General features: G+C 41.0%; 1 protein-coding gene across 3 annotated transcripts; it reads right to left on the reverse strand.

Annotated features, from left to right (window-relative positions):
• Nucleotides 1-2133: 2133 nt before the first annotated feature.
• Nucleotides 2134-113313, reverse strand: taf2 (TAF2 RNA polymerase II, TATA box binding protein (TBP)-associated factor). 3 transcript variants are annotated; one of them, XM_078216509.1, is made up of 26 exons: nt 113121-113313; nt 104061-104114; nt 103813-103973; nt 99694-99812; nt 96037-96178; nt 89218-89449; nt 80890-81074; nt 78106-78219; nt 69228-69327; nt 63901-63986; nt 56001-56136; nt 52517-52671; nt 52080-52194; nt 51583-51692; nt 50434-50499; nt 50031-50283; nt 46211-46351; nt 44933-45043; nt 42831-43024; nt 36222-36361; nt 31945-32014; nt 27869-27978; nt 10168-10397; nt 8080-8232; nt 6321-6426; nt 2134-5378 (listed from the first exon to the last, which is right to left on the reverse strand). In XM_078216509.1, exons 1-26 carry the CDS (start codon nt 113172-113174, stop codon nt 5113-5115), a joined length of 3603 nt encoding a protein of 1200 aa, XP_078072635.1. In that variant the 5' UTR covers nt 113175-113313; the 3' UTR covers nt 2134-5112. The 3 variants fall into 3 exon arrangements, with proteins under 3 accessions (XP_078072635.1, XP_078072637.1, XP_078072636.1); XM_078216510.1 differs by having other exon boundaries at nt 2141-5378; nt 8098-8232; XM_078216511.1 differs by lacking the exons at nt 104061-104114; nt 113121-113313 and having other exon boundaries at nt 96029-96178; nt 99694-99774; nt 103813-103894.
• Nucleotides 113314-140532: the final 27219 nt, after the last annotated feature.

Genomic DNA, 140532 nt, shown 5'->3' on the forward strand with positions numbered 1-140532 from the left:
AAGGTTGTAACAAATGAGCTGTTTGTGTATGTGGAATTCTATTCAATTTCATTGTTTCTCACCCTGTTACATTCAGCTTGGAGTTCTAGCTGAGCAAAGCAAATTAGGCAAAAATAGGAGACACTAAATCCTTTACCAAACTGATGAACTTATTGTTTAATTTTCAAGATCATAATGTTCTTCCTAAAGTAGGATGCCCAAAACTGAATGCTGTACTAAACGTGGTCAAACCATCAGTGATTAAGATAGCACTTCCTTGGTTTTATCACAGACAACATTACCTTGATGGCCAAAAAACTGCATGTGCTCCAAGGCTTGCACCACTTGATAGTAGCTGCACCAATGTTCATCCACACAGTAGCTGTGAGAGACCACGACAATGATGACTGCATGGCAACAAGGCAATCTCACCATTAGGTAACAGACCATAGAGGACGTCAGCCACTTCTCCCTTCATCCAGGAAAGGCAATGTAGAGATTGACGTCCACACAACAATCAACAAAGCAGCATTGGTTTTCCAATAGCTCCACACAATCTAGGCATCCAATACCATCAACAGGGCCATGAAGCTATGACTCTACATGACCATAGTAACACGAACTGCAATCTATGCCAGTGAGACATGGAAGAGAGTACACAAGTTGGATATCTGTCATCAGCACGGCCCATTTAAGATCCTGAGCATCATATGGAGAGATGACATCACCAACAAAGAAGTGCTATAGAGGACTGATCCGAAGTGTCTGTGGGACATCCTGGCGGAGATTGCCGAGGTTGGCAGGACAAGTATTTCATCTACTGGGTATACAGAGAGGCAGCTGAATTGACACCACCAGGAAGACAATAGAACCAGCCAAAGAATATTTAAGGAGAATCTCCAAGAGCAGGACACCCTCTGGACTGAAGAAATTGCAATGTACTGGAGCCAGTAGCAGACTCTTGCTGCCCATAGTTCCATGTGTGACAAAATCCAAGTCCTGATTTTACATAAAAATCTATGAAGAATTATGCTCTTGCTACTGGCTTTAATCCCATCCCTGGCCACTGTCTCAACAATGTCTACCCTTTCAGTAACCTTCTCTAGTCCTACAACCTCAAACTCGTTCTTTGGGCATTTTTCCTTCCTTTCAGCACATGATTGTTCAGCAACAAAGGTCTTACTCTCTAGAATTCACCCAAGGTCCTTCCAGTTCCTTTTTGTTGAAGCTCCTCATTGAAACCCATCAAAGACTTAGTTCTTAAATCATCATCTTTAGTACAATGCCCATCTTTTCCTGTGTGTGTGTGTGTGTATGGGATGCTTTGTAACATTAATGAAACTGCGCAAGTGTAAATTGCTGACATCCATTTAGCCTTTCCTATTGCTTTATGTAACTGCAAGGAAGGCTTTAATAATTTATGCACATTGCCCCATGAATTCCTTTATTCATCTACCCCATACCATTTCCCCATTCAATTTTTCTCCCATTCTTGTATCCCAAGTATACTATTTCATATTTCCTTATGTTAAACTGCCTGTGTCAGCATCATGTTTGCTTTCCTTACTTACGTCCGTTTAAACTTCTCTGGTGTTCTTAATCCAGTGGTAACTTGGTTTTTGCCATTTGAATAAAATGCTCTTTTACCCATTTTTTTAGGTCCAGATTCTGTAGATAAGTCCTCCTCTGCACATTAGAGTTCTAACTTCATGGCAGTGTTAATGTAAGCCTATTTGTGACACTGATAAATAAACTTAACGTTTGTTCAGTTATGTATGTAAATTTGCTGCATCATTAGGGATTGCAACAATCATCCACTTTGTTTTGGCTTACTAGTTTTATCATAAACTCTCACATGATGTTCCTCAACTTTGGAAGACAGCACGACACAATGCTGCATTTCCCGGATAATAAATTAGGTTGTAGTGTAAAAGAATAAGTAAATGACAAAATATATTTTGCAAGTTATTAAACCTTTAACCTTTTTTTCAAGAAAATAAACAGCTATTAGACACAATCGCTGAGCTAAACTACGCAGATGGGTTTTTTTGGTCCATGGAAGCCATTTCACTTGACTACTCAAACAAATGTGACACTATTCAATTCAAATTAGTACAGTCGAGGGGAAAAAAAACCCAGATCATCAAATTGAAACAAATTTAAATAACTACATTTTTATTTTAAAAAAATAAAACTGCCAAACACATGTTTGAAGAAATCCACAAAATGTTTGTATTTGAATTAACCCATCCTTTGGGCACTTGGCTGAGATAAAATTAAAATCAATTGCATCAAAATAAACCAAAGCAGGCATGTGATTTTTAAACATCTTATGTATCATGATGGAAGAAGCCATGCTAAATCTTAGACTTTCATTTTCGTCACAGTATTTCTTTTTCAATAAATGTGCAAGTTTTGGTGCCTAAGATCTGGTACCAGCCCAGACTAATGTATCCTTATGTTCTAAATAAATATGGGACAAATTTTGAAACCTGAAGATTTAGCAGTTCAACTTCAAAGGCAAATTGGAGGAGGACAGAGCTTTCTAAAGCTTACAAGATCTTTGAAACTATACTTTCTAAATCAGATACTTTTCAGGTGAGAGTATACAAATACAGCAAAATAGTAACATGGTTTTAATCCTTGGTGACACAAAAGATATTACAGGATAATCTGTCTGTAAACTTGCATTACCAGATTAGATATTTGTTACATTGATGTCCGCTATTTTTAAATTAGTTTTGTATTCATTATCAATCAGAACCCAACACTACACAAGTAACATTCAAAAATGTTGCACCAAATATCAAATATTTTAAAAACTAGTTTAGAAATAATACTTGGTGATTTTTGTAGGAGCATTACATCAGAATTGTAAACGAGAAAGTACACACATTTTCAAAATAAAATTCACAACCTGAATGCCCTACTTCTATAGGCAGAAATATGAAAACTATTGTTAATTTTTTAAAAACTGAGATTTTGATTAATTACATTTACTGCATGAGTGTTAATACCCATCACAAAAACAGCTGTATAGTAATATACTAAATAAATGCACTAGTTTCTTAAAATTATATACTGAAACTGCTAGTTTATTAACATTTCCAAAATCTCTCTGTACAAGGAAATGATTACAAAGTTAGGTATTTTTCTGAGCAGAAACCTGTAAAAGGTTGCAGCTTTTTGTCTTTCCTAGGCTTACCTGGAAAATGCCTTTACTGCTGCAACAACAAATAGAAACCCAATGATTTGTAGTATTTTAAACGCACCGCTGAGTAAATCTAGACCTAAACTGGCAGGGTTGTGTAAAAACATTATAATGCAGAAATTAAGCAATATTATTAGCTATATTAAAATATAGCAAGTCAATAAGTACTGGATATACAAAAATGAAAAATCCTGAATCTATTAGATCTCCTATGATTTCTCATGTGCAGTCTAAACTAGAGCCCATTGCCAAATAACCCACATTCTGACAATTAAGGAGCTATGCAGAAACCTAAGTCACTGCCATTGTAAGTTACTAATTCCACAGCCTATTCACTTTTAGCACACATCTGTTAAAGTGGCACAGTGCAAGCTAGAACTTGTAGTCCCAGATATCTGGGAATTACGGGCTAGCCTGGTAGCCAAGTTGAAGGCTAGAGGGAGTTCAGTGCCCTGATAGGGAACCTTGTAATGTGGCTTGTTTATTTCTATTGTGCAAAGTCAGGTTAACTTGGATTTGTGGCTTTTATAGTTTCAAGAGGACAGAAAAGCACTCTGGTATGGTAAGTGAGGAACTATTGCTGTGGCTGTAGCAGAGAAGATTCTTTTGCTGTAATGTGATCAGGCAATATTTTCACTGTACTATGATGAGGATCATTTCTGAGGAATAAAACTGAAGAGAAAATTGTGCAAAATGATTTGTAATAGCAAATGCTGAAAATAAACTATTCCAAATAAGAAAAACACAAATCTAATGAAGAAAAGGCACTTGAGCAATGAGGAAGAAGACATTTTACCAATCAGGAAAGAGAAAACTGACTTACTTTCATAACAGATACTATAATAACTAAAGACAAACATTTTGTTACAAATACCCAACAGTGCAGTATATAAAACGAGTAAATGCAATACAAACAATCTTTTTCTATTAAAATGCCTTGTACCAGAAGCCCTTTGGTGCAACTAAAAGAACCAGTGCCATCATTAGTTAACAGGATATCACAAATGAAATTTGTAATTATATATAACTAGCAACTAATGACAAAATAACCGGCTGCAACCAGTGAACATTTTAAAAATAACTTTCAACTAAATCATGGAGGGGATGGGCCATTAGGCCCATATAAGTGTCCCTTATAACACTAGTGGCAATGACAACTTACAGCCCAGAAATTCAACAGGCTCCATTGTAAGACTGGGATGCACAGCTCTCCAGGGAATCAAAAAATGAAATACAACTTGGGCCCACCTGGATTCCACTCCCTGTATTACCATTTTTTCAAGTTCTGCCCTGCTTCCCTCCCCACCCACTCTCTACATCAAGTTTGCAAAATGGGGAGGTCCTGGACTATCACAGGAATTCCACCCATTATATCCTCCATAAGGCTCAGCTGTAATCTCAACCAAGATGCCGACTTGCATTGGCAGGGCAGACCTTCAGGATTTTCAGGCTCTTACATTTTCTGTGTGCATGGTGAATTTTGGTTACATCCGTTATATACAAGGTTTTACTGTGAACTATTGTTCTCCCCCAGTTCCCAACTTCAAATTTTGAACAAGCGCAAAAGGTGTTACAGAATGGGGATGTAACGCAGGATCCTACTAGACCAGCAGATGTGTTAGAAAGATGTGCTTACGTAGAGTAATTGGAGCAATGGCAGGAAGCTGATTTTAAGCAGTTTCACAAAAGCAAGAAATGTCAGTTTGAAGAATCAGGTAGTTGTGAATTTAAGTTGGCTAAACTTATGGAACAAGTAGAATGAGGCTCATATTCCATTTGTACAAATAGAATAAACATTAGTGATCGGGGTTTTGGTTACTTGCTCTGGAAACTGCAATTTGGCAAAAAGAAGCAGTAGTAGGCTTTTTTGCTTCACATTCAGTCTTTTACTTTTGAGCTGCTTAGCTGGTTCACCATATAATTTAGTCTGAAATTGATGGAGAGTTTAGAGACCGCCCACTGGCAGGACTGCTGGTAAAAGTAAACATGTCTTTTTCTTTGTCTTTTCCATCATGTTTGTGTTTATGCTTGTGCTTGTGTTTATGTTTCTTCTTCTTTTTCTTGTGTTCATGATGATGGTGATGGTGGTGTTCCCCATGTCTCGATGAGCTGGACTCTTTGCCAAGTGAAGGAAGTGGAGCAGCTGGCATAGAAATCAAGGCATTTTCTATGGCTGGTGTCTCTTTTCCTATGAAAATGGCATACAATTTTTAAACCAATATTACTTTCTATTTATGTGCAATATACATACATAAATAGGTATGTGTGAGTTTGTGCATATGTATCATACTCACATTCAATGTAATATACAACATACATATACAGACCTGCAGATATATCATGTTTAGTTGAGATATACTTTATGCAGTAGATGAAAACCACCACATTTAAATGGATACTGCATAGAACCAAACTTCAAACAGATAATGTTCAAATCCCCCGCTTTCTCATATTTTGGAAATTAAGTATGAACAATCAGAGAAGATGTCAACTTATGTTTCCATATAACTTCCTGTGACTGGTTTAACAGCAATTTTAGGAGCCCACTGAAAATTTCAGCTGGTCTACAATGCTTTGTGCTGGGCGGAGATGATTGGGAGAGAGTAAATTCATTTAAAATGACGACGGGTATTTCAGTTGAGGTATTAATTATTGGAAAGGCACTTCATTGTTCATATCATAAATATATTCCAAATATAAGTTGCTCAAGATCTAGGTTGAAAGACAGCTGATTTTAAAATAAAACACAAATATGTGTTATGTTTTGCCAATTATATGCTGACTTCAAAATACAATTTTAATGAGCAGACCGCTTCATTCAGCAAAAGATTGTGCAATCCATTCAATCTATATTTAATTAGATGTAACTTTTTAAAATTGTTGCCTTTTCCCTATCTTTGTCCTCTCCTGACAGTTTTGACTCTTTGCTGGGGTTCAGTTCCACAAGCACTAGTCCTGTATTTTACTGAAGTGACCATTAGATACTCACTTCACAGTGATTGAACTACTCATTCAGTAGAGACAATAAAAACGCAGTCACACAAGCCTACATCAACTTACTGCAACCCTGAACACCACTTGGTTCTCTTTCCCCACATATAATGCATCAGTTTCTTCAGCTCTCTCTTACCTGGAGTGGATGGTCGTTCAAGTATATTCAGCTGGTGATAAATAAAAGCTTGACTATCGTGAACAGAGTCCATGTCAATCTCTTCATCTTCTTGAGAATTCGAAAACTAAAATAAAAATTCAGCACAAAGATTTTTTGCATAAGGCACAAATGTCACTCTGTATTTTTACTATGTTAGAACAAATGGCTAATACTTAATCATTATATATTTGTTGTAGTAATCTGTTCATTTTACACAAACAAAGCAATTAGGGTGATAAATTAACTTCTGCCCCAGTCTTGACTTCTCAGACTTATTCTTTCCTATAGGCCAATTGGCCTAACATCAGTAATAGGGAAAACATTATAATCTATTAGTGGGGACAAGACATTAGAAAAATAATGCAACTAACATCAACATGGCTTTTATGCAAGGGAAATTATCCTTTACTAAACTATTGCAGCTTTTTGAGGGTGTAACTAGCAGAGATAAACAAGGGGAAACCAGTAGCTGTAGTATATTAGGGCTTTCAAAATGCATTTGGTCAGTGTCACATAAGAGATTATTGCAAAAGATTATGCATTTAGATTTGGAGGTAATATACTAGAACTTGGGCTGAGGATTTGTTAACGGACAAAAAAGAGCATTGGAATAAATGCAATGTTTTCAGGTTGGGAGGTTGGAACAAGTAGGATCAGCGCCTGGTCCTCAGCTATTTACATTTCATATCAATTACTTAAATGAGGGGACCAAGTGTAGTGTATCCAAGTTCACCGATGGTACAAAGCCAAGCGTGAAAAAAGCTGCAAAGAGGACATAAAGTGACATTTTTAACTGACTATTCATTCCATAACACGCTGCGGAACTCTTACAATACCCGCACAATCTTCATTTCTCCTGACACCAACCTAAACAGCAAATATCTGCTCCCCTCCCACACTCTGCACTTACTTCAACTTAGTGTACTCTATTCACTGCTCATAATGTGTTCTTCTCCACATTGGGGAAGGCCAAATGCTGATTAAGGTATTCAGTAAAGCAATCACCCATTCAGTCCGCAAGCATGATCCATTGCTTCCGCCCAGTCACTTGCCATTTTAATTCTTCATTCCAGTCTGACACCTATCCTTCAACTCCTATACTATTCCAATAAAGCACAAGGCAAGTTCTAGGTCTCATATTTTTATTAGGCCTTTACAGTCTCCGTGCAACTTAGAATTAACCACTATTTCTATTTTCTCTTGGATAGGAAATGGTGGTAATACAGAATGGCTGCATTACAGCCACTGGGAGTTTAAGAAATGTGAGCTGGCACTGGCGGGGGGGGGGGGGGAGAGAATCCTCTATCAGTAAAGAGCTGGTACGGTGCTTTCCACATCCTCTGTCTACTTGTCTTTCATCCACCACCCCTCCCTGATCCATAGGCAGTTCCTTAGTTATATTTTTCCTGCTTCCTGACCCATTGCTATTCTGTTCTAACGATATACACCTCTTTGTGCCTTGAACCTTTTGAAATTTTATTAATTGTTTTTGCCGTCCACCTAGCACAGACCTCTTTATTGTTCTTGTCCTTTTCTATACTTGTTTTAAAGGCGTTCATCTCTAACTTCTTCCAGTTTTAATGGAAACTCAAGTGATTTGAAAGGTTGGCTGTCATTCTCCGCACAGCCTTACCTGCCAGGTTGTTTCCAGCAATTTCTGTTTTTATTGCAATTAAATGAAGTGTTGCTCTATTTTCCAGAAACTGCATTTGCAATCAATTTAAAAGAACCTCCTTACTTTGATTTTAAGTTTAACCTTGTTATCTTCATCCTTCTCCAGAACCTGCCCGGGTTCCAGTGGGGAACCAAGTGGGGTCTCCGCTTTTCTCTTTATGCCCTGCTGAACTCCAGGCCCAGAGGACACTGAGTCCTTGGCAAGATGCTCCTCTTCCTGGGAAAGAAAAAATAAACTTGTATTTACACAGTACCTTTCATGGCCTCAAAATATTCTCAACTGCCAATAAAGTACTTCCAAGTTATTCATTTCTACAATGAAGGCAAACTCTGCACATTACAAGGTCCCACAAAGTAAAATGTAATAAATGACCAGCTAATTTGCTTTTAAATTATGAGGTTGATGGGTAAACATGGTCATGGGATCTTTTACATTCACTTGAGTGAGCAGGAGGGGCAGATAGCTTATCTGAAAGATGGCACATCAGACAATACCCCACTGGAGTTATCAACCTAGATATGTGCTCAAGTCTCTGGAGGAAGAAGGATGGTTTGGAGGTGGAGAGCTGCTACGAAACCAAAGACTGATATCAAAAAGAAAACAAAACAGAAGAATTTCCTTACCATTTTATAATGCAGTTGCTATATGGTAAGAAAGGAAGAACACAAGTAGCATCTTTCACACCTCTATATCCCAAAGCACATTGTGACCAATCAAGTTAAAGATTTTTTGCTTTGCCCCTCACATTGAAATTTAATTGAACGGCAATTTCGGAAAGTGAGAACTAATCACGTTGGGTACAAGATATTTGGGCCCAGATACTTCCTTGACCAATGAGATATTAAGGAAAAAGATGGCATTTAAAATAATTTTGTTCCAAGTTTAGAGCTTCTGTGTACTTTTCTCACAAGAAAGCCAGCTTAATCACATTATTACCATTATTCTTACCCACTTAAAAAATTCAAGATAGAACAATTGAACTGTTATTAACAGACCTCTATTATCTGGAAAATGATCACCCCTCAAAACTTGTATGTTTTAATGTTTTTTTAACTTTTATGTTTTTAAAAATATTTTACTTAGCCCAGTATTGAATCAAAACTACTTGAATTTAAGGATCAGGGTGACTGAATCATGGTTTGTCAGCATCTTTAGGGGTTTCCATAATTCTCAAAATTCTAAATGAAACATATGAAAATAAGTTTTCTTTTCCAGGAGTGGAGGAGGAGAATGAGAATGAAATAATTGAAAATGCTGCTCTTCGCTGTGTCTGCTGCTACCTGATAATGGAATAGAGATATTAATGCAGGAAGCTCACAGTAATGAAATGCCTAATATTTGATCATTTTAAAAAATATATACATCAATAACTTGCATAAATATAGGACTTATGTAGCAAAATGTACGAAGATGCTTTCCAGAAGTGTTTTCAAACAAAATTTGACATCAAGCCAGGTAAGGTAGCAGGATAAAAACTTGGTCAAAGAGGGAAGATTTCACATCTCTATTAAAAGGAGTGAGATTAAGGGAAATTCAGAATTTAAGAGCCTAGACAACTGGAGGTAGGGCTGCAGATCATGGGACTAAACAAATTGGGCATGACCAAAAGGTCAGAAATTGGATGAATGCAATGATTTGAGGGTTGTAGGATTGGAGGAGATTACAGAGAGAGAGGGAGGGGTTTGAACGCAAGGCTCAGAATTACAAATGTAAGATAATGTTGGAACATGGGACAATGTAGTTTGGGGAGTAGAGGTGCAAAGTGAATACAATTTATACAAATTGAATTATGGGAGACGGTGGCCTAGTGTCAACGGATTAGTAATCCAGAGACCTCGGTGAATGCTCAAGTGGCACTCGTTCAAATCCCGCCATGGAAGTTGGTGGGATTTAAATTCAAACACTAAATCTAGAATATAAAGCCATGACAACTATAATCAATTGCTGTTCGCTAATGTCCTTCAGGAAAAAATCTGCTGTCTTTACCTGGTCTGCCCTACAGATGACTCCAGACGCATAATATGATTGACTCATTCAGTTCAAGGGCAATCAGGAATGGGCAACAAATGCTGGCCTTGTCAGGGACTACCATGGGCCCATGAAATTAAAAATACACGTCACAATTGCTAGAAAATATCATTATTTGCTTACATTAATCTGGAAGCCAGACATTAATCCATGCACACTTGCATTGCCTGCAGTCTCTTGTCCACATACTCCCGTCTCAGGGATAATAATAGGATTTAGCACTGTCTTCTTTTCCTTTAAGTTGAGGACAAGACCTAGCTCTGGTAGAGGAAGGCAAGAAGGTCTGCTGAGGCCAAACAAGGTATAGTATACATCCACAGCATCACAGCGAAGTCGCCAGTCATGGGAAGTTCCTTAAATTGAATTTCAAAATGTTAATGCTTTCCATTAGTTACAACACCGATTTTCAAAACAGATACAATTTATTTCAATTGAAACACACAAGACATAAATCGCAAGTAATGAGAGCATGATGGGTGTTAGCTATAAAGTTGGAGCTTATTGTGTGAAGAAAATAGATCCCACCTGTTGCTGTTCTCAGCTAGGCTGTTGTTACAAAACAGATATTGTAAAATAGAGCTGTGGGTGTCTTAAATCAGAGGTGGTCTTGTTGCTCGTTTCCTATATTTTGAGCCTAGATATATAGATCTTACCATGTTGCCCAAATGAAATTGAACATATTTTTAACATTTATATTTTAATCCTCTATTTATTTTTTTCCCTTGACAACTGCCTAATGTATTTTCTCAATAAATTCTATCACTGCTCAATTATTAATCACCTTATTTAAATGTCAAGAACGCACAGCACACTTGCAGTTAATACTCACAATAGATAATGATAACCCAAAGTAGGATACAAACATTTGTAAAGTTAAAATTATATATATTTCATAATGAGCACAGTGCAATACAAGTAGTGAAATAATTGAAAATTACAAGAGTTTTAGATATTTACAAATTGCTCAAGATTTACTTTCACAGTCTACATCTCCTCAAGCCCACTCACGCGTTATATTTTTAAGCCTTTTGTATTAATACTTTGCAGAAATAAAAGATGGCGGAAAGACCATAGGCAGCAAGATGGGGTGTCAGCTGAGGAACTTGACAAGACAGGGTGAAGCAAGGCCATGCAGGTATTTGGAGGGGGAAACCAATGCAGTTTTATAAAAGCAGGATAACAGACAGTGAGAGGCAACACAGATATGGGTAGATGAGTTTTGGACAATTTTCTGGAAATGGAAAGGCAGTAAGTACAACATTGGAGAGGTAGAGTAAAGACAAATGATATTCCAGTCAGTCAAGGGAGGTGGTGATGGTGCAGTAGCATTGTCACTGGACTAGTCACTTAGAGACCCGGGGTAATGCTCTGGGGACCCGGGTTTGAATCCCATCATGGCAGATTAAGAAACTTGAATACAATTTTTAAAATCTACAATTAAAAGTCTAATGATAATCATGAAACAATTTTTTTTGTTATAAAAACCCATCTGGTTCACCTAATATCGTTTAGGGAAGAAAATCAGCCATCCAGGTCTGACTTGCATGACTCCAAAACCACAACAATGTGGCTGACTCTTAAATGCCCTCTAAAATGGCCTAGCAAGCCTCTCAGTCCAAGGGCAATCAGGGATGATCAATAAATGCTGGTGACACCCACATCTCATGAATGAAATGGGAGGGTGGGAGGGCGGGAGGGGGGTGCAACTCAGGGAAGTTTTGCAAAACCTGAGCAAGTGGAAGCACAATAAGTGGGAAAGGAGCAAAGTTTGCAACTGAGTCCAACAACAAGGGCTTGGTATTCCCAATGGACATTGATTTATGTATGACTTCATATTGTGCCCAGTCAGACAGGCAGTCATAGAATTGTGAAATGCAGTTGAGAAACAGGGCAAATTATCATAAGCATTTTTCTGGCAGTCTACCCCCCATGCTCACAAATGTCACAAAAGGTTGGAATATACAGAAAGAGACTAACGCATCCTCAGAGGACTCCAGAGGTGATGATCTTCTCATTTTTAAAGAAAATATTAAGGGTTATGTTTCCCATGATTCTATCAATGTTCGTAATGTAAAAAAAGAGACATAGGAAAATTGCCAGTACAATCCACATAGCTTCGGTTTACGATACAATCCATTAAAAACAGGATGGAAACTAAATTGGATAGTCCCAAAAAATGGGTATGCGGCATCACAATGTCCATTTGTTGTCTTGATGCAGGAGGTGGAAACAAGTCGAGCTCTCCTGTGTCTGTAATGTAAGGAGAAAAGGCAGTGGAAACAGATAGCTGGGGAGGTCAGTGCCAGGAGTCCACCTCCATACTGCCGCAAAATGCTTAACAACCTTACATGAATGATCAAGGCCAGTGAATGCATCTTCAAATGCCATATCTCAACAACTATACCCACCGCCCCCCCCCCCCAGCTTCAGTTATTGCTCAAATCACCACAAACCCATTACTCACCTCAATCAGCACCATACTGAATATGCACCACATTCGCACCTGCATCTCACAGCTTGCACACACTGCCAGCTATCCTATCGTGTGAATTATATCACTAAAACAGATTGCACTACCCTCACTGATACACTTTACTCTTTTTTATTTTTTCCCTACTCTGCAGGAGTAGGTGGCACACAACCAAAGACTAACTTCAGAGGAACAGGCCACTTGCATGACCTAAGCCCATGGAGGAAATGGTGCAGGCCATTATTCTAAGTGTCACTGCTGAGGCCATGGGCGGCAGCAAAGCTGAGATCACTGAAGGCATGCTCATACATAATTCTCCTCAAATCCAAATTCCATTTTATCCCACAATCTCTTCTAATTTACAAGCTGCAGAAGGTGTAGCTATCTCTTACTTTCCCCTTTCTTCAAAACCTTTTCTTTGTGCATTGTCCTTTCAGATATCCAAGAAATGCAACCTGATTAGGCAATGGAGGAAAACCAAGAGAGTGATGAATACATTGTTAATTGACTCAGTCACCAGCTCAGATATCAATACTACAATTATCTTGAGAGGACAGTTTAAAGGTGAGATCTGCATATGGTGAAACATGGGGTACAAGTGCACAGAGGCAAGGATAATACAGATAAACAAGGTTGGAGACAGGTTCTGCTGCAGAGGCCTTTGATGGAGCAGGATACAGAAGGCAGCTGATGGGTATACACAACTAAATTGTGTTGGAAAGTCTGACATAAAACCTGTGTTTAAAGTCAAGGACCATGGCACAGGGCTCTGTGCACAGCTTGGAGCTCATCCTTTCCAACATGGAAGAAATGATAGCCAGTTCCATTAGTGCACTTGCAGACCCAACCATGACACAGTGTTCAAGGGCCGCATAAGTAGTCTCCACCATAAGTCAAATTGCTATCATACAAGCTCGGTTTTCTGTTGGCTGCTATCATGATTACAGATACCAGTATGAAAATGGTGCAGTCCAGCAATCTATCCGCCAACTGATTGCTAAGTTGCTGAAGCACCACAAGGGAGTGGCAGTGGTTCCATGAAGCACAAGCTGCTATCCTCACACAAGGTGACAGTAACCATCATCCCAGTGCTGTCCCTCCCAGCCCGGACTGCTGCTACTATTGAGCTGGTGCAGGCTGCTTGAAGTTGCCCTCCATGGCCATCTGCAGTCTCATCCATTATAGGTCAGCCATGCTGCAGCCACTGGGTTAGCACTGCCTTTCTAAGTGCTCCTATGCAAACTCACACAAAAGACAGAAGTGAGGGGAATGTGCAAGGGTGATTTAGTTCATGTTTGTATGCAAAGTGGCAAAGTTTACAAATTCACTTTTGTATTGTGACCAAGAGGATGATGATGTCAGTGAACCTTCAAAGTCCCAGCCACTACTTTGAAGTGAAACAGTGATTTACTTCCATTTCTTTCAATTTAATATAAGGCAACTGCTGCTCACGATGTGGTTTCTTCTATATGGGGAAGATTAAACACCGGCTGAGTGACTGCTTTCATGAATACGTCTGTTCAGTCCATGAGCGTGACCCATCCCCCTCAAGGTTCTAGTTGCCTGCCATTTTAATTCTCTACTCTGTTCTTACTCTGCCCTTTCTGCCTTTGACCTGCTACTGCGTTCTGATGAAGCAGTACTCGAGCTGAAGGAACAGTACCCCATTTTTCAACTGGGCACTTCACAACCTTCTGGACGCAACACTGAGCTCTATAAGTTTTTACCATAACCTCTGCCCCACGTTATTTTGTGTTTCTTTGCTGGTTAAGGCTTTTCCCCTTCACTTCTCTCTTCTTTCCTTTGTGTTTGGATGCCAACCATGCCATCCATGCCTCCTCTAGACACATCTTTTGTCTCTTTATTGGTCCCATTATGGCCCTCTTTGGCCTTGTATCATGAAATTGTCATTTAATTTTTCTTGCCCTCCACACACCTTCCTTTATGTTCTTCCACCTTTCATCAGAACCAGGAAAAGTTAGAAATGTAATAATTTTTGAGCAAGTGAAAGATCACAGATGCTAACTTTTGTTTCTTTCTCCACAGATGCTGCCAGATCTGTTGAGTATTTCCACCATTTTCTTCAGTTGCAAACAGGAGTCACTGATGGCCCTTGTCACTCAGTATGCACCAGTTAATTTGTCATGGTGGTTGAAATATAATTGGCACAGCAGGTGGTCACAGAATATCACATGACTGCTGTCAGGGTGCTGGGCACCAACCTGAATGAACAAAACAATGTGCATACAGTCAACAGCTCCCTGAACATGGAGAAATCTGCAATTTGAGAAAACCCTCATGCTTGTTCCATCTGCTTCTGACAAGGGAGAATGAAATTAAGTTAGCTCTCCGATTAGAAAGCCTCAGCTTAATGTAACTGTGACAAAATGTTGCGACATGTTACTAATATCACCATTAACAGCCTAGGAGGAGCCAAATACATAAAATTCATTGGCTCGGTCACTTTCACAGTCATTACAGTCTTGACCCTGCCTTGGTTTCTCACTGAAATTTAAGTTGGGAGAATTCTTCCCTGAAGACCCTCAGCAGATATGATCTCTGCTGAAAGCCTTCTCTCCCTTCTGCATTGCCTAGCAACTTTAACCTCTATTCATTCACCTAGTCATGGGGTATTCCAAGAGGAAGACTGACTAGTGCACCCAGGTCTGGCAACAACTGGTTTGCACAGAAGCCTAGAGTCAGCAAAAGGTGCTTTAGCACCTGCCATAACACACACACACAGTGGATTTTTGAACGGCTATGGAAAGTGCCTAAAACATATAGAATATAGAAATCAACCAGCAGCTAACCTTTAAGTAGTTGATCATCTCTCTACATAGTGCTGGCGGGGATTCCTTCCTGTTGCTTAAGCATGTTCAGCTGTGCAAGCTCAAGAGAAAATGCCAGTTGGATTGCTGAGCTGCAGAATGGCAGCAGGGCCATCAATTCAGCTTTGTGTGCTGATTAACACAACTTTCCTGCTCTGCATAATTCTGATGAACATTTAGTAAATACACACAAATGCCACCCATATGAAGCCCAGCACGCTTCATGTCACAAGTGCACGTGCTGCAGACCCCACTCTGGCACTCTAAAGGCACACTACTGAGCCCAATTTCCCCCCATATTTGACAATGTTATGACAATGGAGAAAAACCCGGAAATTATACAAGGAAACTTTGGACTTTACAAAGATCGGAGTTGTATTTCTTTTTAATGGACATCGACACCAAAGATGGTGGAGACTGTACAACTAGTCACTGGCAGGAATGGTTGCAGGGGTTTCTTTAAGGGACAATGCTACCTCTCCCTGTACTTCCAGACAAGGTACTTGTAAAACCACAAAGACCAATTATCATCACCAATAAGGGCAAAGCAATATTATGGCCCTCTCACCTCCAAGACCCTAGGTATAATGGCCTATGCAGGCTAGTACATTCTGGCCCGATTGGAATACACAAAGCTGGGGGTTAAGAGCCTACCAACTACCAGCCTGTCTTGTACTGTCTGGTGGTCTGTGTGCTGAGAGAAATTTTGTCACACTGAAGAAAATACAATAGCCAGCTTTTGCAGGAACATCTAAAACTCTGTCTCTTTCTGTAAAAATCGATAAGCCAGCAGGAGGATTGTAGCTGGAAAAGAACTAAAATCTCTACCAAACTAGTGCTGGACATCTGAATTGAAGAATCAAATGCTTGTCAGCAGAAGCCAACTATATCCAAAACAATTGTAATAGCCACAACGTACCATCATCTACTCCTCATAATTCAAAGATTGTTCCCTATAATTTTTTTTATATTTACTTCCTATTGGACTCAATTCTTATCTCTATCTGTATGACTGCAGATGCATGTGTTTTACCATTTCTCTTTACCTTTTAGTTGTTAATAAAATTACTCCATCTTGACTCAAGAATTCCTGGTTGAATTGGCTGCTTTTTAAACATTACAATTGGGTCTGGAAAAGGTATTCAAGGGAAAGGAAATCTTGTTAAATTAATCATTTGTTGCTAGCAGTGGGCTGAATAAAGACAAGAAGCCAGTGATCCCTCCTCCCCCAGGTTTGTGATACTTGGGGGGTATTCCAGCCAGAGAGTGACAAATCGAGGGGCCTCACCCAGATCAGTAGCTCTTAGGGAACCCCACCTGCGCTGGTTGTAACAACAACAGCTTGAAAAACTAATTTTGGAATGAAACTTCAAAGATTAACTCATTACCATAAAATTATATTTTTACATCTCCAATGCTTACAATCGTGCTACAATTTGTCCAAATATAGCTTTCATTGAATATTTTTGATCTGAGTTGTAATCTTTGCATTAAATTACATAAATAATAAATTATAGAGCCAACTGCTTCAATATGCACTTACATTTTCTAAACAGTTTTAATTACTGATGAACAGCACATTCACCAAGTTTGTTTTGATAAAAACAGCATATACAAAAACACTTGAGCAGAAAGTATGTTCAGTGGTGAGCATGTTTTATTAGTAAGTTCAAAGAGCAAGTTACCACTCTCCCAATAATTTTTAGACTCATCAAATCTTGTAACAAAAAAACAGCTTTACTGCAAGATACTATAAAAATAATGACGTTTATATGCAGTGCTCTGTTCATTAGCCAAGAATTGTGAAACAGTGCATTAGTATTGTTGGAAGACTTTGTGCAGCTATAATCACAGCACAGATCAAGAGGCCCTGATAAATCCCAGCTGTGCCACTTATTTTCTGTGCAGGACGAAACTCCATAGCCCTGTGTATAGGATAACACAAAGTCTGGATTGTGTTACAAGACAGAAACATTTCAAGGTTGAGATGATCACAAAACTTAAACTGGAGCTTGGTCATTACCTTTACTCCCAAGATATGTTACTTGAAACAAGCTCCATAACATAACTCTTCGCAACTTATACACAGATGGAGTTTTGGAAGCTTTCCTTCTCCATTTTTGTAAAGTGCTAGTTTTTATTACTAGTGCACAAAACCCCTTCAGCCATCTCTCATAAACAAAGGATATTTGCCCTACCTGTTAGGTCACAACATCTAACAGTCAACAGAGAGATTTTATTTTATCTGTTCTTGGAATGTGAGCATCACTGACAAAGTCAGCATTTGTTGCCCATCTCTCATTGCCTTCGAGCGGATGATGGTGAGCTAGCTTTTGGAACTGCTGCAATCCATGGGTACAGGTACAATCAAATGATGTTTGATGGAGTTCCAGGACTTTGACCCAACAACAGTAAAGGAAGGGCAAGTTACAAGTCAGGATGGTTTGTGGCCTAGATGGGAATTTGAAGGTTGTAGTATTTCTATGTTTCTATTTCCCTTGTCCTTCTAGGTCTGCGATAGGCAGCCTGCAGCTTGTGGGCCGCAAGACATTTTCTTGACCATTGCCCATATGTAGGATTGTCAGGTTCTGCTGGCTTCCGTCCATATTGTTTTCTTCTTACTGGTATTACTGAAGTGATATGTATGTAAAGCAATGGCATGTGATATGTGTGCTGATTGAACACAACATTGATTGAGAGAGCCATGCACTCCTTCTGTTTCCAAAGCACACCGAGTATGATGTTGAGGTAAACGTAAATATTTTTGCTTTTACCATCTGAAGTTGATGGAAGTTTGATTAATATATGAATGATTAGGCATTTTCCATAGCTCATTATGAAATACTGGCCGCATAGTAAATGTATTTAATCTTATTAAGTCATAGTTAGTGAACATGCCCGATTTCCATCTTGCAGCTCACTGAGATGAAGGGAGGGCTACTCATGCAGCCCACTCACTAGCCTAGGTTGCCTATCGCTGTTCTAGGTGGTAGATGTCACTGTTTTGGAAGGTACTTTTAAAACAGCCTTGACGAATGCCTGCAGTGCAACTTGCAGATGGTATACACTGCTGCACCAATGGTTGAGGGAATAAGTGTTGAAGTGGTGGATGATGTGCCAATCAAGGTGGTTGCTTTGCCCTGGTTGGTGTTGTTTTTCTTGGGTGCTGTTGAAATCATAGAAACCCTACAGTGCAGAAGGAGGCCATTCGGCCCATCTAGTCTGCACCGACCACAATCCCACCCAGGCCCTACCCCCACATATTTACCCACTAACCTACGCATCACAGGACTCTAAGGGGCAATTTTTAACCCGGCCAATCAACCTAACCCGCACATCTTTGGACTGTGGGAGGAAACCGGAGCACCCGGAGGAAACCCACGCAGACACGAGGAGAATGTGCAAACTCCACACAGACAGTGACCCGAGCCGGGAATCGAACCCGGGACCCTGGAGCTGTGAAGCAGCAGTGCTAACCACTAAGCTGCACTTAACCATACAAGAAGTTATCCTATCACAGTTCTGACTTGCGACTTGCAGATAATGGACAGGCTTTAGGGAATAAGTGGTGAACCTCATAACTGTTCCTGTATCCACCATATTTACCCGTGTAGTCCAGTTAAATTTCTGATCAGTTGGTTCCCCAGGTTGTTGTTGGTGGAAGATTCAGATTCAATGCCATTGAATGTTGAGGGACAATGGTTGGATTCTCCCTTGTTGGAGATGGTCTTTGCCTTGCACTGTGTGAATATTATTTACCACTGATCAGCCCGGCCTGAATGTTGTCCAGGTCTTGCTGCATGTGAACATGGACTGCTTCAGTATCTGAAGAGTTGCAAATGATACTGAATATTGTGCATTATACAATTATCAGCAAACATTTCCACTTTTGGCCTTATATTCAAGGGAAGGTCATTGATGAATCAGCTGAAGATACTCCTGAGGCAATTTCCTGGGATTGAGATAATTGGCTTCCAAACAACCAAAACCTTTGTTCTCCGTATGACTCCAGCCTGTGGAGAGATTTCCCCAATTCCCATCGACTTCAATTTTGCTGGGGTTCCTTAATGAGGTCCAGAGCCAAGTAGTTCTGGCAAAACCCAAACTGAGCATCAGTGGTCAGGTTGTTGTTAAATGGCACTTGATGATAACTTTGCTGATGACTGAAAAGTATAGACTGTTGGGTAATAATTGACCAAATTGAATTTATCTTGCTCTTGTGGAGAAGACCATATCTGAGCAATTTTCACATAGATGCCAGCATTGTAGCTGTACTGGAAAAGTTTGGATAAGAACATGAGTAGTTCTTGACCACAAGTCTTCTATGTTACTGCTGGGATGTTGTCAGGGCCCAAAGTATTTGCTATATCCAGTGTCTTCAACCATTTCTCGATATCAAAGGGAATTAATGGAATTGACTGAAGACTGGCATTTACGATGGTGGGGACCTCATGAGGAGGCCAAGATGGATCATTACTCGCTTCTTCTGGCTGAAGATGGTTGCAATTGCTTCAGCCCTGCCTTTCACACTGACTGCTGGGTTTTCCCCATCATTGAAGCTGGGATATTTTTGTAGCCTCCTCCTCTAGTTGGTTGTTTAATTGTCGACCACCATTCACAAACTTGATAAGGCAGAACTCCAGAGCTTTGATCCGACCCATTGTTTATGGGATCACTTAGCTTTGTCTAGCACTTGCTGCTTCCACTGTTTAGTATATATGCAGTCTATGTTGTAGCTTCACCAGGTTAGCACCACATTTCAGATATGTCTGGTGCTGCTCCTGCAATGCCTTGCTCCAATCCTCACTGAACCAGGGTTGGTCCCTTGGCTTGATGGTAGTGATACGCTGGGCCACGAGATACAGATCACGGTTGAATACAGTTCTGCTGTTGCTTATGGACCACAGTGATTCATGGTGTTCTGAGTCTATTTCATTTAGCTCAGTGGTAGTGTCACACAACGCAATGGAGGGTGCCCTCAGTGAGAAACAGAACTTCATCTCCACAAGGGTTTTGTGCTGGTCACTCCTACAAACAGTGACATGGACAACAGTATCTGTGACAGATAGACTTGTGATGATGTGCTCGAGTATTTTTTTTTCCGGTTTACTTGCCAGCTCTGCAAGCCCAGTCTGACAGATGTGTGCCTTTCAGGACTCAGATAGCTTGGCTATTCGTGGTCGCAATCGAGCCACTCATGGTAATGGACATTAAAGTCCCCTACCCAGAGTACATTCTGTGCCCTTGTTATCTATCCTCAGTACTTCTTCCAAGGGGGATGTTCAACATGAAGGATTCATCAGCTAAGTGAGGGCGATAGGTGGTAATCAGCATAGGTTTCCTTGCCCATCTTTTTGACCTGATGCCATGAGACTACATGGTTCCAGATACATGTCAGTCACAGCGGTATACAGCACAGAAAAAAGCCCTCTGACCCATCCTGCCTGCGCCAGTCAAAGACAAACCAACTAACTATTCAAATCCCATTTTCCAGCACTTGGCCCATAACCTTGCATGCCTTGGCATTGCAAGTGCACATCTAAATATTTCTTAAGTTATGAGGATCTCTACCTCCTCCACCCTTTCAGGCAGTTGGTTCTAATCTTACACCACCCTTTGGGTGAAAAAATATTTTTTCATATCCACTCTAGACCTCCTCCCTCTTACCTTAAATCTATGCCCCCTACTCATTGATCCCTCCACAAAGGGGAAAAGTTTCTTCCTGTCTACTCCATCTATGTCCCTCAATAATGTCCTCCCTCAATCTCCCCTGCTCCAAGGAAAACAACCCCGGTCTATCCAATCTTTCTTCATAACTAAAACTCTCCAGCCCAAACAACATTTTGGTAAATCTCCTCTGCACCCTATCTAATGCTTTCACATCCCACCGATAATGTGGATTCCAGAACTACGCACAATACTCTAGGTGTGGCCCAACCAACGTTTTATATAATTTAAGAACTTCCAGAACCAATTCATCCCAAATGCATACCATTGTGCCACCATGTCCTAGTGGTTTCAAAAGTTAGTGAAGAGGACTTTGCTGGAATGGCTGGGTAGGGTCTGCTGTAGTTTCTGGTTCCCTAGTCAGTGTTGAGTGGTGCAGAGCAAGTCTCTGCTCTTTGGTGACATTTCCTTGAAGAAAACATCTAGAATAAGAATCAAAAGAAAAACTGAGCTGCAGAAGCTGGGAAGTGACTACCCAAGCAATCCTGAAATATATTATGGGGCTAATCTTCATTTTTGCAAGTCCTCTAACTTGCAATTCCGGAGAGATCTTAATATGCCAAAATAATTTTGGTCACAGTCAGGTAAAGTCGCCATTGTTCCAGATGACCATAGGCATTGACTGGTGGTGATTTAACCTGAGGATCACCACACCTCAGACAAAGGGCAAAGTTTACAAGGCAGGACCTTCATGAATAACCTCAGCTGATATGGGAATTGAACCCCTGCTGTTGGCATTGCTAACTAGCTGTCCAGCCAACTGAGCTAAACCAATCCATATAAAAATGGCCAATTGACCGGCTGCTAGCATTGCTCTTACATTTGGAGGCACACACAAATATTCAAACTAATTAACAATGTATTATTAGGCAGTGTCAAATCAACTGGACACAGAGACAGGTAGTATATGATTTTTATTGAGGTCCAGCACCACTTCACCAGGACCACATATTGATCCCACTGGATTTAGGAACTGTTGCTGCTTTTTTTAAAAATTCATTCATGCGACATGGGTGTCTCTGGCTGGCCAGCATTTATTGCTCATCCCTATTGCCATGGGAGGGCAGTTGAGAGTCAACGACATTGCTGTGGCTCTGGACTCATGTAGGTCAGACCAGGTAAGGACGGTAATTTCCTTCCCTAAAAGGACATTAGTGAACCAGATGGGTTTTTCTAACAATCGACAGTGGTTTCAAGGTCATCAGTAGATTCTTAATTCCAGATATATTTTACTGAATTCAAATTCCACCATCTGCTGTGGTAGGATTCGAACCGGGGTCCCCAGAACATTAGCTGAGTTTCTGGATTAATAGTCCAACAATAATACTACTAAGCCATCGCCTCCCTATAAATATGTTTGCAGTCTATTTCTTTAGAAATAAAAGCATGTTTAATACAAAGTATAAATCAACATGGTACGAATTATAATTAACTGAAGAACGAAGGAAACATTAATTAAAAATGCTTAATTCAGATTTGTACAGTACTTACAGCATAAACAAATGAAAAATAAATATTTTATTTTATAATTTTATTATATTTGAGGCAAGGTAATTGTAGTCAGTACTGCAGGCCAACAGTATGAATAAAATCTGAAATTTTCATACTCTTCCACATATAAAATTTCTCCACAGTATCCAATACCCCATCAGTTATCACGTACTTGTTTATACTTTCTTCCAGATATTTCTAACATTAATCATCCAACTTATTGGCAAGTTCTTTTTTCCCCCCCAAAATGCTCAAAACTTGTGCTTTCATCTGGTCCATCCACAACTCTCCCCGTCCCTTCCTTGATTCCAGTTCTTGGGATAAACTTTCAACTAACATTCATGACAAGCGCACAGATTCATACTAGTATCTTGACTACACTTCCTCACACCTCACTTCCTGTAAGGACTTTATTTTGTTTTCCCAGCATTTCTGACTCTGTTGCATCTGTTCCAACACTGTAATCTTCCACATTTGCATTTCCAATATGTCTTTTTTCTCAGCCGAGAACTCCTCCTGCTCCCCACCCTTGGCATGATGGACAGCGTCCAGAGTGGCTGACCTATTTCATACACTCGTGCTCTTAACCCCTTTCTCCCTCCTCCTCAGAATCATGATGATAGACTTCCAACCCCCCCCCCCCCCCCCCACCAGCCTCCACATTCAATGGATCATCTTCACCATTTCTGCCACCTCCAGGGTGAAGCCACCACCCAACACATTTTCCTTTTCCCTCCATGCCACTCTGGTTCACTCCTCAGTCATTTCCCAGACACCACCCTTTCCTATGGCATCTTCCCATGCAAGCGGCAGGAGTTTCAACACATGCCCTTTTAACTTCCTCCTTCTCACCACTCAAGACCCCAACACTCCTCAGTGTAATAACAATTTACGTGCATTTATTTCAATTTAGTATACTGTATTCACTGTTCACAAAGTGCTCTCCTCAACATTGGGGAGAAAGTACTCAGACTGGGTGATCTCTTTGCAGGACACCTCTGTTCAGACTACAAGCATGACCCTGAGCTTTATATCAGTGTTGCTTCAATTCTCTACCTTGCCCTCACTCTGATATTCCTGTTCTTGGCCTGCTACTGTTTTAATGAACCTCAATGCACACTCAAGGGGCAGGAACCAAATTTTGACTTGGCACTTACGTCATGTGGATATCCTTGGCTTCTTTAGTTTATCCATTACCACTAAATTTTTTGCCACCTCTGAGATTACCCTGAAGGACAGGGTATCTCAAAAATTTCAGCAACAGGTGAAGCTAGCCACTTCTCACTTCTACAATGCAGTAGCAACATGAGTGGTATTTACCACCAAATGGATGCTGCCGTCAAGCCAAAAAGACATTCTGCTTATCACACGAATTAGTAATATGGTAAATGAATTTCAGTGCCAGTTTGATGCTAAGTATGCAGTCTCTATATCCCAATGAGTGGCAGGTTGTATCAAACAGAACATTCCTTCTGTTGTTTGCAAAAGGGCAAGGTACAGATCGTACCCAACCAGCATGTGCTTACAAAACTCAAAACACAGTGCCCAACATTATATGTGATTCTGCAATTGGACAGCTAAATAACCCTCAGTGTGATAAGAATCATATTGTTAACTAATTTAAGGTGGTCAGTCAGGTTCTCAGTATGGTGCATTTACATGTGCTGGAAGCTACAGGTATTAACACACAGGGCCCTGTTCTTGGCAGACAGAAAGAACATGTATACACACTGCGCCTGTCTCAGCCAAACAAAATAAGTGACAGCCATTTGCTAGTCCATTCTTCAGGGAAATGCCTTGACTAATCAGAGTCAAACTGCCCGGCTCGAATTTCAAACAATGCTTGGCAGCTAACTGTCAGTCACCCTCAACTGGTGCATTCTTCACGGCAATGCCTCCACTAGAGTCCATTTGCCAACCAATCAACACACTTTTCTCAAAAAGTATACATTCTTGTGAATTGTCCTAATGTGTGCAAGAAGAAATGATTTGATGAAAAATCTCTTTTTTTCAAGTAATACTAGTTCTATACAACCAAATGACTATTAGAATTAGTGTTATTGTGCAGCTTCCTTCTCATGAATCTTGACACTGCAAAATTCTGACACTGATTATTTCAAATATAGGACAACAGTATCTTCTTGTGCTCCAGTGAGCTATTGACCTAATTTTCATACAGGTGGAAGCTGACGCATATCTTTGAACTCCTGAATCCTAAATTGCTAATTTCAGTAATGCATCATAGAAGGTCAATAACTAGAAAATAGGAACTATTCAAGAGGAAGTAGGAAGAGAATCACTGGAAGAACATACTCAAGTATTCTTGCCCATCTAATAACTGATGAAACAGCGCTGATAGAGAAGAACTGACAGTAGGCCATCAGTCCTTACAGGGAACAGTGCTTGGAACAAGCAAAGAAAAATACCAAAAGCAGGTCTAAATGTTTTTTAAAACTATCAGATGTTTCAGTTTCATTGCTCATAGAATAGAATCATAGAATCCCTACAGTACAGAAAAAGGCCATTCGGCCCATCGAGTCTGCACTGACCCAGGCCCTACCCCCATATTCACCCACTAATCCTTCTAACCTACGCATCTCAGGACACTAAGGGCAATTTTTTAGCATGGCCAATCAACCTAACCCGCACATCTTTGCACTGTGGGAGGAAACCGGAGCACCCGGAGGAAACTCACGCAGATATGAGGAGAATGTGCAAACTCCACACAGACAGCGACCCAAGCCAGGAATCGAACCCAGGTCCCTGGAGCTGTGAAGCAGCAGTGCTAACCACTGTGCTACCGTGCCGCCCAAGGTCTAATGGAAAACTCTTCCCAAATAATGTTTTTTTTTAAACATAAAATACTCCAGGGTTCCATTAGTGGATTACTCCCAAACCTAAATATCCATATGTTTTTAAATGTTCAGTAATTTCAGAATTTTACTTACTCTTACATTATCATGCACAACCGCAGCAGGTTCTTAAAAGCAGATGTATATACACCATCATTTTAGGTCCAATTATCTTTCGATGGGTATCCTTCTAGAATATAATATTGATGACAATTTCTGACCTATCAATAATAGTTAGCATCTTCTTTCACAAGGTTTATAACTTTCAACTTTTGGAAATGGATCATTTTCCCCACATTTGAATAAAACTGTGTGCAATGATTTGAAATGCCATATTAAATTAGCACACAAACATTATTCACATCTGCAACTGCTATTAAACACAGTAGCAACAACCACATAAACCAGACAAATAATCCCAAGTGGATTAGTGACTGATAATTATTGCAAACATTTAGTGTAAATAAAGATTCCATTGTCATAATTAATTTATGAAAAGGATATTAGAATCATATGCAAACTTGAATGAAACCAAAGACTGTTTCACAATCTAGCTTTTGCAAGCTTTCAAATTGGACCAAAGTGGCTTGAAGTCTTTCATCTAAGATGTAGATTAATTCATGGTTCTGAGCAGATCTTGAACATGTGGTTTCAATGCTGACTACCACCGGATCCAACAAAATGTCTACTCCTGCAAGCCCCCCCCCCCCCCCCCCCCCCCCGTAGACCCATCTTGGCTGCTGTGCAGGGCCTGGCAGAAGAAACGTCAAATAATTTAAAAATGACGAAGACCTCTATCCATTTTTATTTTATAATTTATCATTTGCTTCCAATTGCCTTCCTGCTATGAACAAGGAAGACACGATTAAAACTAGTGTTGGAATGCAATTTAACAGGTGGGAGCAGTCAAACCCTACTCAAAAACCAACAAATCATGCTAGCTAATAATCAGAATGACTTCAGAACCATCAGCAACACTGGTGATTGCATCTGATAAATCAGATGGCCATTTCAACCACAAACAGAATCAGTGACCACCTTAGATCCAGAGGTTTTCTGCATTATAACAAAATCTCACTGGTACTATAATGCAATTATTGAAATTACATACTAAGCCATTTTTAATCAAAGGTGTTTATATACTAAACCTAGTGAAAGCTTTTGATCAATTTTCCACCTGAGAATATGGCTGTAAAAGGTAGCTTGTATAGTTGAATACCAAATTTATCTGACAATTACATAGGAACCATAATATAGAATGATTCTTAATACCAATCAACATTTTTCGAAAGTTGAAGTGTTTCTATATCAATGTTCTAAATTCAAGTTTCTACAAAGCCTTTTCATCCAGTATAGCCCACTATTCTCAAAAAAGTGATACTAAATTTGTTTAGCTTTTAAATCAAGCTAGCTTTGAGGTTACAAAAACAAAGCAAAACACATTCTTTGTTAAATCCTGGATTATAATTTTGTATGGGTTTAAAACCATCAAATTAACTAAACCAAATATTCTATTCTAAAGTTGAACAGACTTCAAAGCAACTGTGTCCTTCAATTTGAAAGCTTCTACACTGAAAGAAAAAACATCTGGAGCAGACTTTCATAACATAATACACTAAAAACTAAGCTTAGCCAGAACTTCTGGTGCCCCAGTGACTGACATTTTTATTGAGCACATCAGAAATCACAGTTAACAAGTATAACCATTTCATCACCAGAGTAACTGAAACGATCACATGTACAACAGCTTTAGAAATAATTTGTCTGAAAATAAGTCTGTACAAAAAATTGTATTGGTAATAGTACACTTTTCTAAACTTGTAAAATACGCAAAAAGATTAAAGAATAGAAATAGGCAAGTTATGAAACTTTGAAGGAATAATTTGAGAACAACCTGTCACTGCCTATAAATTTCTATTTACATATAGCCACAGTGCTGAGCTTAAAATGGATGCAATACATCACATAGTACAAGAAACTTGGGTGATGCTGTATTATTTGAAGTTAAGAGACAGCAATTATCAATAAATTGCATATATAAGCCTGTGTGCAAATGATATATAATGTGAATATAACATAGAATATATATCAACCAGCAATTTCTATTCTCAAACTACTTACCTGTATGAAGAGGAAATGCAGTTTTTAAGGTGAAAACAGAAGCAAGAGTCAAGATTTTCAACCAGTTTTAAAATGCATGATTTGTTAAATATATAGAAAATTTACTGTATGGAGGCACTTGTCTTCACTTTGGACAAGCATAAGAAATCACTAATTGACATAATATATTCTCAATGTGATTAAAACAAGGAAAATACTTATAAATATACAAATCTGTTTTGTAGTCTTTTAACTCTTTATGGTAAATATTATTCGTTGAATATGTCACAATGAAGGAAATAATCAGATTATAGAAACCATAAATAAAAGCCCATCTTTAGGGACTCTAAACATACCTGAGTTCATTAGTTTCCAGAGCTGGTCCACCAGGGCCTCATTGCACAGTGGAGAGTCTGTATTCTTGGTGAAAGGTGGGTTTTTATTGAGCATACTCAAAACCTTATGCCTGTAACATATGAAACAACGGATTTCGCTTTCAGCTGTATACATCCATGTTAACCAAATAGTAAGAATGGGAACAATTGCTAATGAGTCTGTTGTGCAAACATATTAATGAAAAATGGTGCATATAACAGAAAAAATCAGATTAGTAATACATTTTGTGAACCTGGGCATTTTGTTCAGCTCCACTATTTTTGATTATAGCAGTCAGATCATGAATCTCTGGGTGTGTTATTTGTTGTTAACCAACACCAATGCCCTACATGTCCATGCTAAAATTATTAGTTCTTTTTCCATTTTCTTCAACAATACTTTTTATTTGTTCTACTTTTTTTTTTAAAAAGGTCCTTTTTGCACAAGATATTAAGTTTCACTATCTCAAAACACTGCTTGTAGGTAAAGTTTTTGATCACTATGTTCCAGAGCCCATTCAATGACAGACACAATTCCAGCATGCCCAGAGCATAAACTAGGAATCATTTAAACGTATCTTGACTGTTTTGTCACAGGCCTCAAGTTTAGTAGTACTTGACTTTGGAAGGTGACAGAATACTACACTAGACCTTTATTAGACCATAATGTATGAATAATAGCAACGGAGCAATACAGATTTTGCTAGTTATTAAACCTATCAATTTCTGCTTACAGAAGCTAAATGGCCTAGCCATCACACTCGGAAGGCTTCAGAATAATTGCCAAATTTAAATTGGCCAGGTTAAGAAACAGTTGTGAAAATGACTGGAGACAAACCAAATTAAACAACAGCCTATTCATTTTTTTAAGCTATCAAACATATACTTGAACAACTTCCAGAAGCTGCTTACATTTGAAGCAAAAGGCTTGGCTGTTTTCTTGGAATTGACTGGGGCAAAATGATCAAAACCTATTATACTTGTATCAAAATAACATGTTTTCCAAAGAATGAAGCTGCTTTTTAATCTCTCTCTTGGGCATCAGAGACAAATGGCAAAATGTTGTAACATTTCATACAAGTAAAACAGCATATTTTTCTGAATAAAGCTTATTCTGAACACCTCCAGGGGAGGCACGGCGTAGTGCTAATGTCACTTGAGTAGCTAATGCTCTGTGGACAAATCTCATCATGGCAGCTGCTGGAATTGAAATTTAATGAAATTTTAAAACCTGGAATTAAAAGCTAGTCAAATGATAACCACAAAACCATTATTGATTGTGGAAAAAACTCATCAGGTTCACAAATGTCCTTTAGGGGGAAGAAATCCGCTGTCCTCACCTGCTCTGCCCAACATGTGACTCCAGATTGTTAACTGCCCTCTGAAATGGCCTAACATGCCACTCAATTGTATCAACGCTACGAGGTCTGAAAGGAATGAAACTGAACAGACTACTCGGCATCGACCTCGACACCAGAAACAACAATGACAAACCTAGTCCTGCTGATCTTGCAAAATACTCCATACTAACATCTGGGAATTTGTGTCGAAGTGGGGGAGCTGTGTCACTCAATCCTAAGCAATATATTGTGAAAAAATTATAGAAAGGTAACTGCATTATAAACAAAAACAAACCAGGTATTTGGGAGAAAATGTAACCAATTGGTGCTTCAGTGGTAGAATTCTCGCCCGCCATGCATGAGGCCTGGGTTCGATTCTCGGTCGATGCAACAATTTTGTGACTTTTAAAGGGCGTCTGGATGAATGCATGAATAGGATAGGAATAGATATGGTCCCTGGAAGGATAGGGGTTTTAGTTCAGACGGACAGCATGGTCAGTGCAGGCTTGGAGGGCAGAAGGGATAAAATTGGTCCTCTTGAAGATCAGAGTGGTCGGCTATGTATGGAACCAAAAGAAATAGGGGAGATATTAAATGGGTATTTTGCATCCGTATTTACTAAGGGAACTGGCATGGAGTCTATGGAAATAAGGCAAACAAGTAGGTAGGTCATGGAACCTATACAGATTAAAGGGGAGGAGGTGCTTGCTGTCTTGAGGCAAATCAGAGTATATAAATCCCCAGGACCGGACAGGGTATTCCCTCAGACCTTGAAGGAGACTAGTGTTGAAATTGCAGTGGCCCTGGCAGATATATTAAAAATGTCGGTATCCACGGGTGAGGTGCCGGATGATTGGAGGATAGCTTATGTTGTTCCGTTGTTTAAAAACGGCTCAAAAAGTAATGCGGGAAATTATAGGCCGGTAAGTTTGACGTCAGTAGTAGGTAAATTATTGGAAGGAGTACTAAGAGATAGGATCTACAAATATTTGGATAGACAGGGACTTGTTAGGGAGAGTCAACATGGCTTTGTACGTGGTAGGTCATGTTTAACCAATCTATTAGAGTTTTTCGAGGAGGTTACCAGGAAAGTGGATGAAGGAAAGGCAGTGGATGTTGACTACATGGACTACAGTAAGGCCTTTGACAAGGTCCCGCATGAGAGGTTAGTTAGGAAGGTTCAGTCGCTAGGTATACATGGGGAGGTAGTAAATTGGATTAGACATTGGCTCAATGGAAGAAACCAGAGAGTGGTAGTGGAGGATTGCTTCTCTGAGTGGAAGCCTGTGACTAGTGGTGTGCCACAGGGATCAGTGCTGGGTCCATTGTTGTTTGTCATCTATATCAATGATCTGGATGATAATGTGGTAAATTGGATCAGCAAATTTGCTGATGATACAAAGATCGGAGGTGTAGTGGACAGTGAGGAAGGTTTTCAAAGCTTGCAGAGGGATTTGGACCAGCTAGAAAAATGGGCTGAAAAATGGCAGATGGAGTTTAATGCAGACAAGTGTGAGGTATTGCACTTTGGAAGGACAAATTAAGGTAGAACATACAAAGTAAATGGTAGGACACTGAAGAGTGCAGTAGAACAGAGGGATCTGGGAATACAGATACATAATTCCCTAAAAGTGGCGTCACAGGTAGATAGAGTCGTAAAGCATGCTTTTGGTACATTGGCCTTTATAAATCAAAGTATTGAGGTTGTATAAGACATTGGTGAGGCCGAATTTAGAGTATTGTGTGCAGTTTTGGTCACCTAATTGCAGGAAGGATATTAATAAGGTTGAAAGAGTGCAGAGAAGGTTTACAAGGATGTTGCCGGGACTTGAGAAACTGAGTTACAGAGAAAGGTTGAATAGGTTAGGACTTTATTCCCTGGAGCGTAGAAGAATGAAGGGAGATTTGATAGAGGTGTATAATCGAGGTGTATTGAGGACAGGTCCAAAGATGTGCGGGTTAGGTTGATTGGCCATGCTAAAATTGCCCCTTAATGTCCTGAGATGCGTAGTTTAGAGGGATTAGCGGGTAAAATATGTAGGGATAAGGGAGTAGGGCCTGGGTGGGATTGTGGTCGGTGCAGACTCGATGGGCCAAATGGCCTCTTTCTGCACTGTAGGGATTCTATGATAAAATTATGATGGGTATAGATAGAGTGAATGCAAGCAGGCTTTTTCCACTGAGGCTAGGGGAGAAAAAAACTAGAGGACATGGGTTAAGGGTGAAGGGGGAAAAGTTTAAAGGGAATATTAGGGGGGGGGGGCTTCTTCACACACAGAGTGGTGGGAGTGTGGAATGAGCTGCCAGATGAAGTGGTGAATGTGGGCTCACTTTTAACATTTAAGAAAAACTTGGACAGGTACATGGATGAGAGGAGTGTGGAGGAATATGGTCCAGGTGCAGGTCAGTGGGACTAGGCAGAAAAATGGTTCGGCACAGCCAAGAAGGGCCAAAAGGCCTGTTTCTGTGCTGTAATGTTCTATGGTTCTAAGGGCCTGTACCTGTGCTGTAATTTTCTTTGTTCATTGTTCTAAGTAACTAAGTACATTTTGAGGATAGCTTTTTTAAACTATTATTAATATTTCAATATTTTGTTGAATACTTCCAGCCATGAAACAAAAGGATATTTTCTGGGACACTGAATTTTTAAAGAAAACATATTTGTCCATGAAGACAGTAAAGGTGCTGACTAATAAGGATTGGTTTGATAAGACTCACCTTATGTATGGCACGGCATCATTCTGAACAAGATCCAACAGCCACTGCAATTCATCAGCGCTCCTGTCCACTGTAGGTTCAGAAATTAAATGAGGGACAAACCAAATCAAAACATTCACAATTAACGAAAATCAGACAAGAGCAAGCATTTAACATCCATTGTTTTAAAGGTCTGTGAAAGATTTCTACAAGCTGCCATGAATTTACGAAGACAAGATGTAAGTGTAAAAAAAATGCAGGCAAGAGAAATCCCCATTTTTCTAAAACTTTCAACTCCTCACCACATTTTGTAATGTACAATAACTCATTCACACCAAGTATAAAAGACTCAGATTTCACCTAATGAGAAGCAGCCTGATTATGAAAATTGCCTATTTGCTGTTTGCACACGTGTTAGGAGAAAGTCTGAACACCTTTCATCCTAATTTTGACCTACCTCCTTTTGGATCTGAATTAGAACCATGCTCAATTTAGGATAGTATACACATTGGGAGATTGCATTATTTTGATTGCATTATCAGCAACAAATGAAATGCACATTCAGGCACTCATTAGCTTTCATATTGCTACATATTTATCAGGATGTAGTTTAAGCTATCATTAAATCACAACTGTGAAAGCAGCTTTTTTTTGGAAAAGATTATTTTATTTGATTTGCCGAATATAGATTCTTGTGGTACTTGAGCTTATTGGCAACTTGCAAGATTTTAAATAGTGCAATGGTCACAGAGACTCATGAACGTTGCCTTTGTTACTTTATAGAAATGCTTGATACTGCTATTTTCTTAAGGCTTTCCTTCTAGTGCAAGGGACAAAAAACTTTCCTACATACAAACCCTTCAAAATGAAGCAGTTCCGACAGCTCTCATAGGATTCATTCAATCATTATTTCAGTCATGTGCTTAAATCAGCTGTACCCAGTTATTCTAACATTGTTAATAGAACCATCTGACTGGTTCCCACATCGTGACACTGCCCCAACAGGTGCGAATAGCAGAAAACAGAAAGGTAAACAATAAATAACTTGCGTTTATAGAGTATATTCAATGTAGTAACAGATTACAAGGTGCTTCATGGAGTGTTACCAAAGAAAATTTGACATCAGCCACATGGACAATATTAGGGCAAATGTCGAAAAGCATAGTCAAAGAGCTAGGTTTAAAGGAGCATTTTAAAAGGAGAAGCACAGAATAGTTCTGGAACTCTGCCTGAACTTATGCCCTAACTATTACCAATGGTGGAGTAACTAAAATTCAGGGTGCACAAGAGCCAAAAATGGAGCAAGCACTGATATCTCAGAAGATCAGAGGGCTGGAGAAGGTTACAAAGATGCGGGAAGACCACAGAAAAAAATTGAAAGCAGATGGGAATTTTAAATCAAAGCTGTGTTTAGATGGGTGTCAATTTAAGTCAATGGCCATGGCGCGATGAGTGAATGGGATATGGCGCAAGTTAGGATACAGGCAGAGTTTTAAATAAGCTTCAATTAATGGAGGATGGAGGATGGGAATCCATTAAGTTTAGAGTTAACAAAGGGATGAGGGTTGGAATCTGACGATGTTACAGAGGTGGAAGCAAGCAGTGTTAATGACGCATGGTCAGAAACTTATCACTGGATCAGGCGGCCAAGTCACCCAAACCAGGGATAAGAAAAGCATCATGAGCAATGGAAGTGGAAATGTTAATCCTGTATGAATGAGTTATTGTACTCAAATATAAAAGACTCAGATTTCAGTTGCTGAGAGACTGCCTGATTATGAAAATTGCCTATTTGCTGTTTGCACATGTGTTAGGAGAAAGTCTGAACATCTTTCATCCTAGTTTTGACCTACCTCCTTATGGATCTGAATTAGAACCATGCTCAATTTAGGACAGTATACACATTGGGAGATTGCATTATTTTGATTGTATTATCAGCAACAAATGAAATGTTCATTGCAAATAATTAATGCACAATAGATTAAATGGTTGTGTGAAATTACAATGTATAAAAAACTTTGAAATGTTATATTGCAAGATAAATAATTGTCGATGTTTATGCATTAAAACAATGGAGTTAAAATTAATATCAGCTGTATGAAATGATACATTAAATCATGGAAGATAGAAGGCCATTCTGCCCATTGATTCTGCACCACCATTCAATGTGATCATGGCTGATCCTCTAGCTCAACACCATAATCCCATGCTGTCCCCAAACTCTTCAACATCTTTAGTGTCTAGAAATCTCTTTATTTTGTAAATACATTCAGTGATTTGGCCTCCACAACCTTCTATGGTAGAGAATTCCACAGGTTCAGTCATCCCCACATCCAGTCTGCCCAGCCCAGTCAGAATTTGTTACGTTTCAATGAGAACCCTTCTCATTATTCTAAACTCCAGTGAATACAGGCCAGGCTGACCCAATCTCTCCTCATACAACAATCCTGCCATCCCAGGAATCAGTCAGGTGAACCTTCGCTGTGCTCCCTTTGTAACACAACATTTCTTAGGTAAGGAGACCAAAACTGCACACAATACTCTAGGTGTGGTCTCACCAAGGCCCTGTACAGCTGCAATAAGACATCCTTGCTGATGTACTCAAATCCTGTTGCAATGAAGGCCAACAAAACATTTGCCTTCTTAACTGTTTGCACACCTGCATGCTTGCTTTCAATGACTGTGGCACAGTGGTTAGCACTGCTGCCTCACAGCACCAGGGACCCGGGTTCAATTCTGGTCTCAGGTGACCATGTGTGGAATTTGCACTTTCTCCTCGTGTCTGTGTGGGTTTCCTCTGGGTGCTCCGGTTTCCTCACATAGTCCAAAGATGTGCAGGTTAGATTGATTGGCCATGCTAAATTGACCCGAGTGTCAGGGAGATTAGCAGGGTAAGTGTGTGGGGTTACAGGAAAAGGGCCTGGGTGGGATTGTGATTGGTACAGACTCAATGGGTCGAATGGCCTCTTTTTGTACTGTAGGGATTCTATGACTGGTGCACGAAGGCACCCAGGTCCCTTTGTACATCAACATTTCCCAATCTATCATCATTTAAATAATACTCTGCCATTCTATTTTCATACTGAAAAGATAACTTTACACTTATCCATGTTATACTGTATCTGACATGTATTTGCCCACTCAGCTTGTTAAAATCACCTTGAAGCCTCTTTACGTCCTCTTCATTACTCACCATTCCACCTAGTTTCGTGTCATTAGCAAACTTGGAAATATTACATATGATTTCCTCATCCAAATCATTGATACATATTGTGAATAATGAGGTCCAAGCACTGATTGATGTTCTGGTCACCACAATCATCACCTTATATTCTGAAAAAGGCCCATTTATTCCTACCCTGTTTCCTGTCTGCTAACCAATTCTCAATCTATGCCAGTACATTACCCTCAATCCCACACGCTTTAATTTTGCACAACAACCTCTTTTGTGGGACTTCATCTGAAGTTTCCTGAAAATCCAAATTCTCATCCACTGGTTCTCTCTTACCTATTCTACTAGTTTCATCCTCAGAAAACTCCAGTAGGTTTGTCAAAGATTATTTCCCTTCCATAAGTCCATGTTGTCTGTCTACAGCTGTTGATATTTTCTAAGTTTCCTGTTATCGCATCCTTTACAATAGACATGCAATTTTTGAGTCAAGTATGTAGATCACACTTGGCATTGATCACATTGAGTTGGATGATAAACTAGATTGCAACAATAAAGAGTACTCTAACAAGGAAAATATTAAGAAACGTTGCAATCTTGGTACACAAAATTAATGCTTTACACACTTTCTTTACAATGGTTTAGGTAGAATTATATGTTTGTGCCTTGTGTATAAAGTGTTAACGTAATTTATAATGGTACAATCATAAACGATACTGAAAATTTTATTTAAATTGTGTTAGGCTCTCTGTTTATTGAAATGCAAGTTGAAGCTGAATGTGATATTGGAAATGTGGATACTGGATAATTTGATAAGAGTTGAGCAGAGGGATAAAACAAGTGGAAAGGAAAGAAGAGGCAACAACGAGGTTGCAGAAGCATTGGCAGCAGGGAGAGAGAAGGGTGTTAGTCATAAGTGAGTGGTAAAAGCCAAGTGACAGGAAGTACTGAAAGGTTTGAGAAGAAAAATTAGAAAATTTGGTTAGCTGATAAATCATGTGGGATAATTGAAAACAAGGAAAAAGTTTTCATTTTGTTAAATGTTTATAATATTTTGTGGTGGGAAAGAGAATAGGTAGAACATGGCACCATTGTTGAATTTTTATGTATTCACACATCAAGATCAAACCTTGTGTATAATCCACAACTGCTTCCAAAGCTGCAATGCGAACATCTACAAAGTGTCCATATTCTGCATACGATTTGAAAAGTGATGGATCACTAGGAATATGACCATTCTTCTGTAGCACCCGAACAGCTCTCAGGCAGCTGCAAATTAAACAAGAAAATTGCACTTTAAAAAAAAACTTGAAACCTCTGTTCAAGATTGAATTAAAAACTCGTTTTGCGTATCTGAGGTCAGGCAAGTTGGTTTTGCTCCCAATTATGGCAAAACGAAACTTCCTATCTCAGGGCAGGGAGGGACTACAATGGTCTGCCTCACACAGCTTAAAAATGTCTTCCGTCAACCGATGACATTGGCGATCATTAAACCACCCGCACAGACGGTGAGAAATGGTTACCAAAGGCATGAGTTTTTTGCTAGCAAGTCCTTTAAAAATATAATGACATGCAATACGAGAACTGAGCAAGGCAGAATTAAAAGTGAACAAAAGGTATCACAATGTAGGTCAATAGAAACCATCATCCCCTCCCATACATTATAGCAGGCCAATCTTTATCACCTCACCTTTATTCACATTTTTTTTAATGCCTTCAGTTCCACATCATATTTTATCTGGGATTTGCTTCTATTTATTCAGGTAAATTTTGTCATGAGACAAGGATAGTTTCACCACAGCACTTCTTTCTAGATAACTTCAGTTTGTGCATCAGCTTTGAAGCAGCAACAATAAGTGCATTTACATGACACTTTTATGAAGATGATCTGCCCAAGATATAGGAACTGGAATAGAAAATATGGCCCCTCAGGTCTGCTCGGCCATTCGATTTGATCAAGGCAGATCTTCCGCCTTAATGACACTTTCCCACCTGTGATTCAGATAGATCAAAAATCTGTCTACCTCAGCCTTGAATATACTCAACAATGGAACACCCACAACCTTCTGCAGCACAGAATTCCAAAGATTCACAGCATTTTTAGTGAAGAACTTTCATCTGAATCCTAAATAATCAATCCCTTATTCGGAAACTGTGCCCCCTGTTCTAGAATAACAGCATATTATTTAAATTGTGACAAATTGGGAAATGTTGATGTACAAAGGGACCACGGTGCTTTGTATAGTAGTCATTGAAGACAAGCATGTAGGTGCAGCAAGCGGTTAAGGCAAATGGTATGACAAATGGTACCTTCATTGCAAGAGGATTTGAGTACAGGAGCAAGGATGTCTTGCTGCAGTTGTACAGAGCCTGAGGGAGACCACACCTGGAGTATTTTGTGCAGTTTTGGTTTTCTTACCCAAGAAACGTATATACTTCCCACAGAGGGAGTGTAGCAAAGGTTCACCAGAATGATTCCTGGTATAGCAGGATTGATGTATGAGGAAAGATTGGGTTGGCTAAACCTATAATCACTGGGGTTTAGAAGAAAGAGAGGGTTTTCACTGAAACATATAAAATTCTGACAGGACTGGACAGATTGGATGCATAGATGATGTTTCCCCTGGCTGTGGATGTCTAGAAGAAGGTCACAGTCTCAGGGTATAGAATAGGCCAATTAGGACTGAGATGAGGAGAAACCTCTTCGCTCAGAGTGATGAATTTGTAGAATTCTCAACCACAGAAGACTTTAGAAGCCAAGTCACTGATGTATTTGAGAAGGAAACAGATTTCTAGACTCTAGAGTTATCAAGGGGTATGGGAAGAGCACAGGAATATGTTGTTGAGTTAGATGATATAAGTATGTCAGTATATAAGATATAAGTACATAAGTATATAGAGACCTATAAAATAATGAAGGGGCTGGATAGGGTAGAGGTGGAGAGATTCTTCCCACTTAGAAAGGAAACTAGAACTAGAGGGCACAGCCTCAAAATAAAGGGGGGTCAGTTTAGGACAGAGTTGAAGAGGAACTTCTTCTCTCAGAGGGTGGTGAATCTCTGGAATTCTCTGCCCACTGAAGTGGTGGAGGCTACCTTGTTGAGTATGTTTAAATCACGGATAGATGGATTCCTGATCGGTAAGGGAATTAGGGGTTATAGGGATCAGGCGGGTAAGTGGAACTGATCCACTTCAGATCAGCCATGATCTTATTGAATGGCGGGGCAGGCTCGAGGGGCTAGATGGCCTACTCCTGCTCCTATTTCTTATGTTCTTACGTTCTTATGATCAACCATGATCATACTGAATGGCGGAACAGCCTCGAAGGGCCGAATGACCTAGACTTGCTCCTATTTGCTATGTTTCTAAGTATATCATTCCCAAACTTAGTGCAGAATTCAATTGTATTGTGATCACTGTTTTTCCAGTAGATCTTTTACTGCAAGATTACTAATCAACCCTGTTGTAATACACAATACTAGGCCTAAAATAGCCTCGCCTTAGTTGGTTACACAACATAAAAGCAAATTACTTTGGATGCTGGAATCTCAAACCAAAAGAGAAAAAATGCTGGAAAATCTCAGCAGGTCTAGCAGCATCTGTAAGGAGATAAAAGAGCTGACGTTTCGAGTCCAGATGACCGCTTTGACAAAAGGTCATCTGGATTCGAAACGTCAGCTAGGAAATTGGATCAGGAATTGGCTAGCGGATAGGAAACAGAGGGTGGTGGTTGATAGTAAATATTCATCATGGAGTGCGGTTACAAGTGGTGTACCTCAGGGATCTGTTTTGGGGCCACTGCTGTTTGTAATATTTATTAATGATCTGGATGAGGGTATAGTTGGGTGGATTAGCAAATTTGCTGATGACACCAAAGTCGGTGGTGTGGTAGACAGTGAGGAAGGGTGTCGTAGTTTGCAGGAAGACTTAGACAGGTTGCAAAGTTGGGCCGAGAGGTGGCGGATGGAGTTTAATGCGGAGAAGTGTGAGGTAATTCACTTTGGTAGGAATAACAGATGTGTTGAGTATAGGGCTAACGGGAGGACTTTGAATAGTGTGGAGGAGCAGAGGGATCTAGGTGTATGTGTGCATAGATCCCTGAAAGTTGGGAATCAAGTAGATAAGGTTGTTAAGAAGGCATATGGTGTCTTGGCGTTTATTGGTAGGGGGATTGAATTTAGGAGTCGTAGCGTTATGTTGCAACTGTACACAACTCTGGTGCGGCCGCACTTGGAGTACTGTGTGCAGTTCTGGTCCCCACATTACAGGAAGGATGTGGAGGCTTTGGAGAGGGTGCAGAGGAGGTTTACCAGGATGTTGCCTGGTATGGAGGGGAGATCCTATGAGGAGAGGCTGAGGGATTTGGGATTGTTTTCGCTGGAAAGGCGGCGGCTAAGAGGGGATCTTATTGAAACATATAAGATGATTAGAGGTTTAGATAGGGTGGATAGTGATAGCCTTTTTCCTCTGATGGAGAAATCCAGCACGAGGGGGCATGGCTTTAAATTGAGGGGGGGTAGTTATAGAACCGATGTCAGGGGTAGGTTCTTTACCCAGAGGGTGGTGAGGGATTGGAATGCCCTGCCAGCATCAGTAGTAAATGCGCCTAGTTTGGGGGCGTTTAAGAGATCCGTAGATAGGTTCATGGACGAAAAGAAATTGGTTTAGGTTGGAGGGTCACAGTTTTTTTTTAACTGGTCGGTGCAACATCGTGGGCCGAAGGGCCTGTTCTGCGCTGTAATGTTCTATGTTCTATGTTCTATATCTTTTTGATTATTTGGATGTAAACAATCAGGTCTTGGGGATTTGTAGGGTTTTACACCCTTAAATTTCTCTGATACTTCTTCTCAGCTGACATTAAATTGCTGACTCTACTTAATTGCACTCAATGAGAAGGTCAAAACAGAGAAAAGATCGGATAAGTAGTGAACAAATATTGAAGCGTGGTTTTGCTGAACTAGGTGATGCTTGCTTAGTCAGAAAGATGCATTATCAGACGTTTTATGGTGTTAAAGAGAAACAACTGCATGAATAGAGATGGATAGAAAATAGGACATTGAGGAAAACAATGATTACTTCAAATTGTAAGGATTTTTGTGTGCCCCGTGGATTGTGGAGGCTCATTTGATTTCTACTTCTATCAATGATTTGAAGAGCAGATAGGTGGCAGATGCAGGTCAGTGCAGAAATGTGAAGTAATATATTTGCAAACAAAAACGAGGAATATTTGAAATAGTGTCTTTTTTAACAGAGTAGAGGAATGAAGAGATTGGTGGGGAAGACACTAAGATTCTTAAAAAGATCTGTGTTCAGACAGTAAAGGCCATAAAGGTAATGCTATTTTGAGTTTTATACATGAGACATTGAGTACAAACAATGAAAGATTTTTTCCATTAATGGCAAGTTGTCAATAAAGGGACATAAAGTCAAACTCCTGGGTGAATGAAGTACACAGATCGAAAAAGATATTACAGCGAGCTATTAAAACATTGACTCCTTCATCACAAATAGCTATTGGGACAAACAGTTTCTCAACTTAAAAGAGTAGCTAGGTATTTGAAAAGGAATGTGGATGGAAAAATAACAGGAGATAGTTCCAACTGAAGAGCTATAACTGAATAGGTGCAATGACTGAGTAACCTCCGAGACTATAAATTATACAGTTTGATTATTACTGCCATTAGGAACATGGAAATCAGTGGGTATTTGGACTGACAAATGCGGTTGTAGTATATTATAAAACTGAAATAAGTAAAATGAAGGTGGTATAGAAGTGTGCCAAAAAGTGGTAAACACGCTTTGAATTCACAATCACATTTGTGTTTCAAAGTGAAAATGTCAAATAACAGAGGGATTGGGCAGAGATGAAGGAAATCAAGTGGAAAACGGCCCAGTACAGAATAGAGATAGCTTGGAAAATGGGTCTCCCTCCTGCCTTTTTTTCTAACAGCTGGTCTGTAACCCAGGGATAAAAAATAAGGTTTTTTCATTGGCAAAACAAGAACAAAGAAAAACACATTGGATCAATCTTAGCGCTGGAGTCGAATCTTGGCGTTTACATGAGTATTATAAATTTAATTATTCTCAGATACTCATTTTCCTTTATTTACTGGAATTGAGAATATCTTGATACGTGATAGAGGATTAAGTAAGTTTATAAAACTTGGTTATTGAAATATGGTTGTCATAACACTCACTGTGCAATACCCTTTAAAGGATTGATCATTTAATCCCCTCAAATCGGAATAAAAAATAGAAAACATTCAACTGATAATTCTGTTTAAATGAAAAAGGAACAAATATAATGAAGAACAAGAGGACACTCAGCAGAGTGCACATCTCTGCCACACTATGTTAACTCAGCGTCATTATAATTGAAGCTCTTCCTGGAGGCCTTTCTCTTGCTGATTGATACCCTAATTACAAAGGTGAAAATAATAAATCTTTTAAAAAGCTTCTATCTCACAGAGGAGGCTTCAGACCAATCCACATCCAACAACTTGCTCTGAAAACTCAGCTATCATTTTTAAGGTCTGACAAATTTCACCATAGTAGCTGAGACAATCCACAACAATCTGAAACAAACATTATTCTAAATAAAACTGCCAACAATATGCTAAAAATAAAGTCAATTCACTATCTCCCAATGTTAATGGATCGTGTAAAAGATTCCAAAATCCAGTTCCATATCTTCACCAAAAACAAATCAGTTGTTTCTATTTGTGTACCAAATTCAGCTGAAATTCATTCATCAGTTTTTGGAGATACATTGTTCATAGACAAACAGACTAATTAAGTAGCTGTGAAAACTTGAGTTCAACCCACCTTCAGTGGCAGGGGTAATTATAATTTTCACTAAATCACTACTGCTGAACCTTAAAATTTTGGAACAAGACTCCCACTCACTTGATATTGTGATGTTACTGTACATTTAAGAGTTTTTTTAAAATCATGTTCTCTGTAGCTCTCATTGTTGCCAGGCTGTCTGTAGGAGTCATCTTATTGCTCCTTCAGTGGTTTAAATGGCGTTTGTTATTTTTATTCGGGGTTGTTTTATGGCCCTGCATTGTGGAGAGGAAGGTCATGGGTTTTGGACAGTTTTTCTTTCCTTCCTAGGGAATCCAAGGTTTCATTTTCTGTTTTTGGCTGGCAGCAGTGTTTGGTTTAGAAGAGGTTGGACATCAGACTGAAAGCAGTGTCTCTCTCTCCCTCCCTCTTTCCCTCGGTTTCTGCTGGTTAGCTGAAAGCAAGGCTTCTTGCCTTCCTGCAGTAGAAAATCTGCTGTTGGTGGCTCGATCAGAGTCTCTCCCTAGTGCTCTGGGAAGCTGTTCTGACTTCAAACTGTTTTGGATGTATCAAGAAAGCTGCCGCATTCATCCAAATGACTCGGTTCCAGTATCACGTGAGCTTTGCTGTTTATGGGATTGGTCTGATTGGAACATCCTAGATATATTTGTTACGGGTTATACATTATTGTGGTTGTTTTGTTTGTAATTGAATACAGTCACTAACATTCTTACGATACATGTTAACTATAGTCTCAAATAAACTTTGTTTGATAAAAGTTCCCAGTGGGTCATTTAAATCATACCTGAGGTGAGACATATCTTGCTTATCCTAGCCAAATTCAAGGTGAAAAACTTATGATCCATGCAGGCTCCATAAAACACTTTGGAGTTTCTGACCTGAACCATAACAATGTGCTGTCAATTTGGATTTGTAAATACTCATCTAGTACCTGACAGTTATTGTATTTCTGTAACTTGGAAGTAGCTTCTCCATATTTAGAAATCTGGTGATCTCCTCCAGAATTAGACGAACATCAGGATTGAGGTTGTCCAATGTTCGAACCTCATTATTGATGCTAATTGCAGGTGTCACTGAGTTTGCAAGTGCATCTATAAGCTCAGCACGATAATAGTTGTCTGAAAACTAATAGCAAATAGATTAAAAGCAATGACTAAAATAAACCAAGTGCAAAGACACAAGAGTCCCACAATCAAAGGACTTTATTTTGTTCAAGATCCAAGTGACTTTAAAGTTGAAAACATCTGGCCTTCAAAGGAGAATAGTTCAGTTTTTCTTAACTTTAATCCAAAATACACTTCTCAGAAACATCATAGATACTCCAGATGAGTATTGAGTTCTTTAAGCCACAGCTTTTAGCTTAGAATCCTGAAACAAAGATCTGCAAAGAAGCAGTAGCATGGTGGTTATGCTACTGGACATTATTCCAAATCCCACCGTGACAGGTCAGGAATCTTTCAGTTAATAAGTCTGGAATAAAAAACTAACAGCGGTAATGGTGACCAACTACCAAATGTCATAAAAGCTCACTTGGTTCAATAATGTCTTTTAGTAAAATCTGGTGTCATTACCCAGTTTAACCTACCTGCAACTCCCAATTCACAGCAATGTGGCTGACTCTTAACTGTCCTCTGAAATGCCCTAAAAAAGCCACTCAGTTTTATCTAACCACGATGAAAACGTCTAAAGAATAAAACCGAACGGATCACTTGGAACATACCTAGGCACTGGACAAGATGTAAAGTCCTTCGCACTTACATTTGAGATTTGTACCAAGATGTGGAGAATTGTAACAAAGTCTGTCTTAAACCAGTCAAGGGAAGGTTTGGGAGACCTCAAAATCAACTCCCAAGAAGTTTCACGGAATCAGTCAAACATGATTGAATACCACCTACCACCTTTTTAAGCTGCTAAATCAATACTCCTATTTGATGAACATCACTTGGAATAAACCTACAGGGCAAAATGTGCTCTGGGTGGGGTTCTTCAATACCTATCACCAGAGTGACTCGGTAGCATCATAATTAACTGATATGGCCTAGTCTTTAAGGACACAGCTGCCAGACTGCAGCAGATCATGAGAGAACCCCCACTCAGATCATCACTGCTGGAGTTCTTCAGGGCAGTGTCTGAGGCCCAACCATCTTCAGCTTCATCAATGATCTTCTCTGCATCTAAAACTCAGAAGTGGGGAAATTTGCTGATGATTACAGTGTTCAGTTTCATTCAGAGCCCCACAAATAATGTGCCTGGACACATTCAGACTAGGATGATAAATGACAAGTAATTTTTGCACCACACAAGTATCAGACAATAATCTGTTTCAACTGAGAATCTAACCAATTCCCTTGATATTAAATGGTATAACCATTGCTGTAATTCGCAAATCATTGTGGGGATTAACATTGGCCATAAAATGAACTGGACCAGCTATATAAATACTGTGGCTACCAGACCATGTAAGAAGCTGGGTATTCTGCAATGGGTAACTTAACTCTGGACTCCCTAAACCTGTGCACCATCTACAAGGCACAAGGGGTGTGATGGAATGCTGTCCATGTGCCCGGATGGGTGCAGTTCCTGCAACAATCAAGAAGCTGGACACCATCCAAGATAGAGGATCCCACTTAACTGGCACCTCATCCACTATCTTAAACGTTCATCACTTCCATCAATAGCACACCATGGCTGTATTACGTATAATCAACAAGATGTACTGCAGTTATTAAACATGACTTCAACAGCACATTCAAACCCAGTTGCCCAGAAGGGCAAGAACGGCAGGTACATTGGATCACTACCAGCAAGTTTCCCAAGTCAACACAACACCCTGACGTAGAACTATAATGCTTTCTGTCACCGTCACTGGGTCAAATTTCTAGAATTCCCTAGCTAACAGCATTGTGAATGTGCCTAAACTACAAGGACTGCAGTGGTTTTCTTAAAAGCAATTAAGCTTGGGAAACAAATGCTGGCCTTGCTGGGCCACCCACTTCCCATAAATGAATGAAAAAAAGCTTAGAAGATGCATACCTTATTCTTTCTGTTGTCATTATACTTAATGAGATCCAAAATAAAGGCCAATACTTCTTTGGGACACTGGTTATGGATATCCCGCAGCAATGCCATAGCAACAGGCATAGTCTGTGAAATCGGTCAAATACATTGGTAACTTTCATAAATAAATGTTTTTCTAAAATGTTACAAATTGCTAACTTACAGAAACCATTTGCTCCTAAACTAATGAATTATAATTCACTGTGCAATTTCATTTTGTTTAATTTAGAGAATAATAAATGTGCTTAAAAAGTTAAATTAACATTGAAGCTACAAAAAAGTGCCATAAAGTGAGCTTGTTTTACTATTCCCCATTAACAATTTGAATATCAATTAGTAATTTGAAAGTGGGTATTCTTCAGAGGAAAAAGTGAATTTATATAGCAACTTTCACACCCTCAGTTCCACAGTCAATTAATTACTTTTGAAGTGTAATCACACTTTGTGGGCAGGTAGACAACATGTTGCACAAAATAATTCCTCACAAATCAGTTAATTTGTTTTGTTGATGTCACCTGAAGGATTAATGGTGGTCAAAGTGCATAGAAATTCAACGACTCTTCTTCAAATAGTGCCTTGGGATCTTTATCCCACATGAACAGGGAAACAGTGCCTTGGTTTATTATATCATCCATAAACTGGCTTCCTTGACAACGCAATACATCCTCAAATTTCAACCTTGATTATGCGCTCCAATGAGAGAGCAGAGCTTGACCCCATAATCTTCTAAATTGGAGAAGCATGTCGTCACTTTAGCATACTGACACTTTTGTTTAGATCAGCACTTCTCACACGTCAGGGAGGAGGAAAAATCAACACAGAAAAATATACTGAAGAACATCATTATGCTATTCCACAGCTTCTGAAGCTGATTATTTAGCAAATTTTGCAAAAAATAGAAGACTGTCTTGACCACAGAATTATTTAAGGTGAGCAAAGGAGTTTTTTTTTTAAAAGTGGCGTTCAAGTTTTTCCACATTACAATGGAAAATCATTCTGGCTGTTCTCCCAGCGCAAAACTATGTCCTCTTTCAAAAGTCAAACAAGACTGTAATACCACAGTAAAAGTTACCATAACTGATAGTTCAAGATAGAACTTGGCAGACAGAAAGTAGATGAAATATTCACAAAGATTTCACAATGCAACGTTAACAATGCTTTATTAAATGAGAAGCGTCCCCTCTAATACTTCATTAACTGATCACAATGTCTTAATTTCTTTTACAATCGTGGCAATATTATGAAAAATGTTACCTTTTGTAGAAAGTAGCTTTGAAAGTTCATGAAATTGTTGGTCTTAACAATATTTGAACAACTCTTACAGCAGAACATTCGTGTAAAGAGTGATTTCATGGCTGGTGGTCCTGTCCAAGTGTTCACCATGGCATTTGCAATCTGAAGGAAGAATTCCAAACACAATATACTATTATGAGATATAAACTACACGTTAATCAGAATTCTACCATCTCAGCCACTGACTGAAAATCTGGTTGGTTGATTGGTTGATTGTCTGTATGGTTGAACTATTTATCTGCTGAAGACAGCCACTGCTTCAATTTACATCGCTTTGACATGCTTGCCTGGCAGAACTGTAGAATGAATCACAGATCCAAATCTTCAAGGTATTGAAAGTAAAATCCAGAGATGGTGATCACCACACCTGATGATTTAGCAGATCATACTGTAGTCCGTACTCTGAACTCTGCTGAACACCTATAACTTGAAATAGTGCAGTACCAAATTTAGTTTGATGACTGAACCAGATGATTTGCCAAATTCATAAAATAGGGCTGGGTGATAGGTTGGGGAAGAGTCCAGTTCCCCTCAGGTTAAAATTCTCCCGTGGGCACTTTATGGTAACAAGAGGAGTTAAGGATTGACATAAACAAAATTTCACAGATTAACAGCAAAATGAATTTATATAGCACCTCAATGCAACAAAACATCCAAAAACACTTTACAGGAATGCTATGAAACAAATCTGACACCAAACCAGAAGAGATGGTCCTGGGCAGATAACAAAAATCTTGCACAAGAGGTTAGTTTAAGGAGCATCCAAAAGGAGGGAAAGAGAGGAAGAAAGTTGGTGATACGTAGGGAGGAAATTTCAGAGCTTAGGGTCTTGGCAGAAGGCACATCTATCAATGGTGAAGTAATTAAAATCAGATTGTTCAAGAGGCCAGAATCAAATGAGCACAGAGGGTTTCAGAGAGTTGTATGAGATTATAGAAATAGAAAGGAGCAAGGCATTACAGGATTTGAAACAAAGAATGAGAGTTTTAAAATCGTGGCATTGTTTAACTAGGAGTCAATGTGCGTGCCGGATAAGCAAGATTTGGCATGAGTTGGGGCATGGGAAGCAGAGTTTAGCTGAGGGAGATAGAACTTTGGCGACCAAAGTTGGAATGCTTAAGTATAGAGGTAACAAAGGCCTCTGTGAGGGTTTAAGCAGTAGATGAGTTGAGGCAGGAGAAGTGGCTAATGTAACGCCAGATGGTTCAAGGATAGCATTGCTGTACGGTCAGAAATTCACACCAGGTGCAACAATGGCACCAAGGTTGAAAATAGTCCGGTTCAATTTGGACAGTTGCCAGGGAAAGGGATGGAGTTGGTGACAAGGGAAAGATGTTTGTGGCAGTTATCAAAGACAACAGCTTCAGGCTTTCCAATATTCAGTTGGAGAAAATTTCTGCTCCTCCAGAATTAGAAGTTGGACAAGCAGTTACAATTTATAGACAGTGGAGAAGTAGAGAGAAATTTTGGTCAAGTAGAGTTGAGTATCATCAGCGGAGACGTGTAAACTGACACTGTTTCTGAATGATGTTACTGAGGGACAGCAGGAATAAGAGGGGGGTCTCCAGATGCATTGGTGCAGGAATGGGAATGGGACTGGGAACCATTGCAGGGTCAAGGGTCTTTTGACTGTGAAATGACTAAACAAAGCTATGAATTATGTCAATTTCTTAATTGGTGTCAAAGCTGCAGAAAGATGTGTTGCCAATGATGGAACAAAATTATTTAAACATGCAGCCTAAAATCATACTTCAGTGCAGGAGAAGGTAAGGCAGATGATTGCAATATTTGAATCTTTTAAAACAGTAAGACCCATTATTTAGCAAATGCAATTCCCTGAAGCCAAGCACAGCTTCCTTATTTGCTGAGTTTAAGACGGTTAGTTCATCATTTAAGTCTGTAGAGGAGGCACTCCTTGGTAATGTGCAGCATCGATGGTGTCTTTCCAGAAGTGCACAATGGGTTTACAATGAAGCCCCAGCGGTGGAGGTTGGTTGCACACAGGCCCTGGCCTCTCCTAAGTCTATTTAGCAAGGACCATTGTCACCCAGGCAGTTCTGAGCCTGCCATTTGACAGATGGGGTATGTCAAAAGGATTTCCCATGTTTCCTATTACTTGATCCAAAGGTTGTCTGCTGTAGATCCTGCTCAGCAAGGGTGGGCTTTAAGGGGGGTGAAATATGAGGTGGGTTGAATGAGTCCACGTGGGAGTGGTAATTGAAGTGCAGCTCAGATGCTTTCAACCAGCATGTGACTTTCGTCAGTCAGCAAGTGCATGGCGGAGTGATGTTTAGAAGGACAGGAAACCAAGGGGCTTGAGCAGAGTTCCAGATATGATGTCCATTACTGCATTCAATTGAGCGTCAACAACTATGTATGATGACCTTTGCCAGACAGAGTATGATAGGGCAAGTGCAGAGGTCCCAAGTAACACCCCACATAGATCTAGCAAGTTTGCTGAGTAAATTCTTTCTTGTTTAGTGTTACGACAGTGGCACTGACCTGCCCCAATAGTATCTGTTTTTATCTGTAGTTGATGCAAATATTCTATTTTCTTGTCAAAATTGCAAAACAGAATTTGATAAGCAAATCCAAAAAAAGGCAATAAATTTTCAACACCAAGTTAATCAACATAAAACACAGAATTCAACATTTGTTTTATTCACGGGATGGCATTTATTCACGGGGCGGCACAGTGGATAGCACTGCTGTCTCAAAGTGCCAGGAACCTGGGTTTGATTCCCAGCTTGGGTCACTGTCTGTGCGAAGTCTGCACGTTCTCCCCGTGTCTGCAGTGGGTTTCCTCCCACAGTTCGAAAGACGTGTTGGTTAGATGTATTGGCCATGCTAAATTCTCCCTCAGTGTACCTGAACAGGTGCCAGAGTATGGCGACTAAGGGATTTTTACAGTAACTTCATTGCAGTGTTAATGTAAGCCTACTTGTGACACTAATAAATAAACTTTAATGTGGGCACCTTGAGAAGATGGTGGCAAGCTGCCTTCTTGAACTGCTGCAGTCCATGTAGTACACCCACAGTGCTGTTAGGGAGGGAGTTTCAGGATTTTAACCCAATGACAGTGAAAGAATGGCAATATATATCCAATGGTGAGTGGCTTGGAGGGGGAGTTCCAAGTGGTGGTGTGCAATATGTCTGCTGCCCTTTTCCTTCCAGATGATCATGGTCATGAGTTTCGAAGATGTTGTCTAAGGGGTCTTCGTGATTTATTGCAGTGCATCTTGTAGATGGTAATCATGCTGTCACTGTGTGTCAGTGACGGAGGGAGTGAATGCTTGTGGAGTGCCAATCAAGCGGGCTGCATTATCTTGGATGGAGTCAAGCTTCTGGAGTGTTTTTGGAGCTGTACTCATTCAGGCAAGTGGAAAGTATTCCATTGCCCTCCTGACTTGTGTCTTGTGGATGGTGAACAGGTTTTGGGGAGTCAATAAGTGAGTTCCTCACTGCAGGATTCCTAGCTTCTGGCCTGCTCTTAGTTACAGTATTTATCTAGCTAGTCCAGTTTAGAAATATCACCACTGTTTCAGAAATAATTATAGCATTAATTCTGCGTGTTCTACTACAGAAATCCTCACACAAAGAAAGAAAAGGAACATTGATGTATATAATGTCTTTCCCAGCCTCAGGACATATCTAAAGGCTTTATGTGCAACGTAGCACTTTTGAAGCATAGTCTGTTTCCAAAGGACCCATCCCTCAACAAGCCTCTCAATAAATCATACTGTACATAATCACACAGTTACAGAGTTCCATCACAGCTCACCTTTGCTAGGCGGAAGCAGGCATGCATTCTGACTTTGTAAAAGCACTGTTCTTGTTCCAAAATATCTGTAAGTGCTAGCCGAGACGCTGGAGTAGGAAACTTCTCCAAAGCATGAATTGATTCTTCCTGTGCAACCACATCCCTCTCAAAGCGGAGCTGGTACTGCCACATGAAATCAGCCTGCTCAAATTCCACCTTTCTCAAAACAGACATGTCTGGATCTATCCTAATCCACAGTAAAGGAGAATCGGCACTGCAAAAACATAAAGTATTTATTTTAATAGAATCTACTCAAGCATAATAATGGCAATATTACTTGCTACATGATTTGGCAAATAATAAAAGGTGCCCGCAAAAGTTAGCAATTTCACGGTTTAAAATTATTTTAATGAAAAAGACGTACTCCATTGCAGAAAGATCCATGTCCACTTCTTCGCCATTCAACAGTGGGATCTTCTTTTTCTTATTTCTGAATAGGAATAATAATAATTTCCATTTCAAACAATGAACAAGTCAATGCTAAGAAGTCATCTTATAGAATTCAATAAATTCCTACAGTGCAGAAGGAGACCATTTGGTTCATCGAGTCTACACCAACTCTCCAAAAGAGCATCTTACCTAGGTCCGTAACCCCGCATACTTACCATGGATAATCCCCCTAATCACATATCTTTGGACACTAAGGGGCAATTTAGCATGGTTAATCTGCACAGCTTTGGACTGTGGGAGGAAACTGGAGCACCAAAAGGAAACCCACTTAGACACAGGGAGAATGCACAAACTCCACCTTGACAATCACCCAAGGTTAGAATCAAACTCGAGTACCTGAGGCTGTGAGGCAACGACGTTAATTCAGTGAAATATATTGCAACAGTACTACTTTAAATCTACATCATCTCATTCCAATCTTCCCACGCCATCCCTCTGATCTCATTTATTTCATCCCTCTCGAATCACCCTCATCCCATTCCCCACCTCATCTCTCCCATGCCATCCCAATTCAACATCTCTCAGGACATCCCAGAACCCTCCCATGTCAACCCCTCTTGCCCTCCTGTGAACTACATCCCTTGCTCTCTCACTCCAAGTTGATCTTACCTCCCCCCCCATGCCATACCCCTCTCATCCTCCCCTGCTTGCTTCTCCCATGCCACGCCTACACCTGCTCATGTTGCCCTGTAATGTGTATCATTGCATAATCTTCCATTTACTTTATAGTGCAAAAGATAATTCACTGGAGAAAATTTGGCAATGTATTAGCCTGATTCAAAGTTATAAAAAAATCAATAAACAGCTTGTTACAAACAGAAAGCACATGACTAGCCATTTTATTGATATTCTGTACTTGTGCAAAAGGCTATCCTATCTTGTTAGTTATGGATATTCTCTCAATCATGGAAGAACTTTCATAATTCATGCCTAGTGCAAACATCCAACTTCTTGGCCTCTTTCCTGCGTTGAAAATGAAAAGTCAAGGTGTCCATCAATTTTAACTCTTTTTCAGTTGGGATAAACTCCTTGAAATCTGATCGCCCAAGATACTCTCACCTACCGTCTGCTCTTGGAATGACAGGGAATGTCATGTTTGAGGCTGTTTTCTTCAATTTGTAGAGTGTGATTAAACGATCCATCTAGTTCCTGCACTGTCACTTTCAGTGGTCCCTGCAAAAGGTGAAGAACTTTGGTAGGATAAGTTACAAATATAAAAAAGCAATTAAACAATTCCTAAGAGCAGTAGAGGGATAATATTTTGAAGAAGTGCCCTCATGAAGTTAAATAAAGAAATTGTTTTAAAATTTCCCTCACTTATGAAGATGATCCAAATATGCAGTTTGTGAGACAGCCTGCTGGCCCCATGATCAGCGATTGACTTCAAAGACATCCCATCAAGTTTCACAAATATATCAGTAGTCCCTCAAGTCTATGACTCTGATTTTCAATTGGGAAAATGCATTATTAATACTCCTGGATGCCTATCTGGACTCCACTTAATTTAGAAGATCTGGGCTGAGCTTTTCATGCACAAAGCTGAGGTTAGGTGGTCCTTACCACATATTTCTGAGTTCCCAAAGAAGTATAATCTTGCTTCAATTCCAGCTCCAAGATGTTTCTTTTCCTATTAAAGGCAAAGCTGCCGAAGAACTTCACCACACCACTCTGGTCGCTACAGCGTATGGTTAAGGTTCTTTTTATGGATTGAACATTGAAACTGAACTTGACTTTTTAGTGAAAGCAAGAAAATGTACAGAAGTTTAATGTACAATGCCTGTGTCTGAATTGATGGTTTAAGTGTGACAATCCTGGGAAATTTCAGTAGCGTTGAGAACCGTGGATTTGTAGTTTGTGCAACTAAGTGGAACAAATAAGTTGACTTGAATACTAGTAGGGCAACTTAAAGGACAATCATGCTGTGTAGAGCTGAAGTTCTAATTATAAATGCATTTCAAATTTTGCAGAAGTAATTAGAAAAAAATCTCAAAGGATACACCCACTGTTTTATTAAAGGCTGAATATCTTTTCCAGACACATTAGAGATTGATTTTAAAAATCCAGTTGTCGAAAGTAGCATCTGGCTCCACATGTGCGACTGAAACTTCTGTGATGAAGCAGTACTGGCCAAACTCAACAGTTTGTTGAAGACCTAAAATAGTTAACGAATTTTATTGGATAGAAATATCCTGCTTTGCAACGACAAAATTCATAACATTTAGAAACTTTAAGTTTTAGTCAAGGAATGCCTACAGTTCATTTATTGCAAAAGTGGATCCTACGAACATGTTACCTTTCACTTCTTAAAAAAACACATTGACCCTGAATTACTCCAAAAGAATATCAGCAGATACATGCTGAGCATACTCTTCTGAAGTTTATCTCTCTAATGTTTTAGTAGAGGTGCTAACTCTTAATAAAACAGTGTAGGAGCAACTCAGACCTTTAATCATTCAGCTGTGAAAGTTGTGGTTCAGTTGGTAAAACTTTCAACTGAGTTCTACTCCAGACGCCTGCACACAAATTCAAGGCAGACACTCCAGTGCAGTACTGAGGGACTGCTGCATTGCCAGAGGTGCTGTCTTTTAGATGAAACAATAAAACAAGACCCTGTGTGCTTTCCAAGGTGGACATAAAAGACCTGATGGCACTATTTCAAAGAGCAGTCAGGGAATGTCTTGTTGATTGAGCGATACATATTGACCATCACAGAAGTAGATTACCTGGTCATCATCAAACTATTGTTTGTGACATCTTGCGGTGTGCAAAAATATTGCCATGTTTCTAATAGTAACTACACTTCAACAATGCTTCAAAGTAAAATGCTTCCAGGAGCCCTGAGGTTGTGAAAGGCAAGTCTTACTTTTGTATTTGTATAAATCCCACAATGCAATTTCAAGGTCATGGTTACTTAGCAGATAAAAGGAGTACAGTCCAATAATTTACAATTGCTGCCTTTTTTGCTGACTGAAGAAAAATTCTGGTTGGCAGCAGGCTGGGGTGCTGCTTTGTCTGTAGAGTCTCCCCCTTATGTCTACTGATAACTGACGTTCAACTTGGGAAAATGAGAAATCATCCATTTTGGATCTAAGAAAGACAAATCAGAATATTTTCTTACTGTTAAGAGACCAAAAGCTACAGAGGAGGTGAGGGATTTTATTTTCCATGTGCACAAATCTTAGAAAGTATTTATTAACATTGGAAGGGATGGAGTGCAAATTCATTTGAGGACAGGTAGCACAAACTTGAATTTAGGAGGTTGAGGAGATGATCTAGAGGCATAAAATGATTAAGGGATTAAACAGAATAGGCTCACAGGGTTGGAATTCAGAACAAGAGGACATAATCTTAAAATAAGAACTAGCTATTCAGAAGTGAAATTCAAAATTATTTTTCCAAACAATGGAAATCTTGAATTCTCCCCTTAAAAGGCTGAGACTTCAGGGCCAAGCTTGTGGTGAAACAGCAGCTGATTTTTCACTATGGCCATTTTTAAGGGTATTTTATGAGCAGCATGGTGGCACAGTGGTTAGTACTGCTGCCTCACAGCGCCAGGAACCTGGGTTCGATTCTCGGCTTGGGTTACTGTCTGTGTGGAGTCTGCACGTTCTCCCCATGTCTCCGTGGGTTTCCTCCAGGTGCTCTGGTCTTCCCACAGTCCGAAAGACATGCAGGTTAGGTGTATTGGCCATGCTAAAATTCTCCCTCAATGTACCCAAACAGGCGCCGGAGTGTGGCGACTAGGGGATTTTCACAGTAACTTCATTGCAATTTTAATGCAAGCCTATTTGTGACACTAATAAATAAACTTTACAAATTTTAATTTTCACTGACATGTAAGATATTAATTTCAAGCCAATTGAAATCAACAAAGGGGCTAGGAAATGAGCATCCATAAACAGTTTGAACTGAGCTTCAGTGGAAAGATGTTTGTACATGATGGAAAAACAATTGCCAGTTTGTTAGGAGTCCCATTTTGCGCTGATGGCATAGGCCAATTTACCTCTGTTATATTTATAAAGGAGACTGCAGTGGGAAGCAAAGAAAACAAGAAAGGGTGTAGAATATTGGAAGAGGTAAACATAGCAAAAGAGGAAATATTAAGTGGTTTACCATTTTTGAACCTAGATAAATCTAGAGGCTGGGTGAAAGGTACCCCATGCTGCTACAAGAAGCAAGAGAAGAAACTTTAGAGGCTCTGACCATCATTTTGCAATCCTACTTGGCTACACACTTGGTGGTGGACTGCTAATGTTGTACTGATGTTTAAAAAAGGGAAAAGAGATAGATCAAGTCAGTCTAACAATAGTGGTGGGCAAATTATTAGAAAACCTCTGAAGGGTAATATAAATCAATTAGAAAAGGATGCATTAATCAAAGACAGTCAGCATGAATTTGTCACGGTAAGGTTATGTTTGGATAACTTAGGTGAATTTGTTGAGGATGTAACAAAGAGGTCAAAGTAGTCTACATGGACTTTAACAAAGCTTAAACAGGGTCTCAAATAATTGGCTAGTGAAAAACCCAAAGGATCCAAGGGAAAGTTGCAAGTTGGATCAAAAATTAGCTTTGTGGCAGGAAACAAAGAGGTAATGGTTGACAGGTGTTTTTGAGACCATTTCCCTTCATGGGGTTCCATAGGGCTCCATACTATGTCCTTTTTTTGTGGTATTTGTCAAAGATTAGACTAAAATGTAGCAGACATGAAAAGTTTGGAAATGATACCAAAAAAACTGCCATTTGATTGATAGTGAACAAGAAAGCTGTAAAACACGGAGATCAATGGATTGTTCAGGTGGACAGAAAAGTGGCAAATGGAATTCAATGATGAAGTAAGCATTTTGGGAGAACAAACAAGACAAGGAATACATAATAAATGGTCAGACACTGAAAAGAGTGGGGTAACAGAGAGGGACCTTGGAACACATATCCATATATCCCTGAAGGTGCAGGTAGAGAAGGCAATTAAGAAACCAACAGATTTTCCCTTAATTACCCATGGCAAAGAATATAAGAGGAGGGAGTTTATGCAATCACAGATAGGGAGGACCTCCTTAGCAGAGAGGTCAATAACCAGGAATCATAGATTTTAAGTAACTGGCAGAAGGGTTCGAGGCAGTTGAGGAGAATTGCTTTTTCACCCAGAGGGCGTTAGGAGTCTGGATTTCTCCACCTGAAAGGGTAGTGTAGCATAGGTTAAAAAAAAACTCATCACATTTAAAAAGTACTTGGAAACGCATTTGAAGTGCCATAACTAACAAGGTTATGGACCTACTGCTGGACAGTAGAATTAAGCTGCATAGGTATTTTCTAGCCAACACAAACACAATGAGCTGAATGGTTTCCTTCAGAGTTAAATTTTCGTGACTCTGATTAAAACAACCAAAGAAAACAAAAATTGAAGACAAAATTAGAGTGAATCAGTTCAGACATAAGGAAACAACTTAAGGAAATTTATAAGGAAGCAATTCTGCTACAAACCTGAAGCATGAATTCCATGCTGATCCTGTTTTCAATGAGTCTCATCACCAGGTGAGCTTTACACTGGAACATTTTGTAATACTTCCAGGACAATGTGTGAGGATGACGAATTGAAAAATGCAAATGGGGAGCAGGGCTGTAAGGAATGAAAAAGAAATTTAAAAGCATTCCACTACTGTTCCATATGCAACAGATCAATTCTACAGAAGTTGTTGAATATGTAAACAACAGTGGTTGTTAATTTCTTCTTCAAATTCAACTTCAGCTGTACACTACATATTTAACATTTTGTATATGTAATTAATTTCAATCTCAGGCAGCAGTGTGGTTAGGGCAAAACTGGCCTCTCAAAAGTCCTGGTAGGAAATATTAAGAGCCTTCAATGCTGAAGAAATTAAAGTGACTTGATTGGAAAATGCCTGTGTGTGAACACTAGATGAGGATAAAATTAACTGTGATTACCTGCAAAGAAGAGAGTGGCTGAGAGAAAGAAAGAGAAGGAAATCGCATGACAAGGAGCTGCAGTTTTATCAATTAAGAGCCCAATTTTGCAGTAGCTGCTATGTGAATGAGAGAAAAGTAAATTATCTGTCTTTGTTCTTCAAGACCTGTCTACAGCTTTTGGCACGGTTGACACCTGGTTCCATCTTTATCTATCCAATTATAGTCACAGCATCACTCGCAATGGCTTCTCTACCCACTTGCGCACAATATTTGATAGAATTAGAGAAGACAATAGTAAGTAATTAGGTGAGGTCAGAGTAAGGGAGGAAGTCAAACCATCTAAATCAAAGTTAATGTGCATGTACGTGCATGCACGGAGTGTGGTTAATAAAATTGGTGAACTACAGACACAGGTTGACAGATGATAAAATATTATTGCTATAATGGAGACCTGGTTCAAAAGAGGGTAGGACTGGGTGTTAAATATTCCTGGGTACAAGGTGTTTAGGAGAGATAGGTATCATGCCAAGAAGACATGGAAGAAAATATATATCATCCTGGCTACTTTATAAAATTATTTTTTAAATATAATGGACATTGACTGAAGCCATAAGTCACAAAATGAATTTCTAGCCTACAGAAAACCACAGCAACCTTGTTATCTCTAAATAGGCAATAATGCCTCTGTGATTGCAAAAATCAAATTCCAAGGAAATGCACTAAGGCCCCTTTACATTTTTGAGGCAAAGCCCTGGCCAACAGAGATGATGTGGAGATGCCGGCGTTGGACTGGGGTAAACACAGTAAGAAGTTTAACAACACCAGGTTAAAGTCCAACAGGTTTATTTGGTAGCAAAAGCCACACAAACTTTCGGAGCTGCAAGTCCCTTCTTCAGGTGAGTGGGAATTCTGTTCACAAACAGAGCATATAAAGACACAAACTCAATTTACATTGGGGGCGGCACGGTAGCACAGTGGTTAGCACTGCTGCTTCACAGCTCCAGGGTCCCGGGTTCGATTCCTGGCTCGGGTCACTGTCTGTGTGGAGTTTGCACATTCTCCTCGTGTCTGCGTGGGTTTCCTCCGGGTGCTCCGGTTTCCTCCCACAGTCCAAAAATGTGCGGGTTAGGTTGATTGGCCAGGTTAAAAATTGTCCCTTAGAGTCCTGGGATGCGTAGGTTAGAGGGATTAGCGGGTAAAATATGTGGGGGGAGGGCCTGGGTGGGATTGTGGTCGGTGCGGACTCGATGGGCCGAATGGCCTCCTTCTGCACTGTAGGGTTTCTATGTACATGAATAATGGTTGGAATGCGAATACTTACAACTAATCAAGTCTTTAAGAAACAAAACAGCATGAGCGGAGAGAGCATCAAGACAGGCTAAAAAGATGTGTATTGTCTCCAGACAAGACAGCCAGTGAAACTCTGTGGGGGTTACAAATAGTGGGACATGAACCCAATATCCCGGTTGAGGCCGTCCTCGTGTGTGCGGAACTTGGCTATCAGTTTCTGCTCAGCGACTCTGCGCCGTCGTGTGTCGCGAAGGCCGCCTTGGAGAACGCTTACCCGAATATCAGAGGCCGAATGCCCGTGACCGCTGAAGTGCTCCCCAACAGGAAGAGAACAGTCTTGCCTGGTGATTGTCGAGCGGTGTTCATTCATCCGTTGTCGCAGCGTTTGCATAGTTTCCCCAATGTACCATGCCTCGGGACATCCTTTCTTGCAGCGTATCAGGTAGACAACGTTGGCCGAGTTGCAAGAGTATGTACCGTGTACCTGGTGGATGGTGTTCTCACGTGAGATGATGGCATCTGTGTCGATGATCCGGCACGTCTTGCAGAGGTTGCTGTGGCAGGGTTGTGTGGTGTCGTGGTCACTGTTCTCCTGAAGGCTGGGTAGTTTGCTGCGGACAATGGTCTGTTTGAGATTGTGCGGTTGTTTGAAGGCAAGAAGTGGGGGTGTGGGGATGGCCTTGGCGAGATGTTCGTCTTCATCAATGACATGTTGAAGGCTCCGGAGGAGATGCCGTAGCTTCTCCGCTCCAGGGAAGTACTGGACAACAAAGGGTACTCTGTCCACTGTGTCCCGTGTTTGTCTTCTGAGGAGGTCGGTGCGGTTTTTCGCTGTGGCGCGCCACTGCGAAAAACCGCACCGACCTCCTCAGAAGACAAACACGGGACACAGTGGACAGAGTACCCTTCGTTGTCCAGTACTTCCCCAGAGCGGAGAAGCTACGGCATCTCCTCCGGAGCCTTCAACATGTCATTGATGAAGACGAACATCTCGCCAAGGCCATCCCCACACCCCCACTTCTTGCCTTCAAACAACCGCACAACCTCAAACAGACCATTGTCCGCAGCAAACTACCCAGCCTTCAGGAGAACAGTGACCACGACACCACACAACCCTGCCGCAGCAACCTCTGCAAGACGTGCCGGATCATCGACACAGATGCCATCATCTCACGTGAGGACACCATCCACCAGGTACATGGTACATACTCTTGCAACTCGGCCAACGTTGTCTACCTGATACGCTGCAAGAAAGGATGTCCCGAGGCATGTTACATTGGGGAAACTATACAGACGCTGCGACAACGGATGAATGAACACCGCTCGACAATCACCAGGCAAGACTGTTCTCTTCCTGTTGGGGAGCACTTCAGCGGTCATGGGCATTCGGCCTCTGATATTCGGGTAAGCGTTCTCCAAGGCGGCCTTCGCGACACACGACGGCGCAGAGTCGCTGAGCAGAAACTGATAGCCAAGTTCCGCACACACGAGGACGGCCTCAACCGGGATATTGGATTCATGACCCACTATTTGTAACCCCCACAGAGTTTCACTGGCTGTCTTGTCTGGAGACAATACACATCTTTTTAGCCTGTCTTGATGCTCTCTCCACTCATGCTGTTTTGTTTCTTAAAGACTTGATTAGTTGTAAGTATTCGCATTCCAACCATTATTCATGTAAATTGAGTTTGTGTCTTTATATGCTCTGTTTGTGAACAGAATTCCCACTCACCTGAAGAAGGGACTTGCAGCTCCGAAAGTTTGTGTGGCTTTTGCTACCAAATAAACCTGTTGGACTTTAACCTGGTGTTGTTAAACTTCTTACAACAGAGATTAACCATCTGAGGAGACAAAGGACGCTGAAAGCACTGGTAAACTAATGGATGAAACCTTTACCATCTCAAGAATCTAGACCAGGAAAAACATCCCAAGTCCAAACCAAGGGGAAGAAGCTGTCACATGACCAATCCCCCTCACCCCAAACTGCTAGAAACTGCAATATCTAATTGGCAAGCTAAAAGAGGCAGACTGCCATCCTTCATCACCCAAAACAGCAGGAGATCCAGAATTCTGTCCAGGCTTGAATTGCCTGGCTCTCATCTACAGTTTCTAAACTTCCGTGCCAATGCCTACTACAAGACTAATTCATCTCTATGTGTTTCCATTATGGAAGACAGCACTACCAGAAAAGTGGATTACTCCACACCAGCTCCATTCTGCTACCCTCTCTGAAGGAATACGCCATTGGACTTTTGATTTTGGACTCACATGAAGCAATTTTTATGTTGTTTGCGGTCTTTACTCTGTACATGTTTTTCCCCCTTATCCTTCTTTTATTGCATGAATACAAGAGATGGGGGAAGTTGCAAACCTTGTTCTCATGTTTTGTGCATTTGTAAAATAAACTAACCCCTGATTTTACCCTATCTCAAGTTTGCTGTGTGATTATTAATGGAGGATTGGATCACTCCAATACTTAAGGGTTAGGGAAAATATGCTACCACTTATAAAGGGGGAAATCAAAAACTCCTCTGTTGGCAGACAAGTGGTGAGGGGAGAGATTACAACTGTGTAAAGTTAAACCCCCTCCTGTCTGTAACACAGGAAAGGAAGAAAAGGGTGCGGGAAGTGGCAGCATTGATTAAAGATGACATGGTCAAGGATGGAAATCTCTCTGGCTAAGGTTAAGGAATGATAACGGTGTAGTATTTAAACCATGAATAAGTGGAAGGGATGTAGAGAAACAAATGTGCAAATAAATTAGACAGAGGTGCATGAATTATAGAGTAATTATAATGGGGTACTTCAATTATTTGAATATCGATTGGGATAGGAATATTGCAAAGGGACAAGAGAGGCAAGAATTCCTGGAATGGTAAATTTTCTGCAGCAGTATATTTCCAGTCCAATGAGAGGGCAAGCAACTTTGGACCTGGTTCAAGGGAATGAGTTGACCCAAGTGGATCAAATATCAATGGGACAGCATTTAGAGGACAGTGACCATTGTATCAAGAAGTTTAGGCTGGCCACGGAAAAGGCAAGGAATAATCCAGAGTATGCATAATTAACTGGGGGAAAGCCATGTTGGGATGAGTATGCATATGAGTCAAGTGAGTTGGAATCAAATGTTGACAGAAATATTGGTTGAACAATGGACCACCTTCAAAAAAGGTATTGCAGGCAATGTCAAAATATATTCCCTTGAAGGGGAAAGATAGGACAAATATGTCCAGACTGCAGTTCTCCAGGCATCAGTGTTGGGACCCTTGCTCTGATATAGATTAATGAACTGCACTGTGGTGTTCAGGGCATGATTTCAAAATTTGCAGAGGATAAGAAGATTGTAAACATTGTCAACTGTGATTAGGATTGTCTTGAACTTCAAAATGGACAGAAGACACATTGAGGGATTGGGCAGACAAGTGGCAGGTGAAGTTCAATGCAGAGAAATGTAAGGTGGTTCATTTTGGCAGGAAGATTATGGAGACATTATAAACTAAAGGGAGAGACTCTAAAGCAGGTTCAGGAACAGAAGGACCTCAATGTATACATACTTATATTATTGAAGATGGCATGTTGAGAGAGAATTAATGGATGATGGGATAGGTAGAGGTGAAGATGAAACGGAAGAAGTGTGTGTACGACATATATCAGGTAGAAAACACAATGGAGAATCAAGCTGAGTATAGAAGGTCCAGAGAGGAAATGAAAAATTGAATAAAAGGGGAAAGCATGAAGAGAGACGGGCAGCGAACATAAAAGGGAACCCAAGATCTTCAATAAGCATATAAATAAGGTGGTTAAAGGTAGAGTATTGCCGATTAGGAATAAAAAAGGGGACTTGCACACAGCGGCAGGAGAAATAGCAGAGGTATTAAATGAGTACTTTGCATCGTCTTTACAAAGAAAGAAGATGTTAGCCAGACTGGGGTGAGGGAGGAGTTAACTGGTACACTAGAAAAATTTACATTTGTTAGAAAGGCTGTCTTTACTTAAAATTAATAGGGTACCAGGACCCAATGAGATGCATCCAAGGGTATGGTGGGAAGCAGGAGTTAAAATTGCAGAGGCACCAGTGATAATCTTCCAGTCTTCCATAGACACAGTGGTGATGCCAGAGGAGAACAGTGAACATTATACCCTTGTTCAAAAGGGGCGTAAGGATAAAACCGGCAACTACAGACTAGTCAGTTGGTTTTCAGTGGTTGGGAAGCTTTAGAAAAGTATATTTTGGGATAAAATCAACAGTCATTTAGCCAAGTGCTGGATAATTAAGGAAAACCAGCATGGATTCATCAAGGAAAAGCAGGCTTGGAGTTTTTTTGAGGAGGTTACAGAGAAGTTTGATAAGGACACAGGTATTGACGTAGTGTATGTAGATTTCCAAAAGACATTTGATAGTGCCATGCAACAGACTTCAGTAAAATTCTAGCTCATGGAATAAAATGAAAAATATGACCTTGGATAAGAAACTGGCTGAGTGACAGGAAACAAGAGTAATGATAAATAGGTGTTTTTCAGATTGGAGGAAGGTTTGTCCTGGAGTTCCCCAGAGAGGAGTGTTGGGACCCTTGCTCTGATATGGATTAATGAACTGCACAGTGGTGTTCAGGGCATGATTTCAAAATTTGTAGAAGATAAGAAGATTGTAAACATTGTCAACTGTGATTAGGATTGTCTTGAACTTCAGATGGACATAAGACACATTGAGGGATTACGCAGACAAGTGGCAGGTGAAGTTCAATGCAGAGAAATGTAAGGTGGTTCATTTTGACAGGAAGATTATGGAGACATTATAAACTAAAGGGAGAGACTCTAAAGCAGGTTCAGGAACAGAAGGACCCTCAGTGTATACATACCTACATTATTGAAGTTGGCATGTTGAGAGAGAATTTAATGAAACATACAGTATCTTAGGCTTTATTAATGGGGACAATGAGTACAAGAGTAAGGAGGGCATGTTGAACTTAAGCCTCATATGGAGTACTGCACCAGTTCTGGACGTTATATTTGAGGAAGCATGTGAAGGTATTGGAGAAAGTACAGAGGAGATTCGCAAGAATGATTCCAGGGATAAAAAACTGTTCCTAAGAGGATTGAATGGAGAGGTTGGGATTGTTTTCCTTGGAGAAAAGGCGTCCGGAAGGAGAATTGATAGAGGTATTGAAGATCCTTAGTATGGACAAGGTAAACATGTGAGAAACTGTTCCCACTAAAAACAGCATTAAGAATACAGGGCACATATTCAGAACAATTGCCACAAGGAGTAAAGTGATATGGGGAATTATTTTTCACCCAGAGGGTGGTTTGAGTCTGGAACCAACTCCCTGAGAAGGTGGTGGAGGTAATTGGGTTGCCATCAGAAAATAAAGAATGTCCAAGGTTATTGGGATAAGGTAGGGGAATGTCTAGGTAGAATGCTCTTTCAGAGAGCCAATGCAGACTTGATGGGCTGAATATCTTCTTTCTGCACTGTAACGATTCTGAGATTCATCTAATTCTGGTTTCTTGACCATCCCCAATTTAAACTGCTCACAATTTGACGCCAACTTACAACTGCCTAGGCCATAAACTCCAGAATTCCTGTCTAAACCTTTCTTTCTTTAAGACACTCCTTAAAATGTACCTCTGTGATGATGTTTTGGCCTCCTCTAATATCACCTAACGCGCCTTGGTGTCAAGTCTTGCTTTGCAATGCTCCTGTGAAGTGCTTTATTTTATATTAAAGGTGCTACATAAATACAAGTTGCTGTTGTCATGATAAAAATAGTCATTAATTTAGTGTGTGCTTATCATAATTTGATGGCTGGGCAGGTTAATGGATTCTTTGAAATGCTCTGAGAAATGTTAAGCTAAAATGAACTGACAACACAATACGGCCTTTGTGCATTTTCAGCCAAAGCAATCAATGGTAACTGATAGAACAGACCAAAGCAACAACAAAAATCACAAACTTTTCACAGAAATCTACACGTGGCAACAGTCAGCTTGCCTGGATCCCTGAACATGACAATCAATTACGTATTCAGTTCAGGGAACAATCAGGTACTGTGAACAGCTACCAAATATGGTATGGCTATATTCAAAGACAGAAAACAGACTTGAAAAATAAGCGAACTTTTCACATTCTTTCACACCAGACAATTACAATTAAGAGATCACTAACGTTTCTTTCTCCTTCACCCCTGTAAATGTGGGATGCAGCAAAACTCCACCAGTTCTCAATTCATAATCCACAATTTTGTCCAGCTCCTACAAAATACAAACACATAGTTATTACATTTTTCAATATTCAAATAATGTATTTCAATGATGTTTGCTCAACCCCTTATTCATAACTTTGTTACCTTTAGACTTGACTATTCCAATACTCACTTAGCCATCCTCTCGTCATCACCTTCTATAAACTTGATCTTATCCAAAATTCTGCTGTTCATACCTAATTAAAACTAAAGTCCTATCACTCCTGTAATTGCTAGCTTACATTGAAAGCAACTGTGTCTGGCAACTCAACTTTGAAACTCATTCTTGTTTTCAGATTTCCCCGAAGACCTCATCCCTTCCGAAAGCTACTTTTTTCAACCCTACAACTGGCCAAAATCTCGATCTTTCCAATTCTGACCTCTTGCACATACCCGATTCCAGTCACCCAACATTGGCTGCCATGCCTTTAGCTGCTTAGGGCCTTGAGCTTTGGAATTTCCTCCCTAACCTCTCCACCCACAAGCCCATTAAGACACTCCTTAAAACCTCGATTGTTGATCAAGTTTTTGGTCATCTCTCCTATCTTCTCCTTATGTAGCTCACTGTTTGCTCTGATGCAGCACCTTAGTGCTTTTCCCTACATTAAAGTCTTTATTTAAATATAAATTGCTGCTGTGTGGTTTAAAAAATGTAGAGTCATTTCAAAACTAAGATGGTTGTTGGGTACTGAATCCTTACTCCTTGCTCCGAAGTTGCTTTGAAATAAAGTGTCTCCACACTTCTCCTCTTAGAATCTCTAATTTATATTGAATAAATACTAAAATGCAAACCCACTTTTATAACCAATCATTATCATAATATTGACAATCTAATGAATTTGTGCAGTAGGTGTTGTGAGTTAAATAGTTTCAGACTTCCCCAGGTTCATTTAATTTAGAACTGCACAAAATAGCTTTTGCGTTTTCTAAAATTACAACAGAAGCCACATTTCAAAAGAACTTAATAGGCTGCAAAATACCTTCTTGAGGATATGACAGATGCTTCATAAGTGTAAGCTATTTCTGTAATTCTTATAAAAGGAAGAGATTTGTATTCCAATTCTCAAGTTAAAAAATAATACCCTAACTTAGCATGTTAGTCTCCTGCCTATTGGGTTATAACTAGGAACTAATATTTATGATTCTCTGTGCAATTGGAAATCTTTGCAAATAATAATATAAGAAACTTTAATATAATTTTCAATAACATAGTAACAATGGAAATGTCTTAAGCATTGCATGTAATTCTGAATAATGGCTCATTAGTCATCTAAGGCACAACTGCAATGAAACCCAGGAACATGGAAAATTTATGGGGCAGAGTGGTGTGGCTCATTGGAATTTCAAACCTTATCTGCCACCAACTGGTAGGATACACATTCACAACTTGCTAGATTCTAAGTGTCTGATTTCAGCCAGGCCGCTACTGTTGAGGAATAAACATGGCAAGGTGAGAATTTTTTTTATAAAAAGGCCAGCAATGCAGTGGTACTGAGAGACTGAATGAAGAATGTAGTGAATTCTCATGCTGACAAAGCAAGTCACTCGAATACCTGATGGAATATAATAAAACATCCCAAAAATTATAGTATTATTAAAAGGAATCAAAAGGCAAGAAAATACAATGATAGAACAGAATAAGCAGGTCAAAATGACTGTCCTCAACTGAACAACAAAATATGTTAAACATTAATCATTCCTATAATCATTTGTGAAACAATATTTTTAAATCAAAAAGAAATGCATCAACATTAGCAGCTAACAAAGATCACCGTATCACTGGAAAAATCAAGAATAAGTTTCAAAAGAAATGCCACTAAAATGGTTTTAGTTGGATTCTCATTAAGCATCCAATGATATACAACTGGCAATTGACACCAATTCAGGGAAATGCTAAGAACACCTATTTTCAGAAAGTAGTTAATGCCGAATTGTGTGTCATTTTGTGTTTTGAAAACTAAATCCTTCATGGAGATAAAATTAATAATGACAAGTTTATTCTATTTTGCAACAGATCATCCAGATTTGATTAAAACAATCCTGTCCAGCATTCATAATTCCAGAATTCAACCTATACATTTGCACACTAAAGCAACCTTTTGCAGTTAATTTAGAAATAAGTAATTTTGGTACACAAAGGCACGCTATTTTAAATACTTCATAAATCAAAACAAAAATCATCGGGACACTGTACAGTGTTGGTCTTCTTATCTAAGCATGCTATTTTTATTTATTCATAGGATGTGAGCTTTGCTTGCAAGGCCAGTATTCACCACCCACCCTTAAACGTCCTTGAATGTGGTGGTAAACAGCCTTCTCGAACTGCGACAGTCCATGCGGAGTAGGTACAGCCACAGTGTTGTTAGGGAGGAAGCAACAAAGGTTCAGTAAATTAATTGCTGTGATGAGAAGGCTGCTCCATTTGAGGAGATCAAGCAGAATGAGTTTATATTTGCTGGTGTGTGTAAGAATGAGAGGTGATCTCATTCAAACCTATAAACTTCTGAGACGGCTCAGCGTATATGCTGAAATACCATTTTCTCAGGCTGAGGAGGCTAGAAATAAGGGTGACAATTTCAGGGTAAAGGCTCAAACATTTAGGACTGAGATAAGGAGTAAGCAGTGTTCCTGCCAAGCTATGTACCTGCATGGTCCTGGAACAGTCCATCAAATGCAGTGTACATCATTATTACAGCTGCGCAAGTCCTCTTGGTTAAATTAGGTTTACTCTCCCACTGTAGCCCACAAGCAAAGAATGTCTCACAACAGGAAATTAATGGACAAGAGTCAAACTTGATTAAGTAGGTAGAGTTAACAGCCAAAATTCACACACGTCAGGTCCTCGAGCCTGAAGTCATGACAGCAGTCGTCTTTCCTGCAGCTCACTCGTCACTTCTCTCCTTGACCCTTCCACTTGCCACTTTCCTTCCTGACATTTCCACTCTCAGCAACTCTTGCACCCTCCCTCCCACACAGTTCCCCTCTCCTGAGCCCTTGTTCACCACAAGTGGATCGGGAGGGGCATGGAGGGAGGCGGCAAGCAGATGGTTCGTCCTTAGACATTCAGTCTACTGGTGCATAGTGGTAACAGTGTGTAGCATCTACAACAGACTTGTCCAAGTTTCAGCCTGGAAGCCCCTCTACACAGTGCCTGAAAACAGTTTTCAAAATTCCTGTCAACCAACTGAGTTTCAATGCAAGATTCTGCTTGGAGCTACTTCTGCTGTCAGAGGTTATTTCTTTCCCACATTTGCTGCTGATAGACTGACCAGTGAGCATATCAGCAACAAATGATGGTGAAGAACAGTCTCTGATTGGTGGAGCAGCGAACTGTGTACTGAAGGCTGGTGTGCAAGGGAAGCAAAGTTACAGCAGGACTGGATCCTTGGATACCAAACTACAGCAGGGCTCGAACCCTGGAAGAGAGGTATAGTAGAGCCAGCGAGGGTGAGGTCTTGGCCGGCCAGAGAGGAAATGGTGACTAAGTGTGAGAGTGTAAAGTAAAAATTGAGGTCAACAGATTTTTAGATGCTAAAAGAACAGATATGCGGATAGATCTGAAAAGTTTGATACAATTTTTCTAAAACGTCATCACTTGTGTGGGTGAGAGAAGTGCAGTTGATGTAGTTTTTATGGATTTTAGTGGTTTTTGACAAGTTCCCGCATGAGAGACTGATTGAGGAGATTTAAGCACAAGGAATTCAGGGAAACCTGGCGAGATGGATCCAGAACTAGCTTAGTAATAGGACACAAAGGGTAGTAGTAGAAATCTTTTTGAGTGACTGGAGGTCGGTATCCAGTGACGTACCACAAGGTCCAGTGCTGGGTCCCTTATTGTTTGTTACATACATAAACTATAGAGATGATAATATGGGGGAATGATATGCAGGTTTGCAGATGACATCAAGATTGGTAGAGTGGTTAATAGTGAAGAAGGTCGTAGATTACAGGAAGATATAGATAGGTTGGTCAGATGGGCAGAGCAGTGGTAGATGGTCTTTAACCCTGATAAGTGTGAGGTGATGCAAGGGAGTATTTAATGAATGGCAGGACATTAGGAAGCTCAGAGGAATAGATGAATCTTGGGGTTATTATTCACAAATCCCTAAAGGCGGCAGAACAGGGGATTAAAGTAATTAAGAAGTCATATGGGACACTTGCTTTTATCAGTCGAGCAGTAGAGTATAAGAGCAAGGAAGTAATGTTGGAGCTGCACAGAACGTTGGTTAGGCTACAGCTGGAGTAGTGAGAGTAGTTCTGGTCACCTCACTATAGGATGGATGTGACTGCACTACAGGGGATATAGAGGAGATTCACCAGAATGTTGCCTGAGATGGAGCATTTGAGCTATAAGGAGACTGGATAGTCCTGAATTGTTTTCTTTAGAGCAGTGACATGATTAATGTGTATAAGATTATGAGGGATATGGGCAGGGTGAATAGGAAGCAGCTGTTCCCTTGGTTGAGAGGTCAATCATGAAGGGGCATAGTTTTAGGTAAGGGGCAGGAGATTCAGAGGGGATTTGAGAAAAAACAAATTCATTCAGTGATGAGAATCTGGAATGCACTACCTGGAAAGGTAGTGGAGGCCGAAAACCTTACAACCTTTAAAACAGTATTTGGATGAGCGCTTGAAATATCAGATCATTCAAGGATATGGGACACGTGCTGGAAAATGGGATTAGTGCGACTTCAGTATTAGTTGTTGGCGTAGACTCGATGGGCCGAAGGCCTTTTCTGCTTTGTATGACTCTATGACTAAGTGGAGTTGAGGAAGGAGATTAACCATTATCTTATTTAAAGGCAAAGTAGGTTCAAAAAACCATATGACTTCTCCTGCTCTCATGTTTTAAAACTGGTTTTTAGTGAGTTAAATATTCTGATCTCACTCATGATTGCTGCATATAGACACATCTGAAGACCTGGTCAGAATGGAGATGATTGGCTAATTTCCATAGCCTAGAGACCACACTCTTAAAGAGATTGCGGTTTTGTCTTTATTTATTCTCCCATGAGTTTGAGCATCACTTGCAAGGCCAGCATTTGTTGTCCACCCATAGCTGTCTTTGAACTGAGTGGCTTGCTAGGCTATTTCAGAGGCTGTCAAGAGTTTTACCCTACATTCTGCCATAAGTGTCACCAGAATTCTAGCTCATTGGCTAAATGGTGTCAAAATTCACTTGGTTCATAACAAACCTGGCACTATTTATAGTAACCTCCCTTAATCTGATTATCAGCAATGTTCATGGTACCTCTTTGATCCAGTGTCTGTATTCATTCACACCAAAGGTTTTTTTCATCCATAGGCCATAAATGTATCCAGAGATCCCTTTCAACACCCATTCATCTGACCTGCAGAAGCAAAGTTGAAAAGGTGGTATTCAAAACATAAAAAAATTCAAAATTAGTGCAACAAAATGCACCTTTTTCCAAAAATATTGCTCGCCCTACCCCCTCCCCCAATTTTCAGATATGCTGGAGAGAATGGGGAATTTTGCACTTAAGAACATAAGAACATAATAGATTTTGGGAGAAGAAAATCACCACGTGTTTACTAATGCAGAGTGTGGTCAGAATAGAGCCGACATAAAGAAGAAATAATTACAGTAAGCGGCAAGTTTACAAGATATATTATAGATACTTGCGAATTCCAGGTGATGTCATAAGAAATTAAAATAGAACTTTTTTTAAAACAAAACTAATTGTTCTTACAGCAGATTTGAATTGGTGTAATGCAAGCCATATAAATAATGAAGGTGGACGCCGTGGAGGGACTGACTACGGAATCTCTGTGGGTGGAGGTTAGGAACAGGAAGGGGTCGGTAACTTTGCTGGGTGTTTTCTATAGGCCGCCCAATAGTAACAGAGATGTTGAGGAGCAGATGGGGAAACAGATCCTGGAGAGATGTAGGAATAACAGAGTTGTCGTGATGGGAGATTTTAATTTCCCAAACATAGATTGGAATATCCCTAGGGCTAGGGGTTTGGATGGAGAGGAGTTTGTTAGGTGTGTCCAGGAGAGTTTCCTGACACAGTATGTGGATAAGCCTACTAGAGGAGAGGCTGTTCTTGATCTGGTGCTGGCTAATGAACCTGGACAGGTGGAGGATCTCTCGGTGGGTGAGCATCTTGGGGATAGCGATCATAATTCTATCTCCTTCACGATAGCATTGGAAAGAGATAGGGTCAGGCAGGCTAGGAAAGTGTTTCTCTGGAGTAAAGGGAAATACAGTGTCATCAGGGAGGAAATTAGACGGGTAAATTGGAAGGAGGCATTCTTGGGGAAAAGTACCGAAGGAAAGTGGAGGATTTTCAAGGAATGTTTGTCTGGAGCTCTGCATGACAACGTTCCGATGAGACAGGGGGGTGTTGGTAGGGTACGGGAACCGTGGTGCACGAAGGTTGTGATGAACCTGGTAAATAAGAAAAGAGAGGCGTACAGAAGGTTCAGAGAGCTAGGAGGTGTTAAGGATTTAGAGGAGTATACGCGATGTAGGAAGGAGCTTAAGAAGGAAATTAGGAGAGCGAGAAGGGGTCATGAGAAGACCTTGGCGGGTAAGATTAAGGAGAATCCCAAGGCTTTCTACAAATATGTCAAGAGTAAAAGGATGAGATGTGAAGGCATAGGACCCTTAAAAGGTGAAGGGGGAAAAGTTTGTGCGGAACCGTTAGAAATGGCGGAGGTGCTTAATGAATACTTTACCTCGGTATTCACGGTGGAAAGGGATCTGGGTGGTTGTACTGCTGGATTGCGGAGGACAGAAAGGATCGAGCATGTGGACATAAAGAAAGAGGATGTGTTGGAACTATTGAATGGCATCAAGGTTGGTAAGTCGCCGGGACCGGATGGGATGTACCCCAGGTTACTGTGGGAGGCGAGGGAGGAGATTGCGGAGCCTTTGGCGATGATCTTTGCATCGTCGATGGAGACGGGAGAGGTTCCGGAGGATTGGAGGATTGCGGATGTGGTCCCTATATTCAAGAAAGGGAACAGGGACAGCCCGGGAAATTACCGACCGGTGAGTCTAACCTCAGTGGTTGGTAAGTTGATGGAGAGGATCCTGAGAGACAGGATTTATGATCATCTAGAGAAGTTTAGTATGATCAAAAGTAGTCAGCACGGCTTTGTCAGGGGCAGGTCGTGCCTTACGAGCCTGGTTGAGTTCTTTGAAAATGTGACCAAGCACATTGACGAAGGAAGAGCGGTGGATGTGGTCTATATGGACTTCAGCAAAGCGTTCGATAAGGTCCCCCATGCAAGACTTCTTGAGAAAGTGAGAGGGCATGGGATCCAAGGGGCTGTTGCCTTGTGGATCCAGAACTGGCTTGCCTGCAGAAGGCAGAGAGTGGCTGTGGAGGGGTCTTTCTCTGCATGGAGGTCAGTGACCAGTGGAGTGCCCCAGGGATCTGTTCTGGGACCCTTGCTGTTTGTCATTTTCATAAATGACCTGGATGAGGAAGTGGAGGGATGGGTTGGTAAGTTTGCTGACGACACCAAGGTAGGTGGTGTTGTGGATAGTTTGGAGGGATGTCAGAAGTTGCAGCGAGACATAGATAGAATGCAAGACTGGGCGGAGAAGTGGCAGATGGACTTCAACCCGGATAAGTGTGTAGTGATCCATTTTGGCAGATCCAATGGGATGAAGCAGCAGTATAAAATGAAGGGTACCATTCTTAGCAGTGTAGAGGATCAGAAGGACCTTGGGGTCCGGGTCCATAGGACTCTTAAATCGGCCTCGCAGGTGGAGGATGCGGTCAAGAAGGCGTATGGCGTACTAGCCTTCATTAATCGAGGGATTGAGTTTAGGAGTCGGGAGATAATGCTGCAGCTTTATAGGACCCTGGTTAGACCCCACTTGGAGTACTGCGCGCAGTTCTGGTCACCTCATTACAGGAAAGATGTTGAAGCCATTGAAAGGGTGCAGAGGAGATTTACAAGGATGTTGCCTGGATTGGGGGGCATGCCTTATGAGGATAGGTTGAGGGAGCTTGGTCTCTTCTCCCTGGAGAGACGAAGGATGAGAGGTGACCTGATAGAGGTTTACAAGATGTTGAGGGGTCTGGATAGGGTGGACTCTCAGAGGCTATTTCCAAGGGCTGAAATGGTTGCTACGAGAGGACACAGGTTTAAGGTGCTGGGGGGTAGGTACAGGGGGGATGTCAGGGGTAAGTTTTTCACTCAGAGGGTGGTGGGTGAGTGGAATCGGCTGACGTCGGTGGTGGTGGAGGCAAACTCGTTGGGGTCTTTTAAGAGACTTCTGGATGAGTACATGGGATTTAATGGGATTGAGGGCTATAGATAGGCCTAGAGGTGGGGATGTGATCGGCGCAACTTGTGGGCCGAAGGGCCTGTTTGTGCTGTGGCTTTCTATGTTCTAAGACTGGCTACATAAGGATAATCCGTTAATTATTTCCCCATGTCGCTTTTGCCCTTAATATAAAACACACACACTTTATCACAAACAGTTTTTGTTGCATTTCAACCAACTCATTGAGTAATCAATTTCCTTTGCAGTTTTCAAACAGCCTTTGTTTCCTGGGTTACGGCATCCGTCATTAGGTGTATGCTCACTGGAAAACTCTCCTCCTATTTCTCCATGCACCCATTCAATTATAATTATTCATAGGCAATGACCTTAGATTAAAAATCCTAATTTATTCAATCATCAATTGAACACATCATTCATCAAAATGTTCTTTAAAACATCGACACTGGTGATCAAGCACATTGCTATTAGAGAAAATCCTGCCTTGCTGTAAGTGCTGATTACTGTAAGCGAAAGGGGAATGTGAAGAGGTAATGTATCCAGTACATCTTTCCCATTTGGTCCTGGACAAAAATATTTCTCCTGTTAGTGGGTGCGATTTCTCAACATCAGAAAGATGATTCACAATGCTATTCCTTGAAACTGGAAAAGCAGCCAGATGATAAAAACACCAGGTTTGCTACCAAGCAACTCCATTGTAGCTGTGAAATCATCACCATTCAGCCTGGTTCTGGACAATGTACTCATTGGAGTAAAGTACAATATTTAGTATTTGCAGGGGTGACAGCCATGCAACATACTAAAAACTGTATACCATCAGGTGATAGGATGCAAAGATGATCCTGTGAGTCACGAATGCAAGTCCTTAATTTTAAGCACGACTGTGGGAAGATGTGAAATAAAGATCCCACGCAGGCCCAAACCCTTTAACCCCATGTATTTACCCTGCTAATCCTCCTGACACTAAGGAGCAATTTACCATGGCCAATCAACCTAACCCGCATATCTCTGGAGTGTGGGAGGAAACCGGAGCATCCGGAATGACATTTTATCAGTACCTTCATGCCATCAACTCGAAATATTAACTCTGTTCATCTCACTATAGATGCTGCCTGACAAGTATTACCACCAATTTTGGTCTTTATTTTGAAAAAGAGGTTGCATTCAGCCCCAAGAGTCTATTCTTATGGTACCAATTAAAGTCACCTAGAACATAGTAGAATTTAGTACATCATTTTGAATACATGTTTATTACCACCTTGATGTTGTGAATCCAAAATTCATTCTTAATATTTAATTAAGGAACTTGAAATTAGTGCCTTTCTCAATTCAAAACGTCCCAAAGTGCACAATAGACAATCAATCATTTTATAGTATAACCACTGCTCCATGAACAAAGATGACCAATTTACAGAAAATAAAATAAATAAACAATTAATCTGCTGTTGGGCAGTGTTAGTTCAAGTATACATTTTGGCTGGTATTACGAATGCTGGATTTTATAAGACCATAAGACATTAGAGCAGAAGTAGGCCATTTTGCTCATTGAATCTGCTCCACCATTCAATGAGATCATGACTGATATGATAATCCCTAACTCTTTTTCTACCTTATCCCCATAAACCTTGATTCCTTTAAAAATCTGTCCATCTCAGTCATTACACTCTTAATGATCCAGCCTCTACATCCTTCTGTAGTAAAGAATTCCACAGATTCACTACCTTTTAAGAAAAAAAAATCCTCCTCATCTCTGTCTTAAATGGGCACCTCTTACTCTGATATTATAAGTTTATCTATTATTGTCACAAGTAGGCTTACATTAACATTGCAATAAAGTTACTGTGAAAATCCTCTAGTCGCCACACTCCGGCACCTGTTCGGGTACAGAGGGAGAATTTAGCATGGCCAATCCACCTAACCAGCATGTCTTTCAGACTGTCGGAGCACCCGGAGGAAGCCCATACAGACATGGGGACAACGTACAGACTCCGCATAGACAGTGACCCAATCCAAGAACTGAACCTGGGTCCTTGGCGCTGTAAGGCAGCAATGCTAACCACTGTGCCACCCTATGCCCTCTGGTTCTAGACTCTCCCACATTAGGGAAAAACCTCTCAGCACCTACCCTGTCAAGGCCCCTGAGAATCCTATATGTCTCAATAAGGTCACCTCTCACTCTTTTAAACTCCAATGAATACATGCTCAAACTACGCAACCTCTCCTCATAAGAAAATTCTTCCATGCCCAAATCAACATAATGAACCTTCTCTGGACTGCCTCCAATGCCAGCATATCTTTCCTTTAGATAAGGGTCCAAACCTGTTCACAGTATCAATAGGTATAAAAGTTATGTTTTAAACTGTCTCCTTTAATTCAAAGTAAAATGGCGCAGTTTGGAGAAACAGATGCAACCTCATACCGAATTTGCCCTGAGAAAATCTCACGTGACCTGCTTGTTATGGAGGCAGAAACTTAAATCAACACTTACTGAACGCAAAGTGCAAGTTTTAGCACCTGAACACATTGGAGGAGGCAGTTGGTCTTGTGGCATTCAGACTCTCAGCGCCAGTCAGACAGAGCTTTGGAGAAGACTTGCAACAGGTACTGTTATGCCAGGCAGAAGAAAAGGACTGTTTTTGGGTTAATCAACAAGCAGAAGACTCATGAAGATGGATTCCCAATTTTAAGAGACGAGGCCTGTGGCGAGTTTAAGAACAAGGAGTTGCCAGAGGGTGTTTTGCTACTGAAGTCCACTCGCTTATGCTCAGAAGGGACTTTCTCTCAAAATGACTTTGGAACATTTACAGCAGGAAGTAGAGATACTGTTAAAGTCAGGCAGAGCTGGGACTTTAATCACAAGAGTACTGCTGAGGTTTCTGCTAAGTGTGCGGTGTAATGTGGTGTGGCGTTTTTGGTTGTATTAAGTACTTAATGGGGAATATCTTTTCTGTAATTTTGTGTTTCAATTGCCCTTTTCTGTAAATTGGTATATTAATTGCCCACTAAGAAATGTTAAATTTAGTTTGTTACAGCCAAGTCTTAAAACATGAAATCTTGCAATGTGATCCTTTATGTCAGTCCTTAGGAAATTGAAATTTTTAAAAAGTTATCGGTCTCTAGGTGGCATGACCTGATTTTCAAAAGTTAATAGCTGGACACATTGAAAGTCTTTGGGTGTGATAACTGACTTGTTGGGCAACTAATGGCAGGAGTCTGGGGGAGGGGCAGTTTAAAGGTCATGTGATAACATCTCAGACTATTTCCAACCAAAATTGGCAATCCCATTAAACACTCAATTATAAAAAAGCAGCTACACACCATAGAATTTGATTTCAATAACATTCTGCCTAAGTTTCTTTAAAAAAAGCAAGGTTTTGTTTGTCACAGACCCCAAAATCCTCTATTTCACTAAGTTTATTGTGCAAATGCACAATGGTAAGATGAATCTCCATTTAAAAACATCATTTATTTTCACAGATGGGTTCTAACAGTAAAACAGATGATTTGTGGGTCTTTTGAGGATGGGTATGATGGTCTGACAACACAGGGTCATTGAAGGGATTGAGGTGAGTGTTTTGATCATATATGTTGACTCACAATGTCTTTGGTGTATGCTTCCACTAGGAAGAATTGAGATGAAAATTGTTATAGATGAGAAAGGCCATTAAGTCTATCTAAAATCATCCATGCCAGTTAATTTATTTGACTGTGCTGGTTTAGGAAGGAATGTTGGCTTAGTCATAGGGATGTACAAGACTAGAAAAGACCATTACATCCACTAGGTACTCAGTTGATGCTGATAATGGTCTCCTCTGCTGGGATCAATTATGGACACCACACTTTAAGACGGGTGACTTAGTTGTGGCGAGGCTGCAGAAGGGATTAAAGATTTCAGTTCTCTAGACAAACTGGAATTGTTCTCCTTTTAAGGGGATATTTGATAAATATATTCAAAATTATGAAGGGTTTTGGTGGAGTAAATAAGGAGAAATTGTGTACAGTGGTGGTGGTGGAGATGGAGTGGGGGTCGATAATCCAAGGGCACTGAATTAAGGTAATGGCAGGAAAAAGCATACAGGGATCTGTTATGGTCTAGAATGCAGCACCCAAAAAGATGACGGCTGCAGATTCAATAGCAACTTTCAAGTGGGAATTGGATAATTACTTGGAAAGATGAGAAAGAGGAAGGGAGTGGAATATAATTGCACTGTTCTCTAAAAAAACTAGCACAGGCGCAGTGAACTGAATAGCCTCCTCTGTGCTGTATCAGTATTATGATCCTTTATTTTATAATGGAAGGCAATAATTCTGAAAAAGTATTGAGGCTTTTGGTGAATTGCTATCAGGATTAACAGATCACAGCAGTCTGCGATCTCATTCTGCCTCTTTCCCAGTTCAATGACTGCTTTTGTATTTGGGGATTGGATTGTCTGTGAATCATTAGTGATCCTTTAAAGTCATGAAATGAAATTAATGTCCATTCATGTTAGGAACAAGAACACAAATTGTACCCGAAGTGTCCCCTCTGGACATGACTTTTCCCAAATATTGAGTTCTTAATGACTTTAGAGATCATGTTTTTTTCCCACAAGAAAGAAAGCATTGTAGATTTTTATTTTAACCTGTGTGTAAAAAGGTAACCAGATTACAAATTGCTGAGACACAGAAAAACAATTTAAAACCATGGGCATTAAAAGCTTCCTTTTAATTGAAAATCCACTCTTCTCTCCCCTCCTTCTCTAAAAGCTTAGGAGAAGCAATTTAATCACAAGACAATAGTTATTGAACACACTGTCTAGAGGATCCAAACACGAGCACCTTCAGATCCCACTCACCATAATTGAAAATAAAATGATCTTGCACAATGCTAAAAATATCGAGATTTTTATACAAAGTAAAACTTTTAACGGGCTACAGAAAGGAAGTCAGGCCCATAATACAGACTCACTTTCCATAGGTTACTGAAAAGATTCTTTTTTGTACAGTTATATTTAGCATCTGTGCGAGAATATTTTTTTTAATTGAGGTGCTAAGTGGAATTGGCAGGAGCCAGAGTTTGAATTCTCTAATACAGTATGTTCGATAATTCAGTACAGTCCAGTCCTGTGAACATAGCCTGCCTACCCCAGCTTGCTGGCTTTACCTGTACAGCAAGTTTCTGGTTTCCATCTTGCTGCCTTTTGCCTCCAAAACTTCAGAAGCAAGCTTGCACTCCTCCTGAGTTGTAAGGCAAACATTCACCTTGATCCAGTGATCCAGAGCCGTGTGGTGGGGTATTCCTTTAATTCAGCCAGAAGTTGGAGACTAGCAAGTATACCTTAAGTGGGTGGGTTAAAAAAAGAGGGGGCCTCAGGAGAGCTGAAAAGTCAGACATTTGAGTAATCTGGAGAAAACCTTTGGGACACTGGGACGCCTAGTGAAAAACCCAGACTGTCCTGGCCAAACCGGGACATCTGGTCAGATCAACTCTATGGGGATCATAACATTTGGGACAGCACGAGAACTCCCAGGTCTTCTTTGAAAAGTCGATATTGTCATTATATCCAGTTGAACAGGCAGATGAGGCCTCAACTTAATGTGTCTCCCTCCAAGATTATAGCATTCCATTGGTACTACACTGAAGCATCAACTAAATTATGCACTTGAGTTTCGAAAAGAGCTCGAACTCCATCCTATTGAAGGTAGTATGTCATCAACTAAATCAAGCTGACATTGATATTAATTTCAAACAGTCTGGTTGTTGTATTTTTTTTAACAAACATTGTAAAGTTTTCATAGTGCTGGAGTAGTCTATACAAAACTATTAATCTGGTATAATTTATGAAGGCGTATGTCCTTGGCTCCCACCATTTTATATACTTACCAAGACATTCTGGAAATGAAGCAGCCGAAGAACTGCTGAGCCAAAGCTTGTGCTAAACATCGTCTGGTAAGTGGTGTCTGATCTATAATCATGGCACTGTGCAGAAGGTTTGTGCTGAATGAAAGATGAGAAAATAGAACTAAAGTTTCATGCAAGCAAGACATTTTATTTAGTCAAAACAAATACTGTGGTTTAAAAGGTGACAGAAATTCAGTTCAAATGTAACAAGGCTGACTCTGTATTTCATCAATTGATGGTATCACTGGAAGTTTTCCAGCCCTTTCATATTCATTCTTTAAACTCCCACTGCACAATAATCACACAATAATTGGCAGTTGTTTGGCTGCTTGAAAAGTCAATGTTTTGAAATATTCATCAACTATATCTTTAGTTAACAACAAACGCATTTGGACTTCTCAGCTACTAAAGACTACAAACTAAATGAATTGGTAAAAAGCACAAAATATTTTTAAAGACCTTATAATCTGGAAACAGAATATTACCAATAATGAATTTAGATGAGGACTTCTGATCAATTATTTTTTTGCGAGTTACAGATGATGCAGCACGAACAGTATTTGTTTGGTGTTTCCTTATGCAGTAACGTCATTGGCCAGTCAAACTTTAATCTTCATTTTCTGCTCTTATATTTAACTGACTGTGATTTTCCTGCCTTCTTTCTGTTTTCTCTATTCCATACATCATCCCCAAAACAAAACATCTTCTCCCAGGCACTGACATGCTCCTCTCAAATTGTCCATTAGCATTTTTGCATCCAATTTTAATTTAAAATGGTTTCCCCCATGTGAAAGGGCCCAGGATAGCTCTATTTCATGGCTCAATTTGCTACTCAATAAAGGGCTGGAGCCAATCACATTGTGTCACTTAACAAATGTCATACACTGAGGGAGCCAAGTGCTCGTTGAGGTTATCAAATGATTGCAGTAACTGAGTCATTCAAACCATGAAGGCCTCTGATTCTATCCAAGTTTGCGTTAAATTCACTGATCTCAGCTATGTCAACAGTACATCTAATGGATCTAATGCATCAAATGGAAATGAAGTTCAAGTGGGACGTAGCTCATCCTTTGGATTGCTTACAGTGACAACAGCTATAGACATGAAGTCAGGATCTATGTACATAGGAATAGTAACCACTTGGATGAGGTAGCAAGGCAGTATGCACCCATGGGAACTGTCCCCTCAACAGGGTCAGGGACAAATGGGGAAAAGAAAATTGATGGAGCAAAGACAGAAACAATATATTTTTTTAAAATGCTAGATAATGTGAAGTAAATGTTCTTCCTTATCAAATTAAATACCAAATACTGCATGGCGCAGTATATTAGAGGTCTATCTTTTCACTTCTACATCTTGGGCTTAAACCCAGGTCAAAATGTGCTGTAGCGGCTTCTACTTGAAACAAGCATGTCATTGCCATCAGAGCACAAACAGGCCATACTTTGGCACAAATGTGGCTAAACCTGCAATCCGAGTAATTGTAATGACTATTGGTGAGGGAAGTTCTGAGACAATATTTTATTATTGAGACAGAGATTACTCTGCATCTTCCTATGCTGCACGTGACCTATGCATATCTGTCCTCAGAGCTACCAAATTAATTAACATATTCATAATATTTTTTAACAAAAATAAAATTAAACAGAATTTTAAGTGTTATAACTTCTACACATTTTATTGAATTATAAATTCAGAAATTAACTAGAGGTCAAAATAAAGCTCAATATCTTTTTATTCTTACTAAGCTCTAACCTCCAAACTGAGCTGCAGTTTGAAAATTTCAAAACATTAGCTATGACTTCAATATTTTCCAGGAATGGAGACACCCTTACTCAGACCACAGTAGTATATTATTCATCACTGAACATTTAATTAGATGGTTTGAATATAATATTCTACTTTAAGAAACTTGAGAACAGCATTAATTGCTGGCTTAGGGAGGTAGAACAGTTATTGTGGTGCTTGACTTCAATTCAGCAGCTCAGGAATTTAACCTCAGAGTTGGTTCTCATTCAAGTTCAACTCGCACAACATTTTACAAGCAGGCTTACCCTGAAGGCTCAATTCATTAAACACCCTATACTGTTGTACTGAGCCTACAGAGAAGAAAGATCACAGGCTCAGTCATAACAGGTGTTTAGTTAGCTGGTCACAACTGAGACAGTGGTAAAACACTACAACTGTTTCACTACCCTTGGGTAGGAAGAGCAGAGTAAACTTGCCAGAGTTTCTGCTCCTAATCATTACCTAATGACACTGACAGAAACTGTTTGTGTGGTCATCGGGAAAAAACATGGTCACACTCACCCCACATACCCCTCACCCTTGAATGTTTTTCCAATTTTTAATATAAGGTTTTAACCTGGGCTAATGAGCCTAATAGTACTCTTCCATTATCAAAGATCAGTCATTCTGCATGATGTGGATTGAACCAGTGATCCTCAAACCGCAAATAGTTGTTTTTTTTTTACTGGATTGTGCCTTCACCGATAGAAGCACCAGGTGAATTGCATGTTTCATTTAAAACTCCAAACTGCTTCCTTAGCTGTCAAACATATTATTTCCACTTTTCGCAACAACATGCATCATAACCTGCTCTAAAGCAGGCAAACACTCTGCTTCTAAGCTTCTGTCAATTCCATTTGAACAAGCAGCGAACAAATGCTTGAACGCAGCCTGAAATTCTCACTCCAATTAGCCCTCACAATGGGAAATGTCTAGTCAACAGCTGTGCCAAAAAAGTATTTCCAAAAAGAGACTCACCTTAAAATACTCATAGATGCATATGAAGCTACTTCTACATAGGCTTCATCAACAAATACAGTCTTATAATAAGCATAAGGGTATCGGCAGGTTAGAATCTCTTCATAAAACTCAAAAATCTCGTGAAGAAAGGATGTGGTATGTTTAAGAAGTGGTAACAGTTGAGGCAAACAAAAATGCGTCACCTGGAAAGGTAAATATCAAAATGTGAAACAGCTGAGAAATTGTTTCAATAAAACCACATTCCTTGATTTGATGAAAATCAGAATTATAGTATTATTTAGTTTTGTACCATATACAATGACAAAACAGAAAATGCTGAAGAAACTCAGCAGCATCTATGGAGGGAGAATAGATCCAGCATTGGATCTAATCTCTCTCCACAGGTGCTGTCAGAGCTGCTGAGTTTCTCCAGCATTTTCTGTTTTTCTTTCAGATTCCAGCATCCACAGTATTTTGCCTTTATTCCATTGCAAGGAACTCATTCACTCCAATTCACAATTTCAGTCAAAAGGAACCATTATTGTGTTTATCCAGTCCTGCACCAGACTACAAAAGTTAATTTTCAAGCTTTCAAAATATTCATAGTTTTTCTTTCATATTAAACACAATTTCCTGTGTACTTCTATCTAACATTCTGAAGTAGAATTACATCTTTTCGAACATTTAATACATAGCTTTGTTAAAATACCGCACCACAAAATAAGAAGTCGTCTATTTGGGTCCACATCAAAGTAAGAGATGGGAGCAACAGTAGACCATACAGCCCGTAACCTGCTTTGCCATTCAGCACGATCATGGCTAATCTTGGGCTTAAACTCCACTTTCCCATCTGCTTTCCATATCCCTTGATTCTCTTGAAACACCAAAAATCTGTATATACCGGCCTTAAATATAGTCAATGATGGAACATCCACAACCCTCTGGGGCAGACCATTCCAAAGATTCACACCCTTTGAATGAAGAAATTTCTCATCTCAGTCCTAAATGATTGACCCCTTATCATGAGAATATAATCCTGTGTTCTAGATTCTCCAAGCAGAGGAAACAATCTCTGCGTCTAACCTGTCAAACCCCTTGATATGATTCAACGAGATCATCTCTCATTCTTATAAACTCCAGAGAATTTACTCAGCCTCTCAACACAGCACAACCTTCTCATCACAGGGAGCAACTTAATGAACCTTTTCTAAAGGTTCCAAAGCAAATACATCTTTCCTTAAATATGAAGGCCAAAACTGCGCACACTATTCCAGGTATGGTCTCACCAAAGCCCTGCACAATTGTAGCAAGGGTTCTTTATTCCTGTACTACAATCAAATGCAAGTATATCCTTCAGCAGGGGTATCACGTAGCCAGACATCTTTATTTGTGTATTACAATCCCCTTGCAATAAAGGCCACACCATTTGCCTTCCTACTTCCTTGCTTTCCTATGAGATGATCTTGTTGAAACATATAAAATTCTGAAGGGGTTTGACAGGGTAGGCTCTGCAAAATTGTTTCACCTGCTTGAGGAATCTATATTTCAAGATAAGGGGTCAATCATTTACGACTGAGATAAGAAATTTTTTCATTCAAAGGGTGTGAATCTTTGGAATGCTCTACCCCGGAGGGTTGTGGATGTTCCATTGTTGATTATGTTTAAGGCCGGTATAGATAGATTTTTGATATCTTAAGAGAATGAAAGGATATGGGGAGCAGATGGGAAAGTGGAGTTTAAACCCAAGATTAGCCATGATTGTACTGAATGGCGAAACAGTCTACAGGCTGTATGGTCTACTCTTGCTCCTAGTACGAGCACAACAAAGTCTCTCTGAACATCAATATTTACAAGAATTTAAAAGGTCTGATATGGAAAATGTGTAAAAGTGTTATTTCTGAAGTCATTTGAAAGTCTATAGCTCCACTAATCATTTCTGAATATTCCATAATATATTAATATTTTTACTAGTTACAATGTCAAATTCTGAAGAAACACGTAGCACCCACTGCATAAATGTGAATCAATGTTTCAAATGTTCAGTTTAATCACCCATATTTCAATATAAACTCCCTTACCCATTGCTAGTTGCTGCCCCCATGTGTATTTTTCAATTACAGCACTTGTAAATTACAATGTACAACTTTCAAAATGGGATTAGTAAAGATCTTTACTAGCCTGTCTAAAAAGTTAACCATTTATCAGCAAGCAACCAATTCACGTTTAATAGAAATACACACATTTTTTGAATATGGACAATATAATCAACTCATTCAGATTAGGAGTGTCACGGTGGCACAATAGTTAGCACCACTACCTCAAAGCGCCAGGGACCCAGGTTCAATTCCGGCCCTGGGTGACTGTGGAGTTTACACATTCTCCCCATGGCTGCATGGATTTCCTCCAGATGCTCCAATTTCCTCCCACAGTCCAAAAATGTGCAGGTTAGATGGATTGGCCATAGTAAAAAAATTGCCCCCTCGTGTCCCAAGATGTGTAGGTTTAGATGGATTAGCTAAGGGAAATATATGGAGATAGGGCAAGGAAGTGAGCCTGGGTAAGATACTCTATCATGTGGAGATGCCGGCGTTGGACTGGGGTGAACACAGTAAGAGTTTTAACAACACCAGGTTAAAGTCCAACAGGTTTATTTGGTAGCAAATACCATTAGCTTTCGGAGCGCTGCTCCTTTGTCAGATGGAGTGGAAATGTGCTCTCAAACAGGGCACAGAGACACAAAATCAAGTTACAGAATACTGATTAGAATGCCTACGGGATTCGCATTCTAATCAGTATTCTGTAACTTGATTTTGTGACTCTGTGCCCTGTTTGAGAGCACATTTCCACTCCATCTGACGAAGGAGCAGCGCTCCGAAAGCTAATGGTATTTGCTACCAAATAAACCTGTTGGACTTTAACCTGGTGTTGTTAAAACTCTTACTAAGATACTCTATCACAGAGTCGGTGCAGACTTGATGGCTGAAAGGCCTCCTGCTGTATCTATGCTCCAAGAGTACTAAAAATATATTTTGCTCCACATTATATCAGTAATCACTAACAGATTTTATTTGGTTAAAATTAATATTTTTGTTATGAAATTAATATTCTCATTTCAAAATCATTTTAAGCACTGAAAAAGAATGGACTAAAATATTAAACATTTATGAAACAATGCAATTCACAATTTTGTTTTAACAGGCAAAGAATAAAAGTCAACCATTAAATTTTTACATAAGCAGCATTGTTAAATGAAATTACATAAGCAACATAAATAAAATGAACATATTGTACAATAATGCAGCATGCTAATTACTGCACAGACTTTATCACTGGAAGATTTTCCCTAAAATTTAAATTTGTTTTTCTTAAACAGTAGACTGATTCTGTTAGTTCCACTGATGCCACAGCATGAAAGGTTTCACTAATATGAAGTATTAGTCCCAAAATGGTACTGTGTACTGAAACAAAAATTAGTTCATACACATAAAACTAAATATTACTTTCACTAATATGAAGGACTGCATAAATTAACTGAAAATTAAATCTCTCACATTAACTCAGTATTTTATGTTGCCAATACAAAATGGATGGAAGACATTGTTATACAAGTAGTACTTTAAATGTAAATCACTCTAGTAAGAAAAGTCGTAAATTACGCAGCAGCATCCAGCTGCCAATTATCTTCTGGATAAAAACAAACAGCATTCTACAAACTCACCAAGTGGCCACTTCAGCTTATTTTGCAACCATTACATCATGGTCACCATTAGAATAACCATGACAACCTATGCCACTAAACATAAACCTCTACAGTTATGCAACAAAGTTAATGTTTCACGAAAATGGCGACATTGCTAACAAGCATTGACATGCTATCTGAAAAATACAGTTGTCAATTTTTTTTTAACCATTATGGGTACATTTTTATTTTTGGTGTTCAAACTTGAGTACTTTGCACTTAGTAATTGAATTTAATAGCATATCCTAAATATTTAACAGCATGGCATTGGCAGCTTATTGCATAAACCCTGGCCTTTATTGCATCACTTTTCAGAGCTCATGGGAATGTAAAATAGGATACAGATGCTGCACATCTTAAGTGCTCCAAATTTAAAATACAAATCTACACGTACAAATGTCCGCCCATCTTTGCACCTTCAAATGTTGCAGTCCTTTTCACATTATATTTTCAGTTTCTGTATGTTGCATGTCACATCTTTTAGGATTAAATTTTCTACCACTGACATTAATTGAAGTGTTCAATAGTTCCCTAGATTTGTTCCATCTCCCCTTTTATATGTAGGATTGACATTAACTATACGCTAGTCCTTTAGCACTATTCCCTTTCTAATTATTTTTTATTGCCTCTGCTAGTTCTTCCCTTTCTTTCTTTGGCACATTCTTTCAATGTGCCAAACCAATCTATCTGGAGCAGGGATTTTATCTTAAGGATACTCCATCAATTATGTTCTCCCCTTCAAGCTAAATGTATTTGTATCCTTTTTGATTTCATCTTCTAATGTCATGCCCATCATGTTAGTCTCCCCAGTAAACATCTAGGCAAAATAATGAATATTTCTACCATTTCACTGTCAATACTTGCAAGCTTATCACATGGAATGGCATTGTGGTATTGTTGCTGGACTAGTAATCCAGAGACCCGTGGTAAAACTCTGGGGACCAGGGTTCAAATCCTACCACAGCAGAAGTGAAATTTGAATTCAATAAAACTCTGGATGATCATGAATCTATTGCCGTAAAACTCCATCTGGTTCACTAATGTCCTTTAGGGAAGGAAATCTACCATTCTTACCTGGTCTATCCTACATGTGGCTCCAGATCCACAGCAATCTAAATGCCCTCTGAAATGGTCCAGGAATTAGTGATGGTCAATAACTGATGTTCCAGCCAGCAACACACACATCAGATGAATGAATTTTTAAAAATCCCTTTGTAGTCTATGGTGATTTTTTTGTTATTTATGGACTTAGAGGACAATCTTTGATGATTTAATTGTCATGTCTTTGTCGCCTTAATTCTTTGACAATTCTACCTGTCTATGGAGATTATCATTTGTTTCAATTTTGTTCTTATTCCTTCATCCATACTGTATCATTACTGGTGAGTACGCTTTTGCTTTTTAGTGGGACACAAGTCTCCTGGACTCTACTGATCACCATTTAAAATGCTCAATTGTCCGTGAATTTTCCCAGTTTAGTTTTTCTCCTCCTATTGTCACCTCCTTAAAATCAGATTTCTTACTGCCTCTCAATCTTTATATTATTATTGAGATCACGATTGCCTCAATAGTTGGTTAAAATAATCCCAAATACTTTAGTAGGTCACCTATATTCCATGGAACAAAATACATATTTCTCCCTTTAGATTATCCTCCTCTTTAACTACCCAAACTCCTTGAACAAAAGACACAGGTGGATTACTCCTACGCATCTGCCTACACTATTCTCTAACCAACATCTACGACACAAGTAACAATGACAATCTCCCACTTCTCAACTGTGGGGAAGAAACTTGTGCATTGATTTTTCTGTTGGTATTTTTGCAATTAATGGCTTGCTGTGTGGAACAATATGGTAACAAAGTAAACACCTACTTTCTGGTGCAACTCATTGTCTGGTCTCATGAACTGGACAACCACAAATGCATGATATGTTGATGTGGACTTAAGACCCTAATCTAATCATTCCGATATACCCACAGCTTCCATACAGAAAGTCAACTTCATCCCTGCACCAAAAGAATTTCCTTTGATATCTCAGCACAGAAAGAAGCATTTGGTCCAGTGTCTGACTCCACAGAAATTTCAACTCCAATCTAATTGATGTTTTTACTTCATAATCTTTGTTACATGTTCTGATGGACAGAACATCCTTCTGAAATGTCATATCTTGATTCCAACAACTTGTAGTTATGCATTCTCAGTATGCTTTTAGTACTAAGTCTAAATTTATGCCTTTGCTGGTTGATACAGGAAAGAAGGTTGCAGGTTTAAACCCCAGTTTGTGCTGTTAGATAGTCTCGGCTAAGACATGTAACTGAACATTATTCCCATTAATGCATATTGAAGAAACTAAAAGCATGAGAATGATTAAGATCAAAATATGAAACTTATATTTCTAATTAAGCCCAATAAGGAAAGGAATTATTAAAATATTTCAAGAAAATCAAGTCCAATACTTTTTAGTAGGTGGGGTGGAGGTTCAGGTGGCTGAAATTTGAGATAATTTATTATACACCAGCCTGAAGTAAGTATTTTTTTCAAATGTACACAGTTTTCTCCCAAGTAACAGCCTACATTGTTTTCCACAAACTTAGGAAGAGCATTCAACTACATCTCCGCATTCACTGTTATCCATTAAATTTCACTTTTCGTTCATTCCACTTTTTATCATGTACTATACTCCCTACTTTAAGATTTTGCAGATTTAGCGTAAAAGATTATTTCATAATGGGCATAATAATTAGAAAATGGCTTTGAAGACAGTCCAAACTCAAGACAAAGGTTTATTTTTTGTTGCACACACAAAACCAGATACACGTTGCAAATCCTATATATGAGTTGCAGCCCCTTCGCAGAGGGCCCAAAACCACAGCACAAAAGTGCCCAAACCAGAATGAGTTGGTAAACTCTACTCAGGGAAGTCACAAGGAATGTAAAGACTGAGAGAAAGGTCATGTTAATCTGATGAGATGTTCTTCTGTGGTTGAAACACCTATGACTGTGTGGCCAAATTCCCTTCTAATTCGATTTTCAAGTTTGCTGACGACACCACCGTAGTGGGTCGGATCTCAAGCAATGATGAGACAGAGTACAGGAATGAGATAGAGAATCTGGTGAACTGGTGCGGCAACAATAATCTCTCCCTCAATGTCAACAAAATGAAGGAGATCGTCATCGACTTCAGGAAGAATAGAGGAGAACATGCCCCTGTCTACATCAATGGGGATGAAGTGGAAAGGGTCGAGAGCTTCAAGTTTTTAGGTGTCCAGATCACCAATAACTTGTCCTGGTCACCGCATGCTGACACTATAGTTAAGAAAGCCCACCAACGCCTCTATTTTCTCAGAAGACTAAGGAAATATGGCAATTCAGCTACGATTCTCTCCAACTTTCACAGATGCACCATACAAAGCATTCTTTCTGGCTGTATCACAGCTTGGTATGGCTCCTGCTCTGCCCAAGGCCGCAAGAAACTACAAAAGGTAGTGAATGTAACCCAATCCATCACGCAAACCAATCTCCCACCCATTGACTCTGTCTACACTTCCTGCTGCCTCGGCAAAGCAGCCAGCATAATCAAGGACCCCATGCATATTCTCTTCCACCTTCTTCCGTTGGAAAAAAGATACAACAGTCTAAGGTCACCTGCCAACCGACTCAAGAACAGCTTCTTCCCTGCTGCCATCAGACTCTTGAATGGACCTACCTTGAATTATGTTGATCGTTCTCTACACCCTAGCTATGATTGTAACACTACAATCTGCACTCTCTCGTTTCCTTCTCTATGAACAGTATTCTCTGTCTGTATAGCACGCAAGAAACAATACTTTTCACTGTATGCTAAAACATGTGACAACAAATCAAATTACAAGGACTGTACGCTGCAGCCGGTTTGAACACGTGATGTGGGAGTAATTTAATGATGTGACTGAGTTCCCCAAATAAAATACGTTGCACTCCCCACACTGACATCAGTCTTGAAAATTCACTGCTCCTCTCCGATCGTCAAGGAACTGGATATTGAAAAGATGGTGTTTGTCTATATCGATTTCCTCTAGAAAATCAAGTAGCGGTCAAGATAATGACATTAGGAGTAAAATAATTTAGCAATGTATCATGTTACATCCACAGGAAAATGAAGGACATTCACCCTGCCAGGCTGATCCTATCTAGAAAATTTCTTATTCAATATTTATAACTTTCTTACAAATGTTTGCCAACTTTATCAATTTGGTGACACAATAAGTCAAGCAAACAAATTACCAACCTTTGTAATCAAGTCCATAAAATGGGAAGAAGTCGATAATTTTTTCTACCTTCCTTCTAATTTATTTTTTCTTGTTCTGACTATGTTAAAAAAATTTGGATTATCCTGTCAGCAACTTATACGGGTAGAACCAAATATTTGTCGCTGTAGTTAATGAATGCACTCAAGTTCAACATGGCAACTGATATACACTTTATAAATGTTACATATCACAACTTAAACCATTCATGCAAATTCCAGATACTGGAAATATAGTTATATAAAATGCACTTTAAAGGTAGAAAATTGAGAATAAAAATCTTGAAATTTCAATAGAGCAAATGTTAGCTTGACTTACCTCATGCATGTAAGGATCAACCAGTATTTCAAATGGACCAACAGCAAGTGAAATGTTTGGTGCTGCAGTTGGAATAGTTAACATGTAGTGAAAAGTTTTTTTTCTCATGTCATGGGTATAAACAGACTCCACCAAATCTCCATTGGAAACTGCCACCATGGCAGCATCAACGGTGAACTCCAATTTCCACGTGCAAAGCTCAGAGTAAGAGTCAACACAGGGAAACCAAAATCTACAAAATAGAAAGAAATGGCATAACCAGTTAAAATTCTTGCCGATCCTCTGACCTCCAAATGGCTCAAAGACTGAAGGTTACTCAACATAGAAATCTGTGTTTCAACTGCAATGCTCTCTAAACCAGTGGTTCCTAAACTTTTTTGTCATGGCACACCTCTATATTGTAAACATTTTTGAGACACATCTATTTTCTCCAACTAAACTGCCATCTAGCAAAAGTCTTTTATCTATAAAATCTCCTAAAAACAAATCAAGCCACCATTTAATACAGTTTTCTTTAGTTTAAGACATTTACAATGCAAGTCTTATTACCAGTTGCATGTCAAATACAATATTTTTTATTGAAAATGTACACAGTAAAAGTATTTCCCATTAAAGATTCCAGCTGTTCTCAGTTTTCTTAAGTTTGCATTTCACAAATGTGAAAGTTTGCTCATGAAGGAAAAACTGCGAGCAGCTCTTACTAATAACATTAATGTGACACCTGGGTCTGCCTCAGTGAGCAGTCTCTTAATCCAAGGAGGAACTGATGCCAGGGCAACTTCCAGGTCTTGCTCTACTGACAGGTACCTCCTCTACTGTTTTTTTCACATAATGTGGAGATGCCGGCGTCGGCGTTGTTTTTCACATAAGCCAGTATTGAGAACGTCACTGGCACCGGTAGATTGTTGGAAACACAGAGTACTGCTACAGTGCGATCTGAAATAGATGAATATTCTTGTCCCGCACTCAAAAAATGTGTCCATGGACATCTCTGCAAATTTCAGTTTCAGTAAATGATCCATCCTGAGTTCTGCAAATTCCTCTTGCTCTTGTAATAATGTATTTGATGATTTAAGAGTAAGTGAACTAAATTTATCACATACCTAGTCAAAGTCTTCCATACTCATGGTGGGGAAGTGGCATTCAAAAATAGTGTTTTAAGATGTGTGAAGATGAGGCTGGGTAAAGTTTTGCCAGTGGGATTTGCTGTTGCCAGCTTGAACATCTCAACTGACCCACTTGCTACATTTTCCTGCCAAAGAGTCAGTTTTGATTTGAAACCTTGACATTTATCTGTGGCAATCAAAATGTTCTCATTTTTCCCCTGCATTTTAACAGTCAGCTCATTCAGGTGGCTGAATATATGTGGAAAATATGCAGGCTTAGCACACCAAGAATCATCACATATTAAATCTTTGTGTGGCAATTCATAGAAAGCCAAAACCTCTTTCAGCGCATTACTGTGCTCATAAACATGAGAGAGGACCTTTCCCCGAAACAGTGCATGAGCAAATCCTAGTACACGGCTCCCATCTCTTCACACAAAATAGTTAAACAAGCACAATTTCAAAGGACTTCAAATAATTCACGATTTTCACTGTTTGGTCTAACTGCAGTTAATTCAGATGGCAATGTTTTAGCTACAAGGGCTTCACAGTGCAGGGTACAGTGGCTGACCTGGATGTTAGGATTCAGTTATTTCACCCTACTCACGAATCTTTTGACTTCTCCTGTCGTGAAAGCTGCTCAGCAGGTGCTACCGCACTTGATCGGCTAAGATTGTTTCCCTCCAGGGAAGCAATTGTGACATGAAAAACCTGCTCTCCGGTCACATAAACTGCCATTTTTTGCAAAAGAAGAAATTCTCTTTCATAGAATTCTCATCAGCATACCTGATACTGGCTAAGAGCTGGCAGTGTCTGCAAATATTTATGGAATCATCAATCTGCAGGACAAATTTTCCACTTATTTCTAATTTCTGTTGAAGCACCTGTTCAATATCGACTGACATTTTGTCTATACGCCGCTTGATTGCACTATCACAAAGAGGAGCTTTGTCAATTTCTTTGGCAGCATCAGTTTCCAATATGACTCTCAATACCCTTTGCATGTCGGCAAAATTGGATTTCAGCAAAGGTGTGAGGCTTCTTTGATTTCGCTATGAGCTCAGCCATCAGGTAACTTGCCTCCTGCACATTATCTGAAATGCACGCACCCTTCATCGTACATTGGTTTTACTTTGTTTTGTTCTCTCAGGCAGTTGAAGTACTCTATATCCTTGTTGGAGAATAAATGGTGTTTCATATTGAAATGGCGCTGTACTGTATGTGTATGAACAGCGCTTTATTTCTCCTGAGGCTACATTTTATTGGTCACAGCTGATTCAAAGCAACATTCTTTGATACTATTTAAGAACTTATCCCTGGCAAACTGTGGTCAAACACACACTATACAATAGGTGCCCTCAAAGTGTCAATTTACAAGCGCAATTTCAACTCTTCGGCCCATGCCAAGCCAGAACTACTTCTCCAAAGATGTATCCTTGCCCCACCACCACATAGCATGGAGTTACCAACCTTCAGGTGCCTTCTCAGATCTTTTGGGCTTCCTCCGAGGTCTCTTCAACTACTGGGGCTTCTCCAGTCTGCCTCACTTAAGGTCTGCTTCTTGCAGCCCGTTCTCTGATTGGATCCTATTTCTCCTTTTAACTTTATTGGTTCCTATTTCTTACCCCTGTCTTCTTCTATTATTGGGAATGTTGTTTTTTATTTCTCTTGTCTTCTCTCTCTTTTATCTTGACATATCCCTGTCTCCTACACTTCTTCTCAGGGTTGTTGTGCCCCTTGTGTGTTTTTCCTTTCTGTGCAGGCTCAGAGGGCCTTCATCTTCAGCTCCTTGGTCAGCACCTTCAGATCCCAAGGAACCTGGGATCTTCCACTCAAGCACCAGCGGGGAAAGGGCTGCACATGCACGGTTCAGATTGTTTTATGTTGGAATCTGTATTGTGCATGTGCAGTTCGGATTTCTTCTACTTGGTCAAGCACATGGGCTTGACCAATGTAAAAAATTCAAACTGCGTACGTGTGGCCCTTTCCCAGCCAGGCCATGCATGGGAGGCCAAAGGTTCCTCCTGCCCCTATCTTCTATCTTTCAATGTTCTTCTAGACGTGGAGAAGCACACCACAGAGCTGAAAATGAAGATTAAATTTAGTTTGCATTAATTTTTGATAATTTGAATCTTTTGTGGCACACTGGTTAAGAAGCTCTGATCTAAACAAGAACAAGGTACAACAGTAGGCCATGCAGCCCCTTGAGCCTGATGCGCCATTCAATATGCTCACAGCTGCTCAGATTGTGCCCTCAACTCCACCTTCCTGTCCATCTACCATTTCCCTCAGCTTGTCAATTAAAAATCCATCTTACTCAACCTTGAATATATTCAATGACTCAGCCTCCTCTATTCTCTGGAAAGAATTCCACAGTCTAACAACCTCTGAAAAAAATTCTCCTTATCTTTAGTCTTATATTGGAGATCCCCAACATTTAAACAGTCCACTAGTTCTCAACTCCCCCACAAGGGGAAGCATCCATCCTGTCAAGTCCCTTCAAAATGTTATGTTTTCAATGAGATCATCTTTTGTCCTTCTAAACTCCAATGGATACAGACCAGCCTGCTCAAACTTTCCTCAGAAGATAACCTCTTAGAAATCTTAGAAACCCTACAGCACAGAAAGAGGCCATTCGGCCCATCGAGTCTGCACCGACCACAATCCCACCCAGGCCCGACCCCCATATCCCTACACATTTACCCACTAATCCCTCTAAACTACGCATCCCAGGACACTAAGGGCAATTTAATCATGGCCAATCAACCTAACTCGCACATCTTTGGACTGTGGGAGGAAACCGGAGCACCCGGAGGAAACCCACGCAGACACGAGGAGAATGTGCAAACTCCACACAGACAATGACCCAAGCCGGGAATCGAACCTAGGTCCCTGGAGCTGTGAAGCAGCAGTGCTAACCACTGTGCTACCGTGCCGCCCCAATATTATAGATTTGTTAATTCAGTAATTAGTTGTTTTTATTCTTTTATGGGACATGGGTGCCACTGGCTGGCCAGCATTTATTGTCCATCCCTAGTTGCCTGAGGGCAACTGAGAGTCAAACACATTGCTGTGGGTCTGGAGTCACGTGTAAGCCAGACTAGGTAAGAAAGGCCGATTTCCTTCCTTAAACCAGATGGGTTTTTCCGACAATCGACAATGGTTTCATGGTTATCAGTAGATTCTTAATTCCAGATATTTCTTCATCCCAGGAAATCAGTCAAGTGAATCTGCAATCATATCCTATCATAAATAAGGAAACCAAACCGTACACAATATTCTGAGGTCCCTATCTGCTCCAAGAAGACGACCATCATCCCGGAACCTAAGAAAAACCAAGCAGCGTGCCTTAATGACTATTGGCCGGTGGCTCTGACATCCATCCTGAAGTGCTTCGAACGGTTAGTCATGGCACAAATCAATTCCAGCCTCCCGGACTACCTGGATCCACTAGTTTGCCTACCGCAGCAACAGGTCCACAGCAGACTCCATTTCCCTGGCCCTGCACTCAACCCTGGAACACCTTGATAACAAGGACACCTATGTCAGACTCCTATTTATTGACTACAGCTCACTTTTCAACACTATTATTCCCACGAAACCCATCTCCAAACTCCGTGGCCTGGGCCTCGGCACCTCCCTCTGCGATTGGATCCTGAACTCCCTAACTCACAGACCACAATCAATAAGGATAGGCAACAACACCTCCTCCACAATCATCCTCAACACCGGTGCCCCATAAGGCTGTGTTCTCAGGCCCCTACTATACTCCTTATACACCTATGACTGTGCGGCCAAATTCCCCTCCAATTTAATTTTCAAGTTTGTTGACGACATCACCGTAGTGGGTTGGATCTCAAACAATGACGAGACAGAGTACAGGAATAAGATAGAGAATCTGGTGAACTGGTGCAGCAACAATAATCTCTCCCTCAATGTCAACAAAATGAAGGAGATTGTCATTGACTTCAGGAAGCGTAAAGGAGAACATGCCCCTGTCTACATCAACAGAGTTGAAGTAGAAAGGGTCGAGAGCTTCAAGTTTTTAGGTGTCCAGATCACCAACAACCTATCCTGGTCCCCCCACTATAGTTAAGAAAGCCCACCAATGCCTCTACTTCCTCAGAAGACTAAGGAAATTTGGCATGTCAGCTACAATTCTCACCAACTTTTACAGATTCACCATAGAAAGCATTCTTTCTGGTTGTATCACAGCTTGGTATGGCTCCTGCTCTGCCCAAGACTGCAAGGAACTACAAAAGGTTGTGAATGTAGCCCAATCCATCACGCAAACCAGCCTCCCATCCATTGACTCTGTCTCCACTGCCTTGGCAAAGCAGCCAGCATAATTAAGGACCCCACGCACCCTGGTTATTCTCTCTTCCACCTTCTTCCTTTGGTAAAAAGATACAAAAGTCTGAGCTCACATACCAACCGACTCAAGAACAGCTTCTTCCCAGCTGCTGTCAGACTTCTGAATGGACTTACCTTGCATTAAGTTGATCGTTCTCTACACCCTCGCTATGACTGTAACACTACATTCTGCACTCTCTCGTTTCCGTCTCTACGAACGGTATGTTTTATCTGTATAGCGCGCAAGAAACAATACTTTTCACTATGTTAATACACGTGACAATAATAAATCAAATCAAAATTGTAGATGTGGTCTCACCAATGCTCTGTGCAACTGTAGCATAACTTCCCTACTTTTATGTTCAATTTCCCTTACAATGAACATCAATAACCATTTGCCTTCCCAATCATTTGCTTCACCTGCATACTAAGTGGTTCATGTACCAAGACACACAGGTTCCTCTACACTACACGGTTCTGCAGGCTCTCTCCATTAAAATATATTCTTTTCTGTTCTCCCTACCAAAGTGGACAAGTTTGCATTTTCCCACATTATATCCCATCTGCTAAATTTTGCAAACTCACCTAACCTATCCAAATCCCTTTATAGATTCTGCATCCTCTTGGCAATTTACTTTTCTACTTATCTTCAAGTCAACAACAAACTGAGCTACCATATATTTGGTTCTTTCATCCAAGTCGTTGATATAGACTGCAATAGTTGAGGCCCAGCATTGACCCCTGTGGCACTCTACAGCTTGTCAACCCAAAAATGACCCATATACCCCTACCCTCTGCTACCTGTTATCAAAGCAATTGTCTAGCCATGTTATGTTGCCCTCTACACCATGAGCTCTTATCTTGTGTCGTGACATTTGATGTGACACCTTTAGTTTCTACTCAATACTGCACTCAATATAACTCAGTTCATGGATGACTGGGTCAACAGCCTGAAATTCCCTCCCGAATTGCATTGTGGGTCAAACCACAGCATGTGGGCTGCAGCGTTTCAAGAAGGCAGCTCACCACCACCTTCTCGAGGGCAACTAGGGGTGGGCAATAAATGCTGGCCAGCCAGCAACGCCCATGTCCCATGAATGAATTTTAAAAAAGGCTATTCCAGCATGGCATAATAAAACTCAGCCCCACATGCTGCAAGCAGTAACAACCCATTGCAACTTACTGAATTATAATAAGGGCAGGGGAATGGAACTAATTGCATAGCTCTTTAAAGCCAGCACAGGCATTATGAGTATCCTTCTGTGCTATATCATTCTATGATCCTATTAATAATTAGACACACTTAAGAAAATGTATAAAAGTATTAGAAGAATTTATTCTAAAGAATTTACCTACTCACCTTGTAGAGTTTTCATACCCAAAGGAGAAGACATGTGCACCTCGCTCAGCCATGCTACCTTCTATATTGGGCACGACAAAATGAAGCCCTCCCTTTGGCTGGTCCAAAGAAAATTCTATATATACCTTCAAGACTTTCATCTCTAATAATGGCAAACAGAAAACAAAATGTGTCTAGGTAGTATACCACAAAAATTCGGTGTAATTAACAAACACTTTCACACATTACACTAATATGCAAATCTAACATACTGCAGAATTGTGATAGTGAACTGCATATCTGCACTGTCACTTAAATCACAGCTCAGACACAACATGTTAAAAATAATCTGAATAATCAATCAAAAGGATCAATCAAAAGCAAATTACTATTTGGATGTTTTTCTACATTGACTGCTGTCTGATCCATTCCTTGAGGAAGACACCAAACAATCTAGTCAAACAAGCAATTGTTAGCTTCTATTTTCTATTAGTACAGCGACCAGGTCAAAACCCTGCCTTTCTCTTTTTAAGGTTGATTGGCAAGGATAATCAGGGCTATGACAGTGAGATGCATTGATTTGCCATGGAACTATGTGCATTCCAAGTGACTGCCTTTGGTTCTTTCTATTTTGAAAAAAAGTGTAACATAAACTTGCAGCGTGAAATTTATTCGGCAGATTTACAGAATAATACATATTCCATTGAATATATTGGTAAATCTCGTGGCATTACCCAGTAAATCAAATGAAAATGTTGTTTTATAATGATGAGAGCAATATATACGCTATATTATTCTGTTCTTAGTGAAACTGTCCCTTTGCTGAAATAAATTTTCTACTGCTATTAAGCAAGCATGGATTAAGTTCAAAGTTAAATTGCTGTTCAGACTGTAGAACCCTGGTTAGTCCTTTTTTATTTGGCAAGGTCCTGACAGATGGTTTCACTGAACATTCCAAATGGTTGCATTTGTTTCTATATACTTTGAAGTGTGACACAGGGAAGCTTTACACTTAAGCAGTGCTGGTAATTTGAGGATCTGATGAATGAGCAATGGAAAATGTGATGAATATTTGATGCACCATTTTAACCATACATGCAGCTTTGCTGCAAAATTGCTCAATTAGGTGCTGTGTCATATAATACAAAATGTATTAAGATGACTGTCAGCCTTGGCTCAGTTGGGAGCATTCTCACCTGAGTCAGAAGGCTGTAGGTTCAAGTCCCACTCCAGAGACTTGTGGCACAAAAAAATCAAGGCTGACACTCCAGTGCAGTCCTCAGTGCTGCACTGTCAGAGGTGCCAATTTTCAGATGGGATGTTAAACTGAGATTCTGTCTGTTCTTTCAGGTAGAAGTAAAGATCCTATGGCACTATTGCAAAGAAAGCAGGAGCAAGAGTTATTTGTTGTGCTCTGGTCAATATTTATCCCTCAATCAATAATTTTTAAAATAGATCATTTGGTTATCACGTTTCTTTCTGGGAGTTTGTTGTCCACAAATTATCTGCTTTCTTACATTAAAACAGTGTCGACTCTTGAAAAGAATTCCATTGGCTGTAGAGCACTTTGAGATATCCTAAGGTGATGAAAGGCACTCTACAAATGCAAACATTTCTTTTATTTATTTTGTGGTTGATTAAGCCAAATTGCATTTTGTTATATAGCACATAGAATATTTACAACTTCTTGGAGATCAAATTCTAAAGGATTATCCATCTTTACACAAAAAATGCAAATCAGTAGAGGTTCTCTTGCTTGGCAGGACTCTGGTAGAGATCTTATGCTTGTAGAATTGGTAGATATTATGAGTTTTAACAGTACAAGTTAGGCTGTCATTACGTTTGGCAGCAGTGGTGATTTTTTGAGGCAGTACTGGAAGGGGTGGAGAAGAAGTGAACTTCAGGTTATGCAGCAGATCTACTTAGGTGGGAGGGGACAAAGAAAGCAAAAGAGAAAGAGTCCAGGGTTTTGATAGCAACATCAACTAGAATTTTGGGCTTGGGACTGTAGGAAAGAGGTACTTCAGTGTGGCAACACTACAAGTTGAATCTATGGTCTGTAAATAAATCAATTAAAATATTGCACTGGCATAACACCATTCATATCCCCAAAATATTTCAAAATACTTTCTACATACTCAGCACCTCATAGCCAAAGAATTACTTTTGAAGTACAGCCATTTGATTATATAAGCAACCCCAGAACCAACTTGCATGCAAGGTCCAACAATTTAGATAAATGTTCAATTATTCTACTTTTAACAGTGCTGTTCATGGGATACATCGTAACCAGGATAATAGCACCATATTTTATTTCCTGTCCATTCAAATTAGTAGACTAGGCCTCAATTTAGCGTACTAGCTGAAAAATTGAACATTTAACAATGCAGCTCTTGACCACTATTGCAATGAATTTTCAGCCAAGATTGTGAGATCAGTCTTGGGAGGGGTTTGAAGCCAGAAAGGTTTCATTCAAATGATTGCATTCTACCAATTGAGCCAAGCTAAGATAGAATCATTCAGCATGGAAGAAGGAGGCTATTCCACCCGCCATATCAATGTCAACTCTTTGAAAAAGCTTTCCCATTCTATACCTCTGCTCTTTCCCCATAGTCCCAAACATTTCTTCTTTTTATGGTTTTTTTGAAAGTCAGTATAAGTCTCCTTTTACCACTCTTTCAAGCAGTATATTCCAGATCAAAATAGAATCCCTACAGTGCGGAAGGAGGCCATTCAGCCCATTAAGTCTGCACCGACTCTTACCCAAGCTTACCCTTTAACCCCACGTATTTACCCCGCTAACCTATATATGTTGGGACACTAAAGGGCAATTTAGCACAGCCAATCAACCTAACCCACACATCTTTGGATGGTGGGAGGAAACTGGAACATCCGGAGGAAGCCCACACAGACACAGGGAGAACATGCCAACTCCACACAGACAGTCACCCGTGGCCGGAATCGATCCTGGATCCCTGGCACTGAGGGGCAGCAGTGCTAACCACTGTACCACCCCGCCACCCCTTAATAACCCTGTATTAAACAATTTCTTCCAATTACCCCCTGCATATTTTTACAACTATTTTAAATCTGTTTGCAACATTTAAAAATATTGAAGACACAGAGCCGCATTTGTTTGTGGGAAAGTTTTGGAAGAAGTGACTTCCTTAATCCCATTTGCTTGCACTTGGTGCTTCACAAGATATTCAATATGTACATGCCATTTTTCACTCACTGATTTAGACAGCCATATGTTCTTGCTGAGTCCACCTGTGAGCAATGGGACCATCACAGGGGGAAAGAAAATCACATTTCCTCGATCATAATTATAAAATTTCAGAATTAGCCATCTGCTAACCATTTTGAGCAACAATTCATGCATCTACAAGAAGAAAAACTCACTTTCTTCTGAAAGAACTTTAAAATTTTTGTTCTTGATACATGGGTGGTGATTGGAGCAGGCTCGAGGGGCCTACTCCAATGGACTACTCTTGCTCCTGATTCATGTGTACATTTTATCTGCTGCCAGTCCACAAATTACCAGATTTATTGAATTCAATTTCATAACTTTGCCATGTTGGGATTTGAACGCAATCTCAGAGTTGCTAATCAATTACCAGAAACATTTAGCTGCTGTACCCTGAAAGCTTATGCTTTGCAGTGTGTATTTATACTTACCATCAACATGTTTCCATAGTTCAGATGGAACCTTAATACACAGCTCTCCATTTCCTATGTCTGGGTCAACTGCACTGACTGCTGCTGCATAAGCATTGGAAAAATAATTAAGATTACGCCTAGAATACAAGAGAGGAAAGAAAACAGATATATTCCATATCTTAAAATGCTACAAAATTGTCAATTAATCAGACAAAGCAATGCAAAGGAATGGCAATAGAGCATTCAATAATGTATACATCACAATTTAAACTAGGTTAAATATCTTTGCTTTGTGCCCTAATTGGATTTTTAAATATGCAGCAAAATTGTTTAATCTCACAAAATGTTATACAAATCCCATCTCCACTGAGACTAACAGCTTTATTGAATGCAAGAATCTCAGAAGTAATCAAATGTGTTTTAAAATCCAGTTCAATAGATGGTGATTATTGCAATATCAAGATCATTTTCAGAATCTAAGCAGCAAAAACTTGAATTCAGAATCAGGAAATGGCAGTAATTGTTTAGACTTCAAATTATGAAGGTATGAACATCTTTTATCGATGTAATTAAGAGTTTTGCATCTAGTGCATGTTTATCAGAGGGATCACACTTCAGTCTGTCATACAGCCATAGAACAATAGTAATTTAGTATATACCAGTATTTTCTTATTTTCAGCCAATCAAATATATTTTGGACTATGCTCTGACATTCCCATTTGGTGTTTGTTAACCCACAACCTAAAGCCAAAGTCAACCGCTAAAACATTTCTTGTAGAAATAAATATTTCCTCTCATACATTGATATAACTGTTCTTTTACGTATCTCTCCCAGCTACTCTGCCTACTAATATGTCATTTTGCTCAACGACCAATGGAAGGCTTCAAGGGCCAAAACTGTTACTGTCCCCATAATTATTTTCTCACTGCTTTAAGATTACTTCATAAAATGATGCATCATTTATTTTGGTAGTAAACATATCTCATTATTAATCATGGTTTGTTTATTTTGGGAAGGGCGTGGTTTGTATTTGTAGTGTCTTTTGAATACCTCAACTAAGTCACCCCTCAACCTTCTGAACACAAGGAAATACATAGAATTATAGAATCCCTACAGTGCAGAAGGAGGTCATTCAGCCCATCAAGTCTACACCTACTCTCTGACAGAGTATCCTACTCAGGCCCAACCCCCGCCCCATCCTCGTAAACCTACACATTTACCCCACTAATTCCCCTAATCTTTGGAAGTGGGAGGAAACCAGAGCACCTGGAGGATGCCCACAGACACAGGGAGAACATGCAATCTCCAAAGAGACAGTCACCCAAGGCTGATGCACAGTAACTTCATTGCAATGTTAATATAAGCCTTACTTGTGACTAATAAATAAACTTTACTTTGGTGCTGTGATGCAGCAGTGCGAAACCACTGTATCAAGTTTTTTTTGTAGAAATTGCCCTCAGTTTAACCAATTCAGCCGCTCATTCTCATGAATCTACATCACACCTCTTCCAAAGTCAATATATATGTCCTGATTTTTGGTGCCCAAAACTGAACCCAATACTCCAGATGGGATCTGACCAAGATTCTGCAGAACAAAGAACAATACAGCACAGGAACAGGCCCTTCGGCCCTCCAAGCCCGCGCCGCTCCCCGGTCCAGGATTGAATCCTGAATCCAGGATCCCCGCCCAATTTTCCAGCCTATCTACATCCTAATATCCTATCCACCGATCTGTCCCCCACAGCTACGATGCTTTGTTCATTACAACCTATTAACTCACCCCCACCCCCCCCATTCCAGACCATGTGATCTCCAGGGAGAGGCGAAAACCCAGAGTGAAAAACCCCAGGGCCAATATGGGGAAAAAAAACTGAAACATTACTTTCTCATTTTTGAATTCCAAACTCCTTGATATAAAAGAAAATATTACATTATCCTTTTTTTTGTACCTGTACACTTACTTGTACCAATTTGTGTCTGAAGTTTATTAGTGTCACAAGTAGGCTTACATTAACACCGCAATGAAGTTACTGTGAAAATCCCCTAGTCGCCACACTCCAGCGCCTTTTCGGGTACACTGAGGGACAATTTTAGCATGACCAATGCACCTAACCAGCATGTCTTTCAGACTGTGGGAGGAAACCGGAGCACCCGGAGGAAACCCCACAGACACGGGGAGAGTATGCAGGCTCCGCACAGACAGTGACCCAAGCCAGGAATCGAACCTAGGTCCCTGGCACTGTGAGGGAGCAGTGCTAATCACTGTGCCACATGGATATCCAAATCCTTGTACTTCCAAGTTTGTGTTTCTCAGATCCAAGGTGGAGGCCTCAATTGAACCTCCATAGATCTATTCATTCACTGATTTTGCCAATGTCTCTTTGTAATTTCCTGCCCCCATCCACAAAACTACTGTGCCACCTTACTTAGTGTCACCTGTAAACTTGGCTATACAGCTTATTTCTTTCACCAAGTCATTAATATATACAGTTAAAAAGCTGAAGTCCAACCACAGATTCCTCGGGAAACCATTTGTCACATTCTAATCAGAACAAGCTTTTGATCCCTACTATCTCTTGCCTACTTCCTAATCGGTTACCAATTTGAAGGCTACCTCCAAATCCATGGGTTCTCATTTTTGCTGATAATCTCTTGTATTGAACCTTTCAAATGTATTCTGAAAATCCGACTAAGCTTTATCCATAATTACTCCCTATTCAACATGTTAACTGCCTCCTTAAAAATTCAACTACATTGGTCAGAAACAATTTGCCTTTCATAATCTATGCCGATTCTTTTCAATCAATTGACACCTGTTCAAGTACTCAGTCAATGTCTCTGATAAGATGCCAGTTAACTTCTGGACAATTATAGAGCTGACGTTTGTTTGGTTACTTGGTTCTCTGTCCACCCTTCTTAAATAACAGAGTGACATCTGCAAATTTTCATCCAAAAATGCAATTCCTGAATCTAGAGTGCTTCTGAAAATTAAACTAACGCATCTGGAATTTCAACCATATAACATCTTGGGATCAAAACCTAATCAGCAGCTCATTCAGTTTCTCAAACTTTTCATATATCATTCCAAAATAATCTAAAATCTCATATGTAAAACTTTAACATGGAATGACCTATAAAAGGTTTTGCGACATGATGCCATATTACAACCCTGAAAATGACCATGTCCCTGTCCATTAAGGATTAAGTAAAAAATCTGAAAGCACAAATTATGGCTATCTGTGATTGCACAGTATTTGCTGTGTTACAAAGTTTTACACCTGATGAAAGTTACTTTTTTGATCTTTGTCAAGTTGGGGCACTAACATGCTTCTTACAGCCTCCAAGATGATCAGGTATTGTGCAGATATCCTGCTTTTGATTATCAAATAGGCCCTGATGGAAGCGCACATCTATGACCTTTCAGTGACTATTGGATCTTCATTGGCTATGATGGCCTGCCATCTATGGCAAAACAGCCTGCCAACAAGTCACTATTTCGATTTGGACATGAAGAAAAGACATTTTGGGCTCCCAGTTCCAAACAACCACAGCCTAATGTAAATTATCTTTAAGAAATAAAAGCTGAATGCATTTTATATTTAGTAAGCACCATGTGAATTGATATTTTATAGTTCTACAACTTTTTTAAAAAAGTTTATTTATTAGTCACAAGTAAGTTTTACATTAATACTGCATAATACTGCAATGAAGTTACTATGAAATTCCTCTAGTCGCCACAGTCCTGCACCTGTTCAGGTCAATGCACCTAACCAGCACATCTTTCAGAATATGGGAGGAAACCCACACAGACACGGGGAGAATGTGCAAACTCCACACAGACAGTGACCCAAGCCGGGAATCGAACCCGGGTCTCTGCCGCTGTTAAGCAACAGTGCTAACCACTGTGCTTCATAGTAACTTAATTGCAACCTGAATTTATAATAGCTAACATTTTTAGGTTTTTTTTAAAAAACAGCAAATCAACATTGCTAACATTCAAAGAATTTTTAGTCTAAATCTAATGAACAGTGAGTCATTTTGGACCAAAAACTTGAGTGCTTGTCCCTTTCTTTGACAGATCCTTGCTTTCCATCACTCAGTTTCAGCACTTGGAGCCATTGCAATGTCATACTTACTGCTTTGATTCATGGTGGCAGACTTCTAAGGTTGGATCATTGTAAATAAAAGCAGCTTCCAAATCATTTACTCTTACTCTGTAAATCCGGCATTGCTTGCTGTTCAATTTTATTCTATTGAGGTTTGCAAGTGACGGGAATATAGTCAATTCCACGTACCCCTGCAAACATAAAACATACAAAATTCCTATTTAGTATGTCTGAAATTATCTTTAGTACAAAATTTGAAAAATACAGTGGATACTTACTATAACAGACTTCCTCTGGAAGTTTATGTTATTTATGCAGACCACCTGGTGAGTTGTATAAAGATATAAATCAAAAGTAAATAACAGGTCAGTGCAGAAAAACTTCACGCCAATTAATATGAAATAAAAACAGAAAATGCAAGAAAAACTCAGCAGGTCTGGCAGCATCTGGGGAAAGAGAAACGGAGTTAATGGTGAGTCTGTATGATTTATTGAGCTGATTAATTTTAATAGATGTAAACAATTGGCATGGTTCAAACAGTTAGATTTTTGGAGGTAGTGGATGTAACAATAAAGCCACTGGATGAAAATTTCACTGTTTAGACACAGCCCTAAATCTGTCACCATAATCAGCAACCTTATTCTCCAACAAAAGAAAACCGAACCATTGCCCCTCGACATTCAGTGGCATTACCATGGCTGAATACCCCTGCCACCAACATCCTGGAGGTTACCATTGACCAGCAACTGATTATATAAATACTGTAAATACTGATTATATAAATACTACAACATCAGATCAAAGGCTAGGAATCTTGTTGCAAGTAGCTCACCTCCTGACTCCCCAAAGCCTGTCCACTATCTACGAAGCACAAGTCAGGAATACGATAGAATACTCTCCACTGGATGAGTGCAGCTCCAACAACACAAGAAGTTTGACTCATCCAGGGCAAAGCAGCCCCGCTTGATTGGCACTACATCCACTCCCTCCACCACCGACACACAGTTAGAAATGTGCACCATCTACAAGATGCACGCAGGAACTCACCAAGCTTCCTTAGGCAGTAGCTTCCAAACCCACGATCACTACCATCTAGAAGGACAGGAGCAGCAGATACATGGGAACACCACCACCTGCAAATTTCCTTTCAAGCCATCCACCATCCTGACTTGCAAACATATTGCCATTCCTTCAGTGTTGCTGGGTCAAAATCCTATATTTCCCTCCCTAACAGCACTGCGTGTACACCTACACCACAGGGACAGAGTGGTTGAAGGCGGCAGCACACCACCACCTTCTCAGGGGCACTTTGGTATGGGCAGTAAATGCTGGCCTAGCCAGCAATACCAACTTCCCACACAGAAATAAGATAAAAGTAAGGTTTTTCAGAGTTTTGGGTGTTGGATGAAAAGGTGGCTCCATACCACAATCTGAATCTACACACAATTTTAAATTTGGGTCTGTTGTCTTAAGCTGTACATTGTTCGGAAATTCCAAGAATCTAAATATATTTAACTAATTGTTCTTTTCAAATGATAAATTAGCTTGCAAGTGAATGCTAATTATGTATTTATTGCTACTGTAGAAAGAAATAATAGAAATTAAATTGGGATTTAAGCTTATTTTATATTACATATCTGCAGAATAATTATTGCAAATATTTCAAAAGATGTACCACTGTCAACTGCACCAACCACTTACCTCCCTGTGTCACACAAACACAAGTTCCAAAATGGCCTACATTATGACCCTTGCATCTTGTGCTGAGCTCCACGAGTTGGTCTTTTTCCTCACTCTTAACCTAGAGTTAACGTTTCACTAAAAATTGCTTGACGTGCAAGTGGATATCATCTGGGACCTTCCTGAATAACTGTACCAAAAGTCTGTCTTCTTAACAAATTAAATTCAAGGATTGAATGGTTAGCAAAGTTTTGAAGTGACAATTTGGACATTTGACTATTTAAAAGAAAAATCATGTAATTGCTAATTATGTGGTGTAAAGTTGTTTTATCTATGGAACATAATACACAATCATACAAATAGAGCAGTTTATGCTCAAACTCATACAATTCCTTAAGCTCATGATGTTACAGGGGGAAATGAACACGGGGCGGCACAGTGGTTAGCACTGCTGCCTCACACTGCCAGGGACCAGGGTTCAATTCTTGGCTTGGGTCACTGTCTGTGCGGAGTCTGCACATTCTCCCCGTGTCTGCGTGTTTCCTCCCAGTCCGAAAGACATGCTGGTTAGGTTAATTGGCCATGCTAAATTCTCCCTCAGTGTACCCAAACAGGCGCCGGAGTGTGGCGTGACTAGGGGATTTTCACAGTACTTCAGTGCAGTGTTAATGTAAGCCTACTTGTGACTGATAAATAAACTTTTACTTTTAACTTTACTTTAGAACATGGTAATTGTTGGTTACTCATACATGAGTGGACTCACACTTAGAGGTTGGGGGAACTCTCAATACAGACATACTGAAATGAATTTATTTCTTTACTCCTTTACTTTACTCCTAGCCAGCATCCATTACAAAATAATTAAACGAATCAGTTTGTTTAACTTGCATTCTGGCTGCATGTTCTATGTGGCATTTGCAGAAAAATCATATAATTGCTAATTGCAAAGTAGAGGCCATTGGAAACACAAATTATCCCATTAACAGGATCTTTATTACATTAAATAGCAATCCTCAGCATGGAGTCCCAGAATATGTCAGTCTCAACACTCAAGTCGCCTGTAGAGCAGAGTCTTGCATCATGGAGATGTTTGGGATGAGCCTTCCCAACCATCTCCCTGACCAAAAACAAACTTACTGTGTGCAAAGACACATTTCAGAAAAAGGTGGACAACAGCCTATTCCCATCACAGCCCCGTGAGGGCAAAGTAACTATCCTACAAATGCAGCAAAATGTTGATATTCATGGAGAAGTTGACTGCGAGTTCACTTCTTTTTAAGCATAGGGCATTGCAACTTAACTGATACATTACAATGAGCTTCCAACAAAGGAGATAAGCCCCTTATGAAAAGACGTAAAGCACCTTAAAAAGCAAAATTGCACTTAGGCCAAATTTCTTTAAAAAGGATTGTTTTAAGACTGTTATAAAAGCACAAGGATATCAATTTCAATGGCAGACTCAGATTTGCAACTGATTCATACAGTCGGGAGTTCAATGCAATGCACTGAAAACAATACTCTTCAATTTAATTCCATACTATCACCGGACTTCATTCACTGCTGTTTGTAGGACTTGTGATAAACCAGAAGACATTAACATTCCCCAAGAATGAAAATGTCCAGCATTTCTGCCCTTTAAATTGACAGTAACTCCATAGCTATCTTGCCAACACTATTTAACAAATCCAAAAAGTAAAAATTAGCTAAAAGCTGGAAGCTCTAATGCAACACAAAATTGTCCACTAAATGTTCAATTATGAAAATACAAGATTTTTATACACACTGGGCTTCTACACCGTTGTATTATGGTACATCCCCAAAGTGCACCTGGCTGAGGAGAATCACATGCCACTCTTTACAAAGTGACAACAGAGCTCTACACACATGTTCTTTCAATAGTTTCCAAATGCTGTGCAAATTTTATGTTCCACTGGCCTTTTTCAAAAATGGTTTAAAAAAGGTTTTAAAAGTTTCCAATAATCCAATTGCCTGAAGGTGACCATGTATCTCTTAGATTCAGTTCATAGGTTTTCAATTTGGGGTTCATATAGTTGTCAGGTTTATATCAGGTCCAAAGATGTGCGGGTTAGGTGTACTGGAAATGGTAAATTGCCTCTTAGTGTCCCGGGATGCATAGGTTAAAGGGATTAGTGGGGTAAATATGTGCAGGTACGGGGATAGGGCCTGGGTGGGATTGTTGTCGGTGCAGACTCGAATGGGCCAAATGACCTCCTCCTGCACTGTAGGAATTCTATATCGACCCTGGAGGTACCCACACTGTACATCCATGTTTAGAGTTTCAAAAACTGTACTCAATTTTTCCATATCATTTCTCAGCAAAAAAAATGTTTCCAGCAATAATACATGTTCACTTTGGTAGCTTACTCCATCAGAAGTTATGATGGGGTCCACAGGAAGGTGTCACATTTGCAGGAATCACTATTGCAGAAAGTATCAGTGCACAAGAATCCAATTGTAAAATAATTAAATTTAAAAAGCATCTTTCATGAACTAGGATTGTTTCAAAACACTTCAGTGTTGTATCATAGGAAACATGGCAGTTAACTTATGCACAGCAGGGAAATAATGACCAGATAATCTGTTTTTTGATTTGGTTGAGGGATAAATAGTGGTTGGGACACCAAGGAGAACTCCTCAGCTCTTCTTCAAAATAGTGTCCTGGGATTTGTGCATCCACTTGAGAAGGCAGATGGAACCAATGCTTCAACATTTTACTCAAAAGGCAGCACCTCCAAATAGTATAACATAGAATTGTCAGCCAGGATAATGTGCTCATTTCTCTGGAATGGGTTTTGAATACGGTACACAACCTTCTAAACAGAAGCAAAAACACTCCCACCAATTACAGACATGAATCTGGAGTTATGCTACAAGGTTTTGTGCCAATAAATACCATAGAAGCCAGTGTGTGATCTGGAACTAACAGAGATTCCAACACAGAATAAAATGAATTTTATGCTGCTGGTCCACCCCTGAATGACTTAGCTCAGATTTTAAGGTTGTGCGCTATTATATCCTACACACCTCAATTAGATTACTTTGATGTTCTGTTCACAAGGCAATAGAAGCCATTTGTTTGTATTCATTTATGGATGTGGGCATCACTAGCTAGGCCAGCATTTATTGCCCATCCCTAAATTCCCTTAAGGAGGTGGTGGTGAGCTGCCTTCTTAAACCTGCTGAGTCCTAGAGGTGCAGGTACACCCACAAGTGCTGATCGGGAGGGAGTTCCAGTATTTTGACCCAGCGACAGCGAAGGAACAGCGATATATTTCTACGTCAGGATGGTGTGTGGCTGCTGCCTTAGTCCTTTTAGATGGTAGCGGTTTTGGATTTGAAAGGTGCCTTGGTGAATGCCTGCAGTGTATCTTGTAGATGGTACACACTACTGCTGCTGTTTGTCAGCAGTGGATGGGTCGGGAGGGTGCCAATCAACTGGGTTGCTTTGTACTGGATGATGTCGAGCTTTGTGAATGTTGATGGAGCTGCATTCATCCAGGCAAGTGAAGTATTCCATCCCACTCCTGATTTGTGCCTTGTAGATGGTGCACAGGCTTTGAGGAATTAGGATTCCTAACTTCAAACCTGCTTTTGTAGGCACAGTATTTATACAGCTAGCCCATTTCAGTTTCTGGTCAATGGTAATTTCCAAGATGCTGATGGGGGGATTTAGTGATGCCAAAGCCACTGAATGTCATGGGGTGATGGTTAGATTCTTTCTTGTTGGAGATGGTCATTGCCCAGCACTTGCATGGTAGTGACTAGAATGGTTGACAAGGAAAGGGCCGTGGATGTCGTCTATATGGACTTTAGTAAAGCGTTTGACAAAGTCCCTCATGGTAGGTTGGTGCAAAAGGTTGGATCTCATGGGATAAAGGGGGAGGTGGCTAGATGGGTGGAGAACTGGCTTGGTCACAGAAGACAGAGGGTGGTAGTGGAAGGGTCTTTTTCCTGCTAGATGCCTGTGACTAGTGGTGTTCCGCAGGGCTCTGTATTGGGACCTCTGCTGTTTGTGATTCATATAAATGATCTGGAAGGTGGCGTAACTGGGGTGATCAGTAAGTTTGCAGATGACACGAAAATGGCTGGGCTTCCAGATAGTGAGGAACATTGTCAGAGGCTACAGATGGATATAGATAGGCTGGAAATTTGGGCAAAGAAATGGCAGATGGAGTTCAATCCTGATAAATGCGAAGTGATGCATTTTGGTAGAAATAACGTAGGGGGGAGGTATACGATAAATGGCAGAACCATAAAGGGTGTAGATACGCAGAGGGACCTGGGTGTGCAAGTCCACAGATCCTTGAAGGTGACGTCACAGGTGGAGAAGGTAGTGAACAAGGCATATGGCATGCTTGCCTTTATAGGACGGGGCATTGAGTATAAAAGTTGGGGTCTGATGTTGCAGTTGTATAGAACGTTGGTTCGGCCGCATTTGGAATACTGCGCCCAGTTCTGGTCGCCACACTACCAGAAGGACGTGGAGGCTTTAGAGATAGTGCAGAGGAGGTTTACCAGGATGTTGCCTTGGTATGGAAGGGCTTAGTTATGAGGAGAGATTGGGTAAACTGGGGTTGTTCTCACTGGAAAGACTGAGGATGAGGGGTGACCTAATAGAGGTGTATAAAATTATGAAAGGCATAGATAGGGTGAATGGTGGGAAGCTTTTTCCCAGGTCGGTGGTGACGTTCACGAGGGGTCATAGGTTCAAGGTGAGGGAGGGGGAGGTTTAACACGGATATCAGGACGTATTTTACGCATAGGGTGGTGGGGGCCTGGAATGCGCTGCCGGGCAAGGTGGTGGAGGCGGACACACTGGGAACGTTTAAGACTTATCTAGATAGCCACATGGACGGAGTGGGAATGGAGGGATACAAAAGAATGGTCTAGTTTGGACCAGGGAGCGGCGCGGGCTTGGAGGGCCAAAGGGCCTGTTCCTGTGCTGTATTGTTCTTTGTATGAATGTTACTCACCACTAATCAGTCCAAACCTGGATATTGTCCAGGTCCTGCTGAGTTTAGCAGAAAAGACAGTTGATCAGCAGTTGCAGACATTTATGAAAATAGTTCACGATTCACAACAAAGATTTATCACAGCGAGAAGGAAAGACACCAGGAAGGAGATAAATCAATCATGGTTAACCAATGAAGTTAAGGACAGTATTAAACTGAACAAAAAATATACAACGTGGCAAAAATTAGTGGTAAGCCAGAGGTTCAGGAAAATTTTAAAAATCATATGATCAAAAAAGGGAAAAGATAAATGATGAGGGTAAATTAGCAAGTAATATTAAAATGAACAGCAAGAGCTTAAGAGAGACCGAAGTGAACATAGGCCCCTTAGAGAATGAGACTGGGGAAATAATAATGGGGAACCAGGAAATGGCAAAGGAGTTAAGCAAATACTTTGCATTAGTCTTCAGGGTGGAGGACACTAATGACATTCCAAAAATACTAAATAATCAAGGGGCAAAAGGGAGGGGAGGAAATAAATACAATAACTATCACTGGAGAAAAAGTACTAGTGAAACTAATGAGGCTAAAGGCCAATAAGTCCCCTGGATCTGATGGGTTGCATCTCACTATATTAAAGGAAGTAGTTACAGAGATAGTGGATGCACAGGTAGTAATCTTCCAAAAAACCCTTCAAATTCTAGAGAAGTTGAAGAGAATTGGAAAACTGTTTGTTCAAAAAGGGAGGGAGACAAAAAAACAAGTAACTATAGGTCAGTTAGCTTAACGTCATTGGGAAAATGCTAGAGTCTATTATAAAGGGTGTAATAGCAGAGCATTTAGAAATACATAATGTAATCAAGCGGAGTCAGCATGGCTTCATGAAGGGTAAATTATGCCTGATAAATTTATTAGAATTTTTTGAGGTGGTAATGAGCAGGATAGATAAAGCGGAACCAATAGATGTAATATACTTGGGATTTCCAAACAGTGGATAAGGTACCACTCAAAAGGGTATTTAATAAGAGCTCATAATATTGTGGGTAGTATGTTAGCACGGGTAGAGGATTGGCTAGTTGATACAAGACAGAAAGTTGGGATAAGAGGGGCATTTTTAGGATGGTAACCTGTATGTAGCTAATGAGGGTGGGTGATCTTTAGTTGAGTAAAAAGGAAGACATATCAGAAACACTGTTGTAGAATGTTGCAACAGAATAGATGTGAAAGGCAGAGGAACTGGGGGAATGGAATCTTAATAGAAGGCAGGATTTGCGAAAGTGTAGCAAAGGTAGCTGTGGGAGTCAGTAGGCTTACTGGTGACAGCCTACCCCCCAGAATGGAGACAAAGAAGTCGAGGAACTGAAGTGTTCAAGGTGTGAAGGTGAGAGGGAGGTTGAAATTGGAAACAAAGTTGGAGAAGAACAGGAACTGGCAGTTATACAGTTAATGATGTGGAAAAAGCACTGGGAGAAGAGGACCTGAGCATAACTGGAACAAGGAATGTTCCACTTACTCTACAAAATGGCAGGAATAACTAGGGCCCTTCAGCCATCCATAAAGTGTTGGGGATGGAGGGTGGTGGTGTTTGACAGGGACTGGTTGGGTCTCCGTTTGAAGAAGAAGAAGCAAAGGCTCCTCAGGCTGTCCTGGTGGGTTTTGACGATGTGGATGTTCATAGTGAAGAGGGGACACTTTGGGCCAGGACACTGGAAATTGTTGAAATGACATAGGGCACCAGAAAGGTCACAGATTTCAGTGGGAAGAGACTGGACAAGGCCAGAAAAAAACACAATCAGAAGAAATAAGTGAGGGACAGGAATAGGCTGAAATGATGGGTCTTCGATTTGATTTTATTGTCACATGTATTAGTGTACAGTGAAAAGTATTGTTTCTTGCGTGCTATACAAAACATAGTGTACATAGAGGAGAGTGCAGAATTTAGTGTTACAGTAATAGCTAGGGTGTAGAGAAAGATCAACTTCATATGAGGTAGGTCCATTCAAAAGTCTGATGGCAACATCATGTTTGTGGATTTTGGGAAGGTGGCAGAAGCCAGCTATTTGGTGTTGGGGGAATGAGGTGGACAGTTGCAGAGCAAAAATCTCCAGAGATGATGTAGCTAGTAACAGTCCTGGAAACAATGGCTTTGATATTCAGTGGTGTGGGGTCATAATCCGGAGAGAGGGAAGAAGTGTCAGAGAGTTGGCACTCAACCTCAGCAAGGTAGAGGTCGGCAAGTCTGACAACTCAGCTTTGGATAACCCTCCAAGCCTCTCCATGCTTCCTCTTCATTTAAGGAACTCTTAAAACCTACCTTACCTAACATCTCATTTCATTCAGCTTAAATGTTGCTTGATAACATTATGGATCATTCTGCTAAACTAAAAGGAGCTATATATCTGCAAGTTGGTGTGATTGTTCAAATCCCTCCAAGAACTCTCTGGGCAATGCTGAGGGCAGATTAATCCTTTCAGTTATCCATCAGCCTCTCCCGTTCAAGACCCTCTGTGCCTTAAACCTCCCATGAAATTATTCACGTAGCTGTGTGACCCCCCTCCCCTCCCACCCGCCTTCATTTCAAAGTGCAGCTCCCAGATGGCTGGCCATTGTGGAGCATTACCTTGAGTAGGAAGATTTACACTGAAAAAAACACCAGACCGAGCAAAAAGAGAAGGAAGATACTTATAATTTATAGGGCCTCGGGCTCTCGAACCCTTTGTCTCCCTTCTTCCTGTTCATGTTTCTGGGCCGCTCTCACTCTCTGGGTTAAATTGCACACTGGTCCGTCCCACCGCCTCTTCTCATCGTTCTCAGCCTCAGTGGGCTGGGAAGGGGGGGATGCTGGTGGCAGTTGTCAGTTGCCCCACTCGGGACCCTGCCGCGCGCCCCGCGCTCTCTCATCGACCGCGCCAGCCCTCGCGCTCTGTCGTCATCGCTCCCCCCGCGCGCGCTCTCCAACTGCCGCCAGCCAGAGCGGCCATTTTGATTCTGACCTTTGACCTCCAGTTCAAGCCTCCTTATTTTAATTATTTTTAACCAAGAGACTTCTTTCCAACCTACTCAAAACGCCTTTTTGGCAAACGGAATAAATTTCCAAGGCGGCACATCCGTTAGATAAAACAGTCACACCGATCAGAAAAAATGCGCGGAACTACGCGCCTGCGTGAGGCGCAAAGGCTGCAATGGGTTATAGGGGGACCGGTGCGCACGCGTGCGACGGAGACGGCTATGGGTTCCGGGGTCTCCACGCATGCGCACATACATCGCGCTGGTCAGGGGCTACGCGCATGCGTGAGGCGCAGAGTTGCTATGGGTTACAGGGGACTACGCGCATGCGTGAGGCGCAGAGACGTTGCTGTGGGTTACGGGGCGCTTTGGTGTTTGGAGGAAAGTGGCACGTGACTGAGTGAATTGGCTCCAAAGTGAGAATTGCCATAATAGGAAGCTGTGCCTGAACCATTTATTTTACGATAAAGGCATATTTATTTAGCATCTTCGACAACATTCCAAAGGCCTTTACAGCCTTTTTAAAAATGTAGTTGCTGTTGTACTGCTGGAAATGCAGCAGCCAATTTTTGCTCAGCACATTCCCACAAACAGCGGTTTCATAGTGATCAATAGTTAGCAACACTAACTGAGGGTACGTATTGGACATACCCTCTTTCATCTTCTTCCGTTGGGAAAAAGTCTGATATCATGTACCAACCGACTCTAGTTCTATCTTTTAAACTCTTGTTCTATGCTTTTAAAACTCTACTCTAACTATTTTCTTCCCAGCTGCCATCAGACATTTGAATGGACCTGCCTTATATTGAACTGATCTTTCTCTACACCCTAGCTATGACTGTAACACTACATTCTGCACCCCCTCCTTTCCTTCTCCTCTATGTACTCTATAAACTGCTTTGATTTATTATTGTCACATGTATTAGTATACAGTGAAAAGTTTTGTTTCTTGCGCGCCATACAGACAAAGCATACCGTTCATAGAGAAGGAAAGGAGAGAGTGCAGAATGTAGTGTTACAGTCATAGAGAGTGTGTAGAGAAACATCATGCTTTGTCTGTATAGTGTACAAGAAACAATACTTTTCACTGTATCTCAATACATGTGACAACAATAAATCAAATCAAAAATCAGGGCATCAGGGATACTCCCCTCCTCTTCAAAATAATACCAGGGAATCTTTTACATCCATCTGACAGAGCCAGTTCAACATTTCATCCAAAAGGTGGCACTTCCTCTAAGGCACTGAAGTGGCAGACTATTTTTGTTTTCCAAGTAAGAGTTGAACAGCAACCTGGTTCAGAAGCAAGATTGTTACCAACGGAGCCACAGTTCATTCAAAGCCCAATCGACAAGGAACTGAATAGTGGTTAATGGATGTTTTTCAGGCTGAAGAAAGATTGTCAGTGAAGTTTTCCACAGACAACGTTGGGACCCTTGCTTTTCTTGACATATTAATGGTGTAAAGGATGTAATTTCAAAGTCTACAGATGATATGAACAGTGGGGAAGATAGTGTCAAACTTCAAAAGGACATACAGAAGTTGGTGGGATAGGTAGATGAGGTTCAATGGCATTGCTGGTTAAAGAGGAAATTAACACAATAGTGAGAAAGGATATTAGCTCTGACAATGTGGATGGAGTCTGTATGGGTAGAGTTGAAAAATTCCAAGGGGGAAAAAGCATTAGTGGGTGTCATATAGACCCCCAGGCTGCAGTGGTGATGTTGGAATGGCATTAAAAACGAAATTAGAGGTGCACGTGATAAGGGAATGTCGATGATCATGGGTGATTTTAATCTGCACATAGATGGGGCAAATGAAATTAGCTACAACGCCATAGAGGAGGAATTCCTGGAGTGTATATGGGATGGTTTTCTTGACTAATATATGGAGGGACCAGTGAGAGAGCAGGCCATCTTAGACTGGGTACTGTGTAATGAGAAGGGAATCATTGCCAATCTAGCTGTCTGAGACCCCTTGAGGATGAGTGACCATAACCTGATAGAATTTTTTATCAAGATGGAGAATGAAGTAGTTGACTTGGAGACTAGGTGCTGAATCTTAATAAAGGATACTAAAAAAAGATACGAGGCGTCAGTTGGCCTTGCTAGATTGGGGAGAGTTACTTAAAGGGATGACAGTGGATAGGCCATGGCAAACATTCAAGGAACTGAATGGGGGAACTGCAACAACTGTTTATTCCTGTCTGGCACAAAAGCTAAATGGGTAAGAGGGCCAATCCATGGCTTGCAAAGGAAATTAGAGATAGTATCGGATCCAAGGAAGAAGCATACAGATTGGCCAAGAAAAATAAAAGGTCTGAGGATTGGGAGCAGTTAAGAATTCAGCATAGAAGGAGCAAGGGATTGATTAAAAAGGGGAAAATACAGTACAAAAGTAAGCTTGCATGGAACATAAAGACTGACACTAAGAGTTTCTATAGATACATGAAGTTAAGGGTTTGGTGAAGACAAATGTAAGTCCCCCTACAAAAATGGGGGAATGTATAATAAGGGACAAAGAAATGGCTGAGCAACTGAATACATACGTTGGTTCTGTCTTCACAAAAGAGGACATAAATCAGATACCAGAAATGTTGGCGAATGCAAGATTTAGTGAGAGGGAAGAACTGAGGGAGATCAATATTAGTAGAGAAATGGTGCTGAGAAAATTGATGGGATTGAAGGCGATAAATCCCCAGAGCCTGATAATCTATATCCCAGAGTACTTAAGGAAGTTGCTTTAGAAATAGTGGTTGCATTGGTGGTCATCTTCCAGGATTCTACAGACTCTGGCACAGTCCCTGCAGATTGGAGGGTAGCTAATGTCACTCCAAAATTCAAAAAGGGAGGGAGAGAGAAAACAGGGAATTACAGACCAGTAAGCCTAACATCGGTAGTGGGGACAATTTTCGAATCCATTATCAAGGACTTTATAGTGGAGGATTTAGAAAGGAGTGGCAGGATCAGACAGAGTCAGCATGGTTTTATGATGGGGAAATTATGCTTGACAAATCTGTTGGAATTCTTTGAAGATGTAACCAGTAGAGTTGACAAGGGAGAGCCAGTCGATATGGTATATTTGAACTTTCAGAAAGCGTTTGACAAAATCTCGCATAAGAAATTATCGTGCAAGATTAAAGTGCATGGGATTGGGGGAAGTGCATTGAGATGGATAGAAAACTGGTTGGCAGAGAGGAAACAAAGAGTAGGAATTAATGGGTCCTTTTCAAATTGGCAGGTAGTAATTAATGGGGTGCCACAGGGATTGGAGCTGGGACCCCAGCTATTCACAATATATATTAATGGTTTGGATGAGGGAACAAAACGTAACATCTCAAAGTTTGTAGATGATACCAAATTAGGTAGGAGGGTGAACTGTGACGAGGATGCAGAGGTCCTTCAGAATAATCTGGACAGGTTGCGTGAGTGGGCAAATCAATGGCAGATGCAGTATAATTTGGATAAATGTGAGGTTATTCACTTTGGGAGCAAAAACAAGAAGGCAGATTACTACCTGAATGACTGTATATTAAGAGAGGGGAGTGTTCAGTGGGACCTGGGTGTCCTTGTGCACCAGTCGCTGAAGGTAAGCATGCAGGTGCAGCAGGCGGTAAAGAAGGCAAATGGTATGTTGGCCTTCATAACGAGAGGTTTCGAGTACAGGAGCAGGGATGTGTTGTTGCAATTATACAGGGCCTTGGTGAGGCCACACCTACAATTTTGTGTGCAGTTTTGGTCTCTTTTCTGAGGAAGGATGTTCTTGCTCTCAAGGGAGTGCAGCAAAGGTTTACCAGGCTGATCCCGGGGATTGCGGGACTGATGTATGAGGAGAGTTGACTAGGTTAGGATTGTTTTCTGCAGGAGTTCAGACGAATGAGAGGGGATCTCATAGAAACTTATAAAATTCTAACAGGACTAGACAGGGTAGATGCAGGGAGGAAATTCTTGATGGTGGGGGAGTCCAGAACCAGGGGTCACAGGGTAGACCACTTAGGACGGAGGTGAGGAGACATTTCTTCACCCAAAGAGTGGTGAGCCTGTGGAATTCATTATCACAGGAAGTAGTTGATGCCAAAACATTGAAAGTATTCAAGAGGTGGCTGGATATAGCACTTGGAGTGAATGGGATCAAAGGTTATGGGTAGAAAGCAGGATTAGGCTATTGAGTTGGACGATCAGCCATGATCGTGATGAATGGCGGAGCAGGCTCAAAGGGCCGAATGGCCTCCTCCTGCTCCTATCTTCTATGTTTCTATGTAATGCAGAGAAACATGAAGTGATTCATTTTTTGTAGAAGAACATGGGAAGACGATATAAAACAAAGGGTGCAATTGTAAAGGCTGTGCAGGAGCAGAAGGACCTGGATGTATCTGTATATATGCACCCAGAAGTGGAGATGTAGTGGTATTGTTGCTGGACCAGTAATCCAGAGACCCAGGATAATGCTCTTGGGATCCTGGATGGAAACCCACCACAGTAGATAGTGGAATTTAAACTCAATAAAACACCTAGTATTAAAGTTTAATGGTGCCCATGATACTATTATCAAAAAAACCCAACAAATAAATGCCCTTTAGGGAAGGAAAACTGCCATGCTTAGCTGTTCAGACCTGCATGTGACTCCTGACCCACAGCAATGCTTGGAAGGAGGCGATGGCCCAGTGGTATTATCGCTAGACTATGAATCCAAAAACTCAGCTAATGTTCTGGGGGACCTAGGTTCGAATCCCGCCACAGCAAATGGTGGAATTTGAATTCAATTAAATAAATAGCTGGAATTAAGAATCTACTGGTGACCCATTGTTGGAAAAACCCATCTGGTTCCCTTTAGGGAAGGGAAATCTGCCGTCCTTATCCCAGTCTGGCCTACATGTGACTCCAGAGCCACAGCGATTTGCTTGACTCTGAACTGCCCCTGCAAGGACAACTAGGGATGGGCAATAAATGCTGGCCTAGCCAGCATGAATAAAAATTAATTTAAGAAATCCACGCAACTCGCCATTTTGCTTAAACAAAGGAGACTACAAAGGGATGAGGGAGGAGTTGGCTAAGGTAGACTGGGAGCAAAAACTTTATGGTGGGACAACTGAGGAACAGTGGAGGACTTTCAAAGCGATCTATCACAGTGCTCAGCAAAAGTATAAAACAGTGATAAGGAAGGACTGTAGAAGAAGAGATGATCAGCCATGGATATCTAAGGAAATAAAGGAGGGTATCAAATTGAAAGAAAATGCATACAAAGTGGCAAAGATTAGTGGGAACCTAGAGGATTGGGAAATCTTTAAAGGTCAGCAGAAAGCCATGAAAAAAGCTGTAAAGAAAAGTAAGATGGATGATGAGAGTAAACTAGCTCAGAATATAAAAACAGATAGCAAAAGTTTCTACAAATATATAAAACGAAAAAGAGTGGCTAAAGTAAACATTGGTCCTTTAGAGGATGAGAAGGGAGATTTAATAACTGGAAATGAGAAAATGGCTGAGGCATTGAACAGGTATTTTGTGTCGGTTTTCACAGTGGAAGACACAAATAACATGCCAAAAATTGATGACAGGAAGGCTATGGCAGGTGAGAACCTAGAAACTATCATTATCACGAAAGAGGTAGTGTTGGGCAAGTTAATGGGGCTAAAGGTAGACAAGTCTCCTGGCTCTGATTGGTTAACTAACAGAAAGTAAAGAGTGGGGGTAAATGAGTATTTTCTGGTTGGCGATCAGTGACTAGTGGTGTGCCTCAGGGATCAGTGTTGGGACCGCAATTGTTTACGATTTACATAGATGATTTGGAGTTGGGGACCAAGTGTAGTGTGTCAAAATTCTCAGATGACACTAAGATGGGTGGCAGAGCAAAGTGTGCAGAGGACGCTGAAAGTCTGCAAAGGGATATAGATAGTCTAAGTGAGTGGGCGAGGGTCTGGCAGATGGAGTACAATGTTGGTAAATGTGAGGTCATCCATTTTGATAGGAATAACAGCAAAATGGACTATTATTTAAATGGTAAAAAATTGCAGCATGCTGCTGTGCAGATGGACCTGGGAATCTTTGTGCAGGAATCTCAAGGAGTTGGTTTGCAGGGGCAGCAAGTAATTAAGAAGGCAAATGGAATTTTGTCCTTCATTGCTAGAGGGATGGAGTTTAAAAACAGAGAGGTTATGTTACAGCTGTATAAGGTGCTGGTGAGGCCACACCTGGAGTACTGTGTACAGTTTTGGTCTCCTTACTTGAGAAAGGATATACTGGCACTGGAGGGGGTGCAGAGGAAATTCACTAGGTTGATTCTGGAGTTGAGAAGGTTGGCTTATGAGGAGAGACTGAGTAGACTGGGGCTATACTCATTGGAATTCAGAAGAATGAGGGGAGATCTTATTAAAACTAGAACTAGGGGGCATAGCCTCAAAATAAGGGGAAGCAGATTTAGGACTGAGTTGAGGAGAATCCTCTTCACACAAAGAGTTGTGAATCTGTGGAATTCCCTGCCCAGTGAAGCAGTTGAGGCTACCTCATTGAATGTTTTTAAGGCAAGGATAGATAAATTTCTGAACAGTAAAGGAATTAAGGGTTACGGTGAGCGGGCGGGTAAGTGGAGCTGAGTCCACGAAAAGATCAGCCATGACCTTATTGAATGGCAGAGCAGACTCGAGGGGCCAGATGACCTACTCCTGTTCCTAGTTCTTATGTTCTTATGTGGTTACTCTTATGTGCCCTCTGAAATAGCCTAACAAGCCACTCAGTAGTATTCAATCGCTACAAAAGGAATGAAACCAGACAGACCCCACCTGGCATTTACCTAAGTACTGGAAACAACAGCAGCAGACTCAGCCCAGTCAACACTGCAAAGTTCTTCTTAATAACATAACAGGACTTGTACCAAACTTGGAAGAGCAGTCTCAAGGTTAGTCAAGCAACAGCTTGATATAGTCATACTCAGGGAATCATACCTTACCGATAATTCTCAGGCATCACCGGCAGGACAGACCCACCAAAGATGGGGGTGGCACAGTGGTAGACAGTTGGGAAGGAGTTGGACCCCATGAAGTCTCATGACATCAAATGAAAGACAAACAGGAAAATATCCTGCTGATTACCATGTACTATCCTCCTCACCTGATGAATCTGTATTCCTCCATGTTGAACACGACTTGGAGGAAGCTCTAGGGTGGCAAGGGTGCAGAATGTACTCTGGCTGGGGGACTTCAATGTCCTCACCAAGAGTGGCTCGGTAGTACCAGCACAGACCAAGCTGATCAGGTCCTAAAGGACATAGCTGCTAGAGTGGGAACAAGCAAGAGGGAAAAACATACTTGATCTCATCCTAAGCAAGCTGCCTACCATGACAGTATCAGAGTGACTACCGCACAGTCCTTGTAGAGACAAAATCCCATCTCCACATTAAGGAAGCCCTCCATCGTGTTGTGTGGCACTATGACTGTGCTAAATGGGATAGACTACAAAGAGACCTTGCAATTCAAGAGTGGGCATCAGAAGCAGCAGAATTGTACTCAGCCACAATCTATAACCTCATGGCCTGACATATCCCCCACTCTACCATTACCACCAAGCCAGGGGATCAATCCTGTTTCAATGAAGAGTGCAGGAGGGCATGCAGGAGCAATGCCAAGCATACCTAAAAGTGATGTGTCAACCATGGGTGGCACGGTGGCAGAGTGGTTAGCACTGCTGCCTCACAGCACCAGGGGCCCAGGTTCAATTCCAGCCTCAAATGACTGTGTGGAATTTGCACATGCTGCCCGTGCCTGCGTGGATTTCCTCTGGGTGCTCTGGTTTCCTCCCACACTCCAAAGATGTGCAGGTTAGGTTGATTGGCCATGCTAAATTGCCCCTTAGTGTCAGGGGATTAACAGGGTCAATACATGGGGTTATGGGGTTAGGGCCTTGGTGGAATTGTTGTTGTTGCAGGCTTGATGGGCCGAATAGCCTCATTCTGCACAGGACTACTTGCGTGCCAGACGGCATAAGCAGCAAGTAATAGATAGAGCTAAACAATAACCAATTGATCAGATCTGAGCTTTGCAATCCTGCTACATCCAGCCATGAATGATGGTAGACACTTGAGGAGGAGGCTCCACAGATATTCCCATTCTCAATGATGGAGGGGCCAGCACATCAGTGCAAAAGGTAAGGCTGAAGCATTCTCAACAATCTTGTGCCAGAAGTGCCGAGTGGATGACCCATCTCGGCCTCCTCCAGAAGTCTCAACATCCGAGAGGTCAGTCTTCAGCCAATTTGATTCACTCCACGTGACATCAAGAAACGGCTGAATTTTCGGGTAAGCATTCTCCAAGGCGGCCTTCAAGACACACAACAATGCAGAATCGCCGAGCAGAAACTGATAGCCAAGTTCCGCATACATGAGGACAGCCTTAGCCAGGATCTTGGGTTCATGTCACGCTATCTGTAACCCCCAATGACTTGCCTGGCTTGCAAAATCTCATTGTCCTGGCTTGAGACAATTCATATCTCTTTAACCTGTACTTAACCCTCTCTTCACTCGCATTGTCTGTACCTGTAAAGACTTGATTACCTGTTACTGACTTACCTTGCATTAAGTTGATCTTTCTCTACACCCTAGCTATGACTGTAACACTACATTTTGCACTCTCTCGTTTCCTTCTCTATGAACAGTATGTTTTGTCTGTATAGCACGCAAGAAACAATACTTTTCACTGTATGTTAATACATGTGACAATAATAAATCAAATCAAATCAAGTCTGTTAAGACTCGCATTCCAACCATTATCTTGTAATTGAGTTTGTGTCTGTATATGCCCTGTTTGTGAACCCAACTCTCCACTCACCTGATGAAGGAGCAGTGCTCCGAAAGCTCATGCTACCAAATAAACCTGTTGGACTTTAACCTGGTGTTGTGAGACTTCTTACTTGATCATCAGTAAAGTGATGGGAGGGGTCATCAACAGACCTATCAAGTGGCACTTACTCAGCAGTAACTGCTCAGTGATGCTCAGTTTGGGTTCTGCCAGGGTCAACTCCTGACCTCATTACAACCTTGGTTCAAACATGGACAAAAGAGCTGAATACTACAGGTGAGGTGAGATTGACTGTCCTTGATATCAAGTCAGCATTTGAATGAATGGGTATCAAGGAGCCCTAGCAAAACTAGAGTCAATGCGAATTGGGAGAAAATCCCTCTGCTGGCTGGATTTATACCTGGCACAAAGGAAGATGGTTGTGGTTGTTGGAGGTCAATCATCTCAGCTCCAGGACATCACTGCAGGAGTTTCTCAGGGTAGTTTCCTAGACCCAGCCATCTTCAGCTGCTTCATCAATAACCTATTGTAAAATCACAAGTGGGGTTGTTCACTGATGACTGCACAACGTTCAGTACCATTTGTGACTCCTCATATATTCAAAGAGTCCACACCCAAATGCAGCAAGGCCTGGACAATATCCAAGTTTGGGCTGACAAGTGGCAGGTAACATTCACACCATGAATGCCAGGCAATGATCATCTCAAACAAGAGAGGATCTAACTATCGCCCCATGACATTCAAAGCCATCGCTGAATCCCCCACCATCAACATCTTGGGGGTTACCTTTGACCAGAAATTGAACTGGACGACCCATATAAATACTATGGCTACCAGAGTAGGTCAAATGTTAGGAATCCTGAAGAGAGTAACTCACCTCCTGACTCACCAAAGCCTGTCCACCATAAGGCTGTTGTGTGATGGAATACTCCCCACTTGCGTGTATGAGTGTAGCTCTAACACTCAAGATGCTTGACACTATCCAGGACAAGGCAGCCCGCTTGCTTGCTACCCCTTCTACAAACAATTAATCCCTCCACCACTGACAAACAGTGGCAGCCGTGTGTACCATCTATATGCTGCAACGATTCTGTGACTTGCAGAGGTTTAAAATCAGGCCCAATGAGCATTCTTGAAATGCAAGGTTCTCTGGGCACTGAGTAGCTGAATCCTGTTTTACACCCCCTAAATGTTTGCTAAGAACTAAGTGTATGAGGTGGAACAAAGACCCTGGACTCTGTGTCAAATCTACCTGTTTAGGTTGTGGTTATACCTATAGAAACTATAAATAAAGGATTTTTTTTCAAGTGTAACGAACAATGAGGATTCCACTGAAACCCTTATAGTGCAACACAAAATCAAACAGAAATGTAGCAAAAACAAAACTTATAGGCCAGGTCATAGAATAGAATCATAGAATCCCTACAGTGCAGAAGGAGGCCATTCAGCCCATCGAGTCTGCACCGACACCAATCCCACCCAGGTCCTATCCCCACTTAACTACCCTGCTAATCCTCTAACCTATCACATCCCAGGACACTAAGGGTTAATTTAGCATGGCCAATCAACCTAATCCCCACATCTTTGGACTGTGGGAGGAAACCAGAGCACCCGGAGGAAACCCATGCAGACACGGGGAGAACATGCAAAGTCCACACAGACAGTGACCCGAGGCTGGAATTGAACCCAGGTCCCTGGCGCTGTGAGGCAGCAGTGCTAACCACTGTGCCACCGTGCCACCCAAACAAAGGCAAAAACATTTTAAAAAGTTAATGGCTCAAGTAAATCACTGTTCAGACATACCTTGAAGAGATTTATTCCAGGAATTCCTACCCTGGAGTTTTGCTCATCTCTTTGATCTGATTCCTGTTCGAATGTTCACACCCTCTTCACCTTCATTACTGTCACTCTCCTTCCTGGTGCTTAATCATGTATTTGCTACGACTCATAGCTACATCTCTTCCCTTAGCAACTGTTTCCAGTTCTGGCTCATTCCACATTGATTTTCTCTTAAATTCCACCCTTTCTATTTTAGATCTACCCTTGAGTTCTGATGCAGGGTTGTACCTGAAACATTAACTTTTCTCCTTTCGTTATAGATACTGCCTGACCGCTGATTATTTCCAACATTTCCTGTTTTTGTTTCAGATTTCCAACACTGTGGTATTTTATTTTTAGAAATGCAACAATGCATTAATGAAATATACAGGTCGGGATTTTACCAGCCCACCCGCCACGGGAATCAGAGCGAGTGAGGGGCAGAGCATGGGAAGATCCATTGACCTTGAGTGAGATTTTACAGTTTCGGGGCAAGAGAGGACATAAAATCCCGCCGACAGTGTTCATGACATGGAAAGAATGTTCTATTTGGTAATATTGGTATATATTTAACATTACTTATGAATAAACTTTATATTTGGTAAAAATGCAGCAAAAATCAATTGCAAAAAAGTAAGAGGTTTCTGTGTGAGATCACTGCCGGAACCTTCTGGCTGTTCATTCCAGTGGGATCTTGTGGTCCCACTGACAGCGCACCCCAGCCACGGGTTCCCAGCAGCATGGAGTGGAGTCAATAAGAAATCCCATTGACAGCAGTGGGACCAGAAGATCCCACTGCCAGCTAATGGCGCACCACTTCCTGCACAAGAAAGATGCCATGATGTGGAGATGCTGGCGTTGGACTGGGGTAAGCACAGTAAGAAGTCTCACAACACCAGGTTAAAGTCCAACAGGTTTACTTGGTAGCACAAGCCACAAGCTTTTGGAGCAATGCCCCTTCATCAGGTGAGTGGGGCACATGATGGCAATAACAGGCAAACAAACAAACAGGCACTATATATGCCCTGTTTGTGAACACAACTCCCACTCACCTGATGAAGGGGCAGTGCTCCGAAAGCTTGTGGCTTGTGCTACCGAATAAACCTGTTGGACTTTAACCTGGTGTTACAAGAAAGATGCCGCAGGGAGACCAGAAAACCCCACCCATTGATGGGATTATTGTGAGAGAGGAAATAATAAGAGGTTTAGCAACTTTGAATGTAGATAAATCATCAGGCCCAAATGAAATGTATCTCTGTCTAAGAAAAGCAAGGGAGCAAATAGTGAAGGCTCTGACCATTATTTTCCAATCCTCTCCAGCTACAGGCTCGGTGCAGGACGGCTGCTACGTTTGCACCATTGTTCAAGAAGGAAGGGGCAGAATGAGTAGTAACAGGCCAGTCAGCCGGTGGGCAAATTATTGGAAAAAATTCCAGGGTCAGAACTAGTTGTCATTTAGGAAGGAACAGATTGATCAATGGCAGTCGACATGGATTTGTTAAGAGGATTTGTTAAGAGGATTTGTTGCCCCTTAATTAACATCCCTTACAAGTTTATTAAGGATCATCACTCTTATAGTGGTAGCTGCAATAAGTCTTTGGAGGCAGAAGATCCTTCACCAAAATCTCTTTATTTACAATTCCAACAGCAGTACACAGAATGCTATCAGTCAGCAGTACCTTCAGGAGTGCTGGAGAACTGATACTCCTGCTTAAATGCAAGGAAAAGACTCCCTGACTGGCCCATCAATTGACTCCTTGTGGGCGGCACGGTAGCACAGTGGTTAGCACTGCTGCTTCACAGCTCCAGGGTCCCGGGTTCGATTCCCGGCTCGGGTCACTGTCTGTGTGGAGTTTGCACATTCTCCTCGTGTCTGTGTGGGTTTCCTCCGGGTGCTCCGGTTTCCTCCCACAGTCCAAAGATGTGCGAGTTAGGTTAATTGGCCAGGTTTAAAAAATTGCCCCTTAGAGTCCTGGGATGCGTAGGTTAGAGGGATTAGTGGGTAAAATATGTGGGGGTAGGGCCTGGATGGGATTGTGGTCGGTGCAGACTCGATGGGCCGAATGGCCTCCTTCTGCACTGCAGGGTTTCTATGATTCTAAGAGATGGTTGTGTCCGACTAACTTCATTTAATTATTTGAGGAGCTAAAAAGGTGGGTCAATGAGGGGTTGCATATTTTATGTAGTTTACGTGGATTAGAATAAGGCTTTTGAGAAGTCCCACATGAAAAGTAAAATCCCAAGGGATTCAAGGGAAAGTGAACCAAATACAAAATTATCTCACTGGCAAGAGTCAAATCTAATGGTCAACAGGTATTTTTGTGACTGAAAGACTGATTCCATCAGACTTCTGTCGAGCCCAGTACTGGGGGATTTTCACAGTAACTTCATTACATTGTGAATGTAAGCCTACTTGTGACTAATAAATAAGCTTTAAACTTTAGATTCCTTGCTTTTTGAATAATTTAGACTTAAACATAGGGAACATGATTGAGAAATTTGAAAATTATACAAAAATTGACTATGTTATGTGGTTGGTTACGAGGGAGAAAGCTAAAAAACTAAATGAATGTATCAATAGACTGCTGAGCTGGGTAGAAAACTGACAAATGAAATTCAACCTGGAGAAGTAAGAGGCACATGTTCACAAACAGTGGTGTAGTTATATTGTCACTGGATTTGTAATCCAGAAACCCAAACTGATGCATTTGGGACATGGGTTCAAATCCCACCATGGTCACTGGTGGAATTTAAAGAATCATTAAAAACTAGTCTCAGCAATGCCAACAATGTTCACATCCTTTGAAAGAATAACTAAGAATACATAACAAATGGTAAGATACTGAGAAATGCATTGGAGTGCATGTCCACAGATTCCTGAAGGTCATCGGGGAGGTAGATAAATGGTTAAGGTGATATAGGGACTTTATTAGGTGAGGCATTGAAAATAAGAGCAGGGATGGGGATGGTTATGCTAGAACTGTATAAAACACTTAGAATCATAGAATCCCTACAGTGCAGAAGGAGGCCATTCGGTCCATCCACCCTGCACCAACAACAATTCCTCCCAGATCCAATCCCTGTAACCCCACATATTTACCTTGCTAATCCCCCTGATACTAAGGGGCAATTTAGTATGGCCAACTCACCTAATCTGCAGATCTTTGGACTGTGGGAGGAACCCGGAGGAAACCCACGCAGACACGAGGAGAGCATGCAAACGCCACACAGACAGTGACCCGAGGCCGGAATTGAACCTGGGTCCCTGGCGCTGTGAGGCAGCAGTGTTAACCACTGTGCCAACCCTTGTTAGGATGCAGCTAGAGAGTGTATAGACTTCTAGCACTACATGACTGAAATGAGACGATCACATTCAGGAGTATTCAGAAATGATTTATGAGGTTATTGCCAAGCCTGGAAAAATTTAGCTACGAAGAAAGATTGAGTGGACTGGGGTTGGAAAGCAGAAGCACTTGGGTCAATTTGGAATGGGGCAACCCAGAGGCCAGGAGCATTCCACAGGCACTGCCAGTTGTTAGGGACCAGATTAGAAACTCCATGGTATATTATGAAGTTAGCCTAGGCCCTAACTGTTTTTGATTTTGGCATTAGTGTGAGCATAAGGTGTTTCACTGCAGATGTGATTCTATTGACCACTAGGAAGTTTTTATAAAACAAACTTTATGTAACAATACAGTTTATAATAAAAAGAATTAGCATAAAACTTTTACCAATTGAAATTCTTAAACATGACAAGGTATAATTCTTAACTGTTAGCTATCTCTATTAGTTCCAATTTAAGCAATATTCCCCATGGACATTAACACCTCTTCAGACTCAGTTAGCAAAACCCATAGGCTTACACGAGTTGCTCGTCCTTCAGCTTTTTAACACCTCTGGACAGAAATACAGAGAGACACCTGTCTTTCTGACTCTCATACAGCAGCCTCCAGAGAAAGAGAGAGGGAGAAAAAACCTCTTGCTTTTTTCAGACCTCTGGAGAGAGATACCTATTTCCTAGCAGGTCCCAGACTTCAGTTTCCAGAGCGAAAGCGCTGCAACTCTTTTCAAATTCAAACACCAACTGCCTGCTTGTCTCTCTGTATGTCTAGCTCTGCCCATTCATATGACTCTTCTTATCAAGCAGCCTAATTAAACCTACTCTAAAACCCCAGGGGACAACCCTAAAGGTAACAAAACTGCAATAACTTAGATTAAAACAAACACCCCAATAACTAGGAGTAATAATTCTTCTGCATGCTCAGCATGTGGGCTATCTGTTGCAGACATATCGGCACCATTTAAACAGAGTTGAATCTCAACACTTTCACAAAAAACAAGACACAAAGATATTTCTTAAAGACACAGTATCATCACACAGTACAGGCAGGCCAATATAGAAGGACAGAAAGCAAGTCCCAGAAACTAACGAAGCAAGTCCCAGAAACCAGGGAATGGGACAGAAGAGAGTTCCAGTAAGATTGTGAAGTCAAAGGAAAAAGTAATAGGTATCTGGAAAGAGCGTTCTGTTCAGTAAAGCAGGAAAGAGAGAAGCTCCAAGTTAAAGACAGAGCTGCAAGGTGCAGACCTGGGCTTAGCTTGCAAGAAGGCAGATACCCAAGGTTATCAAAAGGTTGGTGATATCTTAATACAGCCTGTGAAGTAGTGGTGTTCTGTTGGAATGGCTGGGTACTTGATAGGTTTTGTGGATTCCTGCCTTCATTTAGCATTCCAGGACAGAGGAATACCAAAAGGAACTTGAAACCTTGGATGTGGAACCTTGATGAAGGCATTTGAAAGAAAATGTTGTGTGCGAGAAGTTTCCAAGGTGTGTTCTTCAAGAGCAGAATTTGGAAACTCCAGTGTATAAGTCAGCAATTCAATGAGACCAGTTGGCTCAGTGTGATAAACATCTGGGGGAAATTGAGAAATCCAAAGAAGTTATATTGGTTGGCATCTGTCACTTAGAACTTAACATTTTTATAAATTTACCAAGTTGCATTAACACAGACACCACTCAATATCCTCCAGCAGAGGGAGAAGTCTTCCACAATGTTCTGATACATGAAATCCTGGATAAGACTTGGGCACTTTCCTTGAGCCAAGATTTAGACGTCATTGAAATCCAATTATTAAATTCTCAAGTAATCTTTGAAAAGACATGTCGCTTTGAAAAATACATTTTAGTTCTGCTTCAACAAATAGATCTCGGATTTGGAATACAGAACTGCTATTTTTAAAAGTAATCATAATGCTGCCGAATTCCTTGAAAAAACTGGTTTAGTAATATCGTTTTGGGAAGGAAATCTGCCATCCAGACCCAGTCTAGCTTATACATGACACACCAATGTGGTTGACTCTTAGCTGCCCTCAGAAAGAGCCCAGAAGCCTTACTTGTTTCAAATTACTAGCCTTACTTGCATCAAATGGGCAGCATGGTGGCACAATGGTTAGCACTGCTGCCTCACAGCGCCAGGGACCTGGGTTCAATTCCCGGCTTGGGTCACTGTCTGTGTGGAGTCTGCACGTTCTCCCTATGTCTGCGTGGGTTTCCTCTGGGTGCTCTGGTTTCCTCCCACAGTCTGAAAGACGTGCTGGTTAGGTGCATTGGCCACGCTGAATTCTCCTTCAGTGTACCTGAATGGGCGCCAGAGTGTGGCAACGAGGGATTTTCACAGTAACTTCATTGTAGTGTTAATGTGGGCCCACTTGTGACACTAATAAATAAACTTAAATTTAAATTATTACAAAGAATAATAAATTTAAAGACCACTTTGCTGTGATCAGGGCATTAAATTCAGATACAGTAAAGATACATCCTGTCTGGTCAACCCAGCCAAATCCCTCTCACAAACAGCTGGGAATTGAATGTCAAAAACAGCAGAATTATGTTTCATCAAAATCTGTAATTTCATGGCCTGGTATTTCCCTCACACCTCCACCACCATCTTGCCAGATAATTAATCCTGTTTCAACGAGCATGATGTGGAGATGCCGGCGTTGGACTGGGGTAAACACAGTAAGAAGTTTAACAACACCAGGTTAAAGTCCAACAGGTTTATTTGGTAGCAAAAGTCACAAGCTTTTGGAGCCTTAAGCCTTAAGGCTTAAGGCTCCGAAAGCTTAAGGCTTAAGGCTCTGAAAGCTTGTGGCTTTTGCTACCAAATAAACCTGTTGGACTTCAACCTGGTGTTGTTAAACTTCTTACTGTGTCAACGAGCATGCCAGGAGCAGCACCAAGCTGATCTAAGATGAGGTGGTAGCCTTCTGAGGCTGACACAAAGGAATTAATACATGATGAACGACAGAAATAGCATCCTGTAGACAGAGCTAAGTGGTCCAGTTAAGTGATTTAACTATTGAACAACACTCTGCAATCCTGTCTCATCCAGTTATTGATGATGATGGACAATTAAACGATAACAGAGAAGGAACATTAAACATCTCCATCCTCCAACTGGCAGAGCCCAGCAGTGAGTGCAAAAGACATCTTTATCCAAAAGTGTCAATGGATGACTCTCCATGTTTCCTCCTGAGGTCTGCTATCCTAGATGCCAAGTTTCAGCCACACCACATTGACAGTTGAGTGAACTAGGCATAACAAAAGCGGAGAGCTTGGACCTTTTGGTTGCAGTAATGAAGATTTGTGCCCCAGAATTAGCTGCACCTCGAGCCAAGCTGTTCCTATACATTGGCATCTAACTGACATCATCCAGGTATGCTGTGTCCATCAAAAAACTGAAAGAATCTAACCTAGCTAATTGCTACTAATAAACCTACACTCAATCATCAGCAAAACATTATGACCAGTAAAGACATGTCATATTCATAACTTTTAAATTATGAACTTTACTCAGTGTGAAATCTTTTAGAGCGGACTTTCTTTTAAAAGGAACAGTATGTGCTGCAAAAGATGGCTGCTGAAGGCCATCTGACCTGATCTATGAATTGAAAAGCTGCCATACTGTCTTGCAAGGACAAAGGAACACATTCCAGACTAGGAGGTGTCAACTATTCACATCCTGAGACCATCCAAAAGACATTCCTGAATTAAATATGTCTCTCTGAAACAAAGAAGGTGATGTATTAACCACCCTCAGGGTGAATGTCTTAAACAATAAACCAGGATGTGTCTAATCCACCAAAGACAAGCACCACATTTGTTAAAGGAAACTGAGAAATCACATGGTAGAACATACCTAACGAATTTGATTGAATTTTTCAAGGAGGTGACCAGGTGTGTTGATGAGAGTAGTGCAGTTGATGTAGTTTATATAGATTTCAGCAAAGCCTTTGACAAGGTCTCACATGGCAAACTGATAAAGAAGGTAAAAGCACATGAGATCCAGGGTAACTTGGCAAGATGGATCCAAAACTGGCTTAGTGGTAGGAATGATGTGGAGATGCCGGCGTTGGACTGGTCTGGGTCTGGAGACAATACACATCTCTTTAACCTGTGCTTAATGCTCCCTCCACTCACATTGTCTGTATCTTTAAGATCTGGCTGGCTGTAGAGATTCACATTCTAATCAGTATTCTGTAACTTGATTTTGTGGCTCTGTATGCCCTGTTTGAGAGCAGATATCCACTCCATCTGATGAAGGAGCAGCACTCCGAAAGCTAATGGCGTTTGTTACCAAATAAACCTGTTGGACTTTAACCTGGTGTTGTTAAAACTCTTAGTGGTAGGAGACAGAGGGTTGTAGTAGAAGGCTATTTGTGTGACTGGAGGCCAGAGTCCAGTGGCGTACTGCAGGAATCAGTGCAAGCTGCCTTATTGTTCGTGATATATATAAATATTATAGATGAGAATGTTGGGGGGATGATAAATAAGTTTGTGGATGGCACAAAGATTGGCAGGATGGTTAGTAGTGAGGAAGGTCTTAGGTTTCAGGAAGATATAGATGAATTGGTCACATGGGCAGATCAGTGGCAAATGGAATTTAATCATAGAAATCCTACAGTGCAGAAAGAGGCCATTTGGCCCATCGAGTCTGCAATGACCACAATCCCACCCAGGCCCTACCCTCTAATCCCTATATATTTACCCGCTAATCCCTCTAACCTACGCATCTCAGGACACTAAGGAGCAATTTTAGCATGGCCAATCAACCTAACCCACACATCTTTGGACTGTGGGAGGAAACCAGAGCACCCGGAGGAAACCCACACAGACACGAGAATGTGCAAACTCCACACAGACAGTGACCCAAGCCAGGAATCAAACCCAGGTTCCTGGAGCTGTAAAGCAGCAGTGCTAACCACTGTGCTAGCGTGCCGCCCACGGTGAAGATTTGTTAACTCTGAAAAGTGCAAGTTGATGCACTTTGGAAGGAGTAAGAAGACAAGGGAGTACCCAATGAATGGCAGGACACGAGGAAGCTTCGAGGAACAGAGGGATCTTGGGGTGCTTGTCCACAGATCCCTGAAGGTGGCGGGACAGGTTGATGGGGTAGTTAAGACACATGGGACACCTGCCTTTATCAGTCATGGCATAGATTATAAGCCATGATGTGGAGATGCCGGCGTTGGACTGGGGTAAACACAGTAAGAAGTCTCAGAACACCAAGTTAAAGTCCAACAGGTTTATTTGGTAGCACAAGGCACTAGCTTTTGGAGCGCTGCCCTTTCATCATGAAGGAGCACCGCTCCGAAAGCTAGTGGCTTGTGCTACCAAATAAACCTGTTGGACTTTAACCTGGTGTTGTGAGACTTCTTACTAGATTATAAGAGCAGGGGGGTGATGTTGAAGCTGTACAAAACTTTGGTTCGGCCATAGCTGGAATACCGTGTGCAATTCTGGTCACCTCACCATAGGAAAGATGTGATTGCACTTGGAGAGGGTGCAGAGGAGATTCACCACGATTTTGCCTGGGATGGAGCATTTGAGCTATAAAGAGTGGCTGAATAGGCTCAGGTTGTTTTCTTTAGAGCAGAGAAGGCTGAAGGGGGACCTGATTGAGGTGTATAGGATTATGGCGGGGTATGGATAGGGTGGATAGGAAACAGCTGTTCCTCTTAGTTGAAGAGTCAATAACAAGGGGGCACAATTTTAAGGTGAGGAGCAGGAGAATTAGAGGGGATTTGAGGAAACATTTTTCACCCAGAAGGTGGAGAGACTCTGGAATGCACTCCCTGGAGGGGGTGGGCAGTAAAGGCAGGAAACCTCAGAATCTTTAAAAAGTACATGAATGAGCATTTGAAATGCCATAACAATCAAGGCAATGGGTCAAGTGCTAGAAAGTGGGATTCGTGTAGATTTCGTGTAGTTTTGTTGGTGCAGACTCGATGGGCCGAAGGGCCTCTTCTGTACCGTATGACTCTATGGGTGGGATTTTACAGCCTTACTTGTCCTGAAATTGTAAAATCCTGCCCGTGGTCAATGGACCTTCCCATTGTCTGCCCCTCGCCCGCTCCGATTCCTGTGGCGGGTGGGGCGGTAAAATTCTGGCGAATGACTCTATGATGTGGAGATGCCGGCGTTGGACTGGGGTAAACACAGTCGAAGGAGCAGCACTCCGAAAGCTAGTGGCATTTGCTACCAAATAAACCTGTTGGACTTTAACCTGGTGTTGTTAAAACTCGTGCTGTGAATGACTCTATAACAGGCATGTCTGTCTCCTTTTCAATCTTAAAATGCTGTCTTCAGAACGACACAGCAGCAGTAGAAAAGACAATGACATCTATGCCTTAAAAACCAGAGGCTGTAACATGGTAATGTCTCCGAGCTTGTTCCTCTTCAAGTCCACCAATACAACAAACTGACCGGCTGGTCTGGAGACTACAAGTGACTAACTTTGTGACCTGCAGAAAGTTAATCTCTTCAAGAGGATTCTGGAAACTATTTTGACACATGACTCCAGCATTGATCTTATCTAAACTACCCTCCCGGAATGAAGACATCTTCATAGAATCAGAGAATCCTACAGTGCAGAAGGAGGCCATTCGGCCCATCGAGTCTGCACCGAACACAATCCCACCCAAACCCTATCCCCGTAACCCCATATATTTACCCTCGCTAGTCCCCCTGACACAAAGGGGCACTGTAGCATTGCCAATCAACCTAACCGGCACATCTTTGGACTGTGGGAGGAAACCGAAGCACCCAGAGGAAACCCACGTAGACACGGGGAGAATGTGCAGACTCTGCTCAGACAGTGACCCGAGCTGGGAACCAAACCTGGGTCCCTGGTGCTGTGAGGCAGCAATGCCACTGTGCTACCGTGCCACCCATATCTTCCTCACCGGGACTGCAATGGGTGTTTTCTAGAACTAGCCAGTCCCGTGAATTATGAACTATTATTTTTTATAACCTGGAAGAGTGCACTATTCTTCACAGCAGTACTTTTCCTTGCATTGTTTGTGTGACTGGGTGGGTGAATGCCATGGCATTAGATTTCGGGGCAAATGCATTAATAGATGATACGCCTTAATTAAACCCACAAAAAGCTTGCTGTTGGTTATTAAAATTGTCCTCTTACTCATGGGTTAAAAAACACAGTAAGAAGTCTAACAACACAGGTTAAAGTCCAACAGGTTTATTTGGTAGCAAACGCTACTAGCTTTTGGAGCGCTGCTCCTTCGTCAGGTGGAGTGGAAAGCTAGTGGCTACCAAATAAACCTGTTGGACTTTAACCTGGTGTTGTTAGACTTCTTACTATGTTTACCCCAGTCCAACGCCGGCATCTCCACATTAAAAAGCACATACATCTTGCTCTCAAAAACTTACTGATTAAGGATAATAGGGAAAGGAACAGTGATTTCAGTAGTTCTCTCTCACCCTGTCCATAATAATAATGATGGAAGGAATTATCAGCAGTGCTATCCAGTGGTATTTCCTCAATAATAATCTATTCACCAGTGCTCAGTGTTGAGTGCGCCAGGACCACTCAGCACCAAATTCCATCATACCCTTGGTCCGAACATGTACAGGAACTGGATTCCAGAGGTGAATTTGAGTGCATCATCAAACAGCCCTCATCAAACACCAAGGCTGTGGGTATCAGGTAAGTAAGCTTCCCTGGCTGGTGTCATACTAAGTACAAAGATAATCATGGTTGTTGAATACCAACCATCTCAGCTGCAGGACATCGGTGCAGGAGTTCGTCAGGCCCAATCATTTCAGGTGTTTTATTAATGCTTTACATCAAAAGGTCAGAAGTGAGGATATTTGCTGATGACTACACAATCTTCAGTCCCATTCACATCTCCTCACTTACTAAAGTGGTCCATAGTCACATGCAGCAAAAACTGGACAACAGATGCTGAAGGTGCTGATAAGTGACATTCATACCACACAACAGCCAGGCAATGATCATCTGGAATAAATATCAGAAATGCTGACTATTAAATTAACTGATTGTCATAAAAACTCATCTGATTCACTGTTGCCTGTCAGGGAAAGAATTCTGCTGTCTTAACTGCCTTGTGAAATGACCTAGTCAACCCACTGTGAAAAACAGTAGCAATGAAACCAGACAGACCACTGAGCATCGATCCAGGCACCAAACATGACAATGACAGAGCTGCCAAAACTATGAAGTCCTTGTCACTAACAGTGTCAGACTGTTGCTTAATAAGTTTGTAAGACAAGTCTCCACATGTTAGTGAGGAGGCTTTTGAAGGTGCGCCTTTGTCATGTGTGGTGCCTAGGTCAGTCCGTCCTGTTTATTTTGATATTTTTCTGTCATGGATTGATATAGCCAATGTCTTGCTGGGCCATTTCAGAGGGCACAGTGCTGTAAGTTTGGAGTTCCATATAAGCCAGACTGGATAAGGAGGTTGCTGAACCAGATAGATTTTTACCACAACATGAGCAAAAAAATAAGCAAAATACTATGGACGCTGGAATCTGAAACAAGAACAGAGGAAGTCAGAAAAACTCAACAGGTCTGCCAGTTCCAACAAAGGACCCATGATTCAAATTATTGCTGTGTTTCTCTCCTGATAGATGCTGGCAGTTTTACTGGCTTCCTGTTCTTTTTGCAGCAACATGATAGTTTCATGGTACCATCATAGGGGATTGATCCTTAATCTTCCATCTGCTGGTATATATAGACGCTTGTTCTCTCTGCTTGTCCTAGCTCTCATTTTTCTCTCTATCCTGTCCTAATTCTAGTGTGTCTCTGCCTGTATTGACTCTTGTTCTTCCCTTTATCTGTCCTGATTCTTGTGCTTCTCTCTCTGCCTGACCCAACTTCAGTACTTGTCTCTCCAAATACAGTTTATATCGATGAACTAATGGGAGCATTATTTTTACACTTCAAATATCACATAAATTTTGGCTAAAACTTTGGTGAAACCAATTAAATTTGATGACTGACCATTAAAAGTTAAAGTTAAAAGTTAATTTATTAGTCACAAGTAAGGCTTACATTAATACTACAATGAAGTTACTGTGAAATTCCCCTAATTGCCACACTTGCTTGTTCGGGTCAATGCACCTAACCAGCACGTCTTTCAGACTGTAGGAGGAAACCGGAGCACCCGGAGGAGACACAGGGAGAACATGCAAACTCCACACAGAGAGTGACACAAGTCGGGAATCGAACCCAGGTCCCTGGCACTGTGAGGCAGCAGTGCAGACCACTGTGCCACCATGTAGCCCCAAACAGAAAATACTATTACAATATTAATGCAATTCAACTATCAATAAGCAAGAGTGTATATTAGGCATCATTCCTCTTAAATTGCTCAGGGTTCAGTGCCTCTTTATAACAAATCAATGCTACAGTCAAGCACATGATACATGAGAAGGTTTCATACAAATCATCGGGTTAGGTTTAGTAAATATCAGCTGTAATATGAATCAGCAGTTTATGTCTTGTTTTATTCTGCAGCAAATATGCTTTCTTTTAGTTGGGAGTCCAACGGTTTCTGATTCAGTTAGAGAGAAATAAAACAGTGGATGGCACCTCAGTTATTTAATGCTTCACCAATCTAAAAGTTACTGTTCTATTTTCAGCCATCTGAATTCTGCTTGTAGTTCGCCACCTATTTAGGAAAGATGTCTGGCGTATGTAGGAAAATCAGTTTACAAATTACGGAAAGTAGGGGAGATGCCAAAAGATCCACCTCCAACCTGAGAAGTGACTATTGATAATATTAGGGCTTAAGTTTGTTATGTAATGACCATAGAATCCCGAAGGTGCAGTAGGAGGCCATTTGGCCCATCTGCACTGACTCTCCAAAAGAGTATCTTACCCAGGTCCACATCGCACTCCCCCAACCCCCTCCAATGCCTGTAACCCTGCACATTTAGCATGGCCAATCCATCTAACCTGCACAGTTTGGACTGTGGGAGGAAACCGCGGTGGTGGTGTTGGAGGGTGGGCGGGGGGGGGGGGGGGGGGGGGGATGTCGGGAGGGGGGGGGGGTCTCTGGGCCTGCTAGCTTTGTGTGAAAATTGTGATGGCCCGGAGAATTGGGAGTGAGGCAAAAGATAGGTTTGGCACCAGGTACTAAACCCACTGTGATGCTCCCACCCTGCCACCTCCATTTGGTTCCCGTCCATAATGGGTAGCAAGCTGATAATTATATAAACCCACTAATTGTAATACAATCAGTGGGTTTGATGGCCTATTCATTGGCTCCATCATTCACCTATCTCTCCAACGGTAAATGTACCGTGCAAGCTTTGGTGATGGCCATCACCAGCATGGGCCTGGCGTGCTGAATCTTGGGGGTCCAGGGAAGAACCACCAAACTCTCAGCAAAGAGTTGTATGCTCCCCCCACCACTCAGATAACGGGTCACCACCCCCCCAGACCACCCTCTCAGACCATCCACTTAGCCCACCTCCCCCCTCAGACCCTCCACTCAGGCCGCCCTTCAGGACACATACCTTGGCAGTGCCAATGATGCACTGTCCCCTGGCACCGATGCTTTGGGCCCCAAGGTCAAGAAGGTAGGTCCAGTGGCCACTCTGTCACAGCCAAGGTGCAGAAGGAGCGTGACCCAAAAGGTCACGGTGGTTGGGTGGGCTTGAGCTGGGGCAAGGGGTTGACCTTGCCACTCTCTCCTGGGATGAGGGCCTTATGTGGCTGGACTGGCCCTTCTAACCCTCACAGATCTGAGATCACCCCTGGCCTGGTGATTTCATTCAGCCCTGTGATCAACATCTTCATTCCTGCCTGTCAACTATGAAACTTTGAAGTGGCCGGGTCTCCACGCCCCTGGACAGCTGACAAGCTCTTAAAACAGTAAGAAGTTTAACAACACCAGGTTAATGTCCAACAGGTTTATTTGGTAGCCAAAGCCAAATAAACCTGTTGGACTTTAACCTGGTGTTGTTAAACTTCTTACTGTGTTTACCCCAGTCCAACGCCGGCATCTCCACATCAAGCTTTTAAAACACAGCAGGGATTCCTTTTTCTCTCTGTCAGAAGCTGTAGGTGTGAGGAGATCCCTTTGAAGTCTTGTGACAGGATTTTATGACTTCGCTCAAGCGAGACCCGAAAATCTTGCCTGAGGCCAATGGACATTTCCATCGTTTGCCCCTCACCCACTCAGATTCCATAGAATTCCGGCGCAGATGTTAATTTCACCGGGGTGGGGGAGCTTCTCCACAGCTGTGCGCTCAGTTCCAATGTATTTACACAACTTTTATTTTAAGTTTTCTAGCAAGCTGCGACCTTTGGAGCCATCTCTGTTCCATTGCAAATCTTTGATCTCTATCAATTTTGTGGTGCAGAGCTTTGAAGTAGGCTTCTATTGACAGCTTAATGGATTTCTACTCAGCCTCCAGTCATCTTTGTTTACCTTTCCCTTCAAACCTGAAGAAGTCTCACAACACCAGGTTAAAGTCCAACAGGTTTATTTGGAATCATGAACTTTTGGAGCGCTGCCTCTTCATCAGGTGAGATGATGATGATGAAAGAGCAGCGCTCCAAAAGCTTGTGATTCCAAATAAACCTGTTGGACTTTAACCTGGTGTTGTGAGACGTCTTACTGTGCCCACCCAGTCCGCCAGCATCTCCACTTCATTCACACCTGAATGCATGCCTCCATTGTTCCTAACTGTAATGTTTACATAGACTCAGAGAATAAGTGGTCTGCAAAAGAGGAAGTGAAACCATCTAACACCTTTGAAATAGGCTGCCAATCAGACTTAGCACCTATGTAAACATTGCAGAACTTGAAATGCATTCAAGTATAAAGGGAAAGGTAAATAAACACAACTGACTGGAGCCTGAGTAGAAATCCATTAAGCTGTGAATGAAAGCCTATTTCAAAGCACTGTACTATGAAATTAAAATAGATCAAAGATTTTCAATGCAATAAAGATGGTTTCAGCTTTCTAGGAAGGCTTAGAGACTTCAAATAGAAGTTGTGTGAATACATTGGGGCTGAGTAAACAGCTGTGATGGGGAACCCCCTCCCCCTCAGTGAAATTGACTTTTCACTGTAAGACAACTTCATAGCGGTCTGCTCACACCTGCAGCTTCTGAGAATAGGGGAAATCCCTGCTGCAGAATGGAGTGCTGCTGTGTTTTAAAAGCCTGTCAGCTGTCCACCAGGGCATTGAGGTTAAAGTGACCAGACCACTTCAAATAATTACAACTGTCAGACAGGAATGAAGATGTTAATCACAGGACTGCCTGAAATCACTATGATCTTCAGGAGGTGGTCTTCAGGACTAGAAGGAACAGTCCAGCCAGGAGCCCACCCAATCCCCAGGAATCTTGGGGGAACCTCCCTATGCAGCCCAACAGCAGCAGAGGGGCAAATGCCCATTGGACCTACCTCCTTGACTACCCTCAGGGTCCATAGCACTGGTTAGCACTGCTGCCTCACAGCACCAGGGTCCCAGGTTCAATTCTGGCCTCGGGTCACTGTCTGTGTGGAGTTTGCACATTCTCCGTGTCTGCATGGGTTTCCTCCCACTCCAAAGATGTGCGGGTTAGGTCGATTGGCTATGCTAAATTGACCCGAGTGACGGGGGATTAGCAGGGTAAATATGGGAATAGGGCCTGGGTGGGATTGTGGTCAGTGCAGACTCGATGGGCCAAATGGCATCCTTCTGCACTGTAGGGATTCTATGATAGCACCAAGCCAGGGTGTCAGTGCCACGATGCGAGGGGGCAGTGCACCAATGGCACTGTCAAGGCATGGGGGATCTGAGTGAGGAGTGCTAAATGGGGGTCTGAATGGGGAGGGGGGTGACTGAATGGGAGTCTGAGTGGGGAGAGGGACTGAATAGAGAATCTGAGTGGTGAACGGGGGTCTGAGTGAGCAGGAGGACTGAATGGGTGTGAGTGAGAAGGGGAACTGAATGGGGGGGGGGGGGGTCTGAGTGCGGAGGGGGACTGAATGTGAGGTCCGAGTGCGGAAGGGGACTGAATGGGGGGGTCTGAGTGAGGAAGGAGACTGAATGGGGGGGGGTCTGAGTGAGGAGGGGGACTGAATGGGGGGGGGGGGTGTGAGTGCAGAGGGGGACTGAATGGGGCTCTGAGTGGGGAAGTGAAGATGAGAGGGGGTCAGGTCACC

The sequence above is a fragment of the Mustelus asterias genome, chromosome 7, assembly GCF_964213995.1.
Source record: "Mustelus asterias chromosome 7, sMusAst1.hap1.1, whole genome shotgun sequence".
NCBI classification, from domain to species: Eukaryota; Metazoa; Chordata; class Chondrichthyes; order Carcharhiniformes; family Triakidae; genus Mustelus; species Mustelus asterias.

Coding starts and splice junctions, on each gene's coding strand:
- taf2 (XM_078216509.1), bottom strand. CDS start 113,174: ATGAACAGGAAGAAGGGAGACAAAGGGTTCGAGAGCCCGAGGCCCTAT. Junction 78,220..80,889: donor GCATCTATGAGTATTTTAAG/GTGAGTCTCTTT, acceptor TCTTTCATTCAG/CACAAACCTTCTGCACAGTG. Junction 69,328..78,105: donor TTCATTTCCAGAATGTCTTG/GTAAGTATATAA, acceptor TTGCTTCTGCAG/GTCAGATGAATGGGTGTTGA.